At 36.0% G+C, this 109,764-nt stretch overlaps 4 protein-coding genes across 5 annotated transcripts; 3 read left to right on the forward strand and 1 right to left on the reverse strand.

The window, feature by feature from the left end:
- Nucleotides 1-5,560: 5,560 nt before the first annotated feature.
- Nucleotides 5,561-38,523, forward strand: LOC139150554 (regulator of G-protein signaling 7-like). The gene is given in 16 exon segments (XM_070722991.1): nucleotides 5,561-5,579; nucleotides 7,206-7,253; nucleotides 8,452-8,610; nucleotides 9,634-9,698; nucleotides 12,761-12,837; nucleotides 21,081-21,237; nucleotides 26,242-26,331; nucleotides 26,838-26,899; nucleotides 27,670-27,783; nucleotides 28,339-28,470; nucleotides 29,490-29,564; nucleotides 31,743-31,843; nucleotides 31,846-31,887; nucleotides 31,890-31,942; nucleotides 35,795-35,865; nucleotides 38,385-38,523. Coding segments are annotated over 15 exon segments (1,260 nt in total). The 3' UTR covers nucleotides 35,861-35,865; nucleotides 38,385-38,523.
- Nucleotides 38,524-56,463: 17,940 nt separating this feature from the next.
- LOC139150555 (uncharacterized protein DDB_G0283697-like) lies at nucleotides 56,464-62,273 on the forward strand. Its single transcript, XM_070722992.1, has 3 exons — nucleotides 56,464-57,433; nucleotides 60,898-61,497; nucleotides 62,173-62,273. The coding sequence occupies exons 1-3, from the start codon at nucleotides 56,464-56,466 to the stop codon at nucleotides 62,271-62,273; spliced, it is 1,671 nt and encodes a 556-aa protein (XP_070579093.1).
- A 15,863-nt stretch (nucleotides 62,274-78,136) lies between these two features.
- On the reverse strand, nucleotides 78,137-79,957 carry LOC139150557 (kelch-like protein 20). The gene has a single exon (XM_070722993.1). The coding sequence runs from the start codon at nucleotides 79,955-79,957 to the stop codon at nucleotides 78,137-78,139; it is 1,821 nt and encodes a 606-aa protein (XP_070579094.1).
- Nucleotides 79,958-80,162: 205 nt separating this feature from the next.
- On the forward strand, nucleotides 80,163-94,795 carry LOC139148916 (AP-4 complex subunit mu-1-like). Of its 2 annotated transcripts, none has more exons than XM_070720369.1 (13): nucleotides 80,163-80,294; nucleotides 81,339-81,424; nucleotides 81,985-82,091; nucleotides 84,419-84,515; nucleotides 85,203-85,313; nucleotides 86,106-86,177; nucleotides 86,418-86,483; nucleotides 89,916-89,982; nucleotides 90,316-90,476; nucleotides 91,300-91,391; nucleotides 92,605-92,703; nucleotides 93,249-93,366; nucleotides 94,032-94,795. In XM_070720369.1, the coding sequence occupies exons 4-13, from the start codon at nucleotides 84,513-84,515 to the stop codon at nucleotides 94,224-94,226; spliced, it is 984 nt and encodes a 327-aa protein (XP_070576470.1). In that variant the 5' UTR covers nucleotides 80,163-80,294; nucleotides 81,339-81,424; nucleotides 81,985-82,091; nucleotides 84,419-84,512; the 3' UTR covers nucleotides 94,227-94,795. The 2 variants fall into 2 exon arrangements, with proteins under 2 accessions (XP_070576470.1, XP_070576471.1); XM_070720370.1 differs by having other exon boundaries at nucleotides 80,203-80,294; nucleotides 81,343-81,424.
- The last annotated feature ends 14,969 nt before the right edge of the window (nucleotides 94,796-109,764 follow it).

The raw sequence follows: 109,764 nt of genomic DNA on the forward strand, positions 1-109,764 counted from the left end.
TGATTCCGGTACCATTTTGCTCATTTCATGCTGACTTGAAAACGTACAAGAAACTAGGTCAAGCTGTTTCAGATTTATAGCGAAAGCGAGCAGATTTATTACTTGTAAACCCCCTTCTTTTATTATGAATTCAAATTAGAGTGTTCAGGAATGAAGGCTGAATCTTAATACTAGGTTTGCAGTGTAGTTCCTGAGCTGTAGATTGATGGTGAAAGCCTGCACTGACAAGACAGTACGATGACTAACACTCATATTCAATAAATGCATGGAACACGGAGCTTATTCAGAAACTAGATAAATCACGTGAGCAAAATAATGACGCATTCCTGCCGTCCACTGATTCAAAACAGAATGCTTCTAGAATATGCAATAAGTCAGCATGTCAATTGACTTGCAAGCAAGGAGTTAAGTTAAAGCGACGCCACTAAGACAGGGATGAAATAAAGATTGCAGTTATAATTTCTAAGGTTCATACCAATTTTATTGATATCAAAACACTCTCATTCCAAAATTATGTAGCTTCACAAAATGCCCTGTCCCTACTCATGTGAAGAAATATCTTGAAATTAAAAGTGGATTGAGCAATGTGCGTCAGATGCAAGTATTTTGACTCTGTCTGTAAATTACTTATCATTTATGTCATGTCATTGGGCATGTCATTCACCCAATAATGTTATATACTGTGCGTTTTCTGTACATGTATATTCACTAAGTTTCCAACTAATAAAAAGTGAATGCAAATAGACTTTGATACCAATAAAATACATGTATACCAGCTGTTGGCATAAACCCTTTGTCATCATACAACTGAACAGTTACAAAAATGAAAGTGTTAAAACATATGCTGTTTGACCCTGAGACTTTAAATATTAATCTTATTACAGTTCTGGCAGATGTTGTCCTCCTCATGTAGAATTTCATCAGATTATAACCAAAAATGTGGTCCGTAAAATTTAAAATGATTATTACACTGCCATGTTCATTAAGTTTGTTCAAACTATAAAGATCTGTCTGTCAGTTGCAGTGTTGCTTTACTGTTTATTTGCTATTTGTATGAAAATTTGTGTGTACTTTCTCTGTATGGAAAATTTTAATTTTTGTTAAATGTAACCTCCAATTTTCTTCTTCAATATTTGAAAGATTGTTCAGTTTTTGTGGCGTTTAAAGTGTCAGCTATATTTTTAATAAGGAACATCAACCAACAAATGGGCAAAGTCCCATAACAAGAGGGCCAGGGGTACTTGTCACTTTTAAACCCATTACCGAATGGAGCAATGAGGAGTAAAGTACCATGCCTACGGGCACAACACTGTGCTGGAGTCTGAACATCCTGGTCTTGTACCAACCATCCTTTGATAGTGTACGTGTCCGGTACTCTACCCACTGGGCCATGATGCTAGCTCCTGCAGTGTTTGAAACTCTTATTTTTAAAGGATTAGTTTGTAAGGTGCAAAACTCATCACCGCCCCTTAATACCGATAGTATGTCTGTTACCGACACAGTACTGGTAGGTCATGATGCCTCCTGCAGTGGTTTACAACTGCTATTTTTAAAGATATATTTGTAGGGTGCAAAACTTATCACCAACCTTCAAAGGATGTCCGGTACCCCATCCAGTAGGCTATGATGTCCGGTACCCCATCCAGTAGGCTATGATGTCCGGTACCCCATCCAGTAGGCTATGATGCCTCCTGCAGTGGTTTAAAACTGCTATTTTTAAAGATTTAATTTGTAGGGTGCAAAACTCATCACCAACCTTCAATAGGATGTCCGGTACCCACTCAAGAGGCTATGATGCCTCCTGCAGTGATTAAGACTTCTGCTTTTTAAAGAATCAGTTGACGGAAGAAAATCAAAACTCATGACAGTAGCTGGAGGTTTGATACAAACTGCACACGATCATTATTCAAATATTTCTATAGGAAGTAAGATTTGTGGGCTTCAGCAATCTAGATTCAGCTTAAGAAATGTGTTAAAATTGACGCCACGAAGTGATTCAAGATGTTAAAGATATTTGAATATCTTATTAGTTACATACCGGTATATCCACTTGACTCATTACTCATAACGTTATACATTAAGATTTTAATTATTAAATTTAATTATTAAATTTCATCAATTTAGAAAGACAGGTCTTCTGAATGTGTACATTTAATAGTTTCACTTACTCAAAAATAATTTCTCTGTGCAAATTTTGTAAGTTGACTTATTATAAGTGGCATCACAGTTATGCAAAGAAGGAAAAGATATTAAAACAATTTTTATTTGACATCTGATAGTTGCATCACAGATACATGGCATGACTCCATTGTTAGTTTGTCGTTACTATTCACATGGATATAAGGAATTTTAGTATTTTATAAGCTTTAATTTATGAAAGAAATGTGGACTGTGGAAAAGTCAAACATTACTCAGAGAAAATTGTATTGAAGTCGCCCTCAAAGTCTCACTGTAAAATTCAACACTTCCTGGAAGGGGTATGTTTCTGTTAATATTTAGGATGATTGAAAATCACTTTCAAGCAAGCAAGTTATTTTAATAGATAGGGTTTGGCCTGTTGTTTTGTAGGTTTGCTAAATGGGCAAAGTTGATAGTACCGGTAGGTGTATCAATACTTTTAATATGAGTGCTGTCAATAAGCCTCAATGTTCAAAGTTTTACAAGAACTCTAAGCTATGGCTCTTTCTTTCCCATTGCCTTTGCATTTGGAAGTTATGAAATATAACTTGTTACTGTGTTTTTGTCAATGAAGGCAGGATGAATATCTGTACCCTATTTGCTTGTGTATTCCATCAACAGGTTTGAAAAGATATTCAATATTAAATAAATGTGTCAGATATTTTAAATGTATATTGATGCATTTTCACGTTTGTATTTTTGGCGCAATTTTTCCAAAAAATCATTTTCTCTGAAATTGCTCGTCCGATTGCTTTGAAACTTGGTATGCATGTTCCCAGGGGTAACTTAGTTAAGTACTGGTATACTCACTCTGGCCTGCCACATCAAATAAAATGTGAGCCAAGTGTCATTGACACTATGTTTTTAGATGCTGATTAATTTGCAATTGACATTTGTCCATCAAGTGAACAGAAGGAGCCAAGAATGGAAGATTTGACCTTGCACAATCAATCTTTTGAGTGCAAAGTCAATTTTCTCACCTGTATAAAATAGAACACTTAAAATTTTTTTCTGAATTTTGATCAAAAACCTGTTGCCAATGAAAAGTGATCTCTATTTGATCCAAAATTGCAAAAACCTTACAAAAAATTCATAAAGATTGGTAAAATGTTGCACTAAAAGTGGGAAAAATACAGAACTCAAAAGATTAAGTCTGTGACATCATAACAGTGTCTGTGTGTGTATTCTACTCTAGTATCTACTTCTGTCACTGGAGATTTCTCTTCATGCTTGATATGAGACATCAATGTGTTGGCATATGTGTTGCAGTGCATGTCTTACATATGTAGTAGCAATCTGTCTGTAAGAAACACCCTCTTTACATTTCATATCCATCGTAAGGTGATAAGTATTCTAACTCTGTCAGTTCGCAAGGACCCCCTTTTAATACAAAACTGAAATTTTATTTTGGCCATGCTTTTAACATTCCTTTCGTTCTTTCTTTATTTTTTTATTTATTTATTTAAACAAAATTGATTCATTTTTTAATTCATAGTCGATGTATTAAAAATGATTACTGGCTGGTTTTTATTTATGGTGTAAGAAATAAGAGTTGCTTTGCTGTTTATGTCTATCACTGGGAGATCCGCCACTTGGATGTGACTCATAGCAACTGAGTGTGTAAAACGTTCTAAAAGTAGAGTATGATAGGTTTTGGTACACTCTTGATCTTAAGTTAAATTGAACTTTTTATTTCTCCCCTCCCTTCTTTTTCAAATTCTGAGCACAATAGTATGTGCAAGAATTTCTTGGTAAGACTATGTTGTGTGTTAAGTTTTCTCTTGATCTCAGTGTATTCACTGTCATGGTTTAAAAGGCATGTTTTTTCTATCCCAGAGTCCAAGTATACATATCGTTTATACACTGTAAAATTTCTCAATTGGATAACAAGCATAGATTAATAAACATATATTTCCAGGGTTCATTGTATCTTCTTTTGTTGCCATACATCTACCAAATGTGCCGTAGGAATTTTGTTGAATTGCAACAGGACTGAGGAGTGTCCCACAGGATTGAAAATAGCCATCAGAGTACAAAAAACATCACAGGGAAGTCCCATTGGATTCCTGTGGTACTTTGTCCCATTCATTTACTAAAGATTATTTACCCAATTTCCACTGTAAAAATCAAATGAATACAAGCCACTTGTCTTTTGAACAGCTGATTTTTTTCACCAAGCTCATCGTAACTGAGAGTGTTTTTGTAATATTTTGGAACCCAAGACACATGGTCCAGAAAACCTTGCTAAGTACCATTTCCAATGTTCTGAATTGGATTGCATCAATATTCTACTGGTATCAGGAATCATGGTAAAAATACACTGACTCATTATAGTCCTGCAGATTAAATATGTACTCCATGGCATTCCCATCATGTTCATATTTGAATGTTCATAGTGGAATATACGAAAAAATTGTTGCATTAATGTCATACTGATGTCTGTCTGTCTGTCTGTCTGTCTGTAGATTTGTCTGCCTATCTGTCTGTCCACGCAATACTTCAAGAATGGCTTATTGAATGGGAATCAATACCTCTACACAGATTAGGTTTGGTAATGACAAGAATCAATTAGTTTTTTTTAAGTGATGTGCATAATTAGTACTAAATTTGCATAGCTATTTGTTTTGAAATAAGATTTTCTTAGAATGACTATATTATATCTTATGAATCTCTTTACAGATATTAAAGCCACAGTAATGCTAACTTTCAACCATTTTTTAACCTTCAAAATTTACCGTTTTCCATTACATTCATTATGGAATGATGTTCAATGAAGAAACAAACCAGATTTGTGCTGCTGTGGCAAGTATCATGCAAATGCTAAATATTGCCCGCTCAAATTGATATGCCACGCAGGTTTGTTTACAAATTCTGTGTTTTTCATGTGACTGAGAAAGCTGATACTGATGACATCATCAATCTCGCACGATGCCCAGGACCATGCCGCCCATGTGATTAAAATAGCATATATATATATATCTATGCATCTTGATGCTGACTGAATCACCTGCGAATGCATATACTTTGTACTTCTCTGTTCAAATACCGGTACATACTGCTGTGTTTCAGAGGATACAGAACTTCGGCAGTGGAGGCTAACATTCTATTCTGTAGTAATCTGAGCATTACATACAGATCACAAATAGGTTTAGCGGTAGTGTGAATCCCTGGTACCAATGTAAAATCAATGCAAGAGAAAATGGCATAGCGGTGGCTGAGACTTGCTCTATGTTGGTAGGCAAATAGACGTACATTTACATCACAACAGAGTAAATTGAAGTAACAAACTTCAACACACACTGTCGCATTACCAGTGAAATGGCTGCTAAATTGAAGCTACATACTTTGGCTGACATCATGAAGATCATGGGGTGTGAACGCGATGGCCTTTAAGCCAGCCAGTAAACTGTTGTTTATGACTGAGCCGAACAACCAGGGACATCAGTCTAGGCAAGGCTAATATTTACTGACCTTTGCCCTCCATGCATCAATTTTTGAGATTTTATATAAAAGCATTTTGAATACATCAGCTGTAAATTTTCTTCTCAACTTAAAAGGTGAACACAGGCATTGTGCAATGGCCACTTATCATGCTACCAACTTCTGAACTTCTATATATAGCCAAAGTTGAGGAAACTTACTTTGTATATTGTTGAGACCATGTTGTTGAAGTAGCAATAAAGATTTTGCATTTTCATATTAGCCAAATTGTAATTTGCATATTTAATGAGCTTTCACAAATCGACATTTAAAACTTGAAGGACTTGACCAAGGCAACTGAACTTGCTACATAAGTAATAATTCAATACTATGACAGCAATGAGGGAGATTTAACATATTCATTTCACTTATCACTAATCTGAAATCTTAACAAATTTTCCAATTGAAGCTATCCATAATGAATATTGCTGGTGATGTTGATTATATCAATTAATGAAGTAACGAACATACAGCAATAATGTTAGAGAAAAATGTCAGTTTACAAACAACTGCCTATACTGAAACACCAGGAGCATTTTCAGTGAATATTTTGTTACAGAATGGCTGCTAAAAATGTATTTTCACTGGAGTGGTTATGTGACATGTAAATCTTAATAGACAATGAGGATCAATGCTGTTGACACCCTTTTTCAAACCCAACACATAAATGCCTTTAAATCTTTGCAGAGTGATTTGTTGAAACATTGTAATATATTGAATAACCATTAAAATATGGCAATTGCTTTAAATTCAGGTTTTTCTAACGAATGAAACCACTAACTTGGTATTTTGCCCAAAGACTAATTGATTGATCATTTTGTTGTCAAGCAGGAGACCAGCAAATACCGAAGATGTCTGGGCTAAACCAATCTTATGTATTGTCTTTTTTTTCACTGAATATGTATTAGAAGTTGAGACAAAGTTTTTAAATGCTCAGATAGTGATACTTCATGTATTTGCTTGACAACTTTATTGTACAAATATTATATGATATTTATTTTGACGAATTTATTCTATAACAGATTGAAGTTTCTTTACTATCCTAGGTTGAATCATCTTCTGTAACTTTTTGACATTTCTTATATTTTTCAGTTTTTTTAAATTGAACATTTTACTGCATTGCTTCCTGTCTTTGTTCTGAAATATTCCAACCAATGCTTCTATCATGATAAGAATATTTTCAGCATGAGGAACACATTTATGTATCACATATATCAAGGTAGATTTTGTGACATTTAATGGCTTGGATAAATACAGCTACATGTATTACTGTGTGCTGGGCAGCAAAGTTCATCAGCGTTGTCATATCTGCAATTCATGCTTAAACAATCTCAAACCTGCATATTCAGAATTCCAAGAATTTTATGATTTACTAGTCTCGTTCTAGACTTGAATCAGATATAAAAACATTTTTGATATTTCTTTGTATGTTGCATTCTATGTGAATAGGAATTGTTTCGTTTAACATTTACCAGGGAAATGTAACAATGCCAGCATGAAGGCTGCATTTCACAGTGTGTTTAAAGTTTGTCTATTTCTCATTTCAGGTGCAGATCTAGTGCAATGGCTAATTAAGAATTTAGACATTGATCCAAGTAAGTAGAATAGTTATGGAATATTTGTTAATTTGATCACCTAGCACAAAATGATTGCCTTGGATGAGTTTTTTGAGTTTGCCTTGTCATCCGAGTTAATGTATTTTCTAAAACAGTGGTGTTGTTTGGTGTCCAGGCATGTTACTTAAGTCCCAAGTAACATGTCTGTAAAGTATTTGCATACTGCCCTGATCACCAGTCCAGGGGATTGCAAGACTTTGAAATTCACAGTTGATGTCTGTCTGCATGACAGGCAGGTAGTAAGGACAGCTGTTTGGTCAGTGAAGGAGGCAAATTGAAGATACATCACATTGGAACAATGTGAAACATTTGAAAAAATTGAAAATCAGCAAGATCCATCCATAGCTGTTTGACTTTTACATGTTTTGACTGCATTTGATTAAACTTTTGAAGTACATTGATGATACTGAGATTTATTTCTGCTAAAATTTTGATGACCATGAAGCGATGATTAATAGTGTATTTGCATATTTTGTGAAATTCTATAATAAGGCTACTTGTCAACAGTGAATCTACTGAATTTGATTGGACTTCTTAGCTACAACAGCAATACTTACTTGAAGTTATGCTGGAAGTCAAGTGATTTTAGTCTAATCTTCAATCAAAGGATTAAAGTGAAAATTTACAAGAATATTCAAATAAGTTTAGTGAAATTATGTAGCTATCTTGGTGATCTTCAAATAATTACAAAGATTACTCAGTGGATTTCCTCAAAGTCAGAATAGGTTGTGTAAACTTAAATTGTCATGAAGAGATTGCATATGAAGAATGGCACCTTTGCAGATGATGTTAGCTGGCATTATCAAAGTTACTCGTATTATTCAAAAATCCAGCAGGATTTATAATTTTACAATATTAATTTTGAAGTGATTGAAGTCGGTGTGAAAAATGACACAATAATTATCACTCTCTGAGACAACTTGAAAACCACTCTCAGTGAGTGTGTATGCATGGAAACAAACCAGACAGAGAAAGTGTAAAATAGATAAGTAGGGCATAAGATTTTCAACTTTCAAGGCTACCATCTGTCTGTGCTATGACACTGAAATTGCCTTGTAGAAATTTCCAAAAAGCATACTGTAGAATTAGCACGTTTCCTTACACAAATGCAAAAGATAATTGAAGAACCCCCACCATTGATTTTATTTGTAACTTTACCATTTTATTGACTTTTCAGCTGAGGCAATCCATCTTGGATCATTAGTATCAGCCCATGGATACTTCTTTCCAATAACTGATCACGTCCTCACACTGAAGGATGACAATACATTCTATAGATTTCAAACTCCCTATTTCTGGCCTTCAAATCACTGGGAACCCGAAAACACAGATTACGGTGAGTGGACCAGTCCTGGTTGTAACTTTTACTGATTTCGTTGTGACCATTTATGCCACGTTTACTGTTCACATTGATCAAATAACAACCCACAACAAGGTGATATGAACCTAGGTCTTTGAGGGAAAGGAGTTCACCACTCTTTGAATGATTTAATATTATGCTAGATATTACGAAAAAATCATGAAAAATTTAAAAAATTCAAAATGCTAGATTACAGTGTATACAATATGAATTGTCTGGATATGAGGAAAACACCGAGTGTAAAATCAATATTTGAAAAAAGATGTGGTTAATTGATGCTGACACATATAGTATTTTGTCATAATATTGTATACATGAGTTTTGATCATTTTTTATACACTGTATGTTTTGGAATCACCACCATGTCTAGCAGTATAGCATATGAATCATTTTGTAAATTGCAAAGAAAAGATTTGCTAAATCTGTCGGTTTGTAATGTGAAGGTTGTTTTTCTGAAACTGAGTGAAAATGCTTCTCTGTACTTTGGTCAGAGCTAGCATAAAAGTTTTAAATCCTTCATGGATTTGAATATATCATTACCTTAAGCCACATGCAAAATATGAATATTTATTGAAACTCGAAAAGAAAAATAACATCAGGATAGGAAATACAATCGCTTTTTAGCCACTGTAATAAAGCAAACTTGAATTATACACACAGTTCCATAGAAATATTCTTCTCACATTACTGACAATTAAACACATTCGAGTAACAACTCGTTTTCTCATCCTTCTTTTGGTAACTATCATTTTACTGTTTAATGAAATCTCAACTTCCTCATCATCAAAATGTTTATGTCCATCAAAGACAGTAGAATTGAGCGTCTTTTCAAGGTACCTCACTATCTAATCCACCATCAAACTACACATCTCATTCACCGTCATGAAATCACTAAACTGGCTTTTAAACACACAACATCCTGTTTTTGTACTAACATAAAAATTCTTTTTTTATCTATGGTCTCCTTCTCTTCCATTACTTCTGTTACCATGACAACAGCTGTCTATCTCTGTAAAAGAACTATGCAAAATAAATCCAGATTGGAACTAGCAGATTATGAAGCAGTAAGTTACACCACATCCAACCCATTTCTCATTTTGTTTGTGCTTCCTGTCATGTTTCTGAATCCACTTCCCACAAGATATTCTTTCACATACACAGTAGTATTTGTAAGCAGTCTTTCATGTAAAAATGATTTTTTGTGTGTGTATTTATATGTGTCTTACAGTGTCTGTTTGTTTGTTAACCCTTTACTCCCATTTCCACCTTACAAATGTGTTCCACATACAGACAACTGTGGGGTAGAAACAAATGAATGTGGTGATAGGTACAAAATATTTTAAGACTAAGAAACTGCTTTTTGTTGATTTGAATGTAAAAGCTAACAGACTTACGTAAACTATTCAGCAATAGACCACTCCATTTTATTGGCAAGTATATGCATGTCAGGAAATCTATGCAATTTCAGCTTCTGCTGTCAGCAAAAAGTACAAGTTAAGGTCAACTGAAGGCATACATTAAAAATGGATGTATTCCAAGCTAAGTTTATAGAATAAAGTCACCAAAATAAAGTCACCAAACAGTGATATGTTTGGCTGTGTATGTTATACAAAGTCAACTGGTCATACTTATACCACTATATCAATATTACAATAAGATTACTTCAAAGTGAAGAAATTTATTGATTGAAACAACATTCCAAAATTGTACTAATCTGAGCAGCTGGACAGGAGGTCACATGATTTCAACTGTTGCATGTTTCAACCAAGAAAAATGACATTTATATAAACTCTGACTCTAAAATCATGTCAAGAAGTAAAGATCATGTTCTGTATTCCTATTTTGGTGTAATTCTTGATATTGTTGTATGTAGCTTTGACAGCATAGTTTCTAGAATTTTCTGAAAACATTGCAAATATTTTACTAGAAAGCAAATTTTGTTGTTTGCTGCGACTCCCTTTTTAGCTCTGCTGTCAGCGATGCGGAGCTTATCAAATACGTTGATTTTCCGTCGTCATCCTCCGTCGTCTGTCAACAATTGCCTTCTCCTCTGAAACCGCAAGTCCAATTGCTTTGAAATTTGATATACAGTTCACTTGGGGTGACCTCACTTAAGTTTGTTCAAATTGTGGTGAAATTTGCATATTTGTATTTTTTGGGCATTTTTTGGTGTTTTTGGTAAAAAAAATCTTCTTCTCTGAAACCGCTCGTCTGATTGCTTTGAAATTTGATATGCAGTTTACTTAGGGTAACTTCAGTCAGATTTATTTAAATCCTGGTGAAATTTGCATATTTGTATTTTTAAGGCAATTTTTGTCATTTTTGGTAAAAAAATCTTTAAAAATCTTCTTCAAAACTACCTGTCAGATAGCTTTGATATTTGGTACATATACCCCTAGGGATGATCTATTTCAGATTTGTTCAAATTGTGCAGAAGTATATTTTATCATATCAACATATCATATTTTATCATATTTTTTTCTGGCCACTGCATTGAACTATCAAAGATTTCCACCTTCTTCATCAACATGTGTCAAAAATAGTTATTCTCTACATAAACACTGCAGAGCTATATCGGCTGCTAGGTCGCTTGTTTGTTTGTTAGATGAAAATGAATGCTTTAATGTATGTAAGTGTATACTGATTGTGACAGTTTTTGGACAATCACTCAATTATGACAATTATCAATGAAGATGGCAAAATTTAGAGAGACCAGTATAATACCAACCAGTAGGCTATTTTATTGTCTTTGTCTAGATGGAGTGACATGACCGATGATTTGACCCAATGTAGTTGGCGTAGAAAGCAGACAATTGATGTAATAGTCAGACACTATAAAGCGGCCTGAATATTTATGATAATCTTGAACAATTTGAAACTTACAAATCCTGATATCATATTTTTAGACTTAAGGGCTGTTCTTTATCTTTCTGTTTTGTTCTCATTCTTATTGAAGGCATAGTGAATTCTAAAACTTCATTGTGTAAAACAGGTACCATTTGACTGTTATGTCAGCTCGTATATCATTTCTGTTATTTTTGTCAATCATGCATAACACTGGTTTTCTGAAAATAAGTGCTTAGAAAATATATGTAGGACTAAGAGTACTCATATTTTTGTTACAAGTGATAGATTTTTATCAAAATTGTAAAATTATGTAAAAGATTTTTTTTTAAAAGAAAAATTTGTTACATTCACCATTCAACTAAAAATATGACTTTAAAAAAAAATCACATGGTTTCCGTGATCATTTGTTGATAACTTTAGTGCCACAGTGATAGATGACAATGTGTTATGGCTGCTTATAGTGCCCTACTTTCAGCCTAATGAAAACCATGAAACAATGCAGTAGTATCACCTGATTTCATATGGGGTCACATAACTTTCGAAAAGCAGAATCACCGGAGAATTAGGATATGAACTATTGCCATGTCATCTTTTGTCAGAATACAAGGATTGTCCAAAAAAAGTTGCAATGAGTGTATAATATTTATTCAAAAAAAGAATGGTTTGAAGACTTGCTTGTTCTGTTCTGCTTTGTGTGTAGATGGAAATATAGTGAAAGATGACTGTTATGGATGCACTGTACTATTCTGATACAAATATTATAACATTGTTTCTGTTAGACCTAGATGCATGTTGTTCTTACACATTTCAAATGTTATTGGACATGTGATTAAAACCAGTTTTGTTTGGGTAGAACACACCTCGAACTGAAAACTTTCATCAAGAAAACATCAAAGAATATAAATTGGGGACTACCTGGCCAGTTTTGAGATAAGAGAAACAAATATTACCAAACATTTGCATAGACTGGAAATTCAAAATGGCTGCCATCCCGTGATATCTGTATATGAAAAAATTAAAATCTCGATTTAAATAAAGCAGTTACACTCCATGAACTTCACAGTGAGCTAACACCAGAAGTAGACCAGAAAAATATTGTACAAATTTGAGGGTCAGAATATGTGTCCTGGAGGCGTATTCTACCTTTATATCAATGTATATCTCCCTTCAGTGTATTCAGAATGCTAGCTCATCAAATCCATCAAATGGGACTTTAATATGCTAATGCTGTAGTAAATATCTTTTGTCTGTGTGTCTATTACTCCTTTTCACAATGCAGGAGAATCTTGCAAGACTTCAAAGAATGTTTTCAAGAAAGTGGGAATTCATTTTTATGCAAGCTGAAGCTCAGGCAAAGTAAGTAATTTATTAAAAGTAGGAGTAAATCTTGTTGTTGTTCAAAGCATTTAGAATATGCCAACCAGATACAGTAACACATGCTCTATGTAACCATAGCTATTTCATACGGACATAAACAAAATGTAGCATACACCCTCGGCAGACAAACACAAAGTGAAGGTAGATTTTGTTTAAGAGTATAATTTTATGAACTACATAATCAGTGTTAATTATTTTGAATGCCCTGTTTCTTGAGATTGCTTAATTGCTTTGTTCATTGCCACAATGTGACTTCAGAGATACTTTTAATGGGTATAGTACGTATAACATGTGTTCAACTAATTCCTGTACCATCCATGATAAAAGGTCAAACGAGGTTGATCTAAAGTGTACACTTTCCTGTATAGCAGGTATATTGCTGGTGCAGATTGTATAGTTCAGAGGAATAGTTTTGATATTCAATTATCAGTACATGTTTTTGATTTCAACGATCTCTCAGGAAAATAGATTAAAGCAGGATATATAACAAATGTAGGTCGTGATCTCTAATGTGGTTGACAAATTATCTGATGTTATGACATTTTGAATGAGTGATATTAACAGGGCAATGCACGAAGTACATTACACTGTACAAATTCATTATTTGACACAAATTTAAAACAAATTAATCCAAGTCATTTAGGAACTCTAATAATGTAACAGTAGTTGACTGTGAGTTAATGAATTGTTTGCATATGTGTCAAATCATTTGTGGTATATTAGTCATTCAAATACCAGTATTGGCAAATGGTGACACATAAGAATCATCAACCTTAATCTAATTTGGAGTCTGTTGATCGGTTTGGTGTTCAAACATCCACGTCGACTTTGTCAGTTCTGCATGTTGAATAATAATGTTAATATGTAGAATGTAACAAACATCTCAGGAGTTGTCTTGTGTACATTGAATTCAACAAAGGTTTTTGGTGTTACTGGTATGTCCGTCAAATGGACATACAGTAAGTGTACTTACAATTGCCAATCCCATCTTCTGTGTTTAAGGTAAAGGGCGACGAATTCGGACGCGCACACGCTTTAGAACGTTTCTGCGCAGATTTAACTCAAGCCTGCCGCAAATGGGTTATTTTGTAGCGCATGTATTTAACATCACCTGTCATTGTTGAAATTGCGCTTTTACCTAATTTTTTGACCCAGTCTCTTAGAAATACATGTGACCTATAACCTTGTCATATTTTGACCCCCTAGGAAGCTGGTTTTTATTCAATATGAGCGAAAAATTAACATTTCTCTCCCATTTATATGGCGCAAATTACCCATTCACCTGGAGATATTGTAAAAAGTAGCGTGGTGACACCTTTTTATTAAAAGTGTAAAATGGTATTATATCAGGAGTTATTCGCCAAGTTTGGTCAAAATGACACCATTCAAAGCGACAGGAAGAAAGTTCGAAAATTATGTAGTGATATAATTTCGATATCGTCATTTTGTAATCGATACTTATGTTAAAATTTCTTCACAAACATCATGAAAACTATACATTCTATAGATATGGATCTTAAGTCTTGGTATTTATTAAAATTAACTCATTTGCTGAGCGTTTTATAATTGCTTTCTTTAGTTTAAGTGAATTATATCATTTTTATTTATTTCTAACGACGCCATTTTAACGTCCGTTTCCATGGAAACAAGCGTGGTGACCCCCATTTTTATTTCATTTTTGTACTTGCACAACTTCCAAGAATATTTGTGCAAAGTTTCAAGAAAATGACACCACAACTTAATTTTGACGTAATTCGTAGTACTTCACCTTAAGAGAATTCTTTCTCACAAATCGGATTTTTCATTTGATTTACTCAAGTAATGTTTTCATGATGTAACATGTTTCTAACTTACTTTAGAAGCACTTATTGTGCATCTTTTTTGAAAGCAATGGCATCACAATTTGTCTAGAAACACTGCCAAATCGATGCCTTTGTGAACGTGAAGTCTTGGTAATTATACAGAGTGGTCGACCATTCCAGAAGAGAAATGACAACAAGTTTTTCACAGTAAATCTATTTCAGCATAGAGGATTAGTGCTTGCAAATTGTCTGTGTATAATTTTTTACCTAGTTCTGAAGCTTTATCATTAATTTTGCTCATGTGCTCTACAATGTGCAACTTCAGGTCATCAATTTGATGATTGCAGGATTGGAATACCTGAATTTCTATTTCCCCAAAAACATCTTTCTTTATGCAAGGTTTGAACTACTATGACCTGAGGATTTGCTGATGCTCGGGTATTTCCATGAGATGCCTTCAGGAATGAAAAACCACGTAATCAACAGTGTTGTTGTGAAGCAGAGCATCTGCTGGAATGATCTTTAGTCAACGAAAATGTACTTATGATGTTCTGTGGATATTTACTATTTTAAATTATGGGAAACAGCCATTCCTGTGGCGTTCTGCCCATTGCGTAATCAGTAGTTGTTTTACAATATTTTTCAAGATGACTTTCGTACATGGTCAATATTGTATGCATTGATTTTCAACACATAATTTTTAAAAGCATATTCAAATATGTGGTATCCTCTTTGTATGGTATATGATCTGAGAAGTGAGTGATTGTAAACAGACTTCTAGGCTGGACTCTGTCTGTCCATCAAAAATGAAACTGCAACCAAATCACATCAGCATTTGAACATTGTGTAATGTATTTCATTGTTTCAAACAATTTGGCTTTGAAGCAGTAAGGACTTGGAAATGACTTTAGCATAACAAGTTTTAGTCAGTTGCACATCGTCATTCACCAATCATAGACAAGGATTTCAAACTATTGTAATTCAAACAGGGATCAACAATTCTCATAAACAGCTGATCTGGTGGGGATTATTTAATCATTGATTACGTGTTAAATAGGTGGTATTACTTCCAAGCGCATAACACTATCTCTTCTTCCCTGAAATATCTTGTCTATTACGGTAGCTTTCTTGTTTAGTAGCTTGTCTAATAGCTTTCTAATTTGATTTGTACATTTGTTAGTTTCAAGGAATGACCTCATTCAGATTTTTTCACAATATGATTAATTGTTGCAATTAATTGTTCCATTTTAGGAAAAAGGCCTTTCCTCTTGAACTATTCATCAGGTAGTTTTTTTGGTAGGTTTGTCAGTAAAAATTATTTCCATCGGATGTCCTTGTTTAGATTTTGTCCCGGTTAAGATAAGAGTTTATTTTTGTAGATATTAGTCCAATCTTTTTTCAAAAGTCTTTCTTACAACTTTCAAATTTTGTTTAAAGGTTTCAATAGTGGACTTTCATTGGTTGCCGGGTCTCTTGTCATTTGGGATACTTTATTAGTTAATAGTGTCATATGTGGTCAAATTAATTGATTGTTTTCTATATTTAATAAAAGAAGCATAATTTCTATGTTTGACTTATTTGTTTTTTCAGTTAGATAACATGACTTTGTTAATTTGATGCATCACCCTCAGATTCCACCAAGTAAAATGTTGATGGAATGTCACCCTTTTGCTATCAGACTTTGGACTCCTTCCCAAATGGACTTACTTCCATAGGTTATGGCCCTTTTCAAGGCAAACCAGTGTATGGAGCATGTTTAACTAGATGATGAAAATAGTCTGGAAATAAAGGCAAATTAATAAAATACCTTTATGATACTGTTGTTGCAAATGTCAACACTTTTAGTAGATAAATTTGCTTACCATTAACCATGACAGATTCTTGGTATGGACTTTGGTATTCTTGGAAATATTTGTGCTGGGCAAATTATGCACAAATTATTAACTTTCAATCATTTTCAGATTTTATGGCTAATGAGATATGCTTTCCAAATATCTCTGTTTTCAAAATCAATAATATAAGCCCCTGTGTAATTCATGTATCCAAGGCAACATAGAAAGACAATAGCGATGAACACATTCATAACAGAATGCAGTAGCTGATTCATAAGATTGAATGTTTCTCTTAAATGTCTTTTTGTGACATAAGGGTAGTGTTTACAAGAGTTGAAGATGAGTTGTGACATAGGCATAATATCTTGAGTATATTTAGTTTGAAGACATCATTCCATCTGCTGTATATTTATCATCAGCAAAATTATTATATAGAATAGTTATTAGAATATTAATATCAAACATGTTCATGCTGGTTCACAGCTTTTTTCATCAAAACAGAATGTAGGCATGTAGCTCTGACCTCAGACATGTTCCACTTGGCCAATACTCCATTGAAATGTTTAAACCCCGGTGCGGAGTATAAAAAGCCCCCCAACTCACTGAAAATTCGTAATGGTGCTTGAGTGACAACTGGCAACAGCAAGATAGACCGCTCTGTGAAAACCAGCCTAAATGATTCTCAAACAAAAATTATTGGCATACCATAAACATAGACTGTGACGTAGGCAATATTATAGGTATCCGCAAAGTTTTACAAGGTTTTTTATGATTACGACGATTATGGGAAAAAACCACATTGGGAACAAAGGGAATGGCCCCTAGAAAATGGTTGTTCCGTGATTCAAAATTTTGTCAATCATTCAGTGACGTGCAGAGGTGTAAACTGGTCGAACATTTGCTGTGCAATGGAGAACAATTATGATATAAACATACCATGTGTACGCTTAGAGTTACATGTATATTGGCGTGCACACAGGATGAAAACTCCTTGGTTGTCATACCCGGTAAACTTTTTTACTAACAAGCATTTATGATGCAATGAGATCGTGAAAGTGAACCCTTTTTGGACGTGACTTAGCAAGAGGACTAGTCAGTACCGGTACGATGTATTCTTGTGAAAAACACACATTGTATTTTACAAAACTATAGGCAAGTCCATGGTTTGCATTGACAATGACATCGAATGCAACTAAACATCAAAGCATGGCGGCAGCCTCCATGATCAATTTAATTACAGTCAGTTGAAGAGAGAGACTTTTTTAACACCCCTCCAAATTTACATCTATGGCCGAAAGTACCAGTATGGTACAGTCACTTTTGATATAAATTCTGGCCCTGAAAACGGCTGTATGGTTTTATGTATCGTGTTCTCACACATGGAAATGATATGTCGTGTTCGAAGGCTGATAAGATTTTGACATACCAGTTGTGCCAGTAACATTCTTGACTTTTGTTATGAGAATTAAACAAAGCTTGTAAGACATCAAAACATTTTATTTGTCAGTTCAAGGTGAGCAAGTGAGTGTCATCACCTGATCTTCTAAAGGCTCTAGGCGTGAGAGGATACGTGTGTCCGAGATCGGCTCATTGAGTTGGCACTACATTGCAGATTTCAACAAAGATTAGACTTTAATTTCTTCAATAACGAATATATCTATGAACCCATGCAGTCCGTGATTGATTCCAGTCGGAGGTTAACTAACGTTTCAGCAAAACTTGCTCTGAAAATAAACATAACTTGTGATGAGTTGTTGGGGTCACCCTCCAAGCAACCAAGCAGCCGACTGCGATCACTTACAGATATCGTGATACACAAGATTCATGAAAATCTCGAACCTTCCGTGATGTAGTGAACTTACTTTATTTTTGTATTTTAGCGATCGGTCATGACGTCGCATCGTTCACCTATTTCCTACCATTTTCCTGACTGTGTTCCTTCATCCATGTTCAGATGAATACAGTTTAGTCAACTTTCATCAATAATTTGTGATTTCAACGTACGAAATTGCCAATTTCGGGGTATTTTTAATTTCTGTATGTTTACTACATTCTTAATGATTAGTTCCACTATGTACAGCGCCTATTCCGTATGTACATATGGCAATTGGTAGCGGAATCATTGTCAAACGTTGACATGACCCCAAAATGTCAGCAAATCAACTCGAAAGGCTCCTGTTTGATGAAATTGATATTTTTTCCTTCTTTATTTTTTCGTTTGCTTTTTGCGAAGGCTGTACCTATATTAGTCAGAGCGTGATTTGCGAGCAAACAGATTACGCAGATAATGCGAATGATTGCAACCTTTACCAACAGACTCATTATGCAGAAGCATGCCCCCAAACACCCACCCAAACTTGGCATTAATCCTGATCCCAGTCCATTTCACGCCGGGCTTTAAGGCAATATGCCAAAGTATATTTTGGATCAACCCAGAGATTACTGTACCTTTATTTGCCATTTGTAAAACATGATCAATAACAATGACATTACTGATGTTTGTATATGTTGTCCACCATCTGTTTGTTGTTATCCATAAAGATTTTAAAGTCAACACAATTTAAAGAATTGAGCTTAAGCTTACCTGCCAAGGCTAGTATGTTGTTCGATGTGTAATGTGTGTATAGGTATTTGTATTAACTGGACAGATGGCCAAAACAGTACAGCCTCATAAAGCTGCTCTACTACTATTATTGTCAGAATGTTCTAATTGCAAAGTTTTCTAATTGCAAAGTTTTCTAAGTGTAGTAAAAGTGAAAATTCAATGGAATTTTTCCTAATATTTGTGTTATTTTCACATGTTCTTCGACAGGAGCATATCATCATTTATGGTGGTATTTTTATGAAGTGAGTGAACTATTGTTTCCTAGTGATTCAAAATAAATTAGAGTGTATTTAGTTTGATTTTGTTGGTTGAAAATCAGCAACATGGAATATCAAAAGGATAATGAAATTTAACCCATTTCACTGAGAAGTAGAGCACTGATGCTGATGACATCTGTTCAGCACTATCTTCCCATCATTTTCACTACATCTTTCTCCAATAAACTTTATTCTCACTAAATAATAATAATAAGTAATGATTGCATTATTATCACTTGCACAAATAAAACTATATTAACTGGAAGTGACAGCCATGTTTTATGGTTCTAAGAATGCGTATTGTATTGTGTACGGTCCATTACCATAAGTTCAATTACAGCACAAGATAGACTTTAATAGGACTGCTTGCTATGATGATTCTCTGATAATTTCCAAACAGAGAAAGCATCTGATTGGTGTTGGAGTGGATATGTCATTCAGATGATAATCAAAGTAATTCACATAAGTAGAAATGGCTGAAAGTAGCAGAAAAAATTGCAAAAGTACCCTGTACTTGGTTTGTTTTATGATGGAAAATTGTATTGCTAATTGATGTCTGCACAGAACCCAAAGCCCTGCAGCTCAATGAAGCAGATTTCTCATATCAGAAAGAGATACGTTTGTATTGTTTACACGTCCTCACCTAATACAAAGCTATATTTTTATACACACCATCTAATCAGTATATTTTTTCTATATGTTCTTGCAGTTCACTCCAAAACTTTGCAAATACCATCTTGTTTCTGATATTTTTACTCATAAGTATTTAATTCATAAAATTAGCATGTGTTGTAATTGAATAGTTTTGACAGACCAACCATTGTTAATTTGTTGCTTTAAAAATGAAGCGTCATCCTGAAAATTAGAGAATGATTTATACATACATATCAGAGAAACAATAAAACATTATGTTGTTTTAATGTCCAAACATGATAAAGCTACTATTTTCTTCATTTCTATGAAAGGCTATCGTAGATACTGAAGCAGATGTTTTCATCACCATTCATCTTTGCTCCAAAGAGGAGATCAAATTTTTAGTTGACAAAAAAAAATGCAGTTTAAAGATTATACTTGTTACATGTACTTTATGCAATAAACTTTTAAAAACATGATGTATGATGAGGTTACTACGAAAATATCGAAAAGGATGTATGAGGACATTAGCATATCGTCCGGCGCAAAGCAGAGGGCAATGCACGGCGCCAATGTCCCAGTGCATCCTTTGGAGTATTTTTGTGATAAACTTATTATTATACATCTTACATTCATGACTGGGGCATCAAATGGGTATAGTATTGACCATTTTCGTGTAATGTCAGCAATTTTTTTCTGATTTATAGCAACTTTGGATGCACTTCTGCTCTCGATTACCTGTGCAATACATGTACAGAGTGTGAGACATTCTGACACATCTCGTCCAATGGGTACCTTGAAACTATTCAACAGTGAGCGTGCCAATGCAGCCGCAAGGGTGGGGTGCCTGGAAGCAACAAATATTACTGAACGGGCCTTCTGTATGGCTTTTTAAGTGCATGCAAAATTCTATTGTACTTGATGGTAGATGTATAATAATGATCAACATTACAATTTTAAAATATAAAATACAAATATACATTAATTGTGTATATAGAAGTGTTTTAGGATCACCTCTGGCACAGATCTTTAGATTGTCATGCTAAATTTACTTAATGTACATATTTTGTATATTGCTTTTTTTCTTGATTAGAGTTGATAAGAAGAGAGATAAGATGGAAAGAAAAGTTTTAGACAGTCAAGAGAGAGCCTTTTGGGATGTACATAGACCTGTGCCAGGATGTGTTAACACAACTGAGATGGACATAAAGAAAGCATGCCGGCTTAATAAACCCCTCAAAACAAAAAAGGTAAGTTTCAATTAAATCAGCATACATATTAGATATTGTGAAAACTGCCTTAAAACTGTGATTTTCTAGAAATGTCAGTCATAATATGAATTTTGGAACTTAATATCATGTTCAGTACTTAAATTTGATCTTTGTCATTGCTCATTTGTTTCCACAAAATATTGTGAAATGATGGTAAAACTGGTTTATTATTTCAATGAAATGATACTTCTTGATCCAAAATGATTGCTTGTCTTCTTCCTAACCTAGTGTGATAGATAATTGTTAAGATCATCAAACCAATGCAACCATTCTGAAAACAACAGGTTTAACTAAAATCAAATTCCTTAGTTACAGTCTAGATGTAGGATGTCGCCATTATATTTGGCTGATGGTGACTTTGCCAGCAACATTGAAAGCATTTGTATGCTGGATGCAACATTTCCTATTAGGTGTCTAAGCTAAAACATTACATGTATCACAATGTGAGTGGCAGCCCTGATGCAATCCCCCTGGGATGTTTTGGAGATTATGGTTTCTTCTTAAAGTGTTGTAGTGCAAAGCTGCAGAAACAGCACTCAGTAATGTCACCCTAGATAGTCTCCTATATTCCCTTTATTGTAACTGCTATAAATGCAACCAACAAATTTGGACATGTAGGATTTCACTGTAGTAGCAATCATACTGGTTATTACATGTAAATTGATCTATTGGAGCTATTCTATCAGATGCAGTGAGAAAATGAATGTGTTTTAAAATGGTACCATACTTGCCACAAGCTGAATTTGGTGCCATTGAGCGTCATAATTGTTAGTAGGGAAATAAAATTGCCAAGTAATGTCAGCTTGTCAAAGCGTGTCTGTATCTTCAGTCAAATAAATCAAATCTTGTGGATAATAAGATGATCTAAGGATCATGCATCTAATTTTTAGCTCCCATAGCCATATGTATATATGGCAATGGAAGCTATTCTTATAGGCTAGGGAAATGTCTGTATGTATGTATGTCTGTATGTCTGTATGTCTGTACGTCTGTATGTCTGTATGTCTGTATGTCTGTATGTCTGTCCGTCAACATCAAAAACTCCGAAACCGCTGTACATTTCATCTTGATATTTGGTGTGTATATGGATGATGGGCTGTAGATGAGATTTTGTTCAAATGAAGTTGTCATTGCCAAAAATATGCAAATTAAGTGAAAAAATGTAAAAACAGTCAAAATTGAAAAAACTCAATAACCACTGAGCAGATTACATGAAAAATTAGCATGTAAGTACTTTGGGCTGACATGAAATGATTGTGCTCATCTTGGGTCAGTATCTTGGACTTGCTATTTTTCATGAATTTTTTTGTAATTTTCTCCCATTTTTGGTCAAAAAATCTCCTGCTCTGAAACCACAAGTCCGATTGATTTGAAACTTGGTATGGAAGTGCATAGGAGTGACCTTTCCCAAATTTGGGCAAATCGTGGTGAAATTTGCATATTTTTAGTTTACACGTCCATAGACTCCCATGTATAAGGCAGATCTCCATAGACTCCCATGTATAAGGCCACGAAAAATAAAAATTTAGTTTCTCATCGTATTCATATTGCGAAAAGGATGCAGTGACACAATTTTTAGTCCCCACGGATGAAGTCCAGTGAGCTTATAGATTGGGTCATGTCCGTCTGTGAGTCCATCCGTGAGTCCATCTGTTCACGCAGATATCTCGGATATTTTGACAAAATGTCATGTGACCTTGATGACCTTTGACCTCAAATAATACATATTTGTCCATAACTCAGTAACCACAAGTGCTACCATACTTCATATATGGTATGATGGGACAGCTTATGACGCCACATATTGTACCTCATTAATTATGCACATATCTAATTTTGAGCGAGCCAATAGAGCTAGAGGTCTGATTTTTGGTATATAGGGATAACTTAGCAAAACAATTTTTTTGACAAAATGTCACGTGACCTCGTTGACCTTTGACCTCAAATATACATATTTGTCCAAAACTCAGCAACCACAAGTGCTACAGCCTTCATGTATGGTATGATGGGACACCTTATGACGCCACATATTGTACCTCATTAATTATGTGCATATCTAATTTTGAGCGAGCCAATAGAGCTAGAGGTCGGATTTTTGGTATATAGGGATAACTTAGCAATACAATTTTTTTGACAAAATGTCACGTGACCTTGGTGACCTTTGACCTCAAATATACATATTTGTCCAAAACTCAGTAACCACAAGTGCTACAGCCTTCATGTATGGTATGATGGGACACCTTATGACGCCACATATTGTACCTCATTAATTATGTGCATATCTAATTTTGAGCGAGCCAATAGAGCTAGAGGTCGGATTTTTGGTATATAGGGATAACTTAGCAAAACAATTTTTTTGACAAAATGTCACGTGACCTTGGTGACCTTTGACCTCAAATATACATATTTGTCCATAACTCAGTAACCACAAGTGCTACAGCCTTCATGTATGGTATGATGGGACACCTTATGACGCCACATATTGTACCTCATTAATTATGCGCATATCTAATTTTGAGCGAGCCAATAGAGCTAGAGGTCTGATTTTTGGTATATAGGGATAACTTAGCAAAACAATTTTTTGACAAAATGTCACGTGACCTCGGTGACCTTTGACCTCAAATATACATATTTGTCATAACTCAGTAACCACAAGTGCTACAGCCTTCATGTATGGTATGACGGGACACCTTATGACGCCACATATTGTACCTCATTAATTATGCGCATAGCTTATTTTGAGCGAGCCAATAGAGCTAGAGGTCTGATTTCTGGTATATAGGGATAACTTAGCAAAACAATTTTTTTGACAAAATGTCACGTGACCTCGATGACCTTTGACCTCAAATATACATATTTGTCCAAAACTCAGTAACCACAAGTGCTACAGCCTTCATGTATGGTATGATGGGACACCTTATGACGCCACATATTGTACCTCATTAATTATGCGCATATCTAATTTTGAGCGAGCCAATAGAGCTAGAGGTCTGATTTTTGGTATATAGGGATAACTTAGCAATACAATTTTTTTGACAAAATGTCACGTGACCTCTGTGACCTTTGACCTCAAATATACATATTTGTCCATAACTCAGTAACCACAAGTGCTACACCCTTCATGTATGGTATGATGGGACACCTTATGACGCCACATATTGTACCTCATTAATTATGCACATGTCTAATTTTGAGCGAGCCAATAGAGCTAGAGGTCTGATTTTTGGTATATAGGGATAACTTAGCAAAACAATTTTTTGACAAAATGTCACGTGACCTCAGGTGACCTTTGACCTCAAATATACATATTTGTCCATAACTCGGTAACCACAAGTGCTACACCCTTCATGTTTGGTATGTTTGGACACTTTATGACGCCACATACTGTACCTCAATAATTATGCGCATATCTCATTCTGAGCGAGCCAATAGAGCTGGATGTCTGATTTTTGGTAAAAAAGGGATAACTATAGGAGAGAAATTTTTTGACCAAATGTCATGTGACCTCGATGACCTTTTACCTAAAATATATGTTTATGTCAATAAATAAGTAACCACAAGTGCTATGTCCTTTGTATTTAGTAGGATGGGAGACCTTATGACAACACACGCTTTACCTCATTAATTATGTACACATCTAATTCTGGGCAAGCGAATAGAGCTAGAGATCTGATTTTTTGGCATATAGGGATTAATTAGCGATATAATTTTTTTTGCAAAATGTCATGTGACCTCGATGACCTTTGACCTTGATTATACATATATATGCATATTTCAGTAACCACAAGTTCTATACCCTCCAATTTTGATAGGATATTAGACCTTAAGATGTCACATCTTTTACCTCATTTATAATGCGCATATGTATTTCTTGGCTGGCCAATACTGTTAGAGGTCTGATCTTTTTTCCCGATTTAGAACCATAACTTAGACATGCCTCATGTGTTTCAAATTGGGAACAACGACATAGACCTATGTGCCCATAGATCTCAACATATACACTCCAGTGATACTTCTTAATGACCACATTTTCCTGCCCCATCAAGACTAATACTCCTATTACAAGTGGGGACTATGTCATTGTAAATGACTTGTTGAGTTAATGGTTGTATCACAGTATTCGATATATCTAATTCTGTATTTTTTCCATTTTATATTCTGAATAATTACATTAAACATATTTCACTGTCTCCAGTACATTTCATTTCAGTATTTTCACTTCATGCACTTTATCCCTTTCACACATGTTCAAATATCTGACCAGAGAACAAAAACATAAATAGTCCAGGATGGGAGCTACAGTGTCATTGACGCTATTTTCTATGTAAGGTTTAGAAAAGGCAACTTACATCCTGTCCAGAAGGTTTAACAGGGACATTGCCAGGCTTCGTGTCCTATAGGTTTAAACAGCAACACTTCCTGTTACATTCAAATGATTCATAGTTCAGGGTCTTTGACACAGGAACATCTACACAATGCTTCACTGCAATATTGAAACAACAAACAAATGTCAAGACCGCTACAGAATATGTTCCTTCTAAGAAAACTACAGAATTGAATTGGATTTACAGATTCTGTGTTCTTGACATTTCTCATATGAATTAAAGAAAAGAAGCTATGTGCAAATGAATAGGAAGAATTTCATGAGTGAATAACTTAATGTACCAAAGCAAACATGCTTGGTATTCTCTGTTGTATACAAAGAAATTGAATCAGTGTCTCATAGGTATATTTTCTTATATGTGATTTTATATGATATATACCCAGTTTTTGTATCAAAATGTTTTCAAAAAGAAACTGTGTCGACAATATTTAGTAATTTAAAATTTTTTTTTTTTCTTTAATTCTAAACGTCTAATTCAGAAACAAGTGTTAAATAGGCAGTTTTATGTAAAACTTTCAGTCATTATTATCAGTAAACAGCCAGCAATCACCTGAACAATGTACCAGCCAGTTGAATAATTGCTTTATGTTTTCCACCAGCAAATGGCATATAATGTACCGGGTGGCAGGATAAGCCCAAGTGTGTCAGAATCTGATCTACGCGCTCCTATGGAAGAACTGCAGCAACACGTAAGTGCCCTCATAATTGACTACATTGCATGGACACACCCATACAATTTTTCTTCTCTCAAAATGCTGACAGAAATCATCATAAACACAGAGAAGTGTGTACAATGTTTGTTGTCAGATTTTACACAAAGGAAATTTTCCGTTAATAATACATGTACAAAGGCTGCAACAGCCAGCTTCAAGTTAAATCCTATTTTTTTGGATAAACCCTATCAGTTTAAATACTTTGCTCCTGTTGAGATATTTCATACAGTTCCAATACATGAGTAAGCACATAAAGTGTAGTAATCATTTTATCAAGGGAATAAGTATGGTGCCAAGTTGTAGAATTTATCTTTAGGGCATTTGAATATTCAAAACAGGAAATCTATATTAGTGGAGTCATGAAGATGGATGTTTATGAAGTCTTCAATGTTTATGTGATTGGATTGCAGTGTATCACAAAAAAATAACTTTGGCAAAAAAAGATACTTGTCACAGTGCTTTCAATTTGATTTCTTTCTTAGATTGAAGGTCTCAAGAAAAGATTAGACAGAAGGAAATACAAACTCTCCAAAATTGCAGAATTGTAAGTAGATTTTTTAGTAACCTAAGAAAGGATGTAACATAACAATTCATATGGAAACACTAGAAAATAGATATACCAAGAGTTATTCCAAACTGTTGTCACAGTGTACTGGTACATGCTTGTGACAGAATGCTTTCCTGTTGTAGGTGGTGAACAGTACAGTATATGTTAGTCTGATAAAATGCTTACATAAAGAAAGATCCTAGATGAGTTTGGATTGGAACAATACTCATCTCTCCAAGAAATATTAAGACTTCAGTGGTACAACATTAATATTCTGCAGAGTTGTCATCCTGTTATGACCTACAAACATGATAGTTTTGGCTTTTAACAAAAGACAACCTGATAATTGCTGAGACCTAATGGTCTTGGATTATCTCATTGCATGCAAATATACTCCTGTCACAATAAATGTCAGTTGCAGTATTGGAATTAACAAAGGGTAATAGTTTTATAATTATGTAAACATATGCACATGTAAAATTCAAGATTCAGAATTACATCTTTAAGACTCACAACAGATCATAGACACTGGCATGCATGGAACAGAAAGAGCATTCTTCCCATTTTTTCATAAGCTGCCTGTTAACAAATCCATTAGAGCTATCAATTTACCATTAGAACTATCAATTTACCATTAGAACTATCAATTATCAAAATACATCAGATACCCGTACCTGCACCAGGTTCTGTCACCAAAACTTTCACATTTAACCACATCTCAAACTCTCTAAAATGACTTTTCTGTTTTTCCTTGTATGTTTTCTCAGATTAATAGCTTCTTGTCAACAATATGCAGAGTATGATGCATTCATCACGGCTCCAGAGCCGTCAAATCCGTGGATATCTGATGACACCACTCTATGGGATCTCTCAAAGACCTTGTAAGCAATATTATCATGTAATCGCATTCCTTTATTCTGATTTCAAATGCCTTCACACACATACTTTAGTGACAGATGACCGACAAATGTTTTGTAACTCTGATGTTTTATTGATGAATATCTTAAAAAGTGATATAAAAGTAATGAAAAATCATGTTCCTATAATTTCCATAATTGCCTCTCATGTTTAATAACCAGAAGCAGTTTCAGAAGTTGCTTTATGTCATGCAAATATTCAAAAATTACAGTGAGCTAGGGTAAAACTTGAGAGAAAAATCTGAACTGAAAGAGTTCCAAATTTCAATTTATGTGAACAGTATACCTGATAGTGAGATCTTATGAACACATCCAGTCTGAAGGGAAGATAAAGACAGTCTCATTGTACAGATTTCTTTTCATCAAGAATTGATTGCCTAATGCAACAGCATATTACCAACTTTTATTGTGCATAGTTTATCCAGAATGATCAATGAAATCAACTTGTACAGAATTTAAGCCATTACAAATGGTATTTGGACAATGTGATAATCTTATAATTTGTCTTGATCTTGCCAGGAGTCTTAGGGATGTACCTATCTGGAGAGTTAAAAGATGGGGTTTCACTTTGGATGAGCTTCTGATGGACCCACTTGGTAGGGAACAGTTTGGAAAATTTCTAGCCAAAGAATTCAGTGATGAAAATCTAAGGTAATGCAAGTATATAATACAGAACATCTGTGGAATACACTTCCATCTAGTATACTATAAGGTAATTCACAAAATACCAAAATTTATGTCTGAGTACATCATGTAGCGAAGGTATTGTTCGAGATGCGTAGCGTCAAGGACAATACAGACACGATGTACTTGGACATAAATCCCAGTAATTTGTGAATAACTTTATTATTATAATACACCTTTTTAGTCAAACTTTACCAGAAAAAAGTTGAAATTTGGGTGTTTTTTTGGATGCCCGTCGTGCACTGCACTTAGTGATTGTGAGCAGACTGGGACCATGTTCAGTGTGTCTGCTAAGCGCACAGAACAAAATTTCAACCCGTGCTGCGCAGTACACATGGTAGAAATTGTAGGTCAGCATCATAATTTCACTCGAATTCACAGGATTTGGACTGACAATGATTTACTTTGTGAAATACGTAATGTTAAGAAGTATATATTTTTGTAAAAAATGTAAAAAAGCTTTTCTTTTTCCTCGTGTTAATGTAAAGGTGTTTTGAGGTCAAAGGTCAAATAGTGTCCAATAACACCTAAAGTTATTGTATTCCGCTTCAAAGTTATTGGACTTCGCTTACTGTATGATGAAACTCCATACTTTACAGATGCAGATGTATAATAATTTCTGTTTATTGCCTGTGAGTTTGGTGAGAGTGTGAAAGTGTTGTGTTCTAACCATGTATTGTAATGCAAACCAGGAGTGTTGAATTAAACTGATATTTGATATTTTGTATTGCTGAATTTTATCATTACAAGATGCATGTCGTAACTGTGGAAGGCAAGTAACATGAAGATTTTTAAAAATCTCTTCAATCTATTCTGATTCAGTCTATAAAAGAAATGTTATACCAACTATTAAAAACGGAAAGCCAGTTGGACCTAAAAATAGTGATATACTGTACATTACCAGTAAATCAGCGCTTTGAAATGAGATATTATGTGAGAGAATATTGAAAATGTTCTAATTATTGCACACTTTCTTTCAATATCAGATTTTGGCTTGCGGTAGGTGAGCTTCAAAGTACGGCTCTCAGTCAAGTTGCAGATAAAGTCAGAGAGATATATGAGTAAGTAAAACACAGACATTGCTTATTGTGAATCTTCAAAATACTACTCTCTATACCAGTTGGAGAAATGAGACTTTGTTTGTTTCCATTGAATTCCAAACCACATGTGGTTTTGGTTCTGTCAATGATACTTACCTTATCCATCAGGATACCAGTTACACATAAGCAGGTTCTTGAATGTTCATTCACCCTACCAGTTCAGTATTTAGAAAAGTGGACACACTTCTTCACATTGAAAAACATTTTGTACTTGTACCGTCTTCCCTCAAAACTCAAAGTGAGTGGCATAATCCTATGGCATGTAATGAAAGGAAAGTGTTAATAAATGAGGTTGCTGTGCTATGGTTGGACTGGAATTCTTTCAATGCAATGAGAGCGTTCATTGGACCATCTGTGGAGGGTTCACAATGAGAGCCTTTGTTGGACCATTTGTGGAGGGTTCACAACAAGAGCATTTATTGGACCATTTGTGGAGGGTTCACAATGAGAGCATTTATTGGACCATTTGTGGAGGGTTCACAATGAGAGCATTTATTGGACCATTTGTGGAGGGTTCACAATGAGAGCATTTATTGGACCATTTGTGGAGGGTTCACAATGAGAGCATTTATTGGACCATTTGTGGAGGGTTGTTCACAATGAGAGCGTTGATTGGACCATTTGTGGAGGGTTCACAATGAGAGCATTCATTGGACCATTTGTGGAGGGTTCACAATGAGAGCGTTGATTGGACCATTTGTGGAGGGTTCACAATGAGAGCGTTGATTGGACCATTTGTGGAGGGTTCACAATGAGAGCGTTCATTGGACCATTTGTGGAGGGTTCACAATGAGAGCGTTCATTGGACCATTTGTGGAGGGTTCACAATGAGAGCTAGCATTTATTGGACCATTTGTGGAGGGTTCACAATGAGAGCGTTCATTGGACCATTTGTGGAGGGTTCACAATGAGAGCGTTGATTGGACCATTTGTGGAGGGTTCACAATGAGAGCGTTGATTGGACCATTTGTGGAGGGTTCACAATGAGAGCGTTCATTGGACCATTTGTGGAGGGTTCACAATGAGAGCGTTCATTGGACCATTTGTGGAGGGTTCACAATGAGAGCGTTCATTGGACCATTTGTGGAGGGTTCACAATGAGAGCGTTCATTGGACCATTTGTGGAGGGTTCACAATGAGAGCGTTGATTGGACCATTTGTGGAGGTTCACAATGAGAGCGTTGATTGGACCGTTTGTGGAGGGTTCACAATGAGAGCGTTCATTGGATCGTTTGTGGAGGGTTCACAATGAAAGCGTTCATTGGACCGTTTGTGGAGGGTTCACAATGAGAGCGTTGATTGGACCATTTGTGGAGGGTTCACAATGAGAGCGTTGATTGGACCATTTGTGGAGGGTTCACAATGAGAGCGTTGATTGGACCATTTGTGGAGGGTTCACAATGAGAGCATTGATTGGACCATTTGTGGAGGGTTCACAATGAGAGCATTTATTGGACCATTTGTGGAGGGTTCACAATGAGAGCATTTATTGGACCATTTGTGGAGGGTTCACAATGAGAGCATTTATTGGACCATTTGTGGAGGGTTCACAATGAGAGCATTTATTGGACCATTTGTGGAGGGTTCACAATGAGAGCATTTATTGGACCATTTGTGGAGGGTTCACAATGAGAGCATTTATTGGACCATTTGTGGAGGGTTCACAATGAGAGCATTTATTGGACCATTTATGAAGGGTTCACAATGAGAGCATATACCGGTATTGGACCAGAGGGTTGAAAATCAGTGCCTTTATTGGACCATTTGTGGAGGGTCCACAACAATAGCATTTATTGAACCATCTGTGGTGGGTTCACAGTGAGAGCATTTATTTGACCACTAGTGGAAGGTTCAAATTCAGTGTACCAGTGCTTCTACTAAAACATCTTTCAAAGAATATGACAGAAAAATTGGTCAATTTTGATCTCAAATCTAATAACTATAAGATCTTGAAATATTTGACATGGATTTGTAATAATTCTCAAAATAATTCTGATAACTATTAGAAAGCAGACATGGAAATATAGTTGACATAATACAGCAACATTCTTGAAAAGTCAAGTGTGATCTGCAACGAGAGACAATCAATGTCTCCCCAAGATACTGTCTTGCATTTCAGATTCTCATTGTTATTTGCAGCGAGTTCCTCTCCCCGGCGGCACACAGTCCAATTAACATCGACTCTAAGGTGCATGAGAGTATTAAAGACAATATGCAAGAGCCGGGAAGGTATACGTTTGATCTGCTATGGAACATATCTTTCAGCTCATGAAAAGTGACAGCTACCCCGCTACCTTCGCTCTGATCAATACAGAGAACTTCTTAATCCGAAAAAGAAGGTAAGACCTTGCCCCTTGTTGTTCTGACCTATCCAACCTTCAGTAGATCTAAGATAGTGTGAATTTACTACCACCAACCACTTATTTGAAACTTTTATTATTATATATTGCACATTTAACTCGGTGATTTCACTATCTTTACTCTTAATTAGATGTTTTATAAATAATGGTGCCATGTTATCTGGGTCCTAGCTCAAAGAAATCAGCTGTTGTCCTATAGGTCATTGGTTATATTTAGTTTCTCTTATTTGAACAAGTCTCTTAAGCTTTTGGCTTCTTGCCTGTCAAAATGTCAATTGAAGGAGTAAACCACCAAAGGAAAAAGATAAACGTTAAATGGGATCCAGGACAGGTTAAAGAATTTAAATCATTAGAAAGAGAGGTGTTTGTTTTAAGTGTCTGCTGATTCATCAGTGTAGGTGTCATTCTAAAGTAGTCGACATCGTCACAAGTAGCTTTACTCATGTCTTCTAGAGATGGCGTCAAGGATAGCGCACCATGGCATGCGTATCTGTTCCATGATCCAAGCTAGTCCAGCCTTAGGGGCCTCAGGCTCCGATGATAATGATGATGATGGTGATGATGATGATGACGATGATGATGGTGATGATGATGATTAAATATTTAAAAAATAAAGAAAATTAAAAATATATTTGAACTCAGTAAATTTGTTGCTTTTATTATTGAATTGAATTTTGCAGCGCATACTGTGTTCTTTTCTGCAATTGTATCAACAACAACAACAACAACAACAATAATAATAATAATAATAATAATAATAATAATAATAACAGCAACAAATTTACTGAATCCAAATATATTTTTATTTTTCTCATTTTTTGAATATTTAATCATCATCATTATCAGCACCATCATCATCGGAGACTGAGGCCCCTATGGTCCAGCCATTTATCTTATGGCATGATCTCTGCAGTCAGTGACTATTGTAAACTTCTGTTCGTGAGTTTTACATATTTGAGTGTGAGTAGGAGGACACTATGCTCTAATGAAATGGCACAATCATAGTGCTGGTTTAATAAATACAGGGATCAAATAGTCTGTCTTATGAGTTTATCATTTCTAGATCCTGAGGACAGCTTTAAAACTTCAAAATTCAGCCAAGATCAACTTGTGAAAAGATGGCACACAAAAAACAATGGCATAATACTTCTGTTTGAAGCAGACAATATCACGCATTTACTGTAGGTTTATGACATTGTGATGGATATGATCAATGTCTGTATTTACAAACATATCTGTGACAAAACATTATGAGGAAAGCCATTTTTGTGCCATTCATCATAATAATAAATTTATAAAAACAATGAAAATGTCATCAATCAAAAGTAATTACAGGGAAAAATCTTGTGATTTCAAAAGTTTTAGTATAAATTATGTTATGCCTTTGTCTTTTTGACCAGATTGAAATGGATAATTGTGTATTCTATGTATTTGTACTGTGACCCATTCGGTGGCTTTCTTTGAAGACTTCACAACAATTAAAATATGCAATTCAAGACTGATTATGTTTATTTCAGCATAAAATTACAAAGCTTTTAGATCAAAATATCATTTCCATGATGTGGCTGCAACCAAATTTTCACACAATCTAGAACTTTCTGTTTTCAAATTTTTGACAAAGTTAAACCAATTAAATATATTCTATTGTTTCTATGGTATTAAAGGTACATTTGAATTAAGAACTTCTACATATGATTTTTTTTTTAAAGTTGTTAAGCACTAAATTGAAAAAAAATACAAAATTTGACAGAGAGAAAGCTGCCTTAGAAGGAAGAGTAATGGTAGCTGGTTACTTACATGACAGTGTTACCTCAAATGTGTTTTGCAGCCTACATGTAGATATCATGGCTGGAAACTGCTTCAGCCTACATGCATGATATCACAGATACTCAAATCAGGCTGGAAACTACTTCAGGACAACAAGATTCAGAGTGATAAACCAATATCATTCAGAGCAAAAGACTCTCACTTCAACAATTTTTTTTATTCTGCTTTTTAAAACTTACTTGAAAAGACTCTTGATTGGAGAAATCTTTGAAAGAGTAAACTTTGTTGACTGCTAAAAGCTGATTTGCTTAGAATTGTTGCATACTTTAAGTCAATCACAGAACAAGTCAAATCAGAATAGAGAAGTCCATTTTCATACAACACTGGTATCAGAACTTGTTTTTGTCCACTGACAGAAAGCAATGGTTGACATGCAAGACAGGTGTCAGTCATGGCACACATTTCTGACTTCAATTGTGAAAGACGTAATGTTTACATTACACACTGTTATGTTCATCAAAATACTTGGCTATGAACTTTGTATTTCTGTATCTCATGATAGCCCGCTGTACATGTTCTGAGTAACATGTTACTGTGACCGACACTTGTCTGTCAAACAATGCAGTAAAAGAGTTTGAATACTCCATAAAAACATGTGATAATCATGTTTTTGTATTGTGTCAAACATAAAAGGGTGACCAAATATAAATGATTTTTGATATAAAGATATATAATAGCCTATGTGAAGAAAGATGAATTGTGCCTTCTTTCAAGTGTATTGATGGTAGTGACTGTGTATCCATGGTAATGACCTTGGTATCCATGGTAGTGACCTGAGTGGATTTGGTTTTTCCTTTTGCTCTTAGCCAATAAGATGCTTGCCAGTAGAAGCTTTGCTTAAAAGGCAATATGGCTGCTTTAGATGATATGAGTTTGTTGTATGGTGTTTGTATGATGGTCTATAAATTGTGTTCATAAAAGTAACGATGATAACAAGAAGCACTGGTATTGCAATTTCCTGTACAAATTTTATTTTTTGATTCTTTTAAGTTTTAATTTTGTTTCTTTTGCTGATTTATTCAGTAGTGTTATTTAGACTTTGGTTGTTGCAATATTTTTGCTGTGATCATATGTTACCTTTTAAACACCATTGGTGATTGAAATGTGTGAGAAAGTTTTCTTATCTGTAATATTTAAAAAAAGAATATGGAATTTCTGTATGGTAAAATTATTAATAACATCATGTGACATCCACAACCTAACATTTAAAGTTGCTCCTTTAAACTCTGAACCCAGAGCTCGTGAATTTACTTTAAGATGCCTGACAACCATTTAACTAACCTAAACTTTCATGATATTTAGTTTTCAAACCTTAGTTTTGTCACCATCTAAGGCAGCTTTCCTTGCAATATAAGATTTAGTGACATTGTTTACTTTTCTATCCTTGCCTTTTTTTTGTAGATTCTGTTGAGAAAGGTACAATTCTGTTTCTCCACTACGCACTAGAAAGATATGTACTAGATGCTTTATTTTTTCTTTTACTCTCTTCCATCCTTTTTGTCACCTTTCACCTTTGCACTTTAACCTTCAGTTCTGCCACGAACAGAAAAAAGTTTTGTTTTGCCAAGCAGTTGTCATAAGTCTAACCGATGATTTATCTTTTTTTTCACAATTTAACAACTTAAAAGACATAAGTATAGGTTGCATGAGTTCGACACTTCTAATTGTATCAATCCTCAAAATGTTTGCATGGTCAAGTTGCATGATATTCTTGTAGTATTAGGAAAAAAAAAGACTTTTTTTATTAGTACTGTAGAACTCAATTACATGTATAACATCATATGCGGTTGTGTCATGTTTAACTCTTTTTGTGAGTTGGAGTCCAGATGTGTTCTTTTTTCATCTCGTTGCATCGTCATTGCGTCATTTTGTATGTCGGCTCTGTTTGTTATAGGTGGTGTTTTTTTTTGTGTGTAATTGTGGTATCACACTAATTACTGCCACACCGGTCTATTTTTTATTCTTTCTTTCCACATGTGCTGTGCCGTGCCGTTTGTTCTTCAGACCAAATCTCTCATTCCCAAACTACCAAGCCTGGCGAACAAGATGGAAACATTTGGCCAGAGTTGAGCCTGGTATCTGTTCCTCTTCCTTTCCAGTAATTTCACTGCAAATTCCTGTTAAAATCATTCCTTAAAAAAAACTTTGTGTCTAGGCAAATTAAAGTTTTGTAAAGCCACTGTCACTGTTTTGCACCAGGTCACGTCAGCTGTTTCTCACAAACATAAACCTGGCCATGTTGTCTTTGTCTTTGTCTTTGTCAGTGCAGAGTTTCGTCTTTGTCTTCCAAATATCACATTTCAGAACATATCTGTAATTAAAGATATTCAATAACAAAAATAATTTAAAGAATAAGTCACACTGTGATCATGATAACATGTTTTTTCATGTCAGTGTGAACAGAACTGCATGTTTTTGGCATTGTCTTTCATGTTGTGAGTTTAATAATGATATTCCCTATTGTCCATGTCATTGTCATCAATTTTTGCATCGTATTATTTCATAGTAGAGACAATGCAATCACTGTATCCGGTGTTCAATCACTGTATCCAGCAATGGTTAGCATTCCCTTTCGCATTCCTCCCCTTCCCTGTTTTCCTCTCCACATTTCTTTCTCCCATTCTCATACAATTCTACTTCCAATCTCTCTTTCTATTTCTTCCTCATGCGCTAGTTTTGCATCCAATGGAGTTGCGGATTTTGATGAGTTAAAATCCATACTTTTGGTTGTCGTCTGCTCATATTTCTTTCTTGTCTTCATAGCGGAGAGCTAAGCTAGTCAACCTGGCTATTAACACTCTTGGAGCCTTACAGTACATCATGGGTGACAAAAATTATAATGAGAAAATAAAGCTCTTCTTCTATAAACTTTGCTATTACTCCTCTCTCTGAATACTATATTAGTCTGTTCTCAGTACTATCTGTACTTTTCCTTAGTAAAAGATTCTCAACTTTCTCATCCTTTTTTATAAAACTTGAAGTAATTTTTGCTGTGCAAGTAGCAACATAGTTTTCTTCTTTCCACTTTTCCTTTATTGGCTGTCGCATAATTTATCATGGTTAGTGGCTTGTCTGTGCAGTTTTCCAGGCAATGTTTGGTCTTTTCCTTCTGATTCATGGATAGAATGCCAGATGGTACATATCTGTTTCTGGTGCCAATGGAGATCTATAAAGTTCAAATGTGTGTTTGTACTGAGTTGACCCCACACCAAACCTAATGCTTTAAAACTGTATGGCTGCATATTGCTTTATGCTTTGAGCGTAATCTCTATGGCTACATATCAGTGTTATGGGAAACAGATACTGACCAATACTTGGTGCAAAATATGTGTTTAAAATGTTTGAGTGAATGCCACGAATAAACTCTAATTACTTTGGATTTTTTGTGAAAACAACAATATATTATTCTTAAATTCCAGCTATTTTTATTTTTATTCCAGCTATTCCAAAATGTCACTTGGTTCTCAAGGGACACTTGAGTCAATGATATTTTAAATCATTCTTACCATATTGGTAATATACACTGAATCTCGTAGAAACATTCAATATTGTCAGACTTTTTTTCTTATATAATGACAAAACAAGGTTGAAGGCATTTGTTGTCAATTGCACGGCTGTGAAAGGCATCATGGGAGTTACACACATAATGTCATGAGTGTTACAATACTAAGTGTTTCATCATTCTGTTTTCTTACCATTCACTGAAGTGAAATGTGAAGTTAGCAAATTAGGAAGCAAATTGGATGTGTTAATGTCATAAGTAAAGACCAAGTCAGAATCCTCAAAATGGTTCTATTTTAGAAATGACTCTATATTTACTATCCCTTGTGCAAGTTAAGTCAAAAATATCAATGGTTCTACTCCGGAATAAAAAGGACGTGATGCGTTCTACAGACTCAGTATGCCCAAATAATCACTTGATGCCGGTACAAACAAACCCACATGTGTACTAGCACGTATGGAAATACACGTACGTCTATGCGCATTTGCGCACATGGCTTTGTTTGTACCGTGGTCGATTTGAATTCCGGGTTTGGCCTATTGTCATCAGAGCAGCTAACACTACACAAACAGGGACAAGGCAAATACGTCTTCACAGCGATATGATGTTTGTTTTTGCAAATTATAAAAACAATCTCTGAATTAATTATACGCATTCATCACAGTGAAAACTGGGACGGTAATCAAAGGGTAAACACAGGACTGAGTTGCAAACGTAACCATATCACTGTATATTCCTAAACATAAATAACACCAAAACTATGCACTTTTGAAATTAAATCAGGCTCAAAATAGGAAAGTCATACTAATAAATGCAGTCTTTTGGCTCGTTCTTTGATCCAAGCAGGTATACACCTGTGATAATGTATCACAGCTTACATGATACTTCCATGATGCCTTTGTAGTCCGTAAGCGGGCCATTTTATAATACAAAATATTTGCGTGTCATTTATCATATCACATGACACATCACTGAATTATACATTTCAGTTTTCTCCAAATGCAGACCTAGTGTATTTCATTTTTTTAAGTCAAAGTGACTAACGATTTCCTTCTCTTTTCATTGCCTCTTCCCTCCCGTTTTTTCTAAAAGGCCCGTTTTGTGATGAGAAAGCTTCCAAGTATTGGTGGAACGTGATGATGAAGACCCTCAACAGCCATGCCAGCAGTTCTTCTACACCTATCCTTTGAAGAGCAGCAACAGATAGTCGCTTGAATTTCAACTGTACATGAAATATTTGACGTTTTTAAGAAAAGCGTCTCACAGGAACATTGATACTAAACTATGACAGTATTTATTCAAGTTAAATCCACTCTAAATGGCTGTCACAAGCTACGTCTAGTCATAAGAAATGGAAATGAAATTGACAAATTCTTTCCAGTGAAAAACTTTTCAAATGACAGCTTTTTTCTGTTAGAAAGGGTTTTATCAAAGTTAACATTCTAGGTCTTGCAGCAAATACTGTGAATCATAGGGTCTATCTCACATCAATGCACTTGCATGATTTTATGGCAATTTTTCATTTCAGATTTTCACATTAATTGAGATCAATTTCGGGATTGAAAGAAAGTTCCATTTTTTAGTGCATCCAAGGTTACAAAGCACTTGCAATACATCCAATTGTGCTCACCCATTCATTGTTTACAGAAATCAGACGTATGAACATCATAAAAATAATTAACCAAATTGTGAAACAGGCCTGTAAGTCTGTCTGTAGCTCTGAAGACACAGGAAACAAAATTGATAAAAAGTTACTTTTGATGATAAAAAGTTACTTTTGATGTTTGCCAAAATGTCTCCATATTCAGCCCCCACCCTCATGCAATCTCTAGCTGTTTTTTTCCAATGGTAGTGTTTCACCCGCTACTTCAAATTAGTTTGTTCAGTAGAATTTCAATTGAATTTATAAATGTATATATTTGATGGAGATGCCATGATTTGACATCTGATGGTAGAATCTCCAGATGCTCGACATAGGCATGAACCCCCTTGTCTCCTAGACTTAACCAAATCGAAAGAACGGAGGGGTAATATGATTGCAACAGCTGTCATGAAGGTGAAACACTCTATGTGAAACTTGAATGAAAATTCTCACATCACTCTGGAAACAAGATGTATATGTCAAGAATTTTAAGTAACTCACGGCAGACTTTTTGGTAGCATAGAGAATGAACCTCGGTAGTGAAATAAGTCCAATAAGTTAATATTGATACCAGATTCCAGGAAATAGGTTATATGGGTCGAACAAACCTACTTTGAAATTCAAGTGACATCTGTGTAGTTCCACTGGATAATGGTTTTGCATATTTAACTGTATTCAAACTGCTTTGCAATTTATTGATTTTGAAAATGCAGTCTTCGGTGCATTAGCATCAACAGTATGGAAAAAATCCTATCTCATCAATGTGAAATATTAGACTGACTACAGTGTCTACAAAACAATGGAAAAGAAGGAAAAGTCTTTGAAGCAACAGCCTGTTTCTAACATGAAAATGTTTTTAACATATAGCATTAAAAAAGGGGACGAGTAAGGAGAACGTTATGGCCATCATTACAGCTTATCACTGCTTTTTATTCTGCCCAATTTCAAAAAAAGCTAGTCTCGGTATCTGATCAGTGGAGATTAGATATATTTGGATCCTAATCATGAAGGATAGGATCAACTCTATTACGTTGATTATCGGTGAGCAAGTCTCATAAGATTTTAGACACCAAAGCCAGACAAATACACATAATGCATGCCAAGATACGCTCCAATGTATCATTTATATTAACTGGTACATGTACCATTTGTTGCTTAGCAACATGCTTAATAAAATGGATCTTTCTTTCCTTGGTGTAATTCTACTTCAGCACACTTTGTCAGCGTAGTCGGAAGCTACAGCAAAAAAATAAATAACCAAAAAAAATTTCAGGATCATGCTGTTTGCATCAGTCTTTTTCAAGTTTGTTCCCAAGTGGTGTGTTGTATCAGATCCCAGAACAGTTAGGATACATTTCATTTCTAGCCAGTCATTAGAAATTCAGTTCGGATGCTGAAAATCAACATCAAAAGACATTTGATCGTTACACAAATCTTATTCTAATTCTTTAGAACTCTTCTCTCTCTTGATTGAGCAAATATGTTTTGATGAGTGATGTTATACGGCAATCCTGTAGACCAAGTTTCAGTAGACAGCCTCATTACATCCCCTTTTACAATTATTGATAATGAGCAACATAATATAATAATAAATATAATAATGTATCAACCTCAATATGGATCACAGTATATATTGCTGTTGTGTTGATACATTAAGATGTGCAGTGCATATGAGATACAGTTTTGATGTTATAAATCATTGAATACGGTTTGGAAACAGATTGGCACCCTTTTTTAAAGTGCGAAAACTAGCCCCCACAAAATTGTAGATATCTGGATGCCAGTGAATTTATCATCAAAATATTCTGATTCATAAAAACAAGAGTTACTGCCGTGATGGATAGTACACAGTGTAGTTTGGAAAGTTTGGGATTACATAGCTAGCCTTACATGCTGTACTGATTCTGTTTTTAACTATATCATATATGACAATGAGTTAATGAGAATTTGACTCAACAACAAAGGTTTTTCTGTTGGTTTTTCACTCATTTTGAAAGGTTTCGTCTCAGCATAGTCCAGACTAACAGTATCAACAACAGGTAGCTAATTCATGATGCAAATGTTACCGATGTGTATGACTGTGTTTAAGGCAGGAGGCACCATCTACTACTTGTTGGAGCTCACTGAGAAGCTCCTGGAGTAAATAAGGTTTTCATAGGCCTATATCAGTTAAAATAGAAAATTTAATTTTTCTGAATACAGTTATCACATGTGGCCATTTGAATTTCAAGTGTTAGTAATATCAGGTAATTTGTTTTTCTAGAACCAATTTTTGCACAGCGACCCCAAATTTTCTTCTTCACTTTAAAAGGGAATAATTTGAAACTGCCATGTTGAAAGTTTACGCAAAAGAGTTGTGTTTTGAATTTTTGTGGTGTGTACTGCCAGCCAGAAACAAATTTGATTCAGGAGTGAGACATGGCAAAGAACCAGAGGCTTTGTTCAGACTACACTCGGTACGTACAGGGAGCCAAATGACAGTTTTCAGTTGCCAGGAGACAGAATTACAATAAAATGTACTGTTCTTTTTCACAAACATCACTTGGGAACATCCCACACCTTGGTGCTTTCTTTATAGATGTGTACAGGAAATCTTTTGAACACATTCATGTATGCTGTATTGCTGTTATATCTAGACAAGAATTTTCAAAGCAATGAATTGATATACTTCTAGTGCCCTTCAAGAGATCTCTTCTTGAAAATCAGTAAATATGTAAATTTGATTGTAGTTTGTCAATACCATCTTTAAGTGTCTAGATTGTGTCCGTTGATACAGCAAAGGAACTTCACTTTTCTTTGCATGAATGTTGTCTTGTTTGTTAAAATTAGATTTTAACTATTTCATGAATCAGTAAATGAAAAAAAAATTGAGAGTCTTTTAAATTATGAAGACCTTGCATGGCTGGTGTTGACTACTTTGTCATATTGACAGGGTGCATTTCAAAATGTGCATGTGTGAAAATAATGTACAAATCAAATAAAATAATAAAAAAAAAAATTATATAAAAATATATTATGACTTCAAGAGACTGCCCCAGGACCTTTGCCCTCAGATTGAATGTCTTTGTAAAATGAAATCGTTGGTTTTTCTTACAATGGAATTAATTTTCTTGCAAACTGTTTTCTATGACACTACCATAGATGTGGATGCATTTTATGAATTTTATGATAGCTTCTTGTGGCCTTTCTTTTTTGAGTGACTCAGATGGTCCACTGGCTGGCTCCTCTAAGTTACTGCTTATTGTGTTAGCAAAACTCAGCGTACAAGTGATTTGTTGAAAGTTTGCAAGGTGACAACTTTATAAATTTACCTCTGTAAAAAAGATTTGAATCAGCTCAGTGTTTTTCCCTTTCTTCTCCGTCATTTCCTTTCAACTCTCTCCATAGTTTCAGTTTTAGCATTGTTGTGTTGTTGTTTTCTTTGCTCTACTTCAGACTTAAATGTGCAAGCTCTGAATTATTTATATTCTCTTCACACAGTGACTTCACTATGAATTTAATCAGTGTTGCCTTTTTTCTGAAGGTTCAAAATCCTAGGGATACAAAGCAAGGAATGGCAGTGCGGTGGACAAACACATGTTGTCCCTGAGCTTTCTTCCCAGATAGCGATTCTTCTGTCACATACTGACCTGCTGAAATATCTCTCAAAGGTCACCCCTTCACATCTGTTACTGGATTGTCCCTTCTTGTTGGAGTTGAAATAGAACACTAAATTACCTCTAGATTTTGCTGAGAAAAGATGATGAATATATCAGTACTGTGATAATCACATGAAATAAAGTGATGTATACCTCCAGAGAATTCTATTTTAAAGAGCTTCTGTAGACGAAGTCAGTGATCCTCTATAACTTGTCATTGTAATCCATGCTAGGAACATTTTGGACAAATTTTAGTGCGTTCAGCATCAGTAGAATTATCACACAAGACTGAGAATATCACTCAGAATATCACCAGTTTTGGTTTCAGTAACGCTCATGCTATCGTAACGTTTAACGACATGACACTCTTCAAACACAAAATAAATTTTGTATTTCAAAATTTGCAAAAGCACCATCACATGTAAACTAGAAATATTTCACATTTGATTGGCAATTATTCTGTAAGCACAAAATAATGCATTTTTTCAGCATGTATGAATGATTTGTATTTTACCGGCAAAATTGTAAATAGGATTTGACTTAAGCCTCTGTTGTTTTTTCTATCAGAGCAGTATGTTGTTGAATTGAACAGGTCACCTTGCAAAAAAAACAAACAAAATAAATTACTATTGTTCAATCTTTCATGTACTTGTAAATTAATCTGCAGTTGATTGTAGTAATTTTCAGGTGGAATAAATAAAATCCATGCTCACTGTTTTCCGAATGTTGGGATTTTGAGAATTTTTACAGACGTTTGTTTGGCACATTGGTCATTCAGTTGCTTGAGTGGTACATAAAAAACAAACAAAACATAACGAACAAAAACAAAGATAGGAACCGCTAGAATACTTAATCCTCAGGAAGTTTTCCACCAGCAACTTGAGTTTAAAGGTTATAATTTGCATGTCAATGGAGAATTGTGATATTGTGCATAGAAATGCCACATAATGGCAGAAAATATTGAACAAAACTTCTTCTTTTTGCTCTGAAAAAGTTTTCAAGACAGTAACTTTCTTGGGAAAAATGTTCAGAGGCTTTAAAAATAATAAAAGGTGTGTATATAGCCAACACAGAAGTAGAGATATAAGTAATCTTTATTGTAACATAAACAATTAGTGATAGTAACTTATTCATGTAAATAATTTAAATATTTAAGTAAACACCAAGAGAGAGAAAGAGAGAAAGTGTGTTAGTGTGTACAACATTTTCTCTGTTTATTATTACAGTATTTATGTCGTTTCTTATGTACATTTTCATTCTCTGTATTTTGAATTTTTCCAAAATCATCGTTAATAACTACAAATTCTTCATTGCACACATAGACAACTTGATGCCAAGGGGGCATGATCACAGAAAACCAAAAAAAGAGATTAAAAATAAGCATGATACACATCACCTTGTTGCCATAGTAATTAGATCTCATTAATGTGTACAGATGAAAAGAGAAAGATGTAAGAGAGAATGCACACTTCTTGAATTTGACCAATGATGAGTAATCACAAACTAATGATTTTATTGGTGGAATTTTCTATCTTGCATTGTGAAATATGCTTTCTGTAGACACCGTTTGTGAATTGACCCACTCCCATTTTATCTGTAGCAATTTTACTTTCCAAAGAGGACTTAGCTTGTACATATGAACAATGTACATGTGACATTATTCAATAAAGGTTTTTGGGTTTTTTGCGAAGTTTCTTTGTGTGGTTGTAGTTCCCCAGCTTGTAACCATTACTGCTCTAGATGTTACGGGCATATCAAATTGTATGCTTATAACTTTTACAACTTGTAAAATAAAAATGGTGTTATTATTACTATCTTCTGACCCTGTTTGTCTTGATTAAAACTTTAAAGATAGACAAGGAACTTACAGGGGCTGGTAAAGCTCCACTGTTAATTGTAATTTTCACTGTAAACAATGAATGGAAATGCTGTTTGTGTAGTACATGAAAATCAACACAAAGGCAACTGAAATGAATGTTCAATTAATGTTTTGACGAAAAATAATTAGAAAAATAGAACATTTGACAAACTCACGACAGAAAGCAAGCAAATTTGAGTTAAGACAGCACAAGGACTAAATTGACAAAATCGTCCAAAGAATGTCATGATCACTGAACCCAATAGAAAGCATATGGTATAGGTACGGATGAAAAATTCTCAACAATTACAATATACAACTTAATGCTAGCTCAAACGTTACATAAGAACATCCCTGTGAAGTGATGTGTCAAATTTGAAAGCCATCAGAGAAAGTCATTATTGAACCAGAATATGGACTGAATAGGGCCGTTCACAGTTTACGTCACTGTTCTCTCATTAATATGCAAAAATAAATATTTGTCCGATTTTTTAGATTACGCTTTTGAAATTACGCATGCAAGAACGACGAAAATACATCTCAGTGGGCGACTGCTAGTGTAACAGTGAATACTAAAAAACATATTCACGACTCCGAGTACAAGCTGCAAAAACAGCCACGCATGCAACATTGATAAAATTTGTCCGCATTTCAAGCTGCGTGTCCGATGTCGCGCGCGTACAGCTATATTTAGTAACCAACCTGTAACCGTGAACAAGGCTATAGATTGCATCTAGCGGTCACAAAAAGTGATCTGAACTGCTTGGCTATGAGGGCATAATACCAGAGTGTCAGAGCTTGAGTGTACCAGTAAACTTCAGTGGTACTTGGCTAATTTTCTTGGTCTGAAATCAACAATCGATCACCTGTAACCACCTTGAAATCATTACTTGGCCCTGATCCAAATTTTAATAGCCAGAATTATTTCCATCTCAGACCAAAACCAACTAGGCAAGCATGTTTAAGCAAGCCAGAGCCAAGTCTGCTTAACATTAAATTTTTCGGTCTAATGAGAGAGTTAGGTGATAAATATCACTAGTTAAAGGGACAAAGTCGGACATTTTTCATCAATTTTATTTGATGCGAAATTGTTTGACATGTTGAAAGATACTGAATAAATGGGTGACCATATATTCAACCCCGGTTTTAGACAAATGAAACCATTGCAAAAATGAATTAATGGTCATGACCATTAATTCATTTTCACCACTGTTTCATGTATCGTGTCTAAAATCAGGATCAAATATGGTCACGCATTTATTCAGTATCTTTCAACATCTCAAACAATATAAGTAATGTCTCGTACAAACAAAATTCATGATAATTTAATGGCTGACATTTTCCCTTTAATGCTGCACTTATGTTTGGTGACTGACCATAGATGTTAATACCACAGAGAATCCAGAAATCTGGTTGGTGTTGTTGTTTGTGTTGTTGATATGTTTAGTGTTGTTGTTGTTGACCAAAAAATTCAACGAATATAACTACGCTTATTGTGTTGTTGTTTCAAATGTAATGTAAGCTTAGATGTTGTAAGAAACACTACAAGGACACTATCATGATTTGACCCAATAAAAACAACAACAACCAGATTTCTGGATAATTTGCCTGATTGCATTCTCGATGCACTGCACACTAGTGCTACAAGAGTAGTAATACCTTGGGCGAAAAGTCGATGAAGTATAAATCAGCACGTAAAGACAGTAACCCATTAGAAAACCACCAACACCAGATATATGGACCCATCGCAAGGTGCAGAACTTGCTGGAGGGACTGCGCAAGCAGGCATTCAGCAGTCTGCAGATGATCCAGCCAATTGAGTGCCTGCTGTGTTCCTGGACATCCGTAAGAAATATTTGCTTGCGTCATGAATATTTATGTGATTTGTTGTTTATTGAGGCATACTCGGAACAACAAATGGATATTGCAACCGATTTAGATGTGCATGGTTTCATTGCAGTTATTTTCAGTGCAAAAGATTAAATTTCAAGGTAAGTCGTGATCAGGTGTTTTGTAGGATTAAATCTCGGAGGTTGCGAACACAAAGCACCTTGAAGCACAAACCTCACATTTGTGAGAACAAACTGCGAAGCATTAATGCTGATTACAAGCAGAATTTACATGCAGGCTATGGGGCAACTGATCGCACACCATTGTTCCTACCGAGGTGCATCGAGCACAAGCACCCGGTAAGCACGATGCCATTTTCTCCAGCAGCCGGCCGGTTCCTGGGTGGCGCTATTTACATGTACTTCTCGCTCATCTGAAAAGGTGTGTGAAGTTAGCTGCCAGTTCCCAGTTCCAGTAAATGCGAATAATGGTGTGAAGTTAGCTCCCAGTTCCCAGTTCGAGTAAGCTTAAATACCAATAGGCCTTAGGAGCTGGGGTGTGAAGTTAGCTCCCAGTTCCCAGTTGGAGTAATGCAAATATTAAGGAGCTGGCTCCCAGTTCCCAGTTTGACCAAATATGAATAAGGAGCTGGCCCCCAGTACCCAGATTTAGCGAATGCGAATAAGGAACCGTTTTACTGTCATTCTAACGACTGATATTCCAAGTTTCAACTTTATGGCGTTTACTCTCAATGCGGAAAACTAAAATAGGTAAACATAAGTCTAATTACAAACTTCAACACATCAGGACAAGTCTGAAGACTTCATATTTTATACATAGTTGAAAGGATTGTCATTACATTTATAATGGAAAATATAAACCAGCAGAACAATAATACAGGAAATTGAAATTTTATTGCTTTTATTGAATCCACATACTTCACTGTGTGCAGTGACATGCATCCATTGCTTTCCCATGTAGAACTATAATCCATAAAGCCAAGAAAAATGATTTTTTTTCATCCTCTTGCCTGTCAATTCAGACTCGCCGTTTCAACCTTTTTGTCTGCTCATAAGGAAATAAAATAAAAAATACACGCAAAAATATGCAACAATAGTGCATAACATAGTGCTGTATAAAACAGAACTGTAAATAAAATAATGGACACTAACATTCCATTCACAACTGTACACATGTGTCACTTTTATATAACACTGTCAAAACTGTGCATTGCTGCACTAAAAGTCAAACCGCAGAACTGTTGCTATACAAAAATAATAAATTAACACTGCCGTGCATTTATCTCTGCGTGCATTCTTATGTTGTTTTCATGGTTTTTCCGCAATCTTGTTGAATGGAGAATAAAGAAAAATTGAGTGTAAAAAAATAACCGCGTCACCGCATCAATTTTGAAATATGTCTAGATGAAAAACAAACTTTTTTATTTTCTTGGCCTAATGGACGCTTTTCTTGTACCTGTTGATATACTGTACCAAAATTGAACTCATGGTATCTATTCAGCGATATAAATTATGCATACTTAATGAATTTATATTGAAAATGCATAAAGCTAAAATAGTGTGATTCTGGTATATCAGAAAACTACCACTTCTCAACTTGACTGTTCACATGCAGTTTCAAAGGATCTCTAATTCACAAAAATACTAAGTCACGGATTGGTACGTTTCTGATAAACCAGAAAAGTACCAGTTCTGAACTTGATTGTACACAATTGAAAACGAGCAAAATAGGTAGTACCGGTACTTTTTTCCTACTTACTCTGAATAGGTACATATTAGGTATACATGGTTTATAGCTAATCACTTCACTGTAATGAAGCCGGTTCACAAAGCTAAAAACTGCTTTTCTTCTCAATACTGAAAAGTTATTAACATTATTTATCACAAACGAAGATGAAGCACTGGCATTTCGTGGCAACCGCAGCAGCATACGCATTATGACAGACGTGTATGTTATGAACCGAAGACAAAACACTATAATTGCACATGATCGACATTGTTTCAAAAAACATTAAAAAGTCGATGTTTTACGCCAAAGGTACAGTTGCTCTTCACTGAGAAATATTATCACCATCGTCCGTTAGGTTATGTAATAGGGTATTGCCCAGATATGTAAACTTACTGACAAATGTATTGTGTTACCTCTTATTCCAACAGGTGGAATTCGGCAGAGTATTTCACTACATTTAATATTCATGCATTTTGTCTTCTGGACATTGCAAAGTATGTCATGTTCTAAGGCATATTGCTCACAAGTTTTTGCAAGTTTTCTCAGTCCCTTGATGATTGCGCAAGTAAACACATATCACCTGCATAAGACCGCAGACAAATAGAAAGACAGACTAGCAACGCGGCATGCCTTTTGTTTCTTGGTCGTCTCGGTAGACTATGGCCTTTTCATATTAAAATGAGCTTCACAGGTGTAGATTTTTTGGAGACTTTGTTCGTGGTTGATAATTGTACAAGATTATGCGAAAAGTACGACGAGATGGCATCGTGTTGCCAGTCGCGTAGCAACCATACTTACTTTGTGAGCTCTCAGGGCAGAAACACTGCTTCACGCCAATCAAAACATAACACGCCAGCAGTTTCATAAACACGTCCTTCCATGACCAACTTTTAAAAGACAATATGACTGACCGTAAACCATTGAGTAAAACCAGACAGTATCGATAAAAGACTTTCAAATTTGGTTCAAACACACTCATTATATATTCATAAAAATGTGAGAGGAATTTTTTAAATGGTAAAACTCACTTTCCCGAAGCTCAAAACTTTCCCGTTTTCGCCAGCACGCCAATTCCGCTCAGCACCACACGACAGCAACAACACAAACTTTGCCAAACATATTTTCGCTTAAAAATTGGCGAAAATCCTGAAATTACCGAAGGATGCATGGTCGGCACTCTTCGGAAAAGAGAGGCGAGAGCTACCTGAGGCGAGGCGAACATGGAGGGCTTACGTAAGCGCTTCACACCTTGAACAATACCCGTTGCCAGTCTGTCCCTGTATTTGTCTGTGATAAGACAGATTAATTACAGAAACACCGCTTATTTCATATCCAATACCACTGCTAGACAATGACGTGTTTAGATCGTCCATATAAACATTAACAAGAAGAAGTGACATGATTCCTCCTTGGCGAACTGCATTCGTTATACTAAAAAGGAAGAAATCGAATTTCCCCAACCTATACAAAATCTTTGAGATGAACACCAAAATCAAAGCAGATGTACAATGAAAAGCGGAACGCGTCTTTCAATCAGTTTCTTGATGAGAGTCATATGGTTTGCTTATTTGTCAAAATCCTTTTCCGCATCGAGAAAACAACAAATACTGAACTGCCCCTAGTCTTATAGTAACGTATGGTTTCTTTCAAAAGAAAGATACACATGTCAGTACCATGTTTCTTTTCGAAGCAAAACTTAGCATCAGACGTAATGAGATAACTTTCTCAACGATTGATTGGGATAAGTTCAAGGACTTTGGAAAACACACTGATCGCCCGATCATGCATGAGAAATATCTACTCTCTATTCTGTTGGGCACTGATTATTGGGGAAAAAATCATAAAAACTGGCAAAATGTTGCACTAAAATTTTGGCGGGAAAAATTACAGCATGCACCCATAGGGTTTAGACAATTGTGTCCAGCTGTTAGCAGTGTTTACACAGTAATTTCGGGGCATGGCAGTTATGTAAACATTAGATAAATTCTTTATTTCGAATGAGGAAAATCTTGGAATTTTTTTTGTTGCTTTTCTTGAAAAGTTGTTTAAGTTTTGAATTTAGTGAAATATGCAGTCATTTGCTTGACCAACTCAACTCACACTGAGCAAAATTTAGCATAATTTATAAATACTTTACGGTACATCATTTAAAGTACTTTCTAACTTTGTGGCATGGAAGTATCCGGACTCAATGTTTACAAGAAGTTTTCAAATTACTGATTTATTATTTAAGCATTCCACAAATGTGAGCAGACACCGTGTCAACAACTGTGTTTTTTTCATCCGTAAACCATCATGATGCAACTGATGATCACCTAGCAGGGTGAAGCTAGAGTTGAAAGATACATAACACTACCATATCAGTAATTTATACAAACTCATGTATTGAGATGTAATTGTTCCAGTTGAGAGGGAAACAGCAAAGGGTGTCACTCCGCATGCTCAGCGGGGGAGGGAGTCCTCAGAATTTAGAGTTTCTAGTTTAATGCCTCTGATCATCCCAAAAGGTAAGCTTAAACAATGACAGCTTCCTTATTTGTGCTGGAATCATCGAATTCTTTGAGATGGCGACTGGTCTCTCAATCAAGGTTCCGTGAGAAATTGTAATCAGACCTACAAACGCTAGCCGTGCACCACGGGGCAGTAGTTCTGAGCAATCATCAGACAGTGCAGACACCATAACGGTGGTGCTGATCAAGAACCGGGTACAGCGATGGACACTTTGAAATGTTGATGACGTTGCTGCAGTTACTGTCGGTTTCGGATTCGATTTAGGACTCGGGTTCAAGAGACTGAAAGTAGTTAGGCATTTTCGGCAATGCTCATTTATTTTTATCTTTTAGCAATTTAAATACCTGAAAGTAAGAAGAGTGATTCACCAGTCTTTAATTTTCATGCTTAATTTTTTTATCAACACACAATTTCTTCATAATTTTGACAAAAAGCGAAGAGCTAACTACCTGATGGGGGTGCATTTATCAGCTGAAGAGTGCGATATTATGTTGACTAGTTTGTTTTGTTCATAGTTGGTAGGTTTGTGAATATTGACCTTTTAGTTATTGGGTGCATTTGTCTTTTAATAATGTTAAATTTTCATGACAACCTTTGGTGGTATAACCTTTCAACAATCTATCGGCATACCAATGGGTACAAATTGTGCACCACTTCTTGCTGACTTATTTCTCTATTCATATGAAGCAGAGTTCCTACAATCTCTCTACAAAGCAGGGTCTAAAAAACTTGCAAGGCGTTTTAACAACACGCACAGACATATTGATGATCTGATTAGTCTAAACAATCCAGACATATCAAATTACTTACATCATATTTACCCTGATGAATTGGAAATCAAAGAAACAACTGAGAGTAGGAACTCAGCTTCAAGTGGGTACTAATGGGCTACACACTAAGCTGTATGACAAAAGGGATGATTTTGATTTTGAAATCATAAATTATCCCCACTTATCAAGTAATATTCCATCTGCACCTGCTTATGGTGTGTATGTGTCTCAACTTCTCAGATATTGTAGGGCTTGTGATTCCTACGCGGATTTTCAAATGAGACACAGCTTAGGGACCGTTCAGTTTTTACGGCCGGGGGGGCGGCAAAATCTTGTCGCCGGTGTTCAAAAAAATTGATGACCCCCCCTGCATTTTTCGCGAAAAAATGATGACCCCCCCTTTGTCAGACGAAAAAATTTGATGACCCCCCCCCCCCCCACTGAAAAATAACCAAAACCCATATGTCAAATTTACCCGCACGGTTTGGATTTGAACTCTGGTACGCGGCGCACTTTATTCGTGTAGCAGAGATGCCAGTGTACAAACTTCTCAGCCACATCCATGCAAACGTCTGTTAATTAGGACGACTGTAAGGCAATTTTTAACTTCATTTCCATAGACAACTTATGTCCATGGACATTGTATAAAGTAAACTTTATTGGAGTGGTTTGCCAAAGGCAGCCCTCCGGTTAAGAGGGTCATGGGCCATTACGTAAAGTCAACTTTATTCTAGTGGGCAACAAAGGTGCCCACTGGTAAAAAGAGGGTCGATCATGGCCATTGCATGAAGTAAACCTAATTGGAGTGGGCCGCCAAAGGCGTCTGCCCGCTAAGAGGGTCATGGGTAATACATAAAGTATATTTATTGTATTGGGCCGCCGAAGGCGGCCCGCGGTAAAGAGGGTCAATCATGGCCATGGCATAAAGTGGACTTTATTGTAGGTATTATGTTTTTGAAAATGTGGTGACCCCCCTTTCCTACCAGTGAAAAAGTGATGACCCCCCCTTCTTGGATTCCAAAATTATGATGACCCCCCCCCCCTGGATTTTGCCGCCCCCCCAGCCGTAAAAACTGAACGGTCCCTTATTAGTATCAAAACTAGTGAGACAGGGATATACATCCAAAAGACTCGTGAGGACTTTCAAAAAGTTCTACGGTCGATATAATGACATTGTGGCCAAATATGACACCTCGGTCACTCAAATGACTAGCGACAGCATTCCCGGCTTTGACTTATTACAGTGATTCATATACTGTATCACTTCATACAATATTAGACAATTTTGGGACCAATCCTGACGGGTGTAGCATGCTAGCAGGGTACGCTTACCCATTCCGGACACCTGGTACCACAACTAACTATCAGTGGTTCAGGATGGTCCTACTTGAATTTGTAAATCTCAAATGTCCCATGGACCTGGTAATGTATTACCTTGAATGGAAAATGATTATTGGACCAGTTTAATGTCATATATTTAGATCTGATTAAGTTCTGTACCACGCAATGACAAAGCAATCAAACCGACAAAGAGCGCCCTCTTAAGGAAATTAGAGGATAATGCCATATTTTCCAATTTTTCGGGCAAGTATCTATACTGTATAAAACGTATGAGTTTTTGGAGCCGGGTGATGTGGACAAACGATCTTTAATAACAAACACTTCTTTCGATTATCCGAAAATGCGGGGAAAATATACTAGAAATGCAAAGTTACGATCAATAACTCGAACCCGAAAACGAAACCGACACTAACTTCAGCAACGTAGTTAATGTGCGTCTTCCGCCGTTTAGGGCGCAAAACAAGGTGGTGGCTGACAGTGTAAGAAGATCAGTGGTGGTACATATATTTTACGCCATCAAAAATTAAGGACAATTTTAGTCACATTATTTGTCGCATTCAGTGAGATTTGAGTTGAAGGTTAGCTGTGACAAGTTTTACAGTCTAGTTTTTTTTAGAATTACTGAGAAGTCCATGTCTCCGTTTTTCAGTGAACAATTAGCGGTTGGACATGTATCTTGTTGCTCTTTGTTTGACAATATGTGGTAGGTTATTCTAGACTTTGGCACCTACATATGAAATTGAAATGTACGTACTTTTGGTAAAGACAAGTTTTGACCTAGTTTAAATCGAGTGTTATAGCAATGATCAGCTAGTCTGAAGTAGTCTCTCAAATTGTGTGGTATATTTTGATGATGCAAATCAAACATGAACTTTCCTAGAAGTAATTTATGAAGTTTACAGACATCCAGTATACCTAGTCTGAAGAATAAAGGTGCAGTAGTCTCCCGAAATCTAGAAAACGTAATTATTCGTACCAGCATTTTTGGGTGATAAAAATCTGATGTAAGTATGATTGATACGTACTTCGGATCCCCACACCTCAAGACCATATCTAATATTTGGTTCAATAAAAGCTTTGTAGAGCAGTAATAAAATTTGCTGTGGTACATAATTTTTTGCCTAAACATGATTCCTACTTTTTTCGTATACTATTATTTATCTCATTGATATGAAATTTCCATGTCAATTGTTTTTCAAAAACAACCCCAACAAAAGATGCTTATGGAACTTCTTCTATGATAGCATTCTTTACATAGAAATTACCTTGTAATGTTACAGAGTTACGATTGCTGTGAAAAAGCACATACTTTGTCTTACTTATATTAGCTGTCAGCTTATTAGCATCGCACCATTGAACAACGTCTTGTAAATGTACATCCACAAAAGACAGATTTACAGTGCGTGTTTCACGTGAAAAAGTTGGAATCATCGGCAAAAAGCCTAAAGACAAGTCAACAACTTTTGCAGAATTATGAAGGTCATTGATGTACATAAAAAATAGTGTAGGGTCAAGTACAGAGCCCTTGGGTACTCCACACGTAATTAGTAAATGTTGAGACATATATCCATCAACAAAACATACTGTGACCTATTATTTAAGTAGTCTGTAAACCAATGTAGTGGAATGTTGAAGTTTTAGAGGAGACTAGAATGATCTATCGTATTGAATGCCTTGGCGAAATCAATAATAATCCCGATGGTAGATCCCTTGGTCGACTTGTTTAATTAAATTATTCATTGAACTAATAAGAGAAAGTTTGGCACCGTGTTCTTCTCGGAAAAACTGATGCTTGTAGAAAAAAAAACATGTTTATTCAAATAGCCAACCAATTGGTTATTCACAGTCTTTTCAAGAATTTTACTAATAAGCGGCAATACCGAGATTGCAAGGACGATAGTTTCCCGGTATGTCCCTCGAACCCTTTATAAAGATAGGAACCACTCTTGCTATTTTGAGTGCATCAGGAAACTTACAATATTTAAAAGAAAGATTAAAAATACAACAAAGAGGTTGTGCAGTATACTCTGCTCCATTGACAGTAAGTTTTGCAGGTAAGTCGTCATAACCGGTTGCCTTCTTCACATCAAGACTTGTCAACATTAAAAACTTCTGAAATCTTCCAATCTGAAATATTTGTAATTGCTGTAAAAAACTTTGCCATAAACAGTTCCATTTGAAAACATTTTTTTTAATATAGCAAAGACTGACAGGTGATCTGAAATGTCACCAGCAATTGTACCTGTATAAATGGAACACTTATTTATTATATAAATATGGGCAATAAGGGTTTGTGAAACATTTTTCTATTGTTCATACATTTTATACTATTCCTAAATTTGTTGGCCCTTTTCTTAATTTTGGTCAAAAGCTCTTCTTATCTGAACATTCTTGTCCTTTTGCTTCTAAATTTGTTATCTGGTTCCTCAGAATGACTTGCACAAGATTAGTTCTTATTATTAAATATCAATGATATTTTATTTTATTTTATCAAGTTCTTATTATGGTGAAATTGAATACCTGCATTTTTGGGGCTTTTGTCAAAAAATCCTTCCTCTGAAACTCTGCTTAACTGATTGCTCTTGACTTGCTCCAAGTCTATCGGCTTAATTATGTTATAATAAAATGATTAAATTTCGGCAACTTTGTTCCGCCTGATATGGCGTGTTTGGAGTGAATGCGTAAGCCATTTGATCGCGTTGGCCCATAGCTTGGCGAGAGGTAACCGAATTTTATAGTTTAGCGTAAATATACGGACGGTAGGGAAAGCAGAATAACAGCGGACCTCAGAAATGGTTAAGAATCTTTCGACAAGAAAAACACGAAGCGACTAGTGGGCTATTGGTTCCATGGCATGATTTATGCAAGACTTGTCCAAATTATGGTTGAGGTTGCATATTTTAATGTTCAGGCAAGCCATGTCGGTAAAAATGTGTTTACCAAAAACTTCTTTTTAGATTGCTTTGAAGTTTGGTTTTCAGATTTCTAGCTGAGTAGGATCTAGTCAAAATTTGATGAAATGTCCCATTTGTATTTCGGGTCAATTTTTGCTGTTTTTTGGTCAAAATCTATTTTTTTCTGAAACCACATGTCCAATTGCTTTGACACATGTTATGCAAGCTCCTTAGGGTGACCGAATTTAGGGTGAAAATGTAGTTGAATTTGTATATTTTTATTTCTTTGGAAAATATCAGCTGTTTTTGTTTTTAAAAAATCTTGTTTTCGTTTAACTTCTTGTCTAATTATTTTGGAATTTTTTGTTCAGGTTTCTTATGGCAACATTAGTAAGATATGTTTAAATTGTAGTGGAATTTGCTTTTTTTTCGGGTAAAATGTCTTTTTCTCGAAAATGATTGTCCGACAGGTTCTATCGTGGGACCGGACGTCTGTTATGCATTCTTGTATTATTAATTTTAACCGAGAGCATAGTGCCCTTGATGCTTTTTTTTATTTGTCATTTTAATATTTCATTTTTCAAGTTGCTTGGCACAAATCGTTTTGAATAATGACAGGGACCTCTCAAAGGATGATGTATCGACTGCATTGTACATGTACATTTCAGATGATATGTACGACACTTTGTTTATAAATAATATATAAAATATGGACTTTGTCACTGAGAATGACTTGTTAAAGTTTTACCATATACTGAATGTTACACCAAAGTTGTGGGTAAAATATTTGCGTTTACAAAGATCCTTTCATCGTGGTATTCTATGGAAAACAATATTATTGTCAGTCATATGTGATATATACTAAATGAATAAATGTACTGCCTTTCCTTTCTTTCTATTTTTGATTCAAAAAATTAGTTTCCATATTTTATTTTCAGATGGTGAGACGTTCCCAACGTAAACGCAAAAAACCAAAACGGTTTAACAGCCAGGAATTTGATATTAATGATACAGGAAGATCTATCAAACAGAAGGAGGATGTTGTTAGCAGAACACAAACTATATACGGTAAGCTTGCAGACAAGAACCTACCCTTCAAGAAACGACATCTTTTGATTCCAAATATAAGTAATGTTAAACAAACAGAAAAGGCTGAGGATAGAGACGGTGTACAAAGGACCAATGGAGGTGATGGACAGGTGATTGGTGATAGAAATAGTGTAGAGAAGACTGTATCGGTAGATAGGGATAATTTGCAGAACGTTGAAGATAGAGATGAAGGACGGAAGGCAGAAGATACAAATGATAGACAAACAAGTAAAGATGGAAATAATGTACAGAAGAGCGAAGATAGAGATGACGGTCATATGTTTGAAGACAGAGATGATGGACAGAACAATAAAGACAAAATCAACGAACAGAAGAAACAAGACAAAGGTGATATTCAGACAAATGAAGACAGAAATGATGAACAGAAGTTTAGAGACAGAGATGCATTTGGAGACCGAGATGATGGACGGACAAATGAAGACAACGATGATGAACAGACAAATGAGGACAGAGACGATGAACAGACAAATGAGGACAGAGGCGATGAACAGACAAATGAAGACAGAGACGATGAACAGACAAAGGAAGACAGTGATGTTGGACTGACAAATGAAGATAGTGATGATGGACGTGCATCTGGTGACAGTAGTGACGGACAGACATTTGGAGACAGAGATGATGTAGAGAAAACTGATTATGAGGATCAACATAATGAAGAGAAAACTGAAGGTGAAGATAGAATAAACGAGAGTAAAGATGAAAAGAGAGGAGAGAATAAGGATGTAGTGATGGATGAGGATAGAAAGCAGGTGTCATTTTTTCAAGCTCCAAAAATTTGCTGTGCAGAGACACTCAGATGTAGTTGTGTGTTTTTCAATTTAGTTTCTACTTTAAAATTTCCACGCTACACAACACTGGGGAACCTGTCATATTTCATTATCACGTTTCTAGTTACATATTTACGATTCCTTAAAAACACAACTCTTTCGAGAGAATAACCAGTGTAAATCTGAGGGCTCATTGGGGAAGAAAAAAGGCCAACAGGACGGCGCACGTCAAACCAACTTGAACTGATCCGTTAGCTCAGTTGGTAGAGCATCCCAACTGAATTCGGGGGACGTGGGTTCAAGTCCTACATGGGTCATTTTTTCAAGCCCCAAAAATTTGCTGTGCAGAAACACTCAGATGTAGTTGTGTGTTTTTCAATTTAGTTTCTACTATATATATATATATATATATATATATATATATATATATATATATATATATATATATATATGTGTGTGTGTGTGTGTGTGTGTGTGTGTGTGCGTGTGTGTGTGTAATGTACACAGTATACATTTCAAATATAGAATTCAAGATTCACAACGGCAGAAAAAAAACGAAAAAATATCAGAAAGTGAGAACACTCCATCTGGAGTGATACTAATAATTCAAGTTTTATGTTGACAAGCTCAAGTATCCACGGCTGTCTCCCGCTGGTTTCCTTGATCTCATTGCATCAAGTGATGAAAATTCGCACTTCTTAACTGAAATTTACATTTAAACTAGGAAAAAAAATTATGTTGCTCGAGCTGTAATTTCCCACGAGGACATCTGTATACTTCGATATATATATATATATATATATATATATATATATATATATATATATATATATATATATATATATATATATATATATATATATATATATATTTAAAAACTATCTACTGTTGATTGACCAATCAGAGTGCTCAATTCAGGGTGGTTTATCTACTCGTAAAGCCTTGGTCACCAAATTCCAGAAACGAATGACAGCGCCATAGTAAAGTACTATCCAATCAAAAGTGAACATGTCATATTCTGTAGACATCTGGTACGTTTTAATATTCAAATTTGGTAACACAACGGAAACCAGCTGCAACACAACATCTGCTGTGGTACAAACATAAACTAATGTGCCCTAGGGCATTTAAACTAATGTTAGGGATTTTACATGAAATTGATAGACAGCTACAATAATAATAAATTATATATCAAAAGAAAGCTCTCTTCAAGACCAATTGATTGCATTTTGTTTGATGAAAATCGATTCAGTACATGCAGAGATATGTCCTGTTGAATTTGATAAAAACTTCTTCCCATTTAGAAATTATGCCATGGTAGACACCTGTAGTTATCATAACCACCAGGTGACCCCATTTTGAACATCGTTTGAGAAAACTAGAATTGCAATTTCTTGTGCTTTTTGCAATAACTCAAGCATTTCTTATTGAAAATTGATGAAATTTTTTGTGGATATTGCTGACGAAATTTTCAATGGTTTTTAATTTTTATAAATGAAAAAGGTTATTTAGAATGCTGTTTACTAGGTAAACAAATAAACAATACCTGTAAAAAATCAAATGATACCTGTGACATTGATCGCTGTATGCATTATGTCTAGTGAACATCAACAGAAATATGATAATCATATTCCATCATATTTACTTTGCATATATGAAAACAGTTATTTAGACTTATATTTACAAGGTAAACAAATAAACAACCTGTAAACAATCAAATGATACCTGTGACATTTTAGAACTTGATTTGAATTTAACAAAAATTTTTTTTAGATTTTTTTTAATTTGAACTTCGAAATTTTTTTAAATTTATTTTGTGTGATTACAACTGTTATTAAATGATTATGAAATATGTCTGATTAATGTAGATTTTAAGTTAAAACAATTGCAAGAACTTTTCCAAAAAGTCAAAAAACTTCGTTCTCAACCCTTTGTCAATGCCGTAAAACAGCAACACGCATTTATAGAATGAACAACTGCATTTGGATGTAAAGTTAAGCTGCCCCCGAAATAACATAGACCCTCGAACATGTCGAAGTCAGCGGTCCAAAATACAAACCAGTATAAATACAACTTTTCCAAAGTCAGGGACACCATCAATGAGGAAAGAACAAATTAATGATCTATGGCCTTGTTCTTCAGAGAAAACCAAAATAGTCCCCTTCTCGGGAACTATTAAAAGATCGAAACTAAAATTTCAGTATAGTATCGGCAAAGTGTGGTACACGTGCGTATGCCTACAGTTGTACACTGCAGTGCAGTGCTGGCTTGACAACTTCTCAGTGTCTATCGAAAAATATCACCCGGAAGTCAAACTACTTCGAACAAGATAACGTTTGAAAGGGTAAAGTATATTTCTCTAGATCCTGCGTTAGATTAGAAATCAGACAAATCAAGCTGCAAAATCATGAACGTCGGAACTCAGCTTAGACCTCCTGACACAGAACATGCGGCGAATGCGCCGATTACTTGTATGTGATTCCTGGGAGTGCCCGGATGTAAAGTTCGGGTGAAACCATACTCGCTAAAAAGGGCCTTAAGCATCATTTTCGCATCGTCAGACTCGTAATTATTGCAGAATTACAATTAATATTTATCATAAAATTAATTTTGGGGCCGAACGTTTAAGGAAATCAAGATTTTCTTTCAAAAAAACACAAACGAAACACAAAGTTTGATCACAGATTGAGTTTTTCTCGGCCGATTTTAACGTTCGCCCCCTCAAAATGAAGCCCATGATCTCTACTTTCGTACCAACCCTAAAAAATAGTGATGCGATCAGAATAAGTCATGCGGAGAGCCTATCAAAGAGGTATATGTTCGATCTCCTTCGCGGGACATTTGAGGTCACGGCACAACGCTCATAATGGACGCCAAAATCGCCGGTACGCGTGAGTTTGTAGTCGTGCTGTTTTGCCATTTATCGTAGTACAAAAGTGAAAATTTCCCAAAATGAAGTTAAAATAATAATCTTCAACACAACAGTTTCATTTTCTCTGATTATTTGGTCTATTTAAGAATTAACACGAAAGTTCGGACTAGACCTGCATCGAACGCGTACGTTCAACACAAATGTCACGTGACCTAAAATCCCTACTAATGTGCCCTAGGGCATTTATAGGATGTTCCATTACATTGGAAGGCTATTTCACAAATAAAAGTTTTAATTCATATCCTAAACATGTTACAGTGACAAAGGGAGAACAATGGGAGCGTCGCACAGTGCAGACGTGTAATAGTCAGCTCCGTAACTTTGTCCAGATAAGTGTCTCAAAAGGTTTCTTTGGTGGTGTTTGAAGTTGCCTGAACGTCAAGAATACCTGTTTGAAGTACTCGCAGGGAAATGGGGATCGCCACGGAACAGTATCGCGTGAAAATCGGGAAATTTGCTGGCGGCGACCCGACACGTCAGCAAACTCTCCCAAAGATGGCCGCCCTGCAGATACCTCTGGTCAATTGCAAGCTGTCATTGACTATAAAGCTTTGCCTTCTCAGTCTACTTGTCATCGGTGGAAATGTGGAGAGAAATCCAGGTCCTAATCTCCGTTCCGGTAATCAGAGCACATGTTCGGGAGAAGATTCTGCTACAAAAAAATGATATCGCAGGTATCGTAGGAAGACTCGATATACTTCTCCATGATTCGAGGGAAATGAACGCTAAACTTGACAGATTGCAGTCTCGAATGGACAATATAGAAGACGAAATGAACGAATTACGAGAGTCGACTGACCATAACAGAGTAAGAATTTCAGAACTCGAATCAAAACAGAAATCTTACGACGAATTTAAAGAAGTAATTGCAGGTCTGAAACGAGAAAATGAACAAATCCAACGAGACAAAGACAAGCTTGAGAACCAGAGTCGAAGGAACAATTTATTGTTCTACGGCTTGGAACAAGGAAACGCTCATGAAACTTGGGAAGAAGCTGAGGAGAAAGTCAAAGATGTGCTGAAAAATGAGCTGGAAATTTCAGAAGATATTCAGTTCGAAAGGTGCCACCGTTTGAACTACGCTCCGTTAACACGTGGAGCAAAGCCGATCATAGCAATGCTGACAAAGTTCAAAGACAAAGTCCTTATTCTTTCGAAGGCAAGTAAATTACGCAACTCTAGTATCAGTATTGGCGAAGACTTCACGAAGAGAGTCCGTAATATTCGCGCCAAATTGCTGACCCGCCGTAAAATCCTGCTAGACGAACATGTTGGTTCTAAAGCGCTCGTCCGTTTTGATAAACTGATACATACCGCAGCTAACGGCCAGAAGACCATTTATAAAGTCGATGAATCAACGGGGCAAGTCGTGAAGTCACACACGCTCACTCCATAGGGATACGGCCAGGGCCTAAAGAAAACTGACATTTCATTTCTGTTCTGGAATATCAGGGGTTTAAAGGCTAAACGCTCAGTTTCTGAATTTCTTACATTTTGTAAACATTTTGACATAATTGGGTTGGTAGAAACTTTCTGTTGCGATACAGACTCTGTCGACTTCTTAGATAGTTATGTTTCTTATAAATTTCCAGCTTTTAGACGCAGCCAGAGAGGACGTCCGTGTGGGGGAAATGCGGGTTACGTTCACCGTAATATTGCAAACAAAGTCAAGGAAATAAAGAGTTCTAATGAAAATTGCATTTTTCTTCATCTCAATAAAACGCTCTTTCCTTTCAACAACGACGTTCTCTATAGCTGCTGTTACTTTAAACCAGACGATAAGACAGACAAATTCGATGCATTTGAATTATTTATAACCGTACGTTCTTTCAATCCAGAATCACTGGTTTTGCTGGGTGGTGATTTTAACGCCAGAACTGGGTCACTCTCAGATTTTATCGTTGATGACTCAATCAGACATGTACCAATCATATTTTAGACTATGAACCAGATACTTTCCAGATGGAAAGAAATTCCAAAGACGAGCATGTTAATGAAGCAGGAAGAGATATGTTAAAGTTATGCAAGTGTTTTGACATCCACGTTTTGAATGGTCGCTTACACGACGATAAAGCTGGGAATGTCACTTGTGTGACATCCAATGGCTGTAGCGTGGTCGATTATATAATTTCGTCATCTGAAATGTTTAGTTACGTCACTTATTTTAATGTATTGCCACGGTTGAATCTGACCATTTTCCACTCATTTGCAGACTGGAGGCAGCCAACACTCATTTGCATCAGAATAAAAAACATCCGTCCACTTCAACTTCTGGATCTGTCCGCTTTCGCTGGACAGAAAATTGTAAGAATTCTTTTCGGCCAAATATTATGTCTGCAAGCGTCCAGTCATTATTGCAAAAAGCGAAAAATTCTTTGCCCAATTTTCAAGACACCATTGGTAAGCTGAATGAAGCGCTAATGTCCGCTGGCTCTGAAGGTCTCTGCAAAAGTAAACCATTCAACATACTGGCAGTCAGCCACAATGGTTTGATAGGGCGTGTACTGAGTCGAAACGTGTCATGTATGCGAAACTAAAACTTTTCAGAGATGTTGGTTCAAATGCTGTTTTAAATGATTACATGACAGCTAAAGCCAGATTTAGACATATTTGTAGAGACAGTAAAAGAGAATACCAGGCCCGTATTAGGAGCCAATTAAATGAAGCTTGCTCTAAAGGAGCGAACGACTTTTGGTCAGCTTTGAAATCAGTGCTAAATCAAAGACGTGGCCGAGATGAGAGTATTGATATTCAGACATGGTACAATCACTTCAGTTCTTTACTTAATAGCATAGATAACACAGTAACTGAACATATTCTGTCAACCTCTCTTGAAGAGGAATTTAACAATATTGATGATTCAGTAAATTCCGATACAGGCCTCAATGAATCTCTTAATTCTAGATTTACAGAGGAAGAAGTCTTGAAATGCCTGAAGAGTCTAAAAGACGGTAAAGCCCCGGGACCAGACGGGATCCCCAACGAGTTTTACAAGTTTTCTAGTGATGTAATTTTGCCTCTTTTAACTGAACTGTTCAATTTCATTTTTGACTCCGGTACTTTTCCACATGAGTGGTCTATCTCAATAATTATTCCACTCTTCAAAAAAGGTTGCAAAAGCGATGTCAACAATTATAGGGGAATCTCTCTTTTGAATGCATTAGGTAAAATTTTCACTGCTGTTTAAATCAGAGAATTACAAATTGGGTAGAAGACGCGAATCTTCTCTCAGATTGCCAGGCTGGCTTCCGTAAAAATCACAGCACAGTCGACAATTTATTTGTCCTCCATGCCATTATTCAGAAATATCTCAGTGTCAGAAGAGGGAAACTTTATTGCTTGTTTGTTGACTTTGCAAAGGCGTTTGATACAATTAACCATTCTTTGTTGTTGTATAAATTGAAATATCTCGGTGTAAATGACAAAATGTACCGTATATTACAGTCCATGTACAGTGGAGTCAAAGCGTGTGTCAGATCAAATAATGTCACTTCAGATTATTTTGACTGCCCTAACGGTGTTAGACAAGGATGTATCCTTAGTCCGATCTTATTTTCACTCTTTATAGAAGAACTCAATTCAATGTTGTTTTCTGCCGGGCGGATAGGAATACAACTGACACAAGATATGTACGACTTATTTGCACTTTTTTACGCAGATGACGTTGTAATTTTTGCAGATTCGATTGCCAATTTACAACACCTTATTAACATTTTGCATGAGTTCTGTAAGCACTGGCAGATGAAAGTTAATTTAAACAAAACGAAAGTTGTTATCTTCCGTAAGGCAGGTAGGAAGTCGCCTCTAGAGAAATGGTATTTTGGTAATACTGCAATCGATGTAGTTCCCTATTACAAATATCTTGGGTTGTTATTATCATCTACGAATGTATGGTCGAAAGCAGTCTCGACCCTAGCTAGCCAAGCTAACAAAGCAATGAATGTTCTCTCAATAGCTAGTAGAAAATTTGACAGTTTTTCTTTTAAGGTTCACTTCAGACTATTTGATTCGATGATTATACCAATTTTGACTTATGGTGCAGAAATCTGGGGATTCCAATACTATGACAGTATTGAAAAAATTCAAAGAAAATGGTGCAGACGACTACTGGCGGTTCCAAATAATACTACTAATGAAGCAGTTATAGGGGAATGTGGACGTTTGCCGATATTTTCACATACTTTACGCAAATGTATAAGTTACTGGCTAAAGCTTATCGAAATGCCTACAAATAGACTCCCAAGACATGCTTACAATATGCTAAGAATTCTAGATAACCTAGGAAGGCACACATGGATCACTTCAGTTAAAAATATTCTTTATTCATATGGATTTGGTTATGCCTGGATTGCTCAGGAAGTAGGGAATAAGAACGTTTTTCTCAGTTGTTTTCACTCCAGGGTGGTTGATATTTGTAAACAACATTGGTCAGTCAATGCAACAGGCAAACCTAAATTACGTACTTACTGCACATTTAAAAGTCTTCTTGAACCTGAAAAGTATTTAACTTTGACTTGTAATGCAAAATTTATACACGCACTAGCTCGTTTTCGATGCTCGTCTCTCCCTCTAGAGGTAGAAGTTGGTCGTCATCAAGGAATAGAACCGAAACGTAGATTTTGTAAGATCTGTAACTCCGGTGACGTTGAGGACGAGTATCACTTTTTGTTAATTTGTTCATTGTACGACAGTATTAGAGTTAAGTTTTTACCACCATGTACCTTTCTTGATCCAAACTATGATAAATTCAAAAGGCTTATGAGTTCTAAAGATCCCCAGGTATTAATGAATATTTGTAAATATATCTACAAAGCCATGGCTGTGAAACAGCAGCCATCTGCAACTATTAGTATGAAGAATTTAATCTTCAATTTATTTTTGTGAGTATTTTGTAAATATTGTATCATTTATTTCATGTCTGTATTTTTGTGTGATGGATAACTTTACTGAGAGCTGGATGTTCTCCTTGCATTTGGGCCCAAGGCCTTGAAACGCAATAAATTACTTACTTACATTGACAAAGGGGACGGTTGACGTAAACACATTGAAAACGAAAATATATCAGTTAGGGGCGATAGTTTTTAAGTCGGAGAAAGCCCGAGTACGAGGGCTCTTCTGGTATATAAAGTCCAACCCTACGATAAAATGTCTCGGCCTGCGGCCTCGACATTTTATCGTTGGGTTGGACTTTATATACCAGAAGAGCCCTCGTACTCGGGCTTTATCATATATATATATATATATATATATATATATATATATATATATATATATATATATATATATATATGCACACACAAAATGTATACAATATGCCCTCCCGGTTATCAACATAATGGCTTTATGGCAACCCTCTGAACTATATAATATATATATATATATATATATATATATATATATATATATATATATATATATATATATATATATATATATATATATTACCTTTGTGATTTCCTTTTTCATGAAAAATGAAAAATGAAATCACAAAGTTAATTCATGAAATGGGGCTGAAGATGACAATTGAGACAAACCAGAAAAATAACAAAATTCTTGGACGTGACATCTAATCTAAATGACGGCAAGTTCTATCCGTACCGTAAACCCAACGACCAAACAATGTATGTCCATAAACAGTTTAATCATCAGCCAACTATAATTTAATACATACCTGACGCAATAAGCATACGCATCTCAATGATATCTGCCGACTGGGAGCCAGCTCCTTATTCGTATTTACTCGAACTGGGAACTTGGAACTGGGAGCTAAATTCACACCCCAGCTGCTCAAACCGCGTTCAAAAATGGTGAAGGGGGTAGTCGAGGGGGGACTTGAAAGTTTTGCTCTGCCTATAGGGGGGGACCTGAATATTTTGAATCCCAACATTTTGATGTCGTCGACGTCCAATGGTTATAATTAAACAAAATCTAGAACCGTTTTGTCGCATTTTATGTCTTTAATCTCAAAAAAAACCAAAAAATGTATGAATGCCATTAAATTTTCGTAAAACAAGTTGGCCTTGTAATGGGGCAGGAGCTGCAACTGTTGATAATTTGTTCAATATTTCTATGCAATGTATCAAACAGAGTTTCTTGGTGTCTCTCTACAGCATGCTGAAAAACACAATATTCAGTTTGTCAACAAAGCCCGTTTTTCCGAGTCTAAATATTGGTGATAATTGAATAATACAAATGCACAGTACACGTAGGCTGTGTTTGCAAGCTGAATACTGGACAGCTGAACATGCTGTAGGGAGTAGAACAAGAACGCAATTGTTTAAACTGAACAAAAATATTGTCAAAATAAAAAGTTAATACAACTACTGCCCTGCTACTACATACTGGCAGTGAGAGTGATACATGTAGCTCTGACTCTAATGTAGTTTAAGAAGAGTTTTGGTCATAGGAAGCTTGCATATGAGAACAATCAAATATTAGAGAAAAAAGATGGGGTCACCATACTTGATCTTATACACATGTACGATGAAAAGTCAGTTTTTCTAAAATCACTTAAAATCAATATATAAAACCATTGATTTCAAGTTCATGCAGTGAATGAAATTTTCCCATCTCATTGTACAATAACAGTAAAGACTCTAATTTAAATTGAAAATTGTGTGACTAAATGGAATCATTTATTTTTATCAAATTTGCCATTATTACACCCAAAATTTCTGAGATTAAAACATTAACTTCATGGAATATTTGAACCTTCCAGTTGCTGTTGTTGTTGTATTTTATTTATTTAAGTGTCCTATGTGAACTTATTCACCATTTAAATAAATTACAATGAAGTGTTTTCTATTGCCACATCCAACCCGCTGGGCTTATAAGACACCTTAATAATAGTGAATACCACATTGAAGACAAAAAAGGATACATTATTTGTAAAGTGTGTTTTTCCTTCAAGCAAATGCCCTATAAAAGTAGTCTGCTACATCATTACAGAATTTTGTCATAAGTATTCATGACTTGTTATCCTTGCTTAAGTCATTAAAATCTGGCATAACAGTCAATATCCAGTAATAACTAAATAAACCAAAAAAAAAACAAATAACAAATTTACAAACAAGCATATAAATCCAGACAAACAAACAAACAAACAGAAACAAACAAACAAACAAACATGTAATATTACAGAACGTTGAATAAATAACAAAAACAAAAAATCAAGCAAACAAATGTATACACTTACGCATATATTATTCAGTCAATCATGTCAATCGTTTTTCAATATACTACTGTATCTTACACTCACAAATACATACACTCAAAAATACACCCCAGTTCCTTATTCTCATTTAATCGAACTAAAAACTCGGAGCAAGAACCTTATTTGCATTTGTTCGAACTGGGAACTGGGGGCTAATTGATTGGATTAAACTTTACCTACCTTTGGAGGCTTTCCCCAATAAATTGACCTGCAAGGCACCTGTATGTTGAGAAAAGGTCAATTGCATGCTTGAATTTTAATCTTGAACTTCGGAGCCAGTTTATTTATGTTAAATTCCAAGAGAAAAAGCGGGAAAATTCGGCCGATTTTGGAAACTTTGCCTGCTCCGGCGGACCCTTTCTTTTTGACCGGGGTGGCCAAAAACGGTCCCACACGGCCGAGTACTTGACTCTGCTTCTTTGGGGAGACACCATTTTCTGAAACAATCTCCTCATCTGAATTAAAAACACATCCCTAGGAGTTAAACATTGTTTTTATCATGTATCTTTCATATCTTAATGTAAAGTTCATCAAGCATGGCTGCATGTAGGTAAACTCAAAGTCGGGTACGACTTTCCTTACAGATTCTCTTCGTTCCGCCTGACAGTGAACTTATCTCCAAAAAAGTTTAAATAGACATTAAAAAATAAGTTTACACATCGCAAAAAACCCGAACACTCAGAAAAAATTCAAACAAGAAACAATTAAACAATTGTCTGCACTAGGAATTGCCATGGGTCACTCAGGGTCATTGACCTGACAACTTCACTGGAGTGAAAGAGTTCAACGCAGGTCATGCTTTGCTGTTTTTGCTCCCTATAGCGCTGTTCACGGTTACAGGTTTGTTACTAAATATAGCTGTACGCGCGCGACATCGGACACGCAGCTTGAAATGCGGACAAATTTTATCAATGTTGCATGCGTGGCTGTTTTTGCAGCTTGTACTCTGAGTCGTGAATATGTTTTTTAGTATTCACTGTTACACTAGCAGTCGCCCAGTGAGATGTATTTTCGTCGTTCTTGCATGCGTAATTTTCAAAAGCGTAATCTAAAATATTTATTTTTGCATATTAATGAGAGAACAGTGACGTAAACTGTGAACGGCCCTATTAAACGGACGGGGTGATATTAAGCCGACGCCCGACACTTTGCAACTAAATATCTTCTAGCAAGCATGTAACATCTAAGTTTTTTATTGGATTAAGGCAGAATGCGCCTAGGTGTGAAGTTAGCTCCCAGTTCCAAGTTCACAGTTCAAATAAATGCGAATAAGAAGCTGTGGTGTGAAGTTAGCTCCCATTTCCTAGTTCCCAGTTCGAGTATTAAAATGCGAATATAGCTGGCTCCCAGATCGCAGTTCCCAGTTCGAGTAAATGCGAATAAGGAGCTAGCTCCCAGTTCCCAGTTCGAGCAAATGCGAATAAGAGCTTGCTAGCAATTCCGGGTTCGAGCAAATGCAAATTAGGGATGGACCATTTGATATTCAGGTCTCGTCTCGTCTTTCAAAAACTTAGCTCTGCCCCAAGGTGGTGGCTTCTCTGCCCCTATCATCAGCCCTTGATCGACACACGGTGATAGCTAGCTTAGCGGACTTTGACCTGTCCCAACATGAGCCTACGCGAAAAAGGTTTCAAGATCCCCGGATCCTGTACTCTGATACTGGTGTGCCATGTATTACGGTAGTTTTGAGACACTCACAAACTCACATGCTGTCAACTTTACGAATGGACGGTTGAACATAGGGTATTCAGTAGCCATTAATGACAATAAAGAAATATGAAAATTATTATTATTATTATTGTTATTATTATTATTATTATTATTATTATTGTTGTTGTTGTTGTTGTTGTTATAAAGAAATATGAAAAATATGAAAATTATTAAAGAAATATAAAAATATGAAAATTATTGTTGTTGGTGTTGTTATTTTCATCATTATCATTATTATCAACATCATAATGAAGCACCATTGGCAATGTTTAACTCCTACCAAAGTTCGCTAGCCTAGCGAAAATTACTCTTTATGTAGCTAAGAGTCCTTTTCGCTAGCCTGCCTGTTATAACAACAACAACAACAACAACAACAACAACAACAACAACAACGATAATAATAATAATAATAATAATTTTTCATATTTCTTTATAATCATTAAGGACTACTGAATACCCTATGGCTTGAAGCGGATCGAGGGAAGCGAGCAGTTACACATGCTTTAGATGGATAGTATTCTCAGCTGGGACAGAAACTTTGCACGACGAACGTATTATCCAAACCAAAAAAGATGGCCATCATCTGCAGCGTTTTAAAAAAGAAAATCGAAATGGAGTGAAAATTGGTTTATTGGCTGGCCGAAATGTGCCACGGATTCAGGTAGATCAATGCAATGTCTTTAAATTCGAGTATATTCAAAATAATATATACAAATCGACACCGAATACGTGTATGCGATAACCTGACGTCTCCAAAATGACCAGAACACAAATTCATATGTGAAATGTCTCTGGACCTATTTCGTTCGAGCCAATAGACACCAGCGTCCAGCAAATATGAGTTAATATTGTTGAGAAAAGTGTATGTCGTTGCAGCTTTCACTTGTTAAAGACTATTTCTTGCTTTTACACACATTCCGTAGGCATCCATCACAGGCGCAAGTGGGCTGGGTAGTCTGCTAGATCGATCGTTTTCTGCTCTATCGATCTCTAGTTCGATCTGCCCGCCACTGCAACCTACTGTAAATACCCCCTGTCCACGGACGCCTATGGCATCCATCCAACTTCTTAGAGAATCGCCGATGAATCGTGGACATTAATCCTCAAACTCCGCTTTTCAACACCCTCATTAAGTGTCCCATTCGGTTGTGTTGGTCAAAATTTTAGAACGGGTGACGCTGCCAACGAACTTTTCAAATCCGTATACGGCGCTACTGTTACAGTATCACCACCCTGGCTGATAGAAACAACTTTTGAACTTACCGAAATATGCGCACATGACCTTTTACGTCGTCTGTTGTTTCCGACGTCTTTTATTTCGGCAATGTTACAAATAAAAGGGTTCATACTGGACATGCAGCTGTATACCCTTTGTACAGTCATAATGCCCCTATTTCTATCTTTAACGGCCTTGCATCCTTGCTAGTACTGCTAAGTCAGAGTTTAATATGTGCCCTGAACGAACACTAGGTGAAAAGTGTCAGTCATCCACAATAGTTAGGAAATTCAAGCGGTCCTATCTCTATTTGAACGTTTTGATCTGAAATTCTTATTTATGTTAGCCAATTCCTATAGGTTACAAGTAACAAGTAACTTTCAAATTCAAAATTTGCCTTAAATGGTTCGGAGCTTATTCTTATATTATATTCCACATGTCCTTGTATCATGATGTATATTTCTCAGCCATTTTGTTCATAAATTTCAAATGAATTATCATATACATAATTATAATAATTATAATAACTGTGGAATCGATATTCAATTAAGTCCATCTATCACTCCCACTGTACGAGTTCAATATGAATTACTCCACGGCAATAAATATGAGAAGGTATGATGATAACCTGATGGTCAAACGTCACAAGGACATGTTTTATTTTGTCTGAGATTTGCTCAGAGACACGCAGAGACAGTATGCATCGGCTGACCGGGATTGCGAAGTTTTGCGTCAATCATACTCCTTGATCGGGAAAAAGTATCTATTCGATAGGTAAAAGTTCTGTTATAGTGTATTTATTTTGTGTGATAAGAGAACTTGCGACAATCGACACATCCTTTGATGTTGTGTGTTAGAGTAAAACAACTTGTACTTCACAGTCAAGAAATCCATGTGTGCCAAACACGGAAACTCCAAACTCAAATGACAAGCGCTGTAAACATGTTTTACAATAAGCTGCCCGGAGGGCGTGTCAAAAATTTTGAGTAAAGACTTAAAGTAACTGTCGCTTATATTTTTATTACATATTATTTTTTACTACATACCTGCTTGCAATCATTTTATTACTTAGCTGGACTTTTTTCAAAGGCAACCTCTCGGAAATTAGCCCCCACCCCTCACCCTACCCCGAAATCTTCAAGGCTCACTCCCAAGGATATCACATGTGATCCATCCTGTGCTAACAACTAATCGGGATTAATTACTTCATTTCCTATAGTAGAGCATGCTTCGATTTTCTTTCCAACTTTCCATCATTCTGAAACAGATGATGTTTGCCTATGGTTCCATTGATACTTTGTGCTGCTTTACATTTCTTTCCTTATTCAGTTTTGTCATGTCATATGAAGAAAAGCATCTTAACGAAAGAACAGCAAATATTGGCATTCCATGCACAAAAAGAGATTCCTCTGAGAGGGTAAACGAAATAAAGAGGTTGAAAAAGTAATTCCATGTGAATCAGGGAGAACAAAATAATGCTCCAGAGTCAATCTTCCAAGCCCCCCCCCACCCCCCGGGTCCACCCCTTAGTACTCAGGGTATCGAAGGACATCATATGCTAAATATGTACATGTAGACATTGCCAAAGTGTGTCAATATACCAAAGGCAGCTGTTCTTTTTGGACAGAAAAACATGCACTGGCAGGGGTGTAAGAAGCAAATCAACTGGGAGGGGGAGGGGGTGACTTCAGTTTTATGAAAAAGTATGTTAATTTGCATAAATTCACATAATTGTGTGCATAATTTACAGGTTATTAAAGTGCACCATACTGCATTCAGCAAATGGCTTATATGTTGTTGAGATATCTGTCAGGTAAATGTGCGATTTGTTGTGAAAACAAAGTTGCACGCCAGATGTTTCCATAATAGCGATATTAACAAATACATGATTTTATAGCAGAAACATGACAATGTATGTTTTTCTTCAATAAAGCAATAAACAAGCGACCTAACGGCCGATACAGCTCTGTTGTGTTTATGTAGAAAATAACTATTTTTGACACATGTTGATGAAGAAGGTGGAAATCTTTGATAGCTCATCTCAGTGGCCGGAAAAAAGTGGCTAAAATAGCTGCAAAAATACACAATTGAAGATTTCATCATAATTTGAATATATCACATTGGATCATCCCTAAGAACAACCAAAGCTATTTGACGAGTAGTTTTTTGAGAATGAAATTTTCTGACCAAAGATGGCCAAAATTGCTCCCAAAATAAAAATTGCAGATTTCACCATGATTTCAATATATCATATATTAAAATAATACCTTGGAACCTGTATACAAAATATCAAAGCTATCAGACTTGCAGTTTTTGAGAAACAATTTTTTTGACCAAAAATGGCAAAAATTGCCCCAAAAATACAAAATTGCAGATTTCATGATAATTTCAATATATCACATTTAGTTCATCTTTAGAAACCTGCATGTCGAATTTCAAAGCTATCAGACAAGTAGTTTTGGAGAAATACATTTTTTGACCAAATATGGAAAAAATTGCATCAAAAATACAAAATTGCAGATTTCATTATAATTTCAATAAATATCATTTAGTTCATCTTTAGGAACCTGTATACAAAATTTCAAAGTATCAGATGAGCAATTTTGGAAAGACATGTACACGTCTTTTGACCAAAAATGGCAAAATTGCCCCCAAAATACAAAATTACAGATTTCATCAGAAATTCAATATATATTACTTACCGGTAATTCATCTGTAGAAACCTTATACCAAATTTCAAAGCTATCAAACACATTTTTTGACCAAAAATGGCAAAAATTGTCTTAAAAATACAAATTTGCATATTTCTGCACAATTTGATAAATCTGAAATAAATAATCCCCAGGGACCTATGTACCAATTATCCAAGCTATCAGACCAGTACTTTTGAAGAAGAAGATTTTTACAGATTTTTTGACCAAAAACGACAAACATTGCCTTAAAAATACAAATATGCAAATTTCACCACGTTTTGAATAAATCTAAATGAAGTCACCCTAAGTAAACTGCATATCAAATTTCAAAGCAATTGGACAAGCGGTTTCAGGGAAGATTTTTTTACCATAAATAGCCAAAAATTCCCTAAAAATACAAATATGCAAATTTCACCATGATTTGAACAAACTTAAGTGAGGTCACCCCAAGTGAACTGCATATGAAATTTCAAAGCAATCGGACTTGCGGTTTCAGAGGAGAAGGCAATTGTTGACGGACGAAGGACAATGACGACAGACGGTGACAGAAAATTAACCTATTTGATAAGCTCTGTGTTGTTGACAGCGGAGCTAATAAAACATGAAAAAAATGAAAGGCAGAACATTATTGCACACTCTACCCTAACTTGCCATAAGGGAACTTGAAACCACTCCCTCTCCAACTCAGGAATAAAACTCAGTCGTCATGTCTTGCAAAAGTTTAAACTGAAGAAACAAATTACCAAATATTTCCCGACCTTTGAAATTAACAATGCCTGCCATCCTTTTTTCAACTCCAATGAAAAAATATATTTTCGGATTTTCACAAAAATAAGATGATGATAAGATGAGTTTCAAAATGAGCCCCCGCAAACGAGAGACTAAAAAATAATGTTAAGGACAGTGTGCTCACATTCAGTTTGAATTGGTCCATTCAAGAAATATTTAAACCAGAAAAACAAGAATGACAAAAGCAAATAACGTCTGAAACTTAGGTACTGGAGGTCATCTTTAGGAACATGCATATCGACTTCTATAGCCATGGGACAAGCAGATCCTTAATACATGAGCCAATGTCAACAACAAAAAATAGACAGAGAAGGTTTGATAAAAAGAAAAGGTGGGAGAGTGGGGAAAAAATAATGTAAAAGGGATCTGGTAAAAAAGTAATGCTACCTCATCAATCCTCTCGACCCTACTCACTCCTGAATATCAAATTTTCCACCCCTTGGTATTGGCCATGTTTACATAAGGGCAGATGGCAGGAAATGTATTTACAACCTTGGGGATTTTAAATTAATGATGAGTGCTATCATTCAAATGTACACAGCACTTAAGTTAGTTACCGATAGTGAAATGCCTTTCACTGTCGGGGTTGATTACGACATCTGGAATTATCCTGGATCCAAATTTCTCATCAGTTCTTGTGTGTCTTACACGGAAAAGTTGCAAAAATTGGTCCGCAATGAAAAAATTTACCTCGAGGCCTCAGCTCTGTTTTCTGGATCAAATTCTCCTACAAATTGATACCAAATATGACAAAATTATGTACACGGCCTTCGAAACTGTCTCACAACATATCCTGGCTTTGTGTAGGTATTTAATGTCACAAAAATAAGAAAATTACCTAAAATATACACATTTTGGGGTTTCCCAATACTTTGAACAGAAAATTTAACTAATAACATCCCTCGGGACTTTTACACCAAATTACAAAGCTATCAGACAAGTAATTTTGAGAACAAGTTTTTTTGACCAAAATGACAAAATTGTCTTAAAAATACAAATTTTATATTTCAGGACAACTTCCACATAACTAACTATTGTCATCCCTGGACCATATATAAAAGCTGACTGTCGAGGGGCTTTAAAAAGAAAACATTTTAAGAATTTTGACAATTTACAAACAAACAAATTTACAGTAATTTTTCCAAGTTTTCGACAAATTAGAAGGGTAACACCTTTGTAAAAATCAAACCCAAATCTGAGAGCAATTTGGCAGGCAGTTTCAGAGAAGAAGCATTTTTACTTACAATGAGAAAAATAACCAAAGAAATTCAGCAAAAATACAAAATTAAGGATATCTTCACAATATTCATAAAACTGTATAAGGTTAACCTTAGGTACTTGCGCACAAATTTTCAAAGCAATCAAAAACACAGTTCTTGAGTTATTAATTCTTGACCATTTTCACATTTTTTATGCTCATATGCATAATTTTGGCAATGCAAACTTCATTTGAACAAAATCCCATCTATAGCCCAGGATGCATCAACACAGTAAACACCAAGCTGAAAAGTCCAGTGGTTGAGGAGTTTTTGATGTTGACGGACATACTATACGTACACACATACATACACACATACATACATACAGACGCCACTGATTTCAGCTTATACGATAACCTCACATTGGTATACCAAATGTGAGATAAAAAGTATTGTAATAGTTTGAGAGTCTAAACGTCTGTCCCCAAGGCAAGGCAGATTCTACCTGAACTCATTGTCATTTATACAAGTTCAAATTTTCAAATGGAAGTCCAATTTTGTCGGATATCAACAGTTTGGATTAAAGGGGCATAACCAGGGATGGCAAGTCTGCAGAGACAGTTTGGGAATTAAGCAATGTAGAATGAGCAAAAAGGTGGTAAAACTAAAAAGATCATTGAACTGCAGCTTTCTCACTTCAAAACCTGATTTATGTCAGTATGTTTGTTGCTTACAATGTCAAGCACACATTCATGCACAAAGTTCTGCAGTCACTTGTAATGAATGCCATGCACACAGACAGAGATTAAAATAACTCACAAACAATGTATTTCAAATGTGTTATTACAAAAACAGAAAAATAAAGCACAAACTCTTCAAGCTCTCCAGATAATGTAAAATTACAGCTAAATGTTGAACATTTCTTTTTAACTGATCTGAATTTTTGAATTCACATCATTGGCTTAAATCAGCGCTGTTCTTTAACAAAGCACATTCATAAGCAATATATAATGCCTGATCAACAAGTCTTATAACAGTAGGAAAACACGAGTAAGTTATAACAATCTAAGGCCAAGAAAAATTAAAAGTTTGTTTCTCATCCTCGCGTGCATCAATTATGACACGCAGTGTCAACCTTTCTTTCTGCTCGAGGAAACACAAAAAGATAAACACAAAAAAGCGCAAATGATAGTGCATAACACAGTGCTGTATAAAACATTAAACAAAATAATTGATACTAACATTCCATTCAGAACTGTACACATATATCACTGTTATATTACGTTGTCAAAACTGTGTATTGCTGCACTAAAAGTCAAACTGCAGCACTGTTGCTATACAAAAAGAATAAAGCAACACTGCTGTACATTTATCTCTGCGTGCATTCCGATGTTGTTTTCATGTTTCTTTCTGCAGTCTAGTTGATTGAAGAATAAAAAAAAAACCGCGTCACCACATCATTTTTGAAATATGTATAGGATGAGAAACAAACTTGTTATTTTTCTTGGCCTAATTTTCTTCTTTCATAATTCTGTGTTCAGTCAGAATTTGTCTTGGAGACAGATGTTTGGACGCTAAAAATTGTTTTAGTTAACCACTTGTATTTTGAGGCTTATTTTGAAGCTCATCAAGTAACTATTGTTTTCATCAGCTCATTTTTGTGAAAATCGAAAATTTAATTTTACCAATGGAGATAACACAGGAATGGTGGCCATTTTGAATTTCAAGGGTCAATCATATTGGGTAATATATTCTCTGGTACAAAATTTTGCACGGTGACCACGTTTTCATTTTTGAATTTGAAAGGGAATAATTTAAAGTTTCCTTTACACTGAAAATTTGAACAAAAGTTTAAGTTTTTTAAATTCGAAGCACATACTACTGTAAAGCCCCATTTACTGTATCTTTTTGTATTTTGCTTATCAGAAACAAAAATCCAATCTTTAGGGAGATCTTTTGGCTTCACGTTATTAAGCCATATTGTCATTAAACATGTCACTATTTCAATCCTTGGTGATGGATAACACCTGTATATGTATGACGGCTATATTTGAGATGCAGCTCAAATATTATTTAGTAGTTAAATCTAAGTTGCACATTCATCTCCAATGTTTGAAAAACATTCTGTTTGGTGAACATTTTTTACATGACTGGCATGCAATTTCAAACGATCTTTAGAATAAATGCAAAAAGGAACAGCTATAGGGCTTTAAATACTAGTCTACTTTTATTACTCCTGCTCCTCCATTTCATGTTTGGATTCACATTCAGATGAATGAAGAATATAATCTGCCACACAATCTTCAACAAGCTCCGCTGTAAATTGATAATTAAGTACAAATTTAAAAACTGTCAGTGAATTTCCAAAGGAAGCTTACCAACAGGTTAGAATGTGACTTCAAGTCACAGTGACAAAGCATTGATTTAACACAGCTGAATGGCAAGCTTTCATTGCAGCATGTTACCATTACCTTAACCAAGCTAAATTTTAGAAATACCCATTCTGTCTGAAGAAAATTGCAAGGCTTTGCATTTGAATGTTTGCCTGTATATTAAGTGGGTAGCTGTGGCTACCCATTCCAAGTTCTATCTCATTCCATGACACTTTCATAAACTTCAAGGGCAGAGACTGATTATTTTCAGCTTTACTGGTTGGCAATAGTTTGGGGCAAAGTTGTTTGGTTGGATTTTTTTTGGGGGGGGGGGGGTTTGGGATGATGTAATTCTTGAGGCGAAAGAGGTTTTGGTACAAGGTTGTTTCAGTGCAAAGTGATTGTTTTGGGAATTGGTACGAAATGGTGTGTGATGAGATAACATGGCGTGACGTAGTTTCGTTGTGAAATGTCTGGGAACCACAGTTGCATCATGAGCTGGCTACATTAAAACAGATAGTTGCAAAACCTTTTGTCTGCCATTACTATATATGTAGCAAGTCTGCATCCTACACCACGAATCTGATCTGAATCTCAAATTCCAGAGTTTTTATTTCACTGCACATAGGAAAGGCATTATTAACTGGGGCATTGATGCACATGGAACCCATTTTCTCTCTTCCATATGAAATCTGTACCATGCTGCTAGGTTTTCATCAAAGCTGGCTTCACAGGTGGCGTACAGAGAATTTGTTGCCGTTGTGAATACGGAGTTCATTTCATTTCCTCCAGGGCAGTCAGTGAAGAACACAGGCAGGGATTCGGCCAGTTCAATTTCATGTTCAAATGATGTCCACATATCATTTTCTGGGTCATAGACATCAGGATCACGACATTCGTAATCTGAAACCAAAATTGTGCCGTCTGACATGGCAAAACATATGTTCATGCTGTGTCTGGCTAACTGCATCTCTTTCCTGAAGGTCCAAGTCTCTCTCACTACATCTAGGCACTCTACTTCCACAGTGCTGTCACCATCGGATACCTTACCACCAATAATATAAACAAAGCTACCTTTGGCCACTGCAGAGAAAAACAATCGACCAACTTCCATGTCAGGCAGCTGATCCCACTTGTTAGTGTTGGGGTCATAGCGTACGCTCATCGACTGTACTAAGTTTGTCTGAGAGTTAAGAACACTTGAGAACATGTATAACTTTTCTTCACAAGTGACAAGCTGAACCCAGGTGTCACCATTTGGTACCTGGTTTCGAATGACATGCATTGTCCTGCTGACAGGGGCACACTCTGACCAGGCATTTGTCACGATGTCATACTTGTACAGATCCATTTGCTCAGATGAGAAATTGTAACATAAGCAGAACACAAACTCTTTGCAGTAAGCAAGACCCTGCACTGAATTCGCATTCAGTGAAGCCAGTGAGTACCACATGTTAAGTCTTGGCACATAGCACTTTGTCAGCCACTTATCAGGTAGGTCATCACCCTCAGTACCAGTAGTACCAACAGCAAAGATGACTTCATCACGGTTGCCATATCTTGGCCTGGTTCGTTGATTTTGCTGTTCACCGTGTTTCTCAGGAAGAAGCTGATACCCCATGGCTTCCTGGATCAACTCTTTGCACCATTCTGACGCAGAGACAAGAGGGTCTTTCTGCACATAACCTATAAGATCGTGTGCAGGCATGAGGGGCAGTCTAACGTACGACATGAGCTCATCTAGATGCTGCTTTCGTTCGTCCACGTTGTGATTGACCCACTTCATAACGGCAAAAAACGTATCGATCTCTTCGACCTCGATGAAATCGCTCTTGATCATCACAATTACTACCTCCTTGGGAAAGGAGACAAACCCACTGCTCTCCACGATACTGGAGAAATTCTTGCTGAGGTAAGTCTCAGCTTCGTTGCGCAAGTTGTCGAGATTGTAAGTGTCTGCGTTCCTGTAAGCCGTTAGAACGTTGTCTACACCGAGAGTCTTGGTCCAATACTCAGCACAGTACTCCCGAACTTTCTGCATCAAGAATAAATCTGACGCCGCTATTATATCTTCTACGTTACTGACAGATATTGTGATCCTGTCGGTATACATGTAATCTAGTAGAGTTTCAACAGCTGATGGGTTCAATGACCGCAGTTTTACCTCCTTCTGACGACTTTCGGCGAAGCGACTTCCTGAGAACATGCTTTTGAAGTACATACAGCATGCAGATAGGACGTTGCGATGGGCTGGAAACTTTCGTCCGTTCACTACAAGAACAACGTCGCAAAGTTCTCCCTCCTGTCTTTGCAAGTTTAGCTGTTCTAACAGCTCACCTGCATGATCACCATTGCTGGAAAATTCTATGGGATTATCATTAACCTTTGTTTTCTTACGGCGGCTACTGCGACGACTTGTCTTCGGCGCCATCGTGATTCGTGAGGGGAATGGGTCACTTTGTTTGACCTGAAGTACCGCTTTACGTTCAAGTCAAGATATCGCTTTGAAATAGCTCGATCTTCCAGCAAAATAAAACGGCAATATTTAACAGAAACGTAGATATCATGACTCTAGTTTCTCAATATGAAATCCTGCTCAGCTACAATGTTCAAATGAAAAGCTGCTTGTACAATTTGTCGCAAATGAACATAGTTACCATTTACGGTAGAGTGAGTGTTGAGAAATGCCTTGAAGAACTCATTTCATAGCCATGCTTTCGCAGCTGTTTTTTTGTCATCTGGAGGAGACACGTTGGTAAACAAAATTTGTATCCTTTAAAATAGGTCTATATGTTAAAATTTAATACGCGTTGTGCCAGGCAAATGATTTTTTTTCTGTGGTTCGCAGCCCTAGCCGTTCGACACTACCCATGTACGCGCGGGCCATTGGGGGGCCGTAACCATGGAGGTGCCAAAATCTATGACGTGACTGAGGCAGTGAGGGACATCAACAGCAATCATGTCTCATGCTACTCCTAACAGTGTGTGGGAGAGTTATTGGAATTATTGTACGATGGAGACATCAGCAAAGAATGCATGAAATTGGAAAGAGAATTGAGTCGAATGTTTAGTGCTGTGTACACTTTCACCATGGATATGGTCCATACACAGAGGGTTCATCTCAGACGGATGAAATTCCTTGATACAATTTATTACTTCATGCGAAGATAAAACAATATTTACTTGCTAGAACTTGCATATTAGCTATAATCCCAACATGCACTCAGATCTTTAAAAATGAGAAAAAGCTCACAACAGAAAAAAAAGATTCACAAGAAGGGCTGCACTTCACAATGGTTGTGTGACCTGCATGTTTGTATGACTCAAATTTTAGAAAGGAAATTATTTTGCAGAATTGCCTCACTTTACTACAAGAGGCTCAGGCTGCCTCAGTTTGGTTTATATAAGAAAGTTCAAAGACAAACTAACAAGATTGGCAAACCAACTTGTAAATCTAGACTGAGTAGAAAAAGAAAAAGTCTATATATAAGTAAGTAAATAAATAAATAAATAAATAAATAAATTAAATAAATAAATAAATAAATAAATAAATACACAACTACATAAATAAATGACTGATTTAGCAAAAGAAAAGAATAAAAAAACCCCAAAATAATTGAAAAAACGAGACGACTACAGTTGGACTGAAAGATTTTCCGGGTACATGTATATCTTACGGTGTGGCCATAAGCGTTTGGAAGGGAGGATGATCTGCTACAGCCCTCAAGTCTTTTGTGAAAACCTCTTATTGGCCTCTTTCTGTGACTGATTTCAGTCTTTGAAGATTCAACATATTTCTTGACAAAATCTAGACAGATGTGATGGCATAAAGGCAGCTTCAGAAACCTTTCTTCAACAGTTACATCATTACCAGGGTGAACATCCACCACCAATACTGGTAAGTAACAGGTAGATCTAGACAGTTACATGTATGATCAATGTATGTTGTCTGGCTGAGGTGTATACTAGAGACTGTGCTGATCATAAAGCAATTGTGATCTCTTACATGTATGCAAATTAAGATGACCTTATGAGGATGAAAAACAATTGATTATCCCATAAGATATTAACAAATAAAGGGTAAACTAATGACAGTGAAATTGCTATTATTACTGCATATGAGTATTATGCATTTTGATACATGAATTCTTCATCAAGGTTCCTAGGATGCCAATGTTATTACTGCCCCATGTATGTATAGAAATCTCTCTGAGATTTGTACTTTCACAGATGTGTCATGCTGATTGGTGTGGTTATTTTGTTTGTTGCTAGATTTCATATGCAGATTGACATTGAGTCCTTTGCATCACACTGAACATTTTATGATGATGTGATCATTTGACTTAATGGATCATTGATTATTTGCTACCAGTAATGGCAATCCGATGTTGTTTTTGAAGCACTCTTCATTTATCTAATTGATTATCTGTTTATTTATTTGTTTTCTATCACATAAAGGAAGTGGATGGTTCATTCTTCGTCTACATAAAGTGCAATGACCTCTATTTTGTTTGTACTGTCAATCAAGATGTTCAACCTTTTACAGTCTTGGAATTCCTGACAAGGCAAGTGTATGTTTGATGACAAAATGTACTTTCTCCAAGTGTATATTCTCGGTACTTTGCACATTTGATATATAAGATATGCAAGACCCTAAGTATTTTAGGTCTGAACAATAAATTTTACATGCAGATCTGAATTTTACACAATTTTGAATTTAACTTTGGTAGACAACCTAAAATGCCCTGCATGCTTAAACAGTTTAGACATGTTAGACTGGATGTTACATTTTAGGTCTTTACAATTCATTTTACATTCACTCTTTATTGATATATTAGAGTGTGACATTGGTAGACAACCTAAAATGAACTGCTTAAGATATTTGACATGTTAGAAATAGACATGTGGCACGTTACATTTTAGGTTTGCATTGTTTGATAAAGTTTGACCTTGACAAGGCAAACTGAAACGTCAGTCTGAACTGACAAATGTGGAGACTAAAAAATACATAGAGTATAAGTGACTCATTTTAGAATGACTACAACAGTTGGAATTAAAAGTGACAAAAATGCAGAATAATACAATCTAACATGCTGTCATGAAATATGTAGGGTAACTTGCTAGGGACAAATGAAAATAAAACATTGACTTGTTATTGTAGATGCCAACAATATATTGTGACTGAAAATACTTGCTTTTGACCAATTTGCTTGTTACTCATCCATGTTATTTTCACTTGAACTGTATGACCCTATTCACAATGCTTCTGTAAAATCCTAATGATAATTTGGATTGAATTCAAATGTTATCAGTGAAAACATCAAAGTGTCTTTCGGATTCCTTTGAAGTAATCTGTGAAATAGTGGTAACATTGCAGTCAGATTTTTAGCTCACATTTGGTATGCCAATGTGAGGTCATCGTATAAGCTGAAGTCGGTGCACAGGTGTTTGTATGTATGTGTGTACGTATAGTATGTCTATCAACATCAAAACCTCGCGAACCGCTGCACTGTTTAGGTTGGTATTTGATGTGTGGATGGATCCTGGGCTATGGTATTTTGTCCAAATGAAGTTTGCATCGTCAAAATTATGCAAATGAGCTTAAAAAATGTGAAAATGGTCAAGAATTAATAACTCAAAAGCTGCTGTTTTGATTGCTTTGAAAATTTGTGTGCAAGTACCTTAGGTGAACACTATTGTGAAGATATCTTGAATTTTGTATTTTTGCTGAAGTTTTTGGCTATTTTTCTGACTTTATATTAAAAAATTATTTTTCTCTGAAACCGCCGGCCCAATTGCTCTCAAATTTGGGTTGGATTTTTTACAATGATGTTACCCTTCTAAACTGTTGAAATTACGACAGAATTGAAAAAATTACTGTTTGGGGCAATTTCTGTCATTTTTGGTCATAAAATCTTAAAAATATTTTCTCTTTTAAGCCGCTGGACAGACAGCTGTTATATTTGGTATACAGATGTCCAGGGATGACAATAGTTAGATATGTGGAAATTGTCTTGAAATATACAAATTTGTATTTTTTAAGGTAATTTTGTCATTTTTGGTCAAGAAAACTTGTTCTCAAAATTACTTGTCTGATAGCTTTGTAACTTGTATAAAAGTCCCGAGGAATGTTATTAGATAAATTTTCTGCTCAAAGTGTTGAGAAACCCCTAAATTTGTATATTTTAGGTAATTTTCTTAGTTTGTGACCTTAAATGACCTACACCAACCCAGGATATATTGTGAGACACTTTTGAAGGCTGTGAACATAATTTTGTCATATTTGGTCTCAATTTATAGTAAAATTTGATCCAGAAAACAAAGCTGAGGTTAATTTTTTCATTGTGGACCAATTTTTGCAACTTTTGCATGTAAGACACAAGAACTGATGAGAAATTTGTATCCAGGATAATTCCAGGTGTTATAACCACCCCCAACAGTGGAAGGCATTTGGTAACTTACTTAAGTGCTGTTTACGTTCGAATGATAGCACTCATACCATTAATTAAAAAATCCCTAAGGTTGTAATACACTTCCTGCCATCTGGCCATTGTAAACATGGTCAATACCAAGGGGTGACACATTTGATATTCAGGAGGGGGTAAGGTCTAGAAGATTGATGAGGTAGCATGAGGTAGCATTACTTTTTTACCGGATCCTTTCTACATTTTTTTCCCCCACTCTTTATGTTTTCCCCACTCTCCCACCTTTTCTTTGTTGCATGTTCCTGAAGAGACCTCCAATACCTAAGTTGCAGACTTTATTTGCTTTTGTTATTCTTGTTTTTCTGGTTTAAGTATTTCTTGAATGGACCAATTCAAACCGAAAGTGAGCACATACTGTCCTTGCTGGTATTTTTACAATATATGGGTAATCTCAAATTGTACTACAGAGTCAGCAACTTGTGCAAGGACTATTGTGGAATTCTCAATGAAGAAGCCATCCGACTTAACTTTGCTCTGGTTTATGAGCTTCTGGATGAAGTAATGGTGAGTTTCATCTAATTACTCTAACTCTAGTGTAACTTGTACATAAGGTATAAAACAGCTTCTACTATTATTTGAACTATTCATTACACATACATAAACATCAATAAAGCTATCACACAGTCACTGATGTGAGTTTGATAAACAGTAATAAATCTATTCTTGCTAAGATGAAAACATGAATCTTGTATAAGCTGCTATTTGTGCCAAAACATTGCAATTTAAAGTCCATTTCATGAATGTCATTTCAGGGTTACAAAATTAAACATGGATATTTAGACTGTGGATTATATTGGATTGATGACATCAAATCCAGTGAAACAGCTGATTTCTTTTGTTTTTGACCTCCATCTTGGTTTCTTTGTCAATGTACCGGTAATTCAATTTACAAGATTTAAAGACAACACAGACAGGAGAAAACAGATGAAATACTCTAGATTGTTAGTTATTTGATGACAAAAATTACATACAATATTACAATGCAAGATGTGAGGTACATGAATATTCCAGATTGATAAAGAATTATGAGCATAAAACTTTAATACTGAAACAATGCTTATTAATAGAATTTGCATAAATGAAAACTTATCCATGTCCCATCTTTCACTAAGAGAAAAATTGAAAGAAAAAAATTATTTGTTAAAACTACATGACCATAGATAGTGATTGAAAATGTTTCCCTTTTCTAAGGATTTTGGATGTCCCCAAAACACATCTACAGAAGCTCTGAAGGCCTACATACAAAATGATCCAGTGTTGATAAAGCCAGAGAGGCAAACTGGTGTGGTGTCTTCCGGATTGGTAAGTCAGTTAAATTCAGTCACATTTCTCAAGAGACAAACCACAATATCAGTCATAATTCCAACATTGTTTTGAGACACTGTATTGTCATGTTGCTACCTGCATATTGTTGTACTACTGTGTAGTGTTGCATCACATTGTAGTTTTTGATGAAGTTGTGCTCTTGCACAACATGCCATGTACATTGCATACCATTTTTGCTGTTACAATACACTTAACAATCTTTTATGTCTTCACCATATTTTACTGTTGCATTACATTGTATGGTCACACCACTTTGTACTGTTGCACCATGTTGTACTGTAGCACAAACCTTTTATGTTCCACCTTATTATACTGTAGTGTTACTCCACTTATAGTTGTCCCGGCACATCGTACAGTTGCATTGCATTGTACTGTTGCACCACGTTGTACTGTTGCACCATGTTGTACTGTAGCACCAATCTTTTATGTTCCACCTTATTGTACTGTAGTGTTACTCCACTAATAGTTGTCCCAGCACATCATACAGTTGCAGTGCATTGTACTGTTGCACCATGGTGTACTGTAAGTACCCTGTTGTAATGTTTTACTTTATAAAGTGTTCTGTGACATCACAACTTTCCTGTTACATCAATTCTTTTCTTTTACACAACATAGCGTTGTCATCAAGTCATCATTGGTGTGGTACTTCTGTGTGAACCTGTACAGTGTAAAATGAGTGATAAGTCAACATTTACTATATATATACGAACGTGATAATTTGACAACTTTTCTCACCAGTTTACCATTTATGTCTTTTTATTTTACCAGTTTGGAGCTGACCATCAAGTTGCTCCTAGCACTGCAGCCAATAAACCAATATCAGCATCAAGACGAGAACAGGTATGTAATTTATTTCAACAGATTTGTTGATAAGTGAAGATATTTTCAAGCATTTCAAAGGTCAAGTAGGTCTGTCAGGTGTATTTCAAAGTTATGACTGAAAACCTCTTTTATGTATCAATCTTAACTTGACAAAGCTTTGTCAGTTGTGTGATAATATATGCACATTTATTTATATTGATTTGCGTGTCCTTCTGTTTGAATGGGAAAATGGAAAGATTTTTCTTAATGTCTTTACAGCTTACTCGGAAGAATGAAATCTTTGTAGACGTCATTGAAAGGCTAACTGTACTTATTGCTGCAAATGTAAGTCTGACAATGGATGTATTGCTCCACTAATTCATATTGTGCAGCTGTCACCATGTCAACTGGTGACTATTGCTGATGATTTGATTTGATGCCATCAGTCCGGGTTATGTCCATATAGAGGATAGTTGGAAAAGCCAATGGCGTACCGTATATGTAATGAGGTTAAGGCAAGAACCAATCACATACTGTATATGTAATGACGGTTAAAGGTTAAGTGGTTCACTTTGAAATGTTATGCTGAGATTGCAATCTGACCAGACAGATCCACCGTGACCGATCGAGTGAGAATGTTGGCTAACCGGAGGTGTCGAGTCAATGTGCGACGTTCTACTGTGTTAAAAATTGTAAGGGTTTCTTCAGGAATAGTTTTCTGAGTATCTTTACCCTAGACCTTGTTCGGCAAAGAGTTATTGGACGTTTTTCGTACTCTTTACCAACTTCTGGTTAACTTCTCGGCGATTGATTCTGCGCGCGTTTTCTTAGCTAAGGGTCAATGGTACCGGGAAATGCATGGTGATCGAAAAAATCATGCTCCATCATGCTCCGATCATTGACAAGAACAGTTACCCATCGTTGCAAAGCTTGAAACATTCTCCATGCTACAGATGGAGAAGTTAAATTAAATTTGACCAAAAATAGGCGATATTAGGCGACAAATAACTTGCTGTAAATTTACAAGGGTCAAATCCTGATTTCTAGGAGCGGTACCTGGCCAGGAAAATCATCCAAAGAAGTAATATTCGATGTAATGACCACCAGTGTCAGTCACCATCTCGACCGTACTGAACATTGTGCATAACGTCTACATCTAAAAACTACCTAGTGCTAAAAATAAAGAGTGAAATCTGGCCGAAAGTTCCAAACTCATTACAATCTGCGAGCCAAGGATTGCATGGTTAATTATTCATGACGTTGGCGGCGGCAGGTTCGCTGATTGGTCAATCGTAATATCCTCTCTATGGACATAACCCGGACTGCTCATGTAGGGTGATGTGATGTGGTGTGATTTGAATGGGATGTGATGTGATGTGATATGGTGTGGTGTGGTGTGGTGTGGTGTGGTGTGGTGTGGTGTGGTGTGGTTTGGTGTTGTGTGGTGTGGTGTGGTGTGATATGGTGTGGTGTGGTGTGCTGGATGTTATGGGATTGGATGTGATGTTATTTGGGTGAGATCAATCTGATTAAAATCAGATGTAGAGTACAGCGACATCTACTTATGCGTACACGGTATTTCTCTTGCTGTCGCCTCTCACTACATCTGACCAACTCCCATAGAAGGTCGCGTTCAAATCTCGTGCTCTGGCCAGAACAGCCGACCTATCAGAAGGCGCCTTACAGAGAACAATAGGTATGACTCGACTCGCAAGCATGCATATGCGCCAAGAAGATGCACGAAAATCAAAATGGCATCAAAGTGTGTAACCGAGCCATCCACCCGGTTGTAAACACAGGCGCACGGCAAATTTTAAAACCACCTGTCTGTAATTTTAATGTTGAAACATGCCTTTCATTAATAACTGTGCAAACGGAAATCATACGGACAGCCTTTGAAACCAGCCTTGCTTACGATGCTGTGTGTTCTCGGCGTTATATGGCCTCCCACGGTGACATCGGTCCCGATTGGACCATGCATGAAAAACTACCTTTTCTAAGTACTTTTGGGCCCAATAACTCATCAGATAATGGCCCTGGACCCTTGACCGTGAATCACTAGTAACCTAATGGTTTAGAACGTCATGAGAGCAAATTTGTTTTGCAGTCTATGAGCGATTGAGTGATTCAGGTAGGCATACATTGGTTAGGAAAGGTAGTTTTTTCGTGAGCGGATCAATTCGGGACCGCGGTCGTCGCCATGTATTTCGCCTATGAAGGTCAGCAGGGTTGTGGTGGGATGCCGTATATACGCTGGGAACACAGCATCGTATGCAGGGCCGGGCAGTGAGCAGTAGAGTGAGCAGCGCCTAGTGCACGGCTTTAGCTGCTCAGCTCTACTGTTACTTATACACTCCAATAAGCTTATAATGTGTACAAGACAGCCGGGCGGCCACAAATTTATAGAGTGCAATTCGAAAGTGCGTCGTGCTGTGTATTTGTCGCTGTAGATTTGAACAACGATCGGATGTTAACATTGATAAAAACTAGGGAACCCGACACTGCATCGATGAACTCAACCTCGCGAGACATTGCGTAAAGTGCAATCTGATTGGCTGCTTCAGAGCGTGAGATTTGAACGCGACCTTCTATGGGAATTGGTCAGATGCAGTGAGGGGCGACAGCAAGAGAATACTGCGTAAGTAAAGACGTCGCTGTTCTCTACATCTGATTTTAATCAGATTGGGGTGAGATGTGATTCGGTGTAGTGTGATGTGATGTGATGTAACTGTGATGTGATGTGATGTGATATGATGTGACTGTGATGTGATGTGATGTGATATGATGTGATGTGATGTAACTGTGATGTGATGTGATTTGATTTGATGTGATTTGATATGATGTGATGTGATGTAACTGTGATGTGATGTGATGTGATGTGATGTGATTTGATGTGATGTGATGTAACTGTGATGTGATGTGATGTGATGTGATGTGATGTGACTGTGATGTGATGTGATGTAACTGTGATGTGATGTGATGTGATGTGATGTGATGTGATGTGATGTGATGTAACTGTGATGTGATGTGATGTGATGTGATGTGATGTGATGTGATGTGATGTGATGTAACTGTGATGTGATGTGATTTGATACAAGTGCCTGTTTGATTGCATGGTAGAATTTTGATAGAATTGACCGTAAAGAGAACACATTCAGTATTGACTTATATAAAACATAATAAACAGCAGTACAGCTTAGCAAGTCTGAACAAGGGTAAGAAAACTATTTCACAAGCCCCCTACAAACGATTACAAATAGCCCTACTAATTTGCGATCCAAAGTTGTTGCACTAAACAGAAGTGTATTCACCAAATACTGAACTGAAGATAGTTTTCTTTTAAATCATAGACAGTAGAGAAACTACTGTCTATCTTTAATTGAGTCATTCCAAAGTAACTCTTTATGCACACTCCTTTTGACAATTCTCAAATATGTCTTGGCAATTTTTTGTGTGTACAAGTTGCCATTTCAAGCAATAAAACATCTTCTATTCATTCCAAAGCCAATTAGGTACCATTAAACAAAATTGTATCAAAAATTGACATGATCACCTTGTCCTAAAATGTCAACATGTAGAGTCAATAGCAAAACTCGAAGTGAGAGAATTGTAAATGTAATGACCTTACTCTAATCTCTTTTTACAACTGTATATTTGATGAAATTTACCTGTAATTGTTTTGAGATTGTCAGAGGCAAAAGTAAATCTATGTCATCAATGTTATTACAGCAAGTGAAAACAATTGTATAAATTTCCTGTTTGTATTTTGCTAAGCAGGGCAGTGTAATACGCAGTGAACTAGATGGTTCGATACAAATGAAGAGTTTTCTTGTTGGATCACCAGGTAAATTTCATCTTTCATCATAACGGGTAAATTCTATCATTTTATTCGTACAGTGCAATTTCAACTTTGCATGTCATGATCTCATAATTTGACAACAAATTTGTTTGTCTTGTGAATAGCAACTTAAATAATGATGCATCTTTCAGTGTCAGTCATAATATTCCTTTGAAATAAAAAGTCATCTTGACCAACAGAAGTATGTCAAGGTACTCGGTAAAATTAGGTCTTACATTTACAAGTGTTTTTTATGCATATCATTTTGTTTTGCAATGCAATCCACAATGGCTGCTTGTGATGTTTACAATACAGTCAATGCAATTTACCTCTATACAGATATCAAGATGGGTCTTAATGAAGAATTAGCCATCGGAAAAGCCAGTCATATCGGCTATGGTTCTCATGTCAGGTTAGATGGCATCAACTTCCATCAAAGTGTCAACTTGGAAGAATTTGACCACAGTAAAATTATCAGTGTCAGTCCGCCAGAAGGTGAAGTAAGTCTGTTCATCCATATGTAGTTACGTATGTTGGAAATGCACAAAAATCAGAATCACATTTGCTCTCAGTAGTCACATGGAGAGAGACTAATAGTTATTTGACAAATTTACAATTTGCATGATTGTAGATTTCCTTTGTTGTTTTCAACTATTCTTCCTTTGACACTATTTTCATTTCACATTTTGATAGCACTGAATTTAATTTTTTAGAACAATATATTGAATTTTAAACATGTAAATTCCGAGGAAATTACAGCACCTAGTTTTGCTTTGTGTAGCAGGCTGCCAAAGGCAACGGTAAGCAGCTCACTGATATGGATGTATCACTGCAGTACAATAAGAATAAAAATTTTTATGGCATAGTTACTGCCATTGCAATCCCATAATGCTTATGAAAACTAATGAAAACACATCAATGTATTGTCAATTGGGATGAAATATATAGCAACCTTCATGACATGTGTTAAGGGTCACTGGCCCAGCACAAAGTACGCAGACAGATATGCTTTAGGGCTAGGAAGCTGCCGTACAAGCAAGCCCAGAAGCCTAGAGCAAACGTTGACTCATTTCCTGCGCAATGGGGTGCTTCACTTTGCTACACTGCCATCCATACTGTACATGTAGCCAGTGAGTCCAACGACGCAAGTGATAAAGGAGAGAAAAAGAGCATCCCTAAAATGTTTTTATCAAACAAAACTACTTTTATGAAAAGTGAACTATCACTTTCAATTGAAATTTCATTTCCAATTTTACTCTGCGCAAGCTTTGTGGCTCAGCCCTATTGTGATATTAATGAATGATGGTTTCTCTTTTTTTTCAGTTCACACTACTAACCTATCATATATCCGGTGATCTGCCATCATCACTACCATTTAAGATATTTGCTTACATTGAAGATGATCCAGACAAAGGGTATGTCTCATCAAATATCACAATATGGCTGTACTTTTACACGATCATTAGCATTTATTTGCTTTATTAACCACCAAGTTGCCTGTTCTGTTGTTAGGGTTTCTGTTTTTGTGCATACATGACAGTGTCAATGTATGCATGCATAACATGTACATACCGTAAATGTAAGTGGGAAATATGCCACATTTGATTAAAAAGGAGCTTTGAGTGCCTTATAAAAGTTAGTACCCAGATTTGTGTTGGTCTCTGACAGATGCTGAGAAAGTTTTGATGATGATCATCACTTTCACAATGAAGTAATTGGTGATTTTTACTACTATACATACAGTACCATTCGGAACTGCAATGAGAGTCTGACAGAATAGCGCCCTCAGTAGTCTAGCTTTCATTGTGAGGGATTCATGGCATTGAGTCAATCAATACTGATTGCAGGAAAAGCATACTCTTTGAACTAAACTTGTATGTGAACATAACTGTAACTTGACAAAATAAAATTTCAAGCAAGTTCAAGTAGTTAGAAAGTTAATTTAATTGTACAGTATTTGTGTTTTGACTTTTTCTTTTTCATTTGTCCAAAAATGGTGAACCAAAGAGGTGGCCTTGTCCCAGGACTGTCTACTCATAGCCTCGAATCTAGCTCATTTAATCTATGATAAAACAAATATTATTGTTCACTTTGAACATTAGTTTTCAATTAAAAATGAAAACTTAGCCATACAAATCAGTGAGAGTTTATTTTGATAAGATGGAGGAGATATTACATCCAAAACCCATGGATCCTGGACCGCTGCTTCAAGATACTGAATATTTCAGGTCCCTTGCCTCCAGGACTAATTATTGCAAGTACTGGATTCTTGCCCCATCTCTGCCTTCTGTTACATGGTAGGAATTGTCAAATTTTCTGCAAATTCCCGTAAACCCATTATGCAAGTATTTGTAAACACACCCTTTAGCAAATTCCCGTAAACCTATTATGCAAGTATTTGTAAACACACCCTTTAGCAAATTCCCGTAAACCCATTATGCAAGTATTTGTAAACACACCCTTTAGCAAATTCCCGTAAACCTATTATGCAAGTATTTGTAAACACACCCTTTAGTAGACAGAGACATTGATGCTAATTTTTTATTTTATTTTGTCAGCTCTGGCTCTCACAGTCCAATCCAGCAACCATATAAATTAAAATATTTCTGTCTTTATTCAAACTTTCAGTCAACTGAGTGTGAAACTAAAAGTTCAGTGTGACATTGCATCAAGAGATCACGCTGTGAATGTTGTCATCAGACTGCCAGTACCAAAAACAACATTAGAGTGAGTATAATTTGCTTGTCATTGTACAGTAAAAATTTCTATTCTTATTTACACTATTCATTCAAGACTATTATAGTGTTGTATGTCTCATCATAGTTTGTTATTTTGATTTTGATACTGATAGAATTGTAAATTTCATAATAAGTGTCACCTTGAACAGAAATGATCCATGTATAATCTTTAAAGAATTAAAAAAAATCACTTTGAAGGGAATAAATCATATTCAGCAAGACAGGACAGGAAATGTTGAAAAGCTGATGTTTAAAATGTCACAGAGTGTGCGATGTGATGACTGCACTCTGTTTCTATGCAATGGCACAGCTACATTACACAGCCATCAAACAGTCATCAATGATGCCATTTATATTGATGTGCAGAAGGAAATTCAATTTTAGCATAAGGGTAGACTTATACAGATCTCCTTACTAAGGCAAGTTCTGTATTTGTAAACGTGATTTTATTCAGTTAATGCACCCCTGTGATCCTGTTTGTCCAGCACTGACATAACTCTTCATGACATCGTACTTTGGGGTTGTTTTTGATAGTGTTACAAGTACAATCAGTGGAGCTGGGGAGACTGTGGAGTACAAGGCAAAGGAAAAGCTTGTTTACTGGAAAATCAAGAAAATACAGGGTTCTACAGATGTTGGCACCAAAGTTATGGTATTGTAACTTCTCTTTTCTTTAAAGACATTAGAAGCTGGGAATCCTTTATTGAACTTTTAAAAACCACAATGAACAAACATAAAATTGTGAAATGAACATTGCTAGGCATTATTAGCCAATGAAGTGACATTTCTCATCCTAATCTCTTCAAATTTAATCCCATGCTTGAATTATTTCAACTCAAAGGTGCCAAACCCAAGGTTATATGAGATGTTCAGGGTCAAAGAATATTCTTTAATGTACTATATCAATGTCACAGAAAATGTTTATGGCACAAATGTGAGATGCAATTTAATTTTGTTTGCTGTTGTTTCTTTGTTTGACTGTGAAATCAACTTCACAAGAGTGATTTACTTAGAGATTGAAATTTTTAAAATTTATAAATAGTGTAGTGTCACTTTGCAATGCATTCATCATTGTTCTTAATGGAAACTAAAATCAAAACGTTTCTGGCATTTTTAGGCACAATCTTTATGAAGGTGGGTGTTTTGGATGAAAATCTTTCAGAAATACAAGTTACTGAATCCATTCCATTCCATCCTATTCCAGGAATACAAATGATCTGATATCAGAGAGAATTTCCATTGGTTAATTATCAAGTGAGTTGTAGATTCTGTTTATGAAACATGAGTGTTTCCACTTTTTGTTTCTTTTATTTGCAGATTTCCGTCTCAAACTATTCAAAACAAACCAAAATGGAAATAGGGCCGATCAGTGTGGAGTTTGAAATACCAATGAGTGTACTGTCACACCTACAGATCCGTTTCTTACGAGTGTTTGACAAGGATCATTCCTATGTTCCTCTAAGATGGGTGAGATACGTCACCCATTCAGATTCATATGTGGTCAGGCTCTGACATTAAGCAAGTAAAGACATCTTTGCGAGAATTCCATTCCTCTTGTATCAACTCATGTGAAATACAAATAGTGCAATGTTCCTGTCCAAATGTTGTGTTAGTGAAGCTGGTACTTGTAGTCGCTTTTTGCATTCACTTGAAAGTTCTATCAACTGAGACTCAAGAACACAGGTAGAATCAATTGAAATTGCAAATGTGGAATGACTAGAGAGATTTGTAGTCTATACATGATAATTAAAATTATAGTTAGAATGCTGAGCAAACTTAATGCACCCTACATATGGCACCCTCAGCTTTGTCTACAACATGTTATGTTCTGTACTGCAACTTGAATAAAACGGAGACAACTGCTCCACTGCCTATAAATGAACCAAATATTGCTGAAAAAGAAAACTGGTTTGAGAGTCAAGGTCACTGTGTAATGTTAAATTTTCTATATGTATATATTGAAAAATTAAGATGTTTCTGTTTCCGTTAAAACAAGCATACTGTACTCTACTCTATATCTCAATACAGAAGTTTTCGTGATGTATTTCATTGAAATAATAATATCACTGATGTACCTAACAGTTATGAGTTTCATTCCACTTTTTTATTCCATATGCATTTCACATTACGGGAAAGCTCCATTAACTTAGGAATACCGTACTTCCCTAGAGGATCAATTTCACAGACCTGCATTTCCTATAATGGCACTACAATAGCACCAGCTGGATTAGATAAACATAACAATGGAACATTCACACCTTGGGGATTAAAAGTCTTCTGTTTGTCACCCGAGTTGCTCAGGCAAGGACTCGGGTTTCAGGTACCATGCAAGTTAATGCAGTCGTCCCCTAATGAAATATCCTGTTTGAATTAGCTGTATTTCAAATATCTTTTCATTCGCGGCATTTCAAATATCATGTTAGGATTAACCACATTTCAAATATCTTGTTTACATAGCTACATATATCACTTTGTAATAGTGTGGAGATGTATCATGGATTAAAAGCTCCCGTCGTTGAAATAAAAGCACAGGCCTCACATACATGTATAGTATGAGAATGAATTTGAAAAATTTGAAACCATTAAAAAACCGTATAACTAAGAAATTGCTGGTCAGATAAATATTTTATTTGTAGTGACCTGTGGTAGAGATGCAAAATTTGATCATTTCATAGCAAAATCTTCAATTTTTCATTTTCAGTAATTTCTTTTATTTTTTCTCCAGTTCAGTGAAAAAATATTTCCCCAGAAATTGTACACTAAATTGATTTCAAACCCATTCCATCCTTTCTTCTCAGGTGTTCAGAGTAGTTTGCCTTCACTTTGGTTACACAAGCACAATGCATTCTACCCCTCTTTTATTGTCAATCAGAATACCCTAAATTATCATTTTCATTCCACATGTACACTAAACCTTACCCCTACTCTAATATTCTGAGTAAACAACATACCCTCAATCTGGCCCTCCACCTTCATTTTCATCTCACATTCCCTCATTTTCATTCCTCATGCATTTGACACTGACCGCTCTTATGGCCTCACTCAATAACCCGAACTTCTACTTGCAGTTCATTTGCATATTGATATATTGATTACCTTTTGGATTACCCTTTCAATTTTCAACCATATTCCATATACATAGAATATCAGATCACCTTTTTGTGCTATATGGATGGGTAGAGAATTAGAGTGGGATTATTGGAGAGTGTATATATATATATATTATATATATATATATATATATATATATATATATATATATATATATATATATATATATATATATATATATATATATATATATATATATATATATAAACAAAATCTTAGATTTGGATGGTCTCAACAAAACACAACTTATGGTTCTTACAGTGACAAGCTTTCGCCTTGTTCACAAGGCATCGTCAGGTCCAACTGATGAACAGAATCCATATATATATATGTATATATGTATAATATATATAAATATATATATATATATATATATATATATATATATATATATATATATATATATATATATATATATATATATATATATATATATATATATATTTAGAGTGGGATTATTGGATATATATATATATATATATATATATATATATGTGTGTGTGTGTACATGAACATATACATATATCAGTATACAGATGTCCTTATTGAAAACTACAGTACTTGATGCTCAAAGCAAAGCATCATAAATTATAACATCAAGTACAATATATATGTGTGTGTGTGTGCATCTCTAATAGACATCCCTAACCTTTAATTGTATAATGTAGCTTCACACAAATGCTGAGGTATGTACCAGGCAGTACTAAATTGTCTGCAATGGATCATAATTGTACAATGTCAAATCATCAATGAGGCAACTACTGACTGATCCCAATATCTGCTTATGCAATGCACATAGGAAATGAAATGACTTCTGAAAATGCCACATGCAAATGTTTCATAATTTCAACCAATCAGAATTAGATCATACCAATTAGGTTCCTTACCAGCAACAGCACATGTGATTTTGCAGATTTTTGACCACACACAAAGAACATAAGGGTGCATGAAAAATATGAGACGAAGGGGGCTAGGAACATTTTTCATAGCCAGAAAGTGAATTTCAGTCTCTCTCTTTCTCAATTCGTTTGAGTAACTTTGGGAGTGAGTGAGTGAGAGCAGGTATGTGAGAGGGTGAGTTAGGCAAATGAAAGATTGAACGACTGCCTGACAGAATGGGTGAGGGAACTGCAAGTTAATTAGTGAATGAGTTGGAGACTTTCAGTTTCTAATTCTCAAAGCATTATAATAATAATAATAATAATAATAATAATAATAATAATAATAATAATAATAATATTTTATTGCTTGTAAATATAGGATTTACATCACATTTATGGCAATAAAAGTGTAATACGAAAATAAGTTCAAACTTTTCTCTGATAAAGATAAAGCAATACAGTATAATAATATAGCTAATAATACTAGGTATTTCTTTGTTAATATTACTAGGTATTACTTTGTTTATATAAAGTAGAAATATGATCGGCAAATTGTTCAGTAAAAGATAACTCTTGTTTTTTTAGTAGAGAAATAAGCTGAATTTCAGTTGTATCGTTTGGGAAAATGATTTTACTGAAAAAGTTCTTTCTTTGGACTTTGTATTTCAGACAAACTAATAGAAAATGTGTTTCATCTTCAATACTGTTGGTGTTACACTGATTGCAGTATCTTTCAATAATTGGGGTTTTTGGAACAGTGTGTCTCCCTTTTCCAATTGCTAGATCATGATTGCTAATGCGAAGTTTGGTGAGTAATTGTCTTTTCTCACCTTGTAACTGTGTTAAGTAGGGTTCTAATCTAAAATGATGTTTTATTTTGGCATAGTTTACTATTTTCATCAGCGATCAAATTTTTCCAAAAGATGATTTGATACATATACTACCATAGCTAAATAAGTGTTATCTCTAAAAGGAGATTGCTAAAATTAATTGCTTGGGCTTTCTGTAAATTAACATCAAGTTTCCAATTTGAGCAAAAGGCGTGTAGGGTATTTAACTCCCTCTGCAAACCTTCTTTTGAGGTAGAGATTAAGACAAGGTCATCAGCGTAAAATAGTTTGAGTAAATGTGAATAAGAAACAAATAAAAACAAATAAAAATATAAAAAACAAATGTATACACACACGCATATCTATCTATCTATCAATCTATCTATCTATCTATCTGGTTTCTTTATTAATCAATTTGTTTGTTTTTTATTTGTTTGTATGCTTGTTTGTTTGCTTTTCCCTGGCTTCAATGTGATGCGAATAAGGAGCTGGCACCGAGTTCCCAGTTTGAGTAAAAGCAAATAAGGAGCTGAGGTGTGAAGTTAGTTCCCAGTTCCTTGTTCGAGCAAATGCAAACTAGGGGTGGACCATTTGATATTCAGGGGGGTCTGGAAGATGGATGATGATGATGTGTGTGTGTGTGTGTGTGTGAGAGAGAGAGAGAGAGAGAGAGAGAGAGATGGTGTAATATTTCTTAGTCACAGTTTACCTTTCAAGAGCCCGTCATGATGTGGTGTGGAATCTTTCTGTCTCAAAATGCAGCATTAAAAGGTTTTTAATACTCAACCATTATCTGCAACTATGCTGTGGTCATTAGATATTTTACCAATATAACATTGGTGTTCTCACACTCAAGTTTGTTTTGCATAAATGTGTTTTTTGGCCATTTTGATATTTGAATGATAGGCTTATACGGTATATGTATGCTAAACAGATCTCAGGTTTCTGTTGGAGACAGCCAATCATTTGCTCTAGAAATGATCACAACTCACATGTATCAGATGACCAATCAGACTTTGTCAAAATCTGAAGGTACTCAAATAGTGATGCATGTGAATGTGTCTGTAAATGAAACAGTGCATATTTGTATACAGGCACCAGTATGAACACGTCATGCCACAATCGCAAGTTTTAAATTTGACCATTCCTGGCGACTTTGATGTCCAGTCTTTTAGATCTAGAAAAATACAGGATCTTGTGACAACTACATTGTGGTGTTGACTAGAACATTTCATATTGTGCACCATGCCTTTGTGTTTACAATGCCAATTCCTCTCTATTTCACTATGAATGAGGAGAATGTCAAATGTTACCTTGTTTTATATATAGAACAAAATAAATGAAAACACTGCAATAATTAATATTGATAATAGTTACATGTAAATGAAACTGCTCTTCATGGTTTGGTGATGCATGCAGTACAGTGAATCACACTGTAAATTTTGATCAACATGCAGAAATAAAGGACAAATTTGGCATGACACGTACGGTAAATGATGTAAGAAATACCATTTTGGATAGCATGTCTCTTAACAAATGTGATCCTGCCTCGTTAAATCCTCATCAGATGCGATTTGCAGTCATTAATAGCGATGATATCAAACTTTATTGTTTACTCTACAGCATTTATTAATTGTCCATTAATTGTTTGGCCATATATTTATCTTCATAAAAAGGGTACTTAAAAATTCAGTAGCATTTCAAAGGGAGGTTCTAAATTCCCCGTTGATGACATTGGTAGCTAGCGCTTATCAAACACAGTCCTGCACAGTGCTCTTGGAATAGTATCAACAGTATGGTATGTGTGCACCCCGGTGAAAATCCATGCATGTTCAATTGACTGCGGCCCGGACCATTGCCATATTACCTGTTTGAGACAAGTGCAGGTTGGTTAAATCTTCTTCATGATCAATCACTGGGTTCCTATTGTGTGAGGCAAGGTTTCTGAGCAATTAGGCCGCGTTCAAAAAAAATGGTGAGGGGGGGGGGGGGGCTGGAGGAATCGTGATTGAAATCTTATTTTTTTCAGATCCCCCCCCTCAATACCCTCAAAAATTTTCAAGTCCCCCCCTCAATACCCTCAAAAATTTTCAAATCCCCCCCCCCCAAATTACCATATAGCCGCATATTTGTTAGGAATGCACGCAGAGTAAAAAAAAACATGTAATGTGTCGTTCTGCACGCAAATGTTCAACACTACCTCTTATCAGCAGGTTGTAGAGCCATATACCTAGGGCAAGTTCTTAAATTGATTCATTTTTAAATGCATCAGTGAACTTTTTGGATTATTCAGTCTAAGCCGACTTGAGTTTATCCAACTCCGGCCAGTTCAATGGCACCAGCTGAAAAGCACACAAAATGACAATCATGAGAGAGTATGAAAATTGTGTATTCCTAGCTACGTTTAACCAAATTGTGAAAAAATGAGCACAGTGACCTACTGGTACTTTTTTTCAAAAGTACAAGACGTACAACTCAGATGCCACTTATAAATGTTTTACAAAATTTACAATACTGGAAGGTTAAAATATTCCATGAAATTAATGTTTTAATCTCAGAAATTTTGGGTGTAATAATGGCAAATTTGATAAAAAATAAAAGATTCCATTTAGTCACACATTTTTCCCGTTAAATTAGAGTCTTTACTGTTTAAAGTTTTACTTTTGTGTTATTGGTACAATGAGATGTGAAAATTTTATTCACTGCATGAACTTGAAATGAATGGTTTTATATATTGATTTTAAGTGATTTTAGAAAAACTAACTTTTCCTCGTACATTTGTATAAGATCAAGTATGGTGACCCCATCTTTTTTCTCTAATATTGATTGTTCTCATATGCCAGAATTCAAAAATCCATGGTAACTGTCAGTCCCCTATTCTTCTATGTGTTGCTCTCTAGGTGGATCTGTGTACAAGTACATGTATGTTTCACTGTCAATTGAGTGTCCTATGACCCAAACTCTTCTTAAACTACACCAGAGTCAGAGCTACATGTATCACTGTCACTGCCAGTATGTAGTAGCAGGGCAGTAGTTGTATTATTTTTTTATTTTGACAATATTTTTGTTCAGTTTATACAATTGTGTTCTTGTTCTACTCCTACAGAATGTTGAGCTATCCAGTATTCAGCTTGCCAACACAGCCTACATGTACCGTGCATTTGTATCATTCAATTATCACCAATATTTAGACAAACAGACTTAGTTGACAAACTGAATATTGTGTTTTTCAGCAGCATGCTGTAGAGAGACACCAGAAACTGTGTTTGATAAATTGCATAGAAATGTTGAAAAATTATCAACAGTTGTAGCTCCTGCCCCATTACAAGGCCAACTTGTTCTACGAAAATTTAATGACATTCATACATTTTAGACTTTTTCGAGATTAAAGACATAAAATGAGACAAAGCGGTTCTGGGTTTTGTTTAATTATTACTAACATTAGAACCATTGGCCGACATCAAAATGTTGGGAGTCAAAATATTTTCAGGTCCCCCCCTATAGGCAGAGCAAAACTTTCAAGTCCCCCCCCCTCGACTACCCAAAAAATTTTCGAATCCCCCCTGAATTCCTCCAGCCCCCCCCCCCCCCCACTTTTTTTGAACGCGGCCCTATGTATTAGAATGTTCTAGTCTAGATGGTATGTAATAACACTTTATTCTGTGCTGAGAGTCCAAACAAGCTGCAGGCAGGATTGAAACTGGAATGACCATTTCAACAGAGCTAGCTCACGATATTCTTCTTTGAGTTTTAGAATTCAAACTCTATGTTCAGGCCATTGTTTGCGGGTGCACATACCTTGCACAAGGTAGTTTGGAACTGCCTATGTTTCTAACAAAGTTTAGAATATAATGAGCACATTGTACTGCTCACCAGTTTTTTTGTGAGTACTGAATCGCACAAATTACAAACATGCATGAAGTAGCACTTGGAGAGGCGTAGGTTGACTTAAAAATAAACAGTGTTTGATCTAGAGTGCGCCATTGCGCATTTTGTGCAAAAAAAATTAGCTATGGCGCTATTTCACAGACCTTGGCACCGTTTCGGGCGCAATATTTCAGGGACGGCACCTGTCCGCCAGGCCGCTATGTTTTACGCCTATGTTCTATGATAACGCGAGGATTTACTGTAACGTGGTACATGTATATATTCATTAACGACATTTTGCGACAATGACGTAAGTATGGGATGACGTCGTTGACGGGACGTGTGTACGGCGCTTATCTGACATTAACGTGCTTATCTCACAAAAATAACTAAATTACTGCTTAGCCTTACTCATTCGAAAGTAATCCCTAACACAATACTTCGTCTGTTAAAACACACCAACGAAATCTTAATTAGAGCAGTCTAAAATCACAAACATCACAAAATAGCCATATAATAGTTAAAAAATACAGTAAATTTCATTGATTGCGTAAAATCGCTGATCACTTCAATTAATCACTCTGTATACATCGACTCCCCAGGGTATTGCTAAAAAGAGTTTTGTCAGATAAGCACATTTTGTCAGATAGGCGCCGTACAGATGTGTGCAGAAGGCCATGCTTTAGCGCTAGTACAGTGCATGCCAGCCACAGGGAACAGAGGAAAGGACCCTGGGGTGGGGAGGAGGGTTTTTTGTGCAACGGTTTACCTTATTTCATTTTATTAATTTTGACTGTGATATGTCAAATAAAGAGTTCAACTCCACACCGTCTGACTGCTTTATTATTACCGACAAGTCCTTATCTCCTCTCCAACTTGTGTATACACCACTGTAATTGCTCCGAAAACATTGCCAACTTGCTAATCCGCTGTCTGTATCAGCGGATTAAGTGATTGAGTCAACACCACAGCCGTCCCACACGCATTAATTAATGCGTGTGGGACGGCTGTGGTGTTGACTCAATCACACAAATCCGCTGATACGGCATGGGAGCCAGCTCCTTATTCGCATTTGCTCGCATTTATTTGAACTGGGAACTGTGAGCTTCCTTCACGCCGAAGCGCATTGTACCTCACTCAAATAAAAAACTGAGATATTACATGCTTTGTAGAAGACATTTAGTTGCGAAACTGTCTGGCATCGACTTCTTATGACCCCCGTCCGTTTAATAGGGAACAAAAACAGCAAAGCATGGCCTGTGTTGAACACTTTCACTCCAGTGAACTTGTCAGGTCAATGACCCTGAGTGACCCAATGGCAATTCCAAGGGCAGACAATTGTGTAATTGTTTCTTGTTTGGATTTGTTCTAAGTTTTCGGGTTTTTTTCGATTTGTAATCTTATTTTTAATGTCAGTTGATGTTGATGCTGAAGATAATGATGAAAATCATAACAACACCAACAACAATAATTTTCATATTTTCCATATTTTAAAATAATTTTCATATTTTCCATATTTGTTTATAACAAAAAAACAACAATAGCTCCTTATTCGCATTTCCTCGAACTTTGAACTGGGAACTGGGAGCTAAGTTCACGCTTGCGCTTCTTATTCTTATTTACTCGAACTGGTAATTGGGAACTGGGAGCCAGCTCCTTATTCGCATATATTTGAACTCAGAACTGGGAACATGGGAGCTAACTTTTCCCCGACTTAATATCACGCCCGTCCGTTAAATAGGAAAAAAACAGCAAAGCATGGCCTGTGTTGAACAATTTCACTCCAGTGAACTTGTCAGGTCAATGACCCTGAGTGACCCCATGGCAATTCCAAATGCAGACAATTGTTGAATTGTTTCTTGTTTGAATTTGTTCTGAGTTTTCGGGGTTTTCGCGATGTGTAAACTTATGTTTAATGTCAGTTTAAGCTTTTCTGGAGATTAGTTCACTGTCAGGCGGAACGAAGATCATTTGTAAGGAAAGTCGTACCCGACTTTGAGGTTACATGCAGCCATGCTTGTTGAACTTTAGCTTAAGATAGGAAAGATACATGATAAAAACAATTTTTTACTCGTAGGGATGTGTTTTAAATTCAGGTGAGATGATTTTGTTATCGCCAAGTTCTATTTTAACGAGACACTGGTTAGTTCTCGACAAAGTCGTGAGCAAACTCCGGTATTAATGGATATTACCGATTGCATCCTACCTTTTCTGAAACTGGATGAAATGAATATTCATACATTGCTGTCTCCGGAGACATCAAAATATTAAAATATCAGCCTTGCCAGATACTTTTGTTTGAATCGTCTTGAATTATAGTCTCACATTTTATATGGAGACGATATCGCAATGTTCTTTCTTGACCTCTGAGTCCCACCAAGCTGCAAATCACAACTTCCATAATCTATTACCAGATAGTATTTGACATATTCAGACGACGTTTAGAATCGTCAGTTGGAGAAATCAGACTATACTTAAACTGGTCTAGGCGTCCTACTTTGTTCCGACCAATCACATTTTTCAAAGTAAGATCAGTAACCCTTCTTCCTTAACTTGCTGGCATTATTCACAGAGTTTCTTCGTGCTGTTGGACTATAGAAGATGGCAGCGTACAAGATCTAAAATAATACATACATATACGCTTGTTTTACTCCAGGTAAACTTTAATCCGATAAAGCTTAGTTTTTAGAAGAGGTCTTGTGTAGAATGTTGCAGTATATATCAAATAGGGTGGTCGTGTTTTAATTTCAGTGTCAATGCATCTGCAATGCTATGCGAAGTGATAGGCATTTAATTCATTTATATCATAGGTTTAGATTATTTTATGTTTATATTATATTTTATATATATGTATATTACTTCAGATCCGGTATGAGCAAAAAACTACAAATTAACTGTACTGTGGACGGTTAAGAATATATATCTCTAATTTTCTTCTTGCTTTATCATTTAAGACGTTTGCCTTTCGTAAGAAAAAAAAAAATGCCCGACAAAAGATAAAAACGGCAACACCAGCATATACCGAAATCTCGCACCCCATGAGGGTGTTACCGCCGGCAGGGAGGGAAAGGCTGCTCCTAGTCTAATGCCAAACCCCTTCTACAGGTCAAAGCCTTGCAGCCCCAGCACGAGATCGTCAGACGCGCCTGGGAAACGCCTGACTATTGCACAGTGGCTAGAATTGCTCCTTTGTATTTAAATCACCATTTAAATAGCTAAACTCTATCATCAGTTTCTTTCACATTTAGCACTCGATATCAACGTTGAACCTTTGCATAAATCTGCATGGACAATCAGTTCCAAATTAGGCAAGACCTTACACACTGCATACCTAACACCGAATTAATTAACACCTTGAATGGACACTTTCAAATGTTTCATTGTATGCACAGTGCACTGATACTCTACGTTTTTCTTTTCAAAGATCACAACACCAAAGGGAAGTAAATCTTCTGAAAAAGATTACCGTACTCTCACCTCTTCATTTTCATAATGCACTAGATACTAGATAGGGCCGGACGTCTGACCTCTTCGGTCAGAAATGAATGAAGTGGTTTAACTCTAGTACACAAATAGACTCGTAGAGTATGGCCACGGAAAAATAAAAGTAAAGTCAACAAAAATATAAGCAAAACAGATAAAACAGTCAATCTTGTAACTTGCGAAAAGCAAAAACACAAAAGGCTATCGTTAGAATTGATCTAGACTGTAAGAGCAACACCATTGAATATCATGATTACTGACTTTCTCTGAGTATATATGCATTATGATCAATGTTTTCTCTCATAAACAGTACCAGTTATTCTTCGTTTACATCACTTCCCCACTCAAATAGCTAGCCAGTCCCATGACCCTAGGATTGTTTTTTCATAAGGCATGCGTCAGTAATTACAGGGGTTGTGACTGGGGAACGGGGAGAGTCATTTTTACAAACCTCAGCCTGGCCAGGCCGGCTGCAATTAGGCAGATATACGGATTTCTTCTCCTGCACGTCATATTTAAATGAAATCTGACTAAATTAAATTTAATCCAAAGGCTCTCACGCTCATAATTGTGTTGAATGTCTGTGCAATAAAAACATTATATGCAAAATCATTTATATTCACATATTTCTCAAATTTCCTCTATGTCTGCTGGACAAGATTTTCTCCGCATACAGTTCATTCTCGACTGATGAATTGATGAAAACTGAACTTTACAAAACATTTGTATGCGCATCAAAGCAAATACTAGTTAACACTCGCTCTAAATTAAGTTCTAAGCTCTTGGTTAAGTACGACGAATCCATACTAAAATTAAAGGTAATGCCATTTTATGAAATTTTGCAGATACATTATTTTATATAGTATCATTTTAAAAATGAAATCAAGAGTGGGGGGTCACCATTTCGTTTTCCACGGTAAATGGATCTGATGTGGAAGATAAAATATGGAAAAAATGCCAACTTTAAAAGACAGTTGCTTTTAACATTATCAAGCACGGGCAGTCTTTCATGACTTTTGGATATTTCGAGTAATTCTTTTTGATGTTTTAAAATTAACTGCTTTTTCAGATATTTCGCTGCCAACTACATTTGTCAAACATGATATGATAAATGAATGTCAGTATGATGGGGAAGTAAAGATTCCATTGTTAGCACCCCATACTTTCTACTAATGTCAAATTCCTGAAAACTCATAAATTGAAACAACTGTGCGCTTATTATTAAAGAGGGGTGGTCGTCGGAACTGCGTGTGTGCGACTTTCTTGTTTACAAACAATGTATGTATTTCATGCCTGATATCTAGGCCCTGTATGCATCACTCCAACATAGCTGCAACATATAAAGTTTACGATATTCATTGTTAACAAGGATGTTTCAACTTTCATCGATCGCCAACGTACCCTAGATACAGTGGTCCCTGGCAACCTTTGAGCAGAGTTCCGACGACCCCCCCCCCCCCCCCCCTAAGCAAAATCAAAAACCGGGTCTCACCAGGATAATTTTCAAAATATATCAAGATAAATGAGCAACGGATCTTTCAGTCTAACAGGCGCTTTGCAGGTCAATTTATCGGGGAAAACCTCCAAAGGTATGTAAAGTTTGATCCAATCAAAAATCTTAGCGTGTTACATGATTTGTAGAAGATACATAGTAGCGAAACTCCCCCAATTAAAGGGGCCAAAAACAGCAAAGCATTGCAAGCATTTAACTCTTTCACGCCGGAGAACTTGTAAGGTCAATGGCCCTAAGTGACCCCGTGTCAATCCAAAGTGCATACAAATTTTTGTTGTTTTGTTTTGTTTTGTGCGATGTCTAAACTTTCTTTAAATGTCAGTCGAACTTTTTGGTGATTAGTTCACTGTTACGTGGAGTGTTTTGTTTACCAACAAAGAGAGTCCGTAACGAAAGAAGTAGCAAAGTGTTTTAGTGATTAGTTCAATGCTTGTTTCACTTTTAGATTGAGATATGAAAAATACGCGATAAAAACAGTTTTTTTTAGTGTTAGGGATGTGCAAATCAGTTGAGACAGCTTTAGAAAATGCTGTCCCCTCAAGGAAGCAGAGTCGAGTACTCGGCCGTGTGGGCTGTTTTTTGGGTGAGTAAAGAGACAGGTTCTTTCTCGTGTGATGTATATTTGAAGATTTCTGATGCTATGGTTTTAACAATCCTTGTATACAGCGATGTCTTTTATGTATTTTATGCAATATAAGCCAATGTTTTAATTCAAAAAACACACTGAGCCCTATTTAGCCTTTCAACAACATGGTGACCCCATCACCAAAGTCAAAAACAGGGTGACACCCCTCCATGAATCCACCCCCTCCCGGCTGAAGAAACTGACCAGTCCCGAATGTGCGATACAGCAAACCTGAAACGAGAATCTCATGAAGAAGTTTACGATATCTCGGTACCCTTTCCTCAATTCCCATTGAAAAGTTGGTTGGCCTGAGAATACCACAGGATCATCATTTCCCATCCCTGCAACTGTGACCTACATATTGTTTTTGACAAATCACAATTGGTTTCCTCTTTAATGGGAAATGCCAGCAAAGTAGTTAATGCATGTGTTACCAGTTCCAAGATTTGTGGAACAATGATCCTGTAACAGCCAATCAGAGAATGTGACATCTCTGTGACCCACAGGGTATATCTTCACCGGTCTATGCAGAAGAAAGTGTGTGAGGTCTTAAAATACAATATCAAACAAGGAAATCTGGCTATTTCTTGGCTGCGACTCTTTACTTGCAACAATCACCCTTCCTCAGCAGCAGCTGCAGTGTTTCCTCAGAAAAGTTACATTTCGGGTCTGTTTTTAAATGCTTATTAAATGCATGGGAAAATATAGTCTAGTAGATCTATCAAAATGGAGTATTTTGGCCTTCGCTAAAAAGCTCTGAAGGCCAAAATACTCAATTTAGATTACTAAACTTGGGAAAACAAGGTGTGATTGGCTTGCTGTAGTAAGGGATGGGCCAATAGAACTTGGGTGAGGCGTTGTCAGAATTATTTTTATAAGTTATTTTGCGGTTGTTTTTTGGGAACATCCATACTTAACATTGAGAATTTCCATTACTTTTATCCTAAAGACAAAGGCATGTTACAGCTATTTACTTTCTTTCCTTTTTTATCAGTTCCAGCTCTCTCACAACAAGTTGGACAGCAGAATCACTTGACTCTGTAGGATATTTTGGATATTGTCGTCTTGTTATTTCAAAATACATGATATTTACTGACTGTTAAAACTTGGTCTGTAGTTACGAAGACTGCAATTTGGAACAACATCCAGCCGCCCCTACACTCTCTCAGGAAATCCCATTTGAAAATCTCCAAGCAAGATGGTATTCCATACACATAAGCATCCTGGAAGCAACTGATCTAAATGATCATGGATTATGTTTTGAGTCACACACTCAGAAAATATAGCTTCAAGGTTATTTAGAAATGGCTTTAAAGTCCTTAGTAATGAGTGTGAACTATTACTTTTATGTCTTTGTTCAGCTGTATTTACCTGTATAAACGGATGGATAGATGGAAAGATTGATGGATTGATGGATAAATGGATGGATGGATGGATGGACAGATTGATGGATGGATGGATGGATTGATTGATTGATGGATGGATGGATTGATTGATGGAGAGAAGGATAGATTGATGGATGGATAGATGGATGGATTGATTGATGGATGGGTAGATGGATGGATTGATGGATAGATTGATGGATGGATAGATGGATGGATGGATTGATGGATGGATTGATGGATTGATGGATGGATGGATTGATTGATGGATGGAGAGATGGATTGATTGATGGATGGATAGATGGATGGATTGATTGATGGATGGATGGAGAGATGGATAGATTGATGGATGGATAGATGGATGGACGGATTGATTGATGGATTGATGGATAGATTGATGGATGGATTGATTGATTGATGGATGGATGGATGGATTGATGGATGGATTGATGGACGGATGGATTGATTGATGCATTGATTGATGGACTGATGGATGGATGGATAGATTGATGGATGGATTGATTGATTGATGGATGGACGGATTGATTGATGGATTGATGGATAGATTGATGGATGGATTGATTGATTGATGGATGGATGGATAGATGGATGGATGGATTGATTGATTGATGGATGGATGGATAGATGGATAGATTGATGGATGGATAGATTGATTGATGGATGGATAATTGATTGATGGATGGATGGAGAGATGGATAGATTGATGGATGGATAGATGGATGGATGGATAAATGGATGGATAGATTGATTGATGGATGAATGGATGGATGGATAGATTGATGGATGGATAAATGGATGGATAGATTGATGGATGGATGGATAGATGGATGGATCGATAAATGGATGGATGGATGGATGGATAGATGGATGGATCGATGGATGGATGGATGGATGGATAGATTGATGGATGGATAGATGGATGGATAGATGGATGGATGGATGGATAGATGGATGGATCGATAAATGGATGGATGGATGGATCGATCGATGGATGGATGGATGGATGGATAGATGGATGGATGGATAGATGGATGGATCGATAAATGGATGGATGGATAGATTGATGGATGGATGGATAGATTGCTGGATGGATGGATGGATCGATAGATGGATGGATGGATAGATGGATGGATCGATGGATGGATGGATGGATAGATGGATGGATGGATAGATGGATGGATCGATAAATGGATGGATCGATAAATGGATGGATGGATAGATGGATGGATCGATAAATGGATGGATGGATAGATTGATGGATGGATGGATAGATTGATGGGTGGATGGATGGATCGATAAATGGATGGATGGATAGATGGATGGATGGATAGATGGAT

The sequence above is a fragment of the Ptychodera flava genome, chromosome 14 (genome assembly GCF_041260155.1).
Source record: "Ptychodera flava strain L36383 chromosome 14, AS_Pfla_20210202, whole genome shotgun sequence".
Lineage (NCBI taxonomy): Eukaryota > Metazoa > Hemichordata > Enteropneusta > Ptychoderidae > Ptychodera > Ptychodera flava.

Coding starts and splice junctions, on each gene's coding strand:
- LOC139150555 (XM_070722992.1), top strand. CDS start 56,464: ATGGTGAGACGTTCCCAACGTAAACGCAAAAAACCAAAACGGTTTAAC. Junction 57,434..60,897: donor CTGTGCAGAGACACTCAGAT/GTAGTTGTGTGT, acceptor TTGCCTTCTCAG/TCTACTTGTCATCGGTGGAA. Junction 61,498..62,172: donor CCTTATTCTTTCGAAGGCAA/GTAAATTACGCA, acceptor CTTTCAATCCAG/AATCACTGGTTTTGCTGGGT.
- LOC139150557 (XM_070722993.1), bottom strand. CDS start 79,957: ATGGCGCCGAAGACAAGTCGTCGCAGTAGCCGCCGTAAGAAAACAAAG.
- LOC139148916 (XM_070720369.1), top strand. Junction 86,484..89,915: donor CTGTACTTATTGCTGCAAAT/GTAAGTCTGACA, acceptor TTTGCTAAGCAG/GGCAGTGTAATACGCAGTGA. Junction 92,704..93,248: donor GTACCAAAAACAACATTAGA/GTGAGTATAATT, acceptor TGTTTTTGATAG/TGTTACAAGTACAATCAGTG.